This window comes from Eumetopias jubatus, unplaced genomic scaffold (genome assembly GCF_037043125.1).
Source record: "Eumetopias jubatus isolate StellerSeaLion01/CBP00866 unplaced genomic scaffold, mEumJub1_p1.0 scaffold_11, whole genome shotgun sequence".
Classification (NCBI taxonomy): domain Eukaryota; kingdom Metazoa; phylum Chordata; class Mammalia; order Carnivora; family Otariidae; genus Eumetopias; species Eumetopias jubatus.
The window spans coordinates 115,483,658-115,624,649 of NW_028274817.1; the positions used below are offsets into that span (position 1 = coordinate 115,483,658).

The following is a 140,992-nucleotide window of genomic DNA, read 5'->3' on the forward strand; positions in this document are numbered from 1 at the left end:
GCTGCTGACATTGGTGACCACACCACCTCCTCACAAAGAAGCTAGAACCTGGGGCATAGGGTGGAGGGATTTTTTTTTTTTTTAATTTGCTGGTCGTGAGGTGAATTTCAAGTGCTTTTCCATGTCAAGTGCAAGTCATGTCCACCTCCTGATTATTTTTGGAGCATGAGAGCATTTAAATTTTTTTTTCATCTCTCTCCCCGCATAAGATTGAGCAAAAACGTTCCTTGACTAATTGAAGTCATTTCATTGGATTTTGATCACAACTGATTATTTGTTTTTTTCCATGTGAAGTCTTGGGGTTTCAAACTTTCCTTCTGGAGAATGCCTTTTGAAACAGTTTGCTCTCGCTGCCTGATGTCAACTGCTTGGTAAACCAGTGGATATTAAAATACTCAAAATGTACAGACAATGGGCCATGCTGAATGTTTTCATGATGTCTTATCTGCAGTTGGTGCAGGGCTCCAGTTATGAACATGGACCAGTGAAGGTAGGTGGCTTAATTTTTAATGTGCTGCAGAGTTTTCTTATTGGCTTATACAGAGGACTTTCTTTGCCCCCCATTTTCCAGACAATATAAAACACTCCTAGTAGTGGACAAGCTATATCTTGCATTGGTTAATGAGTATTCTGGTTCTTAGGCTTACTAAGATTCTTGCCATGTGTGTTTGAAAATGCTGGGTTTTTTTTTTTTATTTTTTGTTTTTTGTTTTTTTGGAGATGTAATAGAACCTGAATGAGCCTTCTGGGCACTTTTCAGATGGCTAAGTTTCTCCTTAATTATATATGCAGATGGCACAGTGATTTTCTAATGAAACACTGATTTGTTTTTGGGACACGGATAACTGTGTGGGCCATTTATTCACATTGTTTGTAAGCAGCAAACGTTAGTTTAGTTAGTTTAATTTCTTTTGTAAATCGCAAACTGCAATACTTTCTCCAGATGGTTTCTCTCTGGTTTTCCAAAATACCCATGGCTACCATCTAGAAAAATGTCTTCTTGGAAGTGGTTTGGTTTTTGGCTTTTTGAAATGTGTAAAATTCAACAGTAATTGAATCCTTGGTTCTATGGGCAAGCCTCGGAGCCAGATGAGTTGAGAGTAATGCAAAAGAATTAACTGGGATGTTACTTGGCGAGCAATATTTCGCCCAGTTTCATGTATTTTGTAGATTATACTGTTTTCTTCAGCTCTTTATTTTGAAAATGATTTGGATTTAATTGTTTTGATGGAAGCGGTGCTGAATTGTTACTGATTAAGGAATTTCTGGCTGCGAGCAGACAGTCAGATGTGAACTTGAGGTTTTGTAGCTGTTGTTAGGACATGCATTTTCAACAGGGGTGATATCGCCCCCAACAGGAGAAGATTGGTCCTTGGGGTGAACAAGTCTTCCTCTCATTCCATGTGGAGTACAGATGTACATACACTGCCTAAACACACACACAGTTTGTCTGTAAAGGTTGAACACTGTGCTGGGGGACAGCCACCTTGTCTGGCAGTCTACTCAAGTCTTTCTAAAAAAAAAAAAGGAAAAGAAAATCTAGCTTCCCAAATTCCAAATGCACTCCGGAGAACCCACAGCTGCTGTTCGGCTCCCCCTCATTGCCACTGGCATACGGGCTGCATCTCGATGCCAGATGGTAGGCAGAGAGGAATCCACTGTTGAGCCTAGGTGACAGGGGGAAAAATTGGACTTGTTCGAAGCAAATAAGACTTCTCAGGCTGTTCAGCTTTTTTGAAGTCCATGAAACTCAGGAATCCTTTAGATGTGCTGGGTTCATGGAAGCTTTTTTTTTTTTTTCCTCTCCAGTGTTGTGCATGGATTTAAAAAAATGTTTCCATTTGACTTTGAACATTATTGCATTGGACAGCACAAGAGGAGATTTTGAATTGTTGGAAAGAAGTAATATGCTTGAGGTTCTTCCGCTCTTTTAAAGAGCTCAGACACCAAGAATTCTTTAGGTGTCCTAGGCATGGTGAGGTTTTAAGTGTTTCAGATGTACTGATCACACATGAACTTATTTCGTGGGACGGTGGAAGAAAGTGTTTGAATTTGCATGTGACAGAAGACATGTCCTTACACATGGAAGATGCAGCATTATATGCTTAGTAATACACTATTAGCAATTTTTTCACATATGTCTGAGTTTCCTTTAAAAAGTGAAGCCACATATATTGCGCTTCTGTCTACCCAACCCCTAGCTAAATTAAATGTTTCCGATATGAAGGGCGGGGGTGCCTAGAGTAAGCAGAAGTTTTAGCATAGATGTGACTGGGTAGTGTGAGGGATAAGGAGCTGCACCATATTGGTTATTAGACTTTTCCTTTACCCCCTTTTTCTTAAGAGAAAATCTAAGAAGAAATATGCTTCTTAATGTTCTTGTGTAAATGAAAATTTAGTACGGAAGTGTATTCGAGATGGTAATGAACACTGGGATATGAATTTATTTTTTTGCTTTGGGGGATAAAAATGTTCTATTTATTGTTAGACATTTTCAGCGTCTTCCTTAGTCGTAGGTCCATGAATGTGTTCTTTTCTCCACCCTCCTGTCTTCTAGCCCGCTCTGTTCCTAAATGGATGGCAATGCCGATTCTGTTCCCTAGGTTGCCCTTCCCTTACAGTCCTCACTTTCTGTCCTTGAACATTGTCCTTGTCTTCAGGTTAGACTAACGTTGCCTCTACCCTAATTATACGAGTCTGTGAATATTTTTTTCTGCAACAACCATGCATCCAGCTACTGATACCCCAGACGATTGCACTTAATGCCACTGGAGTGTGAGGCATCCTAATTTCATTAGTCTTGCCACTTGTACTTAGGAGAGCTGTTTGGGGTCAGCAGTGCATGGACTTTGTGAACTGAGATAATTCTGTTTGAAAATCTCAACTCAAATCTGTATATACTGTTTAGCTGCTAAGTTTCTCAATCTAAGCAGAACACATTTTCTTCTAGAAACAGTGTTAACCCAGTGCCTGATCTTGGCTCACTGATATAATCAGATTAACCATCTAGATATGGGATTTATTGGTGTCTGTTTTCTCCAGATTTTTTTCTACAGTTGGGATAGTCCTATATAGTTGCACAGGATGTGCACTGCCCAACTCTAGGAAGCTTTACATAGACTCACATCTGTATGTGACAGCCCTGAGTACCATAGTGTTCACATTCTGGGCATTCGGTTATAATTACCTATAATTTCACTGTCCAGTTGTTCACACTGACTGGCTGGCCAGCATTGTCTGGTTTATTTGATAAGCAGTTCTTGTCATCGGGAATCCTGGCATCTCCTTGAGCACTCCTACGAAGCCAGCCTCCATAAATCTTTTCAAAGTCACTGATGCAAACATACCACTAGAGTGATGAAGGAATAACTGCAGCAGGTTATGGTAGGCTTCCCCAACTCTTTTCTGGCAAAATTGGTTTCCTTCTCCTCCACACCACCTTCTAGCCCCCCCTTTCTTCACTGGTGGATGAATGTTGCTGGGTGTTGGAGCCATTCAAACTGTATGTGATACCAAGACCCACTGGAACGTCTTAACTTTCATGAGAAGTCCCATGGCCGACAAGACTTCATAAACTTGGTGTCACGTGCCTTCTCCTGAAATAGACTCTAGAGTGAATTGAACAACAAGAACTGAGGGCACCTTGCTTATTTCACTCTGGGAAGCAGACCCTCCTTTCCCCTCCCTCTTTTTACTTCCTAAGTCATTCACCGGGGAAGTCCATTCACTGTTGCTAGTCACATGGCCCAATGAGTTCTTGTTCACTTTTTGATCAGGCACAGTCCTTGGCACAAAAGACATTTGAAATGTTTTCTATTAACTTCTTCATTTATGACCCTGTAGCTAACTGTTGAATTACATGCTTCTATACACAGATCTGTTCTACCCTAGTCAGTCACTTTTAACTGGTGGTTGAAGCTTTTATATCACCATAGCATGTTATTGGTATTCGGGATACAGTAGAACCCACCGTATCTTACATCTGCCTTGTATGACTTATTTTTTCATTTAAAAATCCTGATTTGGACTTGTGGATAGACCTTCATTGTAGGCCCCTACGAGCACTAGGAAAAAAAATACCAGTAATGCTAAATGTTGAACGAGTTCCATTATGGAACCCCTTTTGGGAGCAGCTTATAAAACATAGTTTATGGGATGAAAATAGAGTATTTGGACACTTGAACGCTTCCATGTAGAGCCTGACGTAAGATCTGGAACTCCTGGACACATTTATCACTACCACAATTGGCTGGAGGTCCTAGAGAAATAGGGACACACATGACAGTAACCTTGTTTCTGAGCACATTTCTAAATTTAACTCTTTCCTACCACTCGAGATTAGCAGAGAGGATGGGAAACTATACATAATTGGGAATGTCATTGAGATGAGAGGCGAGGAGACTTTTCTTCTTAGGTGGCTTCCATGCAAAGTCCAGTTTTTTCTCTCTTGGCACAAATTCTTACAATCTCTAGCAAGATACTAGGACCTTATAAAGCAAAGACACACTGAGGCCTCCCTGCATCGTGAAAGATTTGACCAATCGTAAGGTCCCAGTTGGTAAAATATCTCCCTTGCCTCGTGTTAGAACTTAACTGTGTTCGACAGTTCATTCGCTCAGTTGTTGAGCGCCTACAATGGGCACTGATGTCAGTGCTGGAAATGCAACAGGAAGGAGGACAGTGTTTCGACTCTCCTGGAACTTACATTCCAATGGCGGGGAGAGGCAGGCAGTAGCACCTGTCAGGGGTCATGCCATGGAGAAAATCAGGCAGGAGGGGGAGACACAGAGTGATGGGTGGGGGAGACTTCTCAGATTTGATTTCACTTGTGCAGAGCCCTGAAGGAAGTGAGGGGGGGGCCGAGGCAACCATTGTGCACTGGCCATGGGGAGGGCAGGGAGGTGGCTTGGGGGTTTGGGTCGTAGCCAGGGGGCCAGTGAAGCTGGAATAGGGAGGGAGGGGGCGCCAGAGCCACAGTTATTGAGGTTGGCAAAGTAGCCAGGGCAGATCATATAGGGTGTGGCTGTGTTCCAATAAAACTTTATCGATACTGAAATTTGAATTGCATATCATTTTCGTGCGTTGTGAAGTAATCCTCCTCTTCATTTGTTTCAACCACTTAAAATTACAAAAAAATAATTCTTAGCTCATGGGCCATAGTAAAATAGGCTGTAGGCTGGATTTGGCCCACGGATCATAGTTTGCCAACCCTGATCTATATCATTACATGATTTTATCCTCTGCGTTGTATGTATCAGTACTTGAAATTTTTAATTTGTGTTTAAGTTTAGTGCTTTGTCATCCTCCACTAGAAGGAAAGCTTTTTAAGAACAGGAACTTGTCTCTTTTTTTCTTTCTTTCCTCCTTCATTTTAAGAAGTTGCTTATGCTCCTTGGCGTTGGGCATGCGCCCCTGCTCCGGCCCCAGCCGGAGTTCCTCTGCCCCAACGGCAGCCACTCCAGTGCACCTGCGGCGTGTCCTTCTTACCACCTGTAGGGTGCCCTGAGCATGGGAACTCTGCATTATGTGCTTTGGCGTCTCAGTCACCTACTACAAAGCCCGTGAGAGAGTAGATACTAAAAAAAGTGTGTGTGGACTGACTGATGGACATGGCCTCTGGGATTTTGAGATACGCAGCTTATAAACCACTGCATTAAGTAATCTCCAACATCTACTCTCACCATGGCTTGTCTGATTTCAATTGTTTACATTCGGAAGCATTTTTGATAAGGCAGTAGATTGACCCTGTACGGTTTGCCTCTGGGGATTAGAGAGGGTTCACATGGCGTTATCAAAGAACCCTGCGGTGTCCTTTTAGCCACAAGCCCTCCTGTAAGGTGTTCACTGCTAGGAGCCAGTTACAGAAGGAAGCCCCTTTCGCCCATATTCTAGCCTAGTGGTCACAGAGAGAGACAGAGGCAGAACAGCATTGGGCCACATGGTAACTCTGGATAAAACACAGACATCTTGATGATTTCCTTCACCTTTGAGATCCCTGAGAAGTGCTGTCCATGTTTTCATCTGGTGATTGGTGGTAGATTAAGGCAAAGTACTCTGGTTGGATACTTTATCAGTCAGCATAGGCCAGGATTTGTTGCAATGATAAGCACCCCCCAGATCATGGCAACTCAGAAACAGGTTTATTTATTGCTCATACCAAAGGACCATCCTGGTTAGTTCAGGATGAAACTGGCTGAGCCTCCACATCTTGAATGTCATTAACCGCTGCGACAGAGGGCAGGAGAGCCCTGAAGAGTCTTGCCTTGGCAATTAAATGTTCTGGCCTGGAAGTGATACATGTCACTTCTGGTCACAGCCCCTTGACCCATTGCTCCATCGAACCACAAGGCGCCAGAAAGTGCAGTCCTTCCATGTGCTCAGAAGATAGAAAGCTGGAAATATTTGGTGAACAGTATTAATGACTAACACAACTCTGATTGCTTCTAAATGTTTTTGAACATATCTTTGAGATGGGAAACAACCATGGTTGGATACTGGGGTAGAGTCGCTGAAGGAAGACAATTAAGTTTATTTCTGCTGTTCAAGAGTAGGCTCCTTTTCCCTGGAAAAAGAACAGCTGTACATTCAGTTCAGTAAGTATTCGTGGAATGTCTATCATGTGCCAGGCACATGAGTAGAAATGATATTTTTATGAAATAAAGATGTCTTAGTTATTTTCATGTCTTACCAACAACCGAGTTCAGTTTGGCCTGTGGGAAGGATAATTTTAAGGCCTGGAACTGTAGGTAATAATGTAAATTTTTAGGAGTCTTTTTTTTTTGGTTGTTGTTCATTGTTACCTAAATAATTATAACACTCACATGTTTGAGAAAAGTATTGCTTTCCTGAAATCTAGGTTTGGCTAAAATTGTTTCTGGAGAGAGATAATGACATTTGCGGGATATTGCTATGGCAAATACTTTGTTGCTGCTTACGGTTCCATTCTGCAGAGAGTCAGGAAGGGTGTAATTTTGACTGGGTGAATGCCCTGAATTCATCCTAAGTTAAGATGCCTCAAAAAGGGGCGCCTGGGTGGCTCAGTTGGTTAAGCGACTACCTTCGGCTCAGGTCATGATCCTGGAGTCTCGGGATCGAGTCCCACATCGGGCTCCCTGCTCAGCGGGGAGTCTGCTTCTCCCTCTGACCCTCCTCCCTCTCATGCTCTCTGTCTCTCATTCTCTCTCTCAAATAAATAAATAAAATCTTTAAAAAAAAAAGATTCCTCAAAAAGAAGAGTGGGATGAAAAAGTAAACACAGACTTTGCAGTGGTGTGCTTGGTTCATAACTACACCCTCACAGCAAGACTGGGTATCATTGGGCATCTTCGATGGTGCAGAGAATATTGGCAAGGAAGAGAAGGAGAGCCATGGATGTTGATGTGAGACCATTGCATCGTTAGAAGAAGGGAAAAGTGGGGCACACTGGGCTGACTGCCAGCAGTATAGTGGGGTGCCTTGCCAAAAAGACATGAAGTTTTACATAAAGATTCTCTGCCCATCCAACGGATTGTGGTACACTTAGGCTGAAACAGGGCTGTAGCAGTTAGCTGTGCCACAATAATGCTGTGTAACAAACCAGTCCAAACTTCAGTGGCTTCAAAAATCTATTCTCACTTGTGTTGCTGTGGGTCAGCTGGGAGTCAGGACCGAGGCTCAAGCCATCGGTTGAGTGTGGGTCTGCCCCGCCTGTCTCTCATCCTCCTTGGATCAGTGGGCTAGCAGGGGCAGGTACTTGTGATGGCAGAAATGTAGAAGTGTACACTCGTGAGCACATTTCAGTACTCTGTGTCATATCTTGTAATGTCCCACTGGTCAGAGCAGGTCACTTGGCCCAACATCAGGAGGGCTTAGATACTTCTCCCTTTTGGGGGGCAGCTGTGAAGTTGTTTTTAACAATAACCTAATTACCGTGAAGGCTTTGAGTTGTTTCCTTACACATTGGGCCCTTGATCTTTGAGATCAGTGATAAAGAAACTGTAACAGACCTCAGGAATATATACTCTTGGGGTTATTCAGAGCACCCTTTTGAGTCTTGCCACTCAAGTCCATCTCACATTCATCTGCCCCACATTTCCTAAGCACAGTTACATCAGATGGGAGCAGAGGCATTTGAGTAGAGCCTGGATTTAAAACATGTAAAGGGGGGTGGTGCCTGGGTGGCTCCATCAGTTAAGTGTCCAACTCTTGATCTCAGCTCAGGTCTTGATCTCAGGGTCATGAGTTCAAGCCCCATGTTGGGCTCCATGCTGGGTGTGGAGCCTACTTAAAAATAAAATATGTAAAGGGGGATGTTAACTAAACTGAATTTTATAAAAGAATTTTTTTAATATTTAGACTTAAAAAATGTAAAGGGGGGCATAGACATCTCCCCAAATCTCCCCATTTGGCGGGGAAGAAAACCATCCACAGGATTCATCAAACTGGAGGATGTGGCGGTCCCAGGCATCTTAGTCCTCCAGTATCCCCCTAAAATACCCAGACGGCTATGCACACACACAGAAATACATGCATGCGTGGGCGTGCTTGTGAGTACATGCAAACACACACACGATTTCCCTGTGTTTGCGATTCCTTTCCTTAGTCAAGTTTAATTAAACACCCTAGGTTTTTCATATGTATACATTTCAACACAGAACTACATAAGTCAAAGAGCCACCAAGAGCAGGAGGCCCCCAGATGGCCAGGTTCCTGGATTTCAGAGAAGCAGGACCAGGCCCTCGGCTCCCTCTGAGCAGCTCCAGCAGTAATTACTAGCAAGCCTGCATTCTCCTCCCCGCCCTCAGTTGATGCACCCCGTTCCATTAGGTACCATCTATTCTAGGTAAGGCCAGACCCCAATAACAGAACACAAAGGTTTAAGAAGTGGGTTGTCTGTTTCTTCACCCATGTATAAAGATGTATATGTAAAGCCTGAGCAGATTACTTTGGAAATTGGCCTTTCATCTGAAAACACTTCCAAGAAATGTTAAAAAAGAAGACGAAAAAGCTTGTCCTTGCTTTACCCTGGAAAAGTTTTTCTCTTCAGTTTTTATTTACTGTGATTGAGGTTGCACCATCTTGCTCTTGTCAGACTCACCTCTGGTTACTGAGGGAGATGAGGGGCCAGAAGACACAGACCTCTGAACTGCAGCACAGGACCAGTCCCCCCGCCTCAACCCCCAAGAAAGGAAAGAAAGGGTATTAACTTTGCTAAACACGTACTCTGTGCCTGCCCCTTTCCCCCATCGGACCTCGTGTAATCTCCCCATCAGCTCGCTGAGGTGGGCACTGGGAGCATCGCCAGCCATAAAATGAGGAAACCAAGCCTTAAGGAAGCTGAATAATTGACCCTCAATCACATAGCTAAAAAGGAGCAGTGCCTTGATTCAAAGGCTGCTTACTTTATGTTTTAAAGTCACTAACGTTTTTTTCCCTTTGGCGGGCAGGTCCATGAATTTTCACACACGGTAGAGATTTGTGTAACCAGCGCCGTAATCAGCATAGGGAAACATTCATTTATGCTCTCCTTTCCACCAAGCTCTGGCAGCCTCTGATCTGTCTTCCAGCTCTATCATTTGGGTTTTTTGAGAATGTCATAAATGGAGTCACACAGTAGGTAACCTCTTGAGATTGGCTTCTTCCACTGCTGATGCCCTGCGGACCCATCCGAGTTGCTGCACGCACTAGATCGTTCGGTGTTCTTGCTGAGTGGCATTTCACAGGATGGATGGAGCAGTTTGCTTAACCACCCACCCACTGAATGACATAATGGGTTGTTTCCAGTTTGGGGACTATTAATGAAGAAAGCTATTGTAAACATTAGTGTAAAGGGTTTGGGGTGAACATAAGTCCTCCTTTATCAAGGGTAAATTCCCAGGAATGTGGCTGCTGGGTCATATGGTGAGTGTCTGCTGAACTTTGTCAGAAATTGCCAACATGTTTTCCAGAGTGCTGTTCCATTAAAAACCAGTCGTGAACAACTCAAATCCATGTGTTCCCCTCTCGTTAGCTGTGGTTTATGGATATTAGGCAAAGCTTCCCTTCAGGGAATTTTCACTTGGGAGCTACGGGAGGCAAAGGCAGAAAACTTCATTTGGCCTCAGCAGGGTAACATGGCCCAGGGACTCGAGGGGCAGGGGGAACAGTCTTCGTGGAAGACAGCTGGGAGCATGAGTGTGCCACCTGGACCCCAAACCAGGAACAATTCGGTGGTTTTGGCTAAGCTTTAAACATTTTGTTGGAATTGAAATGCCAAATGCTCTTGCCGCAAAACAGAAGTGACTAAGAGGCGGAGGGAACGCAGAATTATTTGTGTTGCAACATGATCCATCTCCCCAAACCCACTGCAAAGGGAAATTGCTGACTGCTTCAATGCCCCCGACCTCCAGGGGCAAGTAATAGAACTGTGTCCCCAGGCAACACTTGTAAATCTCTGAGCAAATCTAGGGAGAGTCGTGTGAAATGTGTTCCCTCCATAGCTCACCCAGAAGCTTCTGGATTTTTCCCGATATATAAATTCTGTTCACTCCACCTCCTTATTACCGAGCTTCCTGAAGATAACTGCCAACATGGTTGACAAAATAACTTTTTTTTTAAAGTTTTTAAGAGGTTGGAATCCCAGGCTTAGACTCCGCATTCTCAAAAGGTCCAGAGAGGAATTTTGCAAAATTGGTCTTCCCTATCTAGGACAGGAGGATTCCTAATAGCATGGGACTGGATGGCCCAAGAAAAGCTTTTCCTGGCGCTTTGAAGAAAGTAATCAGCAACCCCACTCCGAAATTGCTTGCCAAAAGTCTGAGAGCTCGGAGCCGGGATCTGAGCCCTGCCGTGTACTCCAAGCCCTGTTCCTGCAGCCTAGGCATCCATGTTTATACTCCTCATTTATGTTTTCTTTCAAGTACTTTATGGACTGCCTTGTGAAAGGACTCTAATTTACACTTCCCTGTTGAATTCCAGTAGGTCGAAGCACTGCCTATTATTTTTATTTCTGTTTTGAGAAATGGGTTGTTTTGAGTCCTTGGAAATTTGAGAAGCAATTTATTCTGTCATTTAGCCTGGTCTCAAGAAAGGCAGCTGACCTCCTCATGCTCTTTGGCCTGGAAAACGTTATTGTTGGTCTTCAATCTTGAAAAAGTCATACAGGTTGGGAACTGGTCCACCATCAATCAATCAGCTGACTTGAGTTAAGAAAGGCTTTGGAAATCCAGTTAAGCAAGATACTTACACAAGTATTTTGAATCCAAGGTGTAACCCAAAAGGGTTTAAAGAATAAGATTATTTCTCAGCATGCGTCTACCATTTATTCCCTGCTGAATGGACTTGTACATAGCTCAGGCACTAACCAAGGTCTTTCGATGTACACCAGCATGCACCATCCCCCAAGTGAGTGATTCTCATTAAAATCACTTGGGAAGTTTTTTTTTTAAGATTTATTTGAGAGAGGGAGAGAGAGAGAGAGCACGAGGGGGGGAGGGGGGAGGGGAGAGAAGCACACTCCCTGCTGAGTGTGGAGCCCATCCTGGGGCTTGATCTCATAACCCTGAGGTCATGACCTGAGCTGAAATCAAGAGTCGGCCGCTTATCTGACTGAGCCACCCAGATGCCCCAAAATCACTTGGGAAGATTTTTTTCAAATAAACTTTTTATTTTGAAGTAGTCTTAGATTTACAGAAAAGTTTCAAAGGTAGTATGGAGAATTCCTATATATCTCCCGCCCATCTTCCCCGAAGACTAGCAAACACTTGGAAAGTTTAAAAAAAAAAAATCCTGATGACAAAGCTGCGGCCCAGACCCATAAGATATGAACCTCTGAGGATGGGATCCCAAAGCATCAGTATTTCTTTGAAGCTTCTTCCCCGGTAGGTTCAAGGTGAAGCCAAGATTGAGAACCGCTGCTACAAACCCTTACTTCTCCAAGTATGCTCAGCCAAACAGCAGGACCACCATCACCCGGGAGCTTGTTAGAAATGCAGCATCCTGGGGTACCTGGGTGGCTCAGTCATTAAGCGTCTGCCTTCGGCTCAGGTCATGATCCTAGGGTCCTGGGATTGAGCCCCACATTGGGCTCCATGTTCAGCTGGGAGCCCGCTTCTCCCTCTCCCTCTGCCTCTCGCCCTGCTTGTGATCTCTCTCTCTCTCTGTCAAATAAATAAATAATATATATATAATTTTATATTTTGTATATATTTTATATTTTATATATATAAAACGTGTGTGTGTGTGTATATATATATATATATACATATATATATATAAATAAATGCAACATCCTAGGTCTCGCCCCAAACCCGCATCAGGATCCGCATTCTAACAAGATGACTGGGTGATTTGTATACACATAAAACTTTGAGAAGCACTACTCTATTACCAAACATTAAACAGACCACACAAACCTGGGTCTGATTGCTCTTTGTCAAATGCATGTATGTATTTATTACTCATCAGTTTCTTCCTCACATATGTACTAAGTGCTTATCGTGTAAAAAGGACGAAACAGACATGTATTCTACCTTCAAGGAGATCACAGTCTAGTAAGGGAAATGCAACATGTTCATAAATCATAGAGTCTAAGTTAGGGGCATCATATAAAGCTTGATGGAGGAAGCGGCATTGGATTTGGACTTGGAAAGAGGACACCTGGAGGAAGATACTTGAAAGATAAGTGACGTAGTTTGAACAAATGAATAATCTCAGAGTTAGATTTTCTCTAGCATTTGATGAATCAATTTTTTTCATATATTTAATAAATCTTTATTTAGCTCTTACTATTGCTATATGAATAAGACATCTCATTACTGCTGCAGTAGCCCTTACAACCCAGTGGGGAAGACAAACACTAAGCAAGTAATGACAAATAATTCGTTAGTGTCCGTGGTGATAAGCGCTGGGAAGGAGAAAAATGGGGTGCTGTGAATCCATGTGACCTAGGGACCGGACCCAGGTGGGAGGGGGTTGTGGGGGAGGTTTCCCTAAGAAGGTAACACTTGGCTAAGAAAGGCTTACCTGGACAGAGAGTGGAGGGCACTCCCAAGCAGAGGGAACAGCGTGGACCAAGGCCAGAGCAAGAAGAAATGAACAAAAGAGCAAACCAGTGAAATGGATGTCCAGTAATATTCAGCTCTCCAGTGTTTTCCACTGCCTCCTGAACTGGTACAAGTAGCCTGGCCTTGAAGCTTCCAATCCTTCCTCTTTTTGGTTTGAGACAGTTATGGTGATGGACAATCTACATACCCTAAAACTTACCCATTCACCTGTTTTAAGTAAATCGATGATTTTTAGGAAACTTACTGAGTTGTGCAGCCATCATCTATGTAAGATCCCTTGTGCCCTTTTATGATTAACCCTCATTTCCACTCCCAGCCCTGGGTGGCCAATAATCTATTTTCTGTCTCCTGGTGAAATACCTAGGAGTGGAATGGGTTGGTTGTATGGTCAATTTATGTTTAACTTTTTAAAGAACTGCTGAACTCTTTTCCAAAGGGCAGCACCATTTTACAATCCCATCAGCAACGTTCCCAACCAAAGTGACCCTCCCGCTGTTCTTTTCAGTGTGGCTTCTTGATATCCCCAAATCATGCCTCTGTTTGATCTTTGAATGTGTTACTTGACTAGATATTTTTGAGGAGGAGGGGGGATGGAAATTTAGAATTTAAATTATCAGGCGTACAGGAGGCCTTTGGTTTCCCCACAACACGGACACTTCCAAATCCCTCCTACAAACCCAGCCACCATACCTTTCCAAGCGTCTTGCCTGCCATTTTAGTCACACTTGGCCCGGATTGCTGACTAAGCCTGAGCTGGGGAGCTGCTCCTGCTTCTTCGGGGGCAAGTGCCCCGGGAACTTAGCAATTAACAAAAGGAGAAATGGCTACTCTTCGCCTTACACTGCAGAGAACAGTATACATTTAAATAAGGAGACAATCTTGTACAAAGACTTTAAGCCTCATGTTTTAGAAACTGGCTGCGGTAGCCAGGACATCAGAGAATAATTTGTTATTTAGGAGTGAAATTGCTAACAGTATCGGATTAATTATCGCACACACGAATAAAAAGACAAAAGCAGAGACCGGGTAAGCCTGCTCCACTTCCTTCCTCTTGCTGAGTGCTTTCAAATTACTTTAGTTTTGACTAGGACTTCCACTAGAAAAGAGGAAGAAATTATGAGCAACTTATTTGGCAAACGTTTGGTAGTTAAAACTGTTGAAATCAATGGTTTATTTTATTTATTTATTTTTTTAAAGATTTTATTTATTTATTCATGAGAGAGAGAGAGAGAGAGAAGCAGAGGGAGAAGCAGGCTCCCAAGGAGCAGGGAGCCCGATGCGGGACTCGATCCCAGGACCCTGGGATCATGACCTGAGCCGAAGGCAGACGCTTAACCATCTGAGCCACCCAGGCGCCCTAAATCAATGGTTTAAATATAGATTTGGGACTCTATTTTACACTTGGCGACTTTAATTTTTATCTTCCCAAGCAGATAACATCAAGTTAATTATATAAAAATCAACCAGTGCAGAAAGTCTATTGGAGACCAACAGCCTTTCTTGACCCTTTGTAGACGTATCCCCCGATGAATTAGTTTTCAGATTTCAGCTGATGTTGAGTGGTTAGTACTCCCGCTTGCAATAGTGAAATGACCGTCTGCAATTTCTCAGCTATTTCAAACTAGATTTTAAATTATGAGGCTTAACGCATGCTTAGATAACTCTGAGTATTTGAGTAAACACTGCGTTTTTTATGATGAGCAAGTCATATGAGCCGTTTGGTGCCTTTCATGCAATCCGGAGATTTGACATTTTCCTCCTGAGTTCTCAGTTGGATATTTTAAAAACATTCCTGAGATTGAACTAAAGCCTGTCAGAACTATGGATACATACATCGCTCTATGTTTATGGATGGTATTGAATGAAATTTGCCTCATTAAACAAAAATCCTTTCGCTACAGCACGATTTTTAAAACATTTAAAAAGCTGTTTGATCGGTTTCATTATTTTCATGTGGAAGCAACGCTGTAACAAAATTTTATTTCAAAGATGACATTGAATGTGAAGAAGTAACACTGTCAAACCAGAAAAGGCAATGAATAATCAGGAAAAGAGAGGCTACTGACAAACGAGCCTTTAATGGAGAATCATCGCATTTCCAAGTTGCTTTGAGACACGAGCAATTATGCAGTTTCATTCCCAGATTTCCTAGATGAAGAAGCTGTGGCCTGCCGCTTAGACTGGATGCCTGTTCCACAAACCCTATGTTGGCTCTTCAAGCTTCCTCCTCCCCACGCTCCCTGAAAATTGCATTGATTTAAATTTCACAGAGAAGTGAGACATCATAGGTCACAAGCATCCTTGCTGTCTACAAACCCATGTCATTCTCTGCGAGCCTCCTATTTTGGAAGGTCATCCTCTCATCCATTGATCCATTTATCTCTGGAACTTAGGTCAAACCAACCCCTCCGCTTTATCTCTCCTGCATATGTGTTCAGTGTCTTCCGCTCTGGAAGACACTTTCTTCTAAGCGCTTTCCCTCGGCTTAGAAATATGTTCAAGACTCCCCCGCTTTTATTAAACACAGACACACATTCATATCTGAACTTCCAAGCAAGATGACCTTCTCAATTCATGTTTTGAGATCTTTTCTAGTTCATAGCCGTGATAGGTAAAATAGAAAATTGATCAAGGGGCGCCTGGGTGGCTCAGTCAGTCAAACGTCTGCCTTCAGCTCAGGTCATGATCCCAGGGTCCTGGGATTGAGCCCCACGTCGGGCTCCCTGCTCAGCGGGGAGCCTGCTTCTCCCTCTACTCCCCGTTCATGCTCTCTCTCGCTATCTCTGTCACTCTCTCTCAAGCAAATAAATAAAATCTTTAAAAAAAATTGATCCAATGCTGGTAAACATCTGCAGGTGGCAAACATTGGCAGGAATGGTACCAAAACCAAGAAGCTGAAAAGATCAACACATTGTACACCCTGAACTTATACCAAGTTGTATGTCGTTATATCTCAATACAAATAAACTTTCAAAAAACATGAAGCTGAAGCTGCAGAACTGGGTCTGGAAGGCAGAGGCCCCTGAGAATTCAACCTCAGTGGGCAGTGTGCTCTGTGAGTGCGTTCCCTCAGCTCCCTGGAAGCCGAAGGAAGAGTTACCGCTCATTGCTGCCTGGAGTGTGTCTTCTCTGAAACTGTTTAACTAGGGGCAAAGGAGGAAGCAGATACTTCCTGGCAACCAGGACTTGAACTAAGCTGATCCGAGTCATAAATACTCAACAAGATTCTGGATTCAGGGCCCTGGGAGTCAGTGGGTGCAACCACAGAACTTCTCAATGAAGAAAGAATAGAGAGAAAGAAAGACAAACCCCCCAATGAAGGTGAAACTACTGAACAAAATTCCAAAGCACATACGGGTAATTATTAGTAAGAGACAGCCAATAACACTTATCATAAGGTATAAGTCATATATATTAAAATAGAATTTGAAGAAATAAGTATATTTGGGACCCTCAAAGTGATAAAAGAATAATATAAGATAAAATGACAAATTAGGAGAAACATACAGAAATGAAACAAAAAGGAAGGAGAACGAAGGGGAAATATTTGAAATTAGAAATATGGTAATTGAAATGAAAAACTTACCAAAATAAACTCTAGGCTCACACAATTGGAAAATTGGTGATTGGGAAGATGAATCAATTAATTTAACACATTGAAGAGAGATGAAAGCACATTTAAGAGATGTGTGAGATCATTAAGAGCCTCCAATACATGTCTGATAAGTATTTCAAAAGTAGAATTGAGACAATGTAATACATGGAATAATGAAAAATATAATGCCTGAAAAGATAAAGAATTGAAATTTGAAATGGCCTCAAGGTTCAAACTGCTGTGACAGTCTCCGTTACAACTTCTCTACCCTGCCATTACAGACAATATGTAAATGAATGTGCTTGGTGTGTGCTGATAAAACTTTATTCATGAAACAGGCCGGTGGCAGGCTGAATTAGGCCAGGTGGCTGTAGTTTGACTGCCCCTGATCTAGAGTAGGAACCATTGTTTATATTTTCATGTATGTCCCTCCAGATATTTTGTATATATAATTTTACATATACAATTAACGATGGTTAATTGCTTATATATGCATACATATATCATGTACATCATACACACAAAAAAAGGCATCATAACTGAATCATACAAGACTTGGACCACACTTGCTCCTCTGGGCACCCACTTTTGGACAACACTCAGTACCCATCATTGTATCTAAAAACAAAAAAATCCTACTCCTAAAATACTGATGAATGATGCAGGTTTTAACTAAAGTTTCTGAGGGACGGTGGAGGAGGGTGGACATCACACCACTCAACATAAAGCTTCCTAAAGGCCCCATTTGCTCACCTGTCTTTCCCCGCTGTTCCTCCCCCTGCAGCAGGCAGCTGATCTCCACCTCTCTGTCCACCTTCCTCAGTACCATCCTGCAGCTGCCGTGGTCCCTCGGTGCCCCCCTCACCCGGCTCTAAAACTCCCTTCAGCCCACATATTCCAGCTGCCCAGGAAAACAAAGATCCAGAAACCACAGGCTCGGCAGGAGAAAATCCAGGTCCCTAACAATGGACCGACCACTGTATCATTTCTCCAGCACGTTCCAGGCAGGAGCTCGATTCATTCTGTCCCAGTATACATCTCCATCACTGGTTTTAATGACCACGTAGTATTTCATTGTATGTATGTATCATTGTTTATATAACCAAGCCCCTAATTTTAAACAATTCAGCTACCATACAGAAAATATTGTATTGGTGGGGAGCCTGGGTGGCTCAGTAGGTTGAGCGTCTGCCTTCAGCTTGGGTCATGATCCTGGGGTCCTGGGATCGGGCCCCGCATCGAGCTCCCTGCTCAGCGGGGAGTCTGGTTCTCTCTCTCCCTTTGCTCTCCACCCCTACCCCCCGCTCTTGCGTGCTCTCTCTCAAATAAATAAATGGAGAAAATCTTAAAAAAAAAGGACGAAAAAAATTTTTTTAAAAAAAAAAATATTGTATTGGCAGAGTCTCACAAATCCATGCATTGTTGTCAGCCAATACAGTTCATGCAAATGTGTGGAAAGCGAATTTTCAACATAAACTTTAGAAGTGTATTTTATCAGAAAAAAAAAGATGTCTTTGAAATAGTAAACAAGTTTTTCAAAAAAGGCTCAGGGTCTTAAAACCTTCCTTTTTGTGTGACTGCAGGCAGGGTCCCCAGGACTTTGTGGGTTAGTTTCTCAGATCACAGGAACAAAAGCCATTGTCATTGGCTCCTTTTTTTTTTTTTTAAGATTTTATTTATTTATTTGACAGAGCGCACGCGAGAGAGGGAACACAAGCAGGCAGGGGGAGAGGGAGAAGCAGGTTCCCCACTGAGCAGGGAGCCCGATGCGGGGCTCGATCCCAGGACCCCGGGATCATGACCTGAGCCGAAGGCAGACGCTTAACGACTGAGCCACCCAGGCGCCCCTGTCATTGGCTCCTCTCATAAAATAGTACGATTTTGAAATTTGTATTCCTTTCCTGTGGCTCCTGTACCAAATTACTATAAAGTGGGTGGCTTAAAACAATAGAAATGTATCCTCTCGGAGTTCTGGAATCCAGAATTGTGAAATCAAGGTGTTGGGAGGGCTGTGCTCCTTCCAAAGACTCTTGGAGAGAATCCTTCCTTACCTCATCCAGCTTCTGGGGGCTCCAGGCCATTTCTGGCTTGTGGCTGCATTCCTTTAACTTCTGCCTCCGTCTTCACAGCACTTCCTCTGTGCCCATGTCTTCCCCTCTCTGTCTCTTATAAGGACATTTTGCCTGTGTATTTAGGGTCCACCTAGATAATCCAAGGTGGTCTCATCTCATGATCATTAACTTCATTACATCTGCAAAGATCCTTTGCCCAAATAAAGTCACATCCCCAGGTCCTGGGGGTTAGTACGTGGGCATATCATTTTGAAGTCCACCATTTAACCCACTACAATATTGTTTTTAAATGTCCTGAGAACCCGAGGGGAATAATTCCTTTGATTCAATCATAAATGAGCAGAATGTGAATCAAAAATACTAGTATTCTTCCTAGACACTGGTGTACATTTGAATAATTTCTCTAATTTCTTTTCAGCTCTATTTACATCTTTAAGTGTCAGCAGTGAGGGTTATCAAGACAAACTAAAACTTCAGTAACTGGCTTTGAAACCAGTGTTTTTGGTTTTTTTGTTTTTAAAGCGGGCATCTCAGTCAACATTAGAATGGTCCGAACAGCAGATTAGGGCAGCTTCTGGTTTAGAGGAACTGCTGCGAATCACACACTTTGAGGACTGGAAGCTGTGGAGATGCCGAATGAAGCTCAAAAGTGTGACCAGCACAGACGCTCGCTCAGCATCCCATCGGGCCACCAGGTTTGCGGCAACTTTCTATGACATTGAAACCCTAAAAGGTAGGTGTGTGTGCGCGCATGCGCGCATGTAAGTGCCTATGTGTGCACACGCACGCATGCGTGTAAGCCAATTCTTGCTCTCTATCAGCTACCAACACATGTACCAGTTTCTTCCAAAGGTTTCAGTAGGGCAGGCACGTGTCCAGGAGAAGAAAAGGGTGTCTTTAATTTCATAGCTTTGGTGTTAGCAAAGAATCCTGGTTTCCTGTGTTTACTCTATAGAGAAATATATTCAGTATGATTTTGAGATCTAAAACTGACACAAAAGAACACTTCAGAATTCAGAAATATATTGAACTCAGAGATGTGAGTGCAAAACAAACCCAGAAAGACCATTCTTAATAGAAAAAAAAAATCACTGGGCTTACCTAAAAACATAAAACAACCTAGGTGTTCATCAGCAAGGAGCATTCTACTGCCATACCTACATGAATAAAAACCAATAGATTAGGCATGGCTTTTTTATTCCTTCAAAATTCTGTGATTTTTTTTTTTGTAGTAAAAATGAAAAGTAGAAGTTGGAAGCTGAGTTGTAATATTGCATACGGAGATTACTAGGTGATGGAGGTGGGAAATCCTCTAGACGAAAGAATCCGAACTCCAGACAGGAAATAACCTAATTTGAAATAAGGAGGATGATTGTTCCCTAGTAAGGTATGGAGGTTCTTTATAAGAAAACCATTGTCGGGCACCTGGGTGGCTCAGTGGTTAAGGGTCTGCCTTCGGCTCGGGTCATGATCCCGGGGTCCTGGGATCGAGTCCCGCATCAGGCTCCCTGCTCCGCGGGAAGCCTGCTTCTTCCTCTCCCACTCCCCCTGCTTGTGTTCCTGCTCTCACTAGTCTCTCTCTGTCAAATAAATAAATAAAATATTTTAAAAAAAAGAAAACCATTGTCATATATGTACTGTGCCATACCTGAATGAAACTTGCCAAGGAAAGTTGTGTGGCCTCTGATTAGGCATCTAACTTTTTGGATGACATAGCAACGCAACACAAGAAGCCAATGAGGCATTGTTGATCTAGCATTTGAGACTTGATTAACATATGATTATCTAGTAACAGATTGTATTTATCCCATAATGCAAATTGACCACTAAGCCAAAGTTAGTTTTTTTCTTTTTTCTAAAATTATCTTTTTTCCATTTGTAAAAAGATGATCATGTTGCACAGGCCCCTGGTGTCAGCTGTGGGGAAGGCTGAGCGTAGTTGGGATAAATCCCTCGGCAGCACGGCGGGCAGGAGTGTGAAGGAGATTCTTTGTGCTCGTGTGCAAGACCGTGTGTCTAAGTGAGTTGAGACAGCTGGCACTCTGGCCTAGAACCCACTGTAGCCGGAGGTTTGAAGCTCTAGTTGTTTCTATGTCGTGAATTGGCATGGACTTCATGGAAATAAAGGGGTCAGACCTCACCTGGAGATCCAAGGTCTTAACCACATTCCCTGTCTGAAAGTGTGAGGTGAGCCTGGAGATAACTCTGTGAGAATGGAGAGAAACAAGCATTTTACCATACAACCAAGACTAGGCGATTAAAAAAAAAAAAAAAGTCAGTGACATTGACATTCTCTAATAAATATAAAAATATATTTTTAAAGATTTTATTTGAGAGAGAGAGAGCACACGTGCACGTACATGAGTGGGGGGGAGGCGCAGAGGGAGAGGGAGAAGCAGGCTCCCCGCTGAGCAGGGAGCCCCACTGTGATGCGGGGCTCCATCCCAGGACCCCGGGATCATGACCTTGAGCCAAAGGCAGACGCTTAACTGACTGAGCCACCCAGGCACCCAAAAATATTTTTTAAAAAAACATAAAAATATGGAATTTTGCCAACTCTAAAATGTCTCTTATTACATGGGGGATCATCTGAAGTGATTTACTAAGTTAGAAGCGGTAAATAATCAAATCGATGTGCTACACCAATTGTAATTTGTTATCAACTCTCCCTCATGGATTTTGGGGTGCTTCCCTGAGGCAGAGCGGTCCTGCTGGGCAGTAGGAAAGGATAGCAGAGTTATGAAGCTTTTAAGCAGTGGCATTAGTCATAATTCCACACAATTTTGATTAAAATCTTACCACTCCGACTTGCAAAACTTAGTTTTACAAAAAAGCAAATGGAAGGGAACATTTAAGTAGAATTTTAAACAATGTTTTCATAAGTTGACTACTTGTTTTTCCCAGGATTTGTGATTAATAACAGTGAATTAAGTAATACTCATATTAATGCCTAATTGGGTAATTTATCTCTCATGGTTACAGCCTTTAGGCTCTTTATATAAATATTCATAATTGGAAATTTAAAAGGGTCTCTTGTGTTAGAAGATTTTATGATGAAAAAACAAATTTAGGGCAAATTGTGTGGTGTATGCAGTGTTTCTCAGGTGGCCAAACATCTTGTCTTTTGTGTTTTCAGTGACCGAAGGAGCAACTTCCGAGGAATATTAAGATGGGGGGAGGAATAAAGATATGGAAAGGTGTTTTAAGGGAATAATTTAGACCCTTGGGTCGGATCTCTAACAATAATACCGTATCTGTTTACTTCGAGCACAAGTTCTCTTTGTCCTTTCTAGTGGAAACATGTTCACATCTGTGGGAACTCAGAATAATGTGGGAAGAGATCAGTATAAGCTTGAAGGGGTGAAAATGGAGAAGAGTTTTTCTATTGCTGCATAACACATTACCCTCAAACTTAGCTGCTTGAAGCAACATTTTTTTTTTTTTTTTAATCTCACAGTTTCTGTGGGTTAGAAATACAGACATGGCCTAGCCGGGTGTCTCTCCTTCAGAATCTCTCCAGAGGCTGCAGTCAAGGTGTCATCTTGGGCTGCAGGCGGCTTCTCAAGGTTTAATCGGGGCAGGATGTGTTTCCCAGTTTACTCAGAGGTTGTTGGCAGAACTCAGTTCCTCACAGGCCGTTGAACAGAGGGCCCCAGTTCCTCACAGGCTGTTGGCCAGAGTGTGCTCTCAGTTCCTTGCCATGTGGACCTTTCCAACATTGTCTCTTTTTCTTGTTTCCCTCAAATTAGCCAGAATGGCCAGAATATTGCTCCTGCCATCAAATAAAACTGACCTATTTCATTATTTTACTTAAACATCGGTATTGGGCACTCGCACATGAGAAAACCCTCACTGGAGGAAAGATTAGTTCCACTGAAATTTCCGTTCATATAATTTGCTTGCTTTGAATCCTACCGTAGTTACTTAAGCAACCAGCAGAAATGTGTTTCTTGACGGTGCGAAGACCTACCCACACCTGACTTCAGGTAGAAGAAAGCTATCCAGCTGTGTCCTTAAATTGCTTAACAAATGACACTTACACGTTATTTCTTTACATGCTTCCGTTTACCTCCTTATTATCCAGCTTGTCCCGATGTACCCAATGTCGTTTTATAGGGAGATGGTGTTCTTTCCCAGAGAAGGTACTGTGTACGTGGGAAGGGGCACAGATTTGGGGTTTAATTTGTCTGAAAACAGTCTTTGGCTAAGGGATTGACAAGTTATCCATCTCGTAAGATAACGGGCACCACACATGTGAACATGACCGTGTCCAGCACAACCCCGGCGCGTGCTGGGCCAGTTCCGGGGCCGGCCCCCATGAGCTTCCTCTCTGCAGTGATAGATGAGGAATGGCAGCGGACCCAGTGCAGCCCCCGAGAGACGTGCGTGGAGGTGGCCAGCGAGCTGGGGAGGAGCACTGACACCTTCTTCAAGCCGCCCTGTGTGAACGTGTTCCGGTGCGGCGGCTGCTGCAATGAAGAGAGCCTCGTCTGTATGAACACCAGCACCTCCTACGTTTCTAAGCAGGTAGGAGGGCGTCCGCCACTGTGCCCCGCTCCGAAGGCCCGAGGACAAGCGTGTTGACACTCACCGGTTTAAATGCCCTTGTGGGCACCATCTCATTTAATCCCCGAAACAAGCTCAAAGGGTATCCTAATATCCTCCTCTGTAGAGGAGGACACTGAGCTCAGGGAGCTAATCTGTGGCAGAGCTGGGACTCAAATCCCGGTCTGTGGGACTCCAGGGCCTGAACTCTTTATCAGCCCCTGGTCTCTCTGATGCTGTAATGTCAAGAATCAGAAAATCATACGGGAGTTAACTGGAACAGACCATAAAAGGAATGAAGACATCTGCACTGTCTCGTGTATTCGTTGGGTTCTGTGTTGTTCAAGTGAGAAGAGGTGGACGGGTGGTGTGGGCAGGGCTATGGGAAGGAGGGAGGGCTGGTGAAGTGCCCAGTGCTAGCAAAAGCGGTGAGCTGTTGCCACCCTTGGGCCAAAGAGGCTAGGGGCGCGAGCAGTTTCAGGAACCCAGAGAGAACGGGGAGACGAGAGCTGCTGGACCAGTTGGAGGCGTGGCGGCAAGGAGTTGGGGGCACGGGGTGGAGGAGGCAAGAGGACCGACAGATGCAGACATGGAGGTCAGCATCTTGAGACCCAGAGCCCGGTGGGGAAGGAAGGAGGGAGGGCGGCATCTCTGGGGGGGCAAATGGAGCGTATCTAGCACAAAAGATCTTTGAAAGTTAGTCTGTAGTCCCCATGAAAGAAATAATTCTTCCCTCTCCATCTTGTAAAATCTCTTTTGCCCAGTAGGTAAGTTCTCTTTTCTATCACTACCGTATTGTTGTCAAATGTAAGAAATGTTGCATTGAAGAGCAGTAATCACAAACTTATGAAAACATATTAAAAGGCTGTAAGTCCAACTACATTCCTTTTGGTTCTGTGTTGCACATTCCTCGTGCATGTTGATGTATTCATTCAGTTGTCACATTGACCTATGCAATCTGTTCTCTGATTGTGAACAGAGGTAGTATAATAAAATTACATATGCAACGAATATATCCATGGTAGGAAATTATCTTTTTTTATAAAAAATATTTTAGGGGCGCCTGGATGGCTCAGTCGTTAAGCGTCTGCCTTCGGCTCAGGTCATGGTCCCAGGGTCCTGGGATCGAGCCCCGCATGGGGCTCCCTGCTCGGGGGGGAAGCCTGCTTCTCCCTCTCCCACTCCCCCTGCTTGTGTTCCCTCTCTCGCTGTCTCTCTCTCTCTGTCAATTAAGTAAATAAATAAAATATTTTTAAAAAAATGTTTTTTAGAGATGGCACCAGGAAGGGGAGGGGCAGAGGGACAGGGAGAGAGAGAATCTTAAGCAGGCCCCAAGCCCAGTGTGGAGCCCGACACCAGGCTCGATCTCACGACCCTGAGATCATGACCTGAGCTGAAATCAAGAGTCAGACACTAAACCAACTGAGCCGCCGGGGCACCTCCACCCGTTTACAGAGGAAAATTATCTTAATTGGATGGGAAGAATGGAATGCTGATTTGTTTGATAATAGGTTAACTTATCCTTAATTTTGTTCCCCCTACCTCCTAAAATATCCCACAAACTGTTGAGTTTCTTTTTCTAAATTCTTTTAGAGAATCTTGGAACTTGTAAAAATTCTGACCTCTTACTATTTGACAATCGGGGGGAAAATGACGTAAGTATGGTTAAGCATCAACTGTCAGTAGAAGCAAAGCTCGCATAATGTAAGAGGCTTTGGTTCATGACCATGTTGTTCCCTAAAGCATAGCTGAAAAATTTCACAAGAATACGAAGTTTATGCAAGGTAAACACTCTAAAAACATTCTCTTACTTAGACTCATAAAGGGTCCATTACATATCAAAAGGTCAGAATAAACACAACTTTAATGGATTGTTTCCACTTAACAGATAGTTGAGTACTTTGTTTTGACTGTTGCACTCAACAAATGATTAAAGAATGTACTTAAGTGTGAGTCTACAGCAGTTTTCCTTTCCAAATATGCACACTTGAACATTTTAGTGGCTTGAAAAAAACTACCTCTCACCCCAAAGTTATGGGCTAGCTGATGAAATACATCTTTGAAACTAAGTGAATAAATGAATACTCTGTGTAGTAGAATGGGGATTGAATGAACAGAACACTAAAATCAAGTTCAGATTTATCCATAGAACCAGTCTAAAAACAAAGTAATTGACATTTCTCTGAATTCTACTTGGCAAGATCCCACCTTGCTTCTTCGGGTCATGGACATTTTGTTCCAAAAAGTAATAAGGCATATTCTTAAGAGTATGAGCTCTGGCTCTAGAGCAGACTGCCTGAATTCAAATCCCCTCTCTTCCAATAAATAGTTATGTGGCCTTAGGCAAGTTATGTAACCTCTCTGTACATCTGTTTCTCCACCTGTAGAATTGGAGGTGGATAAAGAAAAAACCCACCCTGTAATGTTGTTATAAGGGGTAAATGAATTAATATAAAACAGGACCTGGCATATAGAAACATAGAAAGAATGATATTCATGTTACCTATAATTATTTGGTTGGGCACGATGATCTTGTATCAGTCAGGTATTACTGTGTAATACACACTCTTAAAACTTCGTGGTTTCAAACAGTAATGACTTATTCTTACCCATGTATTCAAGGGTCAGTTAGTTTCGAGTGGGCTCAGTTGGGCTTGACTCCAAGCTACAGGTTAAGCGCAGGTCTGTTCCTTGTGTCTCCCATCCCTTCGGCCAGCACACCTGCCAAATCATGCTCTTCTCATGGCTACAGCATACGCAGGAGATAATGAGCCCACAAAGCCACACACAGTTCAAGTTTATAGTTGTGTCATGTCTGCTAACATCCTGCTGGCCAAAGCAAGTCACATAGCCAAGTCCAAAGGACTGAAAAGGAAAGAAAGGACGCAATAATCTATTCACCATGGTCTCAAAGAAACTTCATAGCTATAATTTCATTTAGTCCGTATAATTTACACTCACATTTCAAATAGGAGCAGGGACTAACAGTGCCTTTTACAGGGGTACCAGTGACACCGAAAAGTTAAGAGATTTGGTCAAGCTTAAATATTTGGTAACGTTGCGTAAGCCCCCGGTCTCCTGACTCCCAGCCCAGCATCCTTTCCGTCATGCCAGCCCTTATCCTTATTAGTTCTATTGTTAATGGACAGCTTTGCTAAAGTCACTACCATAAAGGACAAAGGCAAAAATGCAGACTATAGAAATTATTATCTAACAATATATATGTGTTATGGTTCTTTCTCTCTTCTAGCTCTTTGAGATATCAGTGCCTTTGACTTCAGTACCTGAATTAGTGCCTGTTAAAGTTGCCAACCATACAGGTTGTAAGTGCTTGCCAACGGCTCCCCGCCACCCATACTCCATTATCAGAAGATCCATCCAGATCCCAGAAGAAGATCAGTAAGCACTTATTGTATTCAGTTATGTTTGTTCTTGCGTTTGCTAAAGTTGTATGTGGAGAATACTTCATTAATTAGGTGTTAGATGTATATTGCAGTAGGACCAAAAAGCTCAGTGGTTACGAACTTACCCATCTACTTATAGACACCTTTGTTCTATTTTTAAATTATTTTATTTATTATTTATTTATTTATTTATTTTGGAGAGAGAGTGCGTGTGCGCGTATGAAATCAGGGGGTGGGATAGGGTTCGGAGGGGCAGAGGGAGAAGGAGAGAGAGAATCTTAAGTGGGCTCCATGCCCATGCCCAGTGCAGAGCCTGATGTGGGGCTCGATCTCACCACCTGAGATCGTGACCTGAGCCGAAATCACGAGTCAGATGTTTAACCAACTGGGCTACCCAGGCGCCCCTAGACACCATTGTTCTTCTTCTTCTTTTTTTTTAAGATTTATTTATTTATTTTAAAGAGAGAGTGAGCATGGGTGGGGGGAGGAGCAGAGGGAGAGGGAACGAGAAACTCAAGCAGACTCCAAGCTGAGCATGGAGCCACACGCGGGGCTTGATCTCACGACCCTGAGATCGTGACCTGAGCCTAAAACAGGAGTCATGCTTAACTGACTGAGCCACCCAGATGCCCTGAAACCTTTGTTCTTAATATGCATAGTCCAGTGTAGTTGTACAACTCTACTACAGCCTCAACTTTGGCTCATGTCCCTATTCCAGAACAAGCATTACATGAAACTCATTTCCGGCTGTTTATCCTTTTAACTCCCAAAACTGGGGGAGGGGGGAGGTTCCCAAAGTCCCTGAGAGTGGCAAAACTCTCTGCATCTGGTGACTTTTCTGACTTTCCTCTTAAGAGTACCAAATGGAAAAGTCTTATTTTAAATTGAAATGGCTTAAAATTAGTTTGACTTTGAAATTTCCTGAGAGTAATCTGTGGTTCTTTATGAGACAAATTATGACGCCCTGGTATCCTGAAATCAAAGGTAAGAATCACTGATTTGAGGGGGGGGGGAAGAATTCCGTAAAGAGAAACAAAGGGCAAATGCCAGTGAACGAAAACCTAACGTAACTAAGTTAGATACTTAGATCTTGCAGAAGTAGAGCAGTCAAAGTATTGGGTGGGTGGCAAGTGGAGTGAGCTGGTGCTTATGTTAGTTATTACTGAGCCAAAAAGACACTTCTATTGCTCTCAAGCAAAAAAGAAAGCTCCTATAAAAAGAACATTTATCCTCAGGTTGTTCCTGCTGTCCTCGCCAGTGTTCTTTTCTCCATTTTATTTTATTTTTAAAGATTGATTTATTTATTTGAGAGAGGAAGAGAGAGCATGTGTGTGGGCCAGGGCGAAGGGCAGAAGGAGAGAGAATTTTAGGCAGGTTCCACGTCCAGCGTGGAGCCTGACACGGGGCTCGATCTCATGACCCTGAGATCACGACCTGACCCGAAATCCAGAGTCGGGTGCTCAACCGACTATGCCACCCAGTCGCCCCTTATCTCCATTTTAAAGAAGGTAGTGCTTAAGAGCTATGTCAGGACAATGTTTACTTTTGGTAAATAAGCTCTGTCGACAGCTAATTTGCACCGTTTTAACAGTAGTCTTCTTTAAAAGATTATAAATGTCCAAAATTACAGTTTAGTTTCCTAATAGAATATTTGTGCTTACAGAATTACTATCTAATCACACACGGTTCATAAATGTGGATTAAGCTCCTTAAAAATCTTAACTCTTCTCCACTCAGAAATCAACATTTTTTTTAAAAATGCCCCAAAGGTATGATTGCCCTTGAAAGGTTTTAAATCTGGCTTATTGTTTTCTTTTCCTAGCTGTTCCCATTCTAAGAAACTCTGTCCTATTGACATGCTGTGGGATGGCGACAAATGTAAATGTGTTTTACAGGAGGAGAATCCACTTGTTGGAATGGAAGGTAATGATAACAGTAAGGAAATAATAATAGTAATAATAAAAATAACAATTGTAACTAACATCTATTGAGTGCTTACTATGACCCGGCAATGTTGTAAGCCTTTTAGATGTATTAACTCATTTAATCCTCACAACAATCTGTAATGTACTATTATTACCCCTTTCTTTTTGCAATGACAAAATGGACACACCAAGATGTCTCGTCATTTTCTCCAGATTACACAGCTAAGAGTGATAGAAGCAGTCAGGTTCCAGAGCCCTCTGTGTTCTCATTATACAGTAAGTCTACCGATGCATGACTCTGCGTTTTAATCTTGAAGAAAAGCCCAGTGATTAGAGCATCCCACAGCATTGGATTTGAAAGGCACTGGTAGCCTTTCATGAAAGCCACTTCGGAGCTAAACACTAGTCAACCACATTTTACTTAATTGATTTGTATAAAAGTCTCACAGGAACATAAAGTAATTTTAGACTTGTTGGTTTCTTTCAACGGTGGCATGTGAAAACAGGCCAATTATTTGAGAAAAAAAAAGGGGGAGTAGGAGAAAACTTTTTCTGAAACTAGGGCAAAGTAAAAGCAAAACATGGCTAGCTATTGGGCTGAGAGGAGTTGGGAACCAAATGTCGTCACGGCTCAGAAGTCGTAATGCTGTCTTGTTTGGTGATGACTCTTTGGCTGAAAATGAATGCATTGTTAAAATTGATTTCCGGGAGAACTTGACAGGATTCCACTGAAAAAAATCACAAGGAGTCGTGCACTTTGAACCTTGCTTGTTTTAAACTATGATCTACAAGCAAGACTCTGTAAGGACTAAACTCTATGCAATACTGTCCTAGAAACCATAAATAACAGTCTATTTTCTAGACTTCTGTCTCTCAGCTTCCTTCTGAATGCTTTCATGAAAGCTCATGCAGGTTTTGAATGTCATCTACATCCTTCCCGCCAAGTGTTCAGATTATCCTCTGCTAGAATATACCTCAGTCATGGAGAAGCCTGCCACCCACCGAGGCAGCCCAGTTACCCTGGGCACACTCTTGTTGGTTAGTAAGCTATCCTGAACCTCAGTCTCTCTCTCCAGAACAGGACCGTTCAATGGAACAACAGTGAGAGTCATGTATGTAACTTACATTTTGTAGTACTCACATTAAGAAGGTCAAAAGGAACAAGTAAATTTAATTTTTATATATTTTTATTTAATCTAACATATCAAAATAGAATCATTTCAACATACGATCAATATACAGTTAATAAAGGAGATATCCTGGCGGGGAGGGACTCAGCTGGTGCACGTGTGTGCTGAGGAAAGGAGAGAAGAACTCTGAGCAGGGCAAACATGAGGGCTCAGGACTGGAAGTGAGAGAAGGTAGCATGTCAGTGTGCTAAAAAAAAGTTCAGCGTGGTGCGAACATAACGGGAGAGGGCTGGGTAGATGTGAGAGAAGCTGGAGAGGTTCACAGGGGACCTTGGGCACCTTGTCCCAGAGATTGGATGTGATGCTAAGGGCAAAGGGAAACCTTTCAACTGGTTCAAGCCGGAGAGTGAGAGCACCCATTAGAATTTTTTTTTAAAGATTTATTTATTTATTTTAGAGAGAGAGGAAGAGCACGCACATGAGTTGGGGGAGGGGCAGGGGGAGAGAATCTTCAAGCAGACTTCCCGCTGAACACGGAGCCCAACATGGGCTCTAGCTCATGACCCATGAGTTCCCGAGCCATGAGCTGAAACCAAGAGGCGGACACTTAATGGACTGAGCCACCCAGGCACCCCATGGCAGCACCGATTTGAATTTTAACACACTCCACCAGTGACAAAGTCGAAGAGGATGTGTTGGCCCAGGGCAGGAAAGGCAGCAGGGGACTTTGGGGGAAGTTGTAGCAGTGATGGAAGTGAGAGGCATGGGGTAGCTAGATCACGGTCACTCTTCCAGTGGCCTCGTCAAACTGATGACATATACTGAGTTTACTGTTCACTAAACACCCTTTTCACATTATGTGGCTGTTACGCCAACTGCCTTTTCTCCATCTACAATGTCTTTTCTTCCCTGAATGAGCGAGCACGTGTGGGTTAGTGAATCCAAGACCAGTTCAATTTCATCTCACTGGATTCAGGTCATAGCTTTAAAGTGTTACAACAAACAATACCAAAAGAGAAAAAAGAAAAATTGGGGAGTCCTCATTTTCTATTTTAAATTCTTCCAGATAGCCACAACTTCAAGAATTTATTTGGAAAAAGTCCATGAGCTTATTGAGAAAAATGATGAATGAAACAAGGCTGGGAACAGAACTCATGGCATTCCATCATCAACCTCCCTAGGATTGAAATCAATATATAATACTTCAGGGTATCACCCTTAGCTAGTTGCTGCTTCACTCAGTTCTCCTACACCCAGTCTCTGTTACTTGTTTTTTTTTTTTTTTTTAAGTAATCTCTACACCAAAGTGGGGCTCAAACTCGTGACCCTGAGATCAAGAGTCACATGCTCTACCACCTGAGCCAGCCAGGTGCCCCAGTCTCTGTTACTTTTAATTAATCCCTATAGGGATTCAAACCAGCCTCTGCCAACTACCTTGCTATAGCTCAACAAACACCTAGGGGACTGTTTCCCTAAAGCACCGGAAGGGCACTGGTTCTACCGGAAGTGGTCTGAATGAATCTCTACTGCCACCCAGTGAATCATGCTAGTCTTTTAAGAGCTATTTAACTGTCCTTTAACAATCTGTTTTGTTTTGTTTTGTTTTGTTTTTAGTTTTTATTTTAATTCCAATATGGTTAACATACACTGTTATAGTAGTTTCAGGTGCACAATACAGTGATTCAGCAATTCTTTTGAATTCCACATCACCTGGTGCTCATCACAGAGAGTGCCCTCCTTAATCCCCATCACCTGGTTCCCCCATCTCCCCACCCACCTCCCCTCTGGTAACCATTAGTTTGTTCTCTAGAGTTAAGAGTCTGTTTCTTGGTTTATCTCTCTCCCTCTTTTTTTCCTCTTTGCTTGTTTTGTTTCTTACATTCCACATAAGAGTGAAATCATAAGGTATTTGTCTTTCTCTGACTTATTTCACTTAGCTTTATCCTCTCTAGCTCCATCCATGTCGTTGCACATGGCGAGGTTTCATTCTTTTTTATGGCTGAATAATATCCCACTGTATACATATATACCACTTCTTCTTCATCCATTTATCAATCAGTGGACAATTCCAGACTTGAAGTTATATTATTAAGCTGTAGTCATCAAAACAGTATGGTACTGGCACACAAATAGACACAGAGATCAATGGAACAGAATGGAAAACCCAGAAAGGAACCCACAATTATATGGTCAATTAATCTTTGACAAGGCAGAAAAGAATATCCAATGGGAACAACCTATTCTCAACTTGCCCCAAAGTGGCATATGCCTCATTGGCATATGGCTTACAAAGCTCACCTTTCTCCTCTTCACGCAATTCCAAGAATCTCCCCAGATCTAGCCTTCCAACACCTTTTCCACCTGGTTCCTTGAATATCATCAACCACAGAGCGGTTAAAACTATGACGTTAGACAACATGAGATTGCCATTTTGATATACTATCAGCAGTCAGATATTGACAAGAACGTATGGTTTAACTCGATGTCTTGGAACGATGGCTGGGATTCTTCAGAGTCTTCATACATCAGCCTGTTTCAGGACCCTTTTATTACAGCAGATGAACTCAACATTCATCATGTGCCTATTTTATGTCAGAATGATGAGCTCTGATTCCTATAACCTTTAGCATTTTTAATTCATAGAGGAAATAGACAAATGTAAACAGTGCAAGAAAGGACAGGGTGGAAATACGCACAGGGTAAGGGCACTTAGCTAAACTTGTAGAAGTTGGGAAAGATACCTGGGGAGGTACCTGATGGGCAGGGAGAAGGGCAAGGCCAAAAGCATGGAGCTGAGAGACCCTGGCATATCGGGGGAACAAAAAGTAGTATAATTTGGTATGGATGGAACATAGGATACATATGAAGTGGGGGACAGGGGAGAGAGAGAGAGGAGCCTGGGAGGTTAGTAAGATCTAGTTTATGGAGGGTCTCATATGTCCTGGTGGGAAGATAGTCTTTTATTGGGAAACTTTTAAGGAACTTAAAGCAGTAGAGCGATGTGATTAGATTTGCATTTGATAATATTGTGGAAAATGGATTGAAGGGGTAAAACTTGTGATGGCAAGATCTGTGAACCTTCAAGAATGCTCAAGTGTCACAGTCAAGTTCTTCCAAGTTTCTATCTCTTCCATTTCCTGCACTGAATGTCAACTTGATGATCAGAATTGGACATGGAGTGGTAGTTACCCAATTGTTGTGTACACTTTCTAGAAGAAATAGCTGTCAACTCAGTGTGTCAAAAACCTCTCAGACCCTCCTCTCAGCTGAACGTATTCTTCCAACAGATGTCTGTGGAATCAGAGTTTATCATCACTGTTGTATCTTTTATAACAGCATTGTGATCCGTGGTGAGGAACTACATCACGGTTTCTGTCCACAGCCTGGAAGGTCTGAGGTGTATTTCTATCATGCCAATACCTCTGTTCCTCCCTCCTTTTAATCTTCGTCTAAAAAACTGGGAAGGACCAGACTCATAATTCTTAGCTAGCCTATGTTTTCTTCCTAATACTTGGTTGTGAAAGTTTGCATTTTGTACCAAGTCACCAACCAAAAAATCTCTTTTAAAATGCTATCGAAAATAGTCAGCTTATAGCCTCTTTCTCACCAACTTAAGAGAACACATGAATTCAGTGTTTGTATTATGAAATCAGAGGTGAACGTCCTTCACCACGTGAAAAGATGAGGGAGCAAGAATCTACAGGAAAGGGGGTTAGGAGAACCCCAGTTATTTTTAGAATAATGGAAAGTACACAGCCGCTTCGATGCCACTTATCTGTGCTGCAGCCATTTGAGCAACCCTTCTCTGTTTCCGTTTAGACCACTCTCATCTCCAGGAACTGGCTCTCTGCGGGCCGCACATGAAGTTTGACGAAGATCGTTGTGAGTGTGTCTGTAAGACGCTGTGTCCCAGAGATCTCATCCAGCACCCAGAAAACTGCAGTTGCATGGAGTGCAGAGAGACCCTGGAGAGCTGCTGCCAGAAGCACAAGATATTTCACGCAGAAACCTGCAGGTCAGAGGCATTTTCACTTTTATCGTCATTTGACCCACTGACACTGAATGTGAATGCCCTTCCGATTTGGTGAGATTCCTTCTTAAAGCATTGTTCGCAGTGCCCAAGCCCCTTTTCTGGATAGTAAAACAGAGGTTTGGCAACTGAGGACGAAGTGAGAGTATATAGAGTGATGATTAAGTGTGAAAGCAAGACAATCCTGGGGCGCCTGGGTGGCTTAGTTGGTTATGCGGCTGACTCTTGGTTTCAGCTCAGGTCCTGATCTCGGGGTCCTGGGATCGAGCCCCGTGTCAGGCTCTGCGCTCACTGGGGGGTCTGCTTGAGACTCTCTCTTTCTCTCTCCCTCTCCTCCTCTCAAATAAATAAATAAATAAATCTTAAAAAAAAAAAAAAGGAAATCCTGCCTGCTATTGCTGGGTATGGATCTTCAGCAAAAAGTTAATTGATGAGATTTAAACAATTATTTGGGGGGTGAGTTTCAGATCAGCAGACTCTTTGGTTTGATCTCTCTCCATATATGTCCACCTACCTATGTTTGTTTTTTCTTTGAAGAAGGGGCTGGCACTGGATTTATATAGCAAGAAATTCATTGATTAGTAGAACCCTTACAGGTTACCGTTTGGGCTTTCATACATTTTGCATCCATGTGGAATAACCATTCAGGATTTTATATTGACATTTTCAATACATATCTGGAAAATTCACTTGGATAAATGTAATCAAATCAGAACAGAGTTATTCCTTTGAATGTAGTCCTTGATTCTGAATTGTCATGTTTATTTTCTTTTGCAACAGCTGTGAGGACAGATGTCCCTCTCACACCAGAACATGTGCAAATGGAAAACCAGCATGTGCAAAGCATTGCCGCTTTCTAAAGAAGAAGGCTGCCTGTGGGCTCCACGGTCAAGAAAATCCTTGACTCAGATTTGTTCCTAAGTTCCCCATCCCTGACATTTTAAACAGCATGCTGCTTTGCCAAGCTGCTGTCACTTTTTTTCCCCCCAGGTACTACAAAAAAATCCATTTTACCCAGTCCCACAGTGACTCCAGATCACCCTTCCATTGCACACCAGCTGAGGATTCCCTGGTTCACTGACAGATGTCTTCCAACTGAGATGGCCCTGCATACCGAGAATGGAGAGGAGGGGACCTGTGTAAACACTTTTTCTTTCTTTCTTTCTTTTTTTTTTTTTTTTGGTGAATGAAATGGGTCTGATCATCCTAGAATCAGTGGGGCCATATAATTGATTACTCCAAGCCCATGAGGCAATTTTATAGTCTCCAAGTCCTTTGCTAATGCAACTCTCTTGTGAACCATTCTGACTCTTTATTATGCAGATTTTGATTTGTAGGATCAGCCCTGATTTTCTGATTACTGTCCAGCTTGTAGTTTCGAGTTTACTGAACTACTGTCTGTTGTTTCATATTTAAGTGTATTTAAAGAAAATAAACACAATTATTCAGGCCATGGAATTTTGTGTTCTTTAATATGGTATCACTCTAAATTTTATGCCAAAGGACAAAAACACGTTTTGAAGAGAGAAAGGAATTGAGAAGGGGGAGGGATGGGGAGAGACATGGGCACAACAAAACTTGATGTCAGTTTGGGGAAGCCCCGGGAGTAGCTCTCAGAAAGTTTAAGATTCTAAGTGAGGCTAAGCGTCTGCCTTCAGCTCAGGTCATGATCCTGGGCTCCTGGGATGGAGCCCCACATCGGGCTCCCTGCTCAGCGGGAAGCCTGCTTCCCCCTCTGCCCTCCACCCTCATGCTCGCACTCTCTGTCATAGATATATAACATCTTTAACAATACATACATACATACATACATACATACATACATACATACGGTTAAGCAAGTGTGACCCAAGAATCAGCTGTCTTTGCTTTGAGATTCAATTTGACTTCACTTGAGCCACATCTCATGATGGAGGAGAGCCCACTGATAACCCCTGATGTCTTTGAGAACTTGCGTCTTCTGGGCGCCTCCGGCTCCAACTTTGTGCACTGGTTCTCTGGTCGTTCACATCTCCCTTCTCATGGCCAAGGGATTCTTCTCTCTGCCCCATGGCCACCCAGGAAGGGAGCATGGGCCTCTTCCCTTGCTTTTTCTCCAAAATATTCCCACAAATACTTTTTTGATGGCATAGACTTTACCGAAAGTCTGGTAAACCGGAGGGAGTTAGATGGCATTAGCAGAATGAAGGTAGCTTTACGAGTATTAAGTGTTTTTAGCAAATTAAAAAGTTAATGCACAGAATCAAGTTGTTTAGCAAATAACTTAAAAATGGATGCCCTCCCCAGCATCTTGCAGAAATAGAAAGATCGATAGATACACAATCTATTACAACACTTCATCACTTTTGTAAATAGCTGTGTTCATGCTTCTCTCTCCATACAGTGCGACCTCCTTACAACCGGAAACTGTCCGGATCAAATTTGTGTGACCCAAGCTGTACAATAACAAGGGGGAAGATGATGATCAACAAACACGGCAAAATAGTTTTGTTTCTCCTGATGCCGCATAGTAGAATTGCTGGATCCTGGCCCAAATCCCTGCCCTTCCTCTCCCGGGCCCCTAGCAGTTCCTGAATTCTCCTCTCGTTCACCCAAGTCCTCTGCGGCCTGTGGCTCCGGGCCCCTGCTCCCTTCCTGGCCTTAGTTCTCAGTCTCTGCCCTGGGGACATGGCTGATCTGGACCTAGCTTGGGACCAGTCCCCATCATGCTGCCATTATCACTTCTGTCATTTGCTGGCTTTGGCCCAGTCATTCCTCTCCTGTCACTGTTCCTCTTGCCCCTGCTTTATAACCTTCAAGCCAAAGGGCCTTCTTCCTTCTAGTTTCCCTGTTAGATTCCTAGCCTTCTGAAAGGGCTCGTACATAACACATTAGCATTCAACTCCTAGCTGTGTTCCTTCACTCAGTTCCTACCCCTCTCTCCTCCTCTGTAGTTGCTGGTCAAATTCCCCTGAGAGCTGGGACAGACAGGCAGCCCGAGGGACACTGCACAAAGGAGTCACTTTGCTTATCTTTGGTAAAAAGAGAGTCTAAATCCAAGGACAGGCTCTGCCACCTAATCTCCTTATGAGGCTGAGAAACCCCACGGATCTTCAGTTTCCACACCTGCCAAATGTGGGTGATAATCCCCTCTCCTTGCTCTCAGAGTTGCTAACTTCACTTGAATTACTGAAAGTGAAAACAATTTGAAAAATATAATGTAATTTACAAATTAAAGGGATCATCCTGAAAGAGAGAAGCATGACTGTGAGCAAATTTCTTGGTTTATGCTGGATTCCCGGGTCTTCCCTAAAACCAACTCAAACCATGTTTTGGTTAGTGGCTCTAGCTTCCTAACTGCCATTTAGATGGGGATATAATAGAGAATTCTGGGCTAGGACAAAACTATTTACTGTCTGCCTTTGCACTTCTAACTCTCCGTAACTACCAAGGGATGTGCACTTGGATCTCCGAGGCTGCATCTGACCTGGGATGAGGCTGGTCCTCAGGGTGGAGGTGGGATAACGGGCCTACTGCCTTATTAGAATTTACTGGTCATTGTACAGGAGTCCTTGTCATACTAATAGCTTTGGAATGTGGGCTGAAAACTCTCAACTTGTTGCAAAATAAAAATATGTGGGAAGTCTCAAGAGTTTAAAGCAAACACAGTAAATGTGAGTGATGCATGATGTCTCTGATTATCTAAGCCACAAGGCTGGAGAATGCATTAATAGGGCAGCACAGATCATAAATCTGTGACTAAAGAAAGCGGTGTGGCAGGAGGCCCTTTAGAGTTGGAAACAGATTAGACAGCATAATGGTCAGAGTTGGATGAGATTAAAATACTGAGATACTTGATAAAGGAGATGACACGAATCATTTTAAGGCTTTTTTTAAGTAAACTCTATCCCCAATGTGGGGCTCGAACTCGTGACTCCGAGATTAAGATCGCACGCTCAAATGACTGAGCCAGCCAGGAGGCCCCCATTTTAAGGCTTTCAAGGAAAGTAGTAGTTTGGTGAAAATTGTGACCTTAATGGATTTGGTCACTTGGTCAACAAGAGCTGGACTTTGTCTAATTTACTCATAATCCTCAGTGTGAAAACAGTGTCTTACATTTAGTAAGTACCTAATAAATGATAATCAATAAATAGTAAAGAAGTACTGCATTAATTTTGTGGAAGCCCAAGATGAACTCTCATTCTCCACGGCCTCTCTCCAGGTGGCTTTTCATCATTCAGTATCTTGCCTGAGCTTCTTTGCTGCATAGCCATTGGCGATCAAGAGGAGAGTATCCATTAGGACATTCCTCCGTGCATAAGCACTTACTAGTTAAGCTTCTGCTGCCTCTCATTTACTGATGACCCATTGGCCAATCAAGTCACACAGCCCAGCCTGGAGTCAGTGTCGGAGGGGATAAGATAAAAGAGTGTGAATACTGGAAGGTGGTTCATTGAAAGCCGCCAATGTAAACGCCTCCCCTGCCAGTGTAAATGCCTCCTACAAGCCTGGGTTCCTGTCTCTAGCCACATGCGGAGCCCTTAGTCTTTGTCATTCTTCAAGAGCTGAACCCAGTTCATGTCCCCCTGCTTCCACAAACAGAGTCTAGGACCTGTGGTGGCTTTGGTCGGATTACCATTTTGCATTTTGGTTCTCTTTTTGGCACACGGAAATGTTTGTTCTCTTTGAAATCACAGCTGTAACATTTTGATTTTCTCCTATCTTTCTTTTTGAAGCAGAATGAGGAGTGAATCATCTCAAGATATTAATTGAAAATATCATTTCGGCTGCAAGTCTGGCTCCACATCAAGTCCATTTTCCTCAGTAAGATCCTCTACCAGTTTGCTTCAACTTTTGCTGGAAATGCCACCAGAAATACCTGCTTATGACCGGCTTATGTTCACTGGAACAGCCTGTAGTTTTCTCAGCCCTCTCCCCTGCCACAGAGACTCAGCAACAGCGTGCCTTTATTAATTATTTATAAAGGTCAGCCTATCCTGCAGTATTTAAAACACAAAAGAACATTTCAAGGAAAGTGGATTGCTTTTTACTATTGGCAAAAGGTATATAAAAACTAGGAAGGATTTAAAAAACTTTTAAAACATAGGGGCTATGTTTAATATTCCTTGTATTCCCCACAAAGTCTTCTACAGAGTCAGCACTCAGTAAATGTTTGATGATAAAGGTAGAAAATATTCTGTTTTGAAGAAAGATCACAACTCTTTTGAAGGAGTATTGGCATCAGGATCTCAGAATTTCAACTGGGTATTGTGATCAGAACTATGGCACTGGCAAACCAGGGGATCAAGAAATGGGCTTATTGAATGAAGGGGAGTAAGTTGGAGGGGGAGACGAACCACGAGAGACAATGGACTCTGAAAAACAAACTGAGGGTTCTAGAGGGGAGGGGGGTGGGGGATGGGTTAGCCTGGTGATGGGTATTAAAGAGGGCACGTTCTGTGTGGAGCACTGGGTGTTATGCACAAACAATGAATCATGGAACACTACATCCAAAACTAATGATGTAATGTATGGTGATTAACATAACAATAAAAATAAAAAATCAATAAAAAAAAAAGAAATGGGCTTATTATACTTTCCAGGGTCTCTGCCCACACCCTGTGTCTTAAAACCTATTGCAAAAATGAAAAGGAGACCAAAGCAATGCTGTAGCATCTGGTAGTGTTGGTGCGATCTGGGCAAGCAACTGCAACTTATTTAAGCTTGAATAAGTATCCTTGAGCCTTCATTATCTTTATTCTCTGATGCTTCAATATTAGTGCAGCGTATCTATTCCTACTTGACTTAAATAACTTTAACTCATTAAAGTTAACTCACTGATACACTTCAAATCCTACAATCAAAATGCTCTTTGAATTATATCACTGAACTGTAATTTTTAAAAAAGATTTATTTATTTAGTTTTAGAGGGAGGGGGGGCAGAGGGAGAGAATCTTCAAGCAGACTCCCCCCGCCCAACGCCCACTGCTGAGCCGGACGCTGGGCTCAATTGCACGACCCATGAGTTCAAGACGTGAGTCGAAACCAAAAGTCAGACGCTTAATGGACTGAGCCACCCAGGCACCCCTGAACTGTAATTTTTATATGGCACACTCCATAAAATATTTTTAATACATTTTATTGGGTATATAATATGTTTGTACTGGGACTGTACTGGTATTAGATAAAAAAATTCATTAATACAACTAAAACTTATTCAATGTCTACTACCAGGAACAAACCCTGCCTCAGCTTACTATCTGGCCAGGAGGACAGACATTTAACAAGAAAATTCAATTGCCAGTTTTCAGAAAGAAGTCCATGTGAGATCCCAAGAAGACCCGCCTTCGAGAATCAGGTTGAGGGGGATGGGGGCTGGCAGCCAGGCAAACAACTTGACTATCACCTGATAACTGCTATACTAGCATACGGCCAAAGTACTATCAAAATACAAAAGAGGATCCAATTCCCTCTGGAGGCTTGGGGAGGGTATCAGAAAGGAGCTGAAATCTTCAGGGGATAGGCTTTGTACAGGCTTACAAGGGGTGCCAGTGATAAGAGCTCAGGAAGGCATCTGCTCTTGAAAGTGTATGCCTGGCAGACCTGGGGGACCTCCAAGCACCAAATGGAAGGGGTGGAGGGCCATCAGACCACTTCCACGGATTCATTAGCCTCCTGGCCGAGCACCACCATAACCAGGGGAACCAGGCTGAGTGGGAATTGATATTTCAGGTCAGACCTTAGATTTTTTTTCTTCGGGGTGCCTGATAAAATACAAGATACCCAGTTAAGTTTGAATTTCAGATCAACAACGAGTAATTTTTTTAGTAAAGTCTCCAACGTTTGGGATATACTTGTATAAAGAGTATTTATATGAAATTCAAATTTTTATAAAATTTGATTTTATTTTACTCTTTATCTGTGTATTTTTATTTGCTACACCAGGCAACCCTAGCAGGGTGGCTAAGAACAAGCATCGTTTTGCTGCGGCACAAGATAACCACAAACACAACGCCACCACGACCCCGGTAGCCTTCCGCCCCAAAAGTCTCTCCAATTCGAAGCCAGTGAAAACGGGCTTCCAGAAAAAGAGACGCCGTAACTGGATAACCGAGACGCAAACCCACCCGACATTCCGCAGAATTCAGGTTTAGAAGTGCGGTGCATCCTGGGAGTGAGTTTTCTTAAGTTCAGCTTCGCTTCCAAAGGCCATCAGACTACAACTCCCAGCAGCCCTAAAGGCTCGCTGCGAGTCACGCTGGGATTTCTGACTTTACCCTGAGGAAGGCTCCTGGTGGGCTGCTTGTGTCAGAAGAGACGAGGGACGGTTTCTAGAGATTCGAGACACTAAGAATTCATCTAAAAGGTTAAACCGAGGATTACTACTTTCGATGCAGAGAAAACTAGTCTTCCCGAACATTGCGAAAACATGTGCCTACGCGCGCTGACGTTACATCCCGCGCTGAAGGGTGGGGACTGAGCGGCGCTCCTGCACGTGACGCCAGCGCATCTTTGCGATTGGCCGCCTCGGGGGCGCGGCGCTCGGGCGCGGACGCCCCGGATTGGTGTTTCGGGGTAGCGGGGTGGGACTCTGGCTGCAGCCGCGGGAGGTCCGGACACTGGCGGCCATGGGACTCGCCGGTAAGTGCGCGTCTGACCCTGCGCCGGCACTCTCGGCCGCTTCCGGATGGGACTGGGCTGCACCCGTGGGAGTGTGGCCGGCGATGGAAGGGGCGAACCTGGCGAGGCTTAGAAGCTCGGAAGTCGGGGTCGAGAGCCTCCGGAGTCGAGTGGGGCTGAGGGTGCGCTGGGGCGGCCGCGCTGGAGCCGGTTCCGCCGAGACCGAGGCGGACAGGGTGAAGGGCTCTGGGACCCCCAGCCTCAGACCCCTGCCCACTGTCTGGCCATCTTCCTCCTTTTGGGCCTGGCGAGACCCTGCTTGACTCCAGCGGGGTCGCTTATTGAGCGGGGTCGTCCCTTCCTTGGCCCTGGCGCTCCCCGGTGGTCTCTCAGTGAGTGAAGCCGGGGAATTGCCCAGGGTGTGGGTGTGGAAGCACCGTCCTCTTGACCCACGCCCCCGCCGGTCTCCGTAAAGCTCCTTGAGCGCCTCTGCTGCTGACTGCCCAGGGACCCGTTGGCCATGGGTGGGTGTAAATTTACGGCCATCTCGCATTTGCCACTTTAGTGGCTGGGTGGGGACCTTGGGCAAATCGCTCAACTTGTTCGGCTTCTCATTTGTAAAGCAAGGGAGGTATTCCTGGGTCTCCAAGCCTCTCGTCGGCTTTAAAATCTAAGATTCTGTGATTGTTCCGTTTGTTCAGCTTTTACGCCATAAAGATGTTAGGTGTGATAACCCGATGGAAGTAGGCTGACTCCTCACAGAACGTTTGCAGGTTAATGACAAAACTTCAGATAATTTCATGTGGTTCTTTACTCTTTTTTTTTTTAATCACTCATATTTTTAAATTGAATACAACTGAAAATTCAGGTTTAGGTGACAAACCACAGTAAGAAAATGTTACTGAAACCACTTAAAAGTACAAAACTGAAGAATCGCAATATTTGGTAATCTTGAATCTTAATTAGTAAATTCAGGTCAACAAACACTTGCTGAGTATTTCTGAGAATATATTTAAAATATAGATGACTTTGTTGGCAAGAAGAGATAATTAAGGGTTTACACAGGCTGTTACTTTGCATTTCCTGAGTTTGCCGGTGAAATCAGAAACTCAGACCTTAGGATGGCTTTTCATTTTATAGTTCAGTTTCCAGAAGTGTGGAGGTCTCGTTTGTCAATCTGAGGAAGATTTTCACTAGCTTTCCAGGACACTTTAGCTTTAAAAGTAAGAATCTGTGATAGTACTGAATACTGAGTAGGCATTTTGTGCTGATGAGGAACTAGAGGACCCCTGAGATCAATATTTCCTACTTTAGATGTAGAAAATGGCCCCAGATCCAGTCCATCTCGAATTGAGCCCTTATCTTTAGACTTCAAACCAAAGAGAGGGACACTTCTGGAAGAAAGGCCTACGTAACTGAAAGAAAGGTTAAGAAAATGAAAGCAGTTTATCACCCTCCTTGAATAAGGAAGAGGAAAACGTAGATGGATGTCAGCAGCATGTGCTGTAGGAGATACTTGAAAAAGCTACTGTCAAAAAGACACTTCTAGCTCCAGGTATATTTTAGTATAAGCCACAAAGTGAATAGCAAAATTGTATGAGATTCGTTGTATCAGTGGCTAAGCTCTAGAGCAGGGTTGGCAAACTTTTTCTGGAAAGAACCATATATTTAATTATTGGAATGAACTGGTTTGTTAGCACATTCTTCTGTACTGTGATGTAACAAACTAATCTTTAAAAATTATGTGTAGCAGTATTTTTAAAGCAAAATTAAAATGTAAGGGCATTGTGGAATCTAGTTTTGTTGTAGAGCACAGAGTAAATACTAAGCAAGTAAATGTCAGGTGAGTAATTTCATTATATGCTTGTGTTTTATTTCTCGGGGGAAAGCTAAATTTACATTAGCATAAAACAGTGTTTATATCTGGATTTGGAAAAGGTAATGTATTTTGTCTCTGAGCTGAGATCTTGTTTTACTCTGTCTTTCAGGTACTAGACGACACATAACCGAGTTGCTCTGAGGACAGATGCCTAAACCGTCTCAGCATGGCCTATAGAGGAGGGGGTGGGCATGGCCAGCCTCCCTCAGCTGTGCGCTCCTGTGTTAGCCCTGGAAGTCTCTCGACATGTAGGACCCGCACCCATAACGTATGCATGGTGTCGGACTTTTTCTACCCTAACATGGGAGGCGTGGAAAGCCACATTTATCAGCTCTCTCAGTGCCTGATTGAAAGAGGGCACAAAGTGATCATTGTCACCCATGCTTATGGAAATCGGAAAGGCATCCGTTACCTCACTAATGGCCTCAAAGTCTATTACTTGCCTCTGAAAGTCATGTACAACCAGTCTACAGCCACGACCCTCTTTCATAGTCTGCCGTTGCTCAGGTGCATATTTGTTCGGGAGAAAGTCACGATAATCCATTCACATAGTTCTTTTTCTGCCATGGCCCATGATGCCCTCTTCCACGCCAAGACAATGGGGCTCCAGACAGTCTTCACGGACCATTCCCTTTTCGGATTTGCTGATGTCAGCTCGGTGCTCACAAACAAGCTTCTAACTGTGTCTCTCTGTGACACAAACCACATAATTTGTGTCTCTTACACTAGTAAGGAAAACACTGTGCTAAGAGCAGCACTGAATCCTGAAATAGTGTCCGTCATTCCTAATGCTGTAGATCCTACTGACTTCACTCCAGAACCATTTAGAAGGCATGATAGTATAATAACTATTGTTGTTGTCAGCAGACTTGTTTACAGAAAAGGTAATGAAATGATAGCTACAATTGCACTGCACAGACTTCTTTTTTTCTTGTAGAAAGCTGTTGAATACTTGAATGTAATGATTGGCTTTTCATTTTGTTCTATGGTTTTATAACTACCTCTGCATTAAATATAGCAAAGAAAGGTCTAATATTGTCTTATACATCCAAAAAAATTTTTGGAACGGTGGTGAATGCTTCCCCCCTCCACCTTTGATGCTTTAAGAGTTACTTAAAAACCGTAATCTGATGCTGTTTAATAGGTCAGGTCTTTTTAAAGTTAAAACAGCCGTGTATGTGTGGTAAGAAGTAAAAGGCTGAGCCCACCATGTAGTCCATTCTTTCTGATGGCAAAATCATGTCTTTCATTGCAGGTATTTTAAAAACTCAGAAAAAGCACAGGGGTGAAAATTAAAATCAGCTGTAACTGTACTATTCAGGGATGACCCTTAGGAATATTTTGATTTACAGCTCTCCTGTGTTTTATGCATAGCCTCAAAATCAGTGAGCTCGTCCCACATGTGGCTGTTTTGCGGCTTGCCTATTTCATTTGGTCACAGATTTAGACAATTAAGAACATGTAGGCAGGGGAGTGGTGAAGGCAGGGAGATTAGACGGCCTGGAGTCTGATCCTGGCTGCATCCCGTTGTGTGATTGAGGACAAGCTACTTAACATCTCTGAGTCTCAGTTTTTTCCTTTGTATGATTTGGGCAACAAGGGGAATCTTACAAGGGTTCGGTGATGGTTCCTCTGAAGTACTTAGGCCAGTTGGTATTTGATAAGTGTCTGCCGTTACCAAGGAGGATTTTTTTTTTTTTTTTTTTTTTTAGTGCTTCTGCAGCACTTGACACGGCAGTCGCATTCGTAGAGCCTCGTGTACTAGAAGCTTGGCACAGTCTGGTTATTCAGAACCTAACTGGTCTTCTGGATGGTGTTTGAAAACCTGTCCAGTAATCAAAATTATCACTTCAAGTAGGGAATTATTAAAAAAATAACATGTACCCTTCCTTAAATACTTGAATTTGACTCAAAGTGTTATTAACGTGCACTGAGTTGCCAACAGTCTGACGTCAGCTTGCAGGCGTTTAAGACTACTGGTTTACCACTTGGAGCTGGCACAATCTCCTTCAAAAAGCATAATTTATAGTTGCCAATTTGGGTTGTTTTTTTTTTTTAAGCGGGGTGAGAACGTAATGGTATATGAAATAATGTACTTCTGGATTTTTAACTTGTTTTTTTATTTTATACAGTGGTTTAAGATACCCCCTAATCTGACTAGAGCTTTTTTCCATAACTTTGCTTTGTTGGATTTTTTGAACCATTCAGCTTAGTTTCATAGAAACTTATTCTGTCAGTTTATGTGCTGTTTAACTAAATTACCCAGTGCAATAACAAGTGTAACTGGCATCAAACACGTGGACAAATGCAGCTGATTGTTGGTAAGCACGAAGCTCAGCAGTGGGATCAGCAGCGTCCCGGTGTGCTAGGGAGCGGCCTGAAATCCACGCATGGGCCTTGGTCAGTAGGCTTTATATTTGGAACAGAGCCTTGGTTGATCCAGCAATCCACTTAAGCAGAGGTTGGTGGGAAAACCGCTGAACTGCGTTTTCTGGGTGAAGGCATGCTCTCGTGATGTGCTTTCATTCTTGAATCAAGAAGATGTGAATGGACCAGCATTCTCTGTTCTGAATCCCTCTTGGGATATTGGTGATGTGTTTGTTGTAACTTAGAAAATGTGCCTAGTTTGTCCTTTAATCACACAGTATACCTTCATGAGATAGCTAGCCGAGCAAGCGCATGATGCACGCATGGTCGAGGATCAGAGCAAAATGAACTATTTGTACAAAGATTAAACCTGTTACCTTTACTTCACTAGTGATGGTATTTTAACCAGCTGAGCTAACCACCAGCCACAGAGTGAAGGTATGGCCTGTCATGTTCTCAAATTCACTACTTTGACAAATATTGAACCCTCTCCATATGCCAGGCACCGTGCAAAAAGTAACATTTTCAGAAGGAACGGCCACATCCGTAGTCCAAAAGTGAGTAGCTGTATTTATGGTCCGTTACTTATTAATTAATTTCCTTAGGAGGTGTTCCTTTGGACCAGTTCTCAAAGGCCCACTGCCACATATTGAGAGAGAGAGAGGATAAGTCCCAGTTCTTATCACCCAGGTTTTCTGGCTGCCTTCTTCCTCCTCTAGAGCCTGTTTTGCTCTCAGTCAGGGTTTCCCGGTGCTCCTGTGCATGTGCAGGCACACCCCACTTCCTGCTGTGGTGGTAATGACAACTACCATTTATATTCTGCAGTTGATAAAGCCTGTGCATGGTACAGTACCTCACTTGACCCAACAGCTGTAGGGTAGATGTTATCTGCATGTAACAGACAAAGAAACTGAGTCTCAGAGAGGGTAAGTAACTCACTCAGGTTACACAGTAAGTATCAGAGATAACAAACATGAGTTCAGCTCTTGAGTTAAGGTCTCCTGTTCCCCTCACCTCTGGCCCAGCCTCTAGGTATATGTAGATTGATTAGATTCTTTGAAATATTGTTACACTGTGCTTTAAAAGCAGTTTGAATCATGATTTTTCTTTGTCCATTTTGTGTGACTATGGCAATTGAAAGCCCTTTTTTATGTTCCATTGTGTTAGACTCCTCTTAGAGGCAGGAGAGTATCTTATTGTTTGGGAAAATCTTTTATTCTTAGAATAATGTTATAGATCATTGATAATATTAATCACTTCTGTTTCTTATGAGGTAGTTGTCAGGATTAAATGACATAATGCACTTAAGGGACATAGCCCGATGTAGTAACCACTCAGTAAATGTTAGTTGTTATCAGCAGTTATGATTATTACTCTATATGTGTTGCATTTTTCATTTGAAGAATGGGTTCTTAACCTTTGTATTAGAAGGGAGAAGGAAAGGAAAGAAAGAAAATGAAAGAATTAAAGGAAGGTAAATGTTAAAAGTCGTTAAGCCACCTTCTGGTTTATGTAGAAATCCAGTTGATGGATTTCGTAATTGTCTCGAAACAAAGATAGCTAAGATTTTAATGAGAAACCTTCACAATTCAGAAAAGCTGCATGTGAATTTATGTTTGCTAATGCAGTCATATTTTGAAAATACTGGCCGAGTTTACTTAAATCCTTACTTTGAATTATTTAATAAAAATGACCCCGCATACATGATTTCTCCCACCATCTTTCTTTATAATTCATCTGCCTGTATTTGGGAAGATTGATAGAAAAAGTGCAATTCTTATGTATGTGCTTGTGTATGTATGCATTTCTTAATAAACTTTAACTGGGTTATTTTACATTTACTTTTACTTTTGAATGTGTCCAATTGATAGTTGTTACCGAATAGTGTCAACGTTGCTGTCCCTTTAGATGGCCACTTCCAGACTGGTAGGGCGTGGTTTATGTTACTGCTTTCTGCCCCCAGGTTGTGTTTACGTATTATAAGAAAAGTATTTCATTAAAGAAACAAAGGAACCAAGATGCACCCTTTTGTTCTCTGGACTGTAATGATCTGGCAGTTGAGGTCCTGCTACCTTCATGCACTCTCCTTCAAGGGAAGTGGGCTATGTACGGCAGGTTTGGATGGACACTGCTCTTAAATTTGGCTAATACTATTGAGTTCGTTCTTTACAAGATCCTCTGTATGTACTGCCTTCTCAACAAAGTGGAGGCTGCAGTTATACTTTGTTGCTTAGCCCCTTCCTGTGGTGGGAGGTGGAATACATGTAGAAATTTTGTAGCTGAGAGAGACCTTGGACTTCACGTACATCTGGTCTCTTCGTTTTCTGTATCGGAAAACTTTCCCAGAATCAAAGAACTTGCTCATGAAACGGCTGGGACGAGACCTAGATCTCCAGTCAGCTGTCAGGCTCTGTAGAAAACTTAAATGTTAGCTACGTCAAATACCTTTTTTAGAAGTAGGTGATGCGTAAACACAAGTGAATAACTTAAAGAGTATTATGTTAGAATGAAACAGAATAGTCCGGGTATTGGGTAACAATGGATGTCAATGTATGTATCTTTAAGAATTGCAACTCTTAGGATGCCGCTGGTAGTTTGGACACTCCCACCTTCCCAGGAAAGGTTTGAGAGTTAGTTTCTCTACTTAGGGCATAGCTAATACTTTTCAAAGTGAGTGGTTTCTCAGTTCTGATGAGTTTTTTTTTTTTTTTAAGTTTAAATGTTACAATTTCCAACATTCAACTTTATTTTATATTTTCAGGGACTGATTTGCTTAGTGGTATAATACCTGAACTCTGTCAGAAATATCCAGATTTAAATTTCATAATTGGAGGAGAGGGACCTAAGAGAATCATTTTGGAAGAAGTACGAGAAAGGTACCAGCTCCATGACAGGTATTGATGGATTCTATATTGTCTTGAGTGAGAAAATATATTACCTAAATGCAGTTTGGGTTACATGTGTCTGTTAAGTGGGCTGCTTCTACATGCACTTGATGTAAAAATGTAACACAAGACCTATTTTAAAAAAGTGTATAAAATGGGAAACCTTAATTTTAACAAATCACAACTTAATTTTTTCTGTTAGTCCAATATTATTTGACTTTTAGGGGCAATGGTTGGAAGTCCCCTGGAAGGCACGTCCCCCGCGCACACACTCACACACACACACAGACACAAAACAACCATTTTGGGAATGTTTGTGGATTTTCAAGCCTTGCTGAGTTGTGATTTATATAGCATGGCCCAAATCATGTAAATTGTCCTGCACACACAGATTCAAATACTTCTCTTAGTAACTTAGAAAGATGTTTGCTGTGAAGCGTCAATTTAAAAGGGGCCTTTTTCTGTTTAGAAATGACTCTAATATTTACTCACCAAAGTATATTAACATCTTCACTAAATGCCAACTAATTTTGTATATGTGCTGCCGAAGCGAGCACTAAATGCCAACTAATTTTGGAGAAAATGAAATTTGTATGCGTGACAAAAGTTAGAAATGTGTTAGCTGCATGAGTTTTAACCAAATATACTTTAAAAGACTCTTTTAGATCAGAATTTGAGGATATTAATCTTTTGCGGTGGAAAACATCAGAACCAGCAGTAATCTAAGTATAATGTGAATAGCACACTTGGCTTCTAAATGATATTTATTTTCTAGCATGATTTTCACTCCCTTCTTTTCTTCTTTCATTTCAAAAATCAGAGTGCGTCTCTTGGGAGCCTTAGAACACAAGGATGTTAGAAATGTCTTAGTTCAAGGACATATTTTTCTGAATACTTCCCTTACCGAAGCATTCTGCATGGCGATTGTGGAAGCAGCCAGTTGTGGTTTACAGGTAAAAAGCTTTGAGGGCTTACATGTTGGGGTTCCTGTACTTGTATTCTGAAAAATAAGCAGATGCATTCTGTAGTGACTTTTAATTTAAGTTGGTTTTGCTGATTTTCCTGAGATATGAATTATGGTGTATTGTATATTCTTTTTCTCTTTTTAAGGTTGTAAGTACCAGGGTTGGTGGAATTCCTGAAGTACTTCCAGAAAATCTTATCATTCTGTGTGAGCCTTCCGTCAAGTCCTTGTGCGAGGGTTTGGAAAAAGCGATTTCCCAGCTGAAGTCAGGAGCATTGCCGGCTCCCGAAAATATCCATAACGTAGTAAAGACTTTCTACACCTGGAGGAATGTTGCGGAAAGAACTGAAAAAGTATGTCATGTGCTAAGCAAACGGTATTTGAAGATTGTGTCTAAATTCTTGGCGTTTCACGTACACGTTTGCTTTTTCTTGTATAGGTTTACCCTTTTTGTTGCTTAAGTTTATAAAGTCTCTTCAGATGAAAAGAAATGCACTGTTGTACTACTTTTGGTGTATGCTAGGCTGAGTTTCTAGACAACTCATTGCATTTGACATCTGAAAATAGCAGTAATGCCATCTAGACCTTTCATTAAAGTGGGCATAGAGGAAGTTACCGAACTTTCTAGAAGTCACAACCATTAAAGGCCAAACTGATACTAAAATCTACTCTTAGACGTTTTCTTGAGGCTGTTTCTGATTCTAAAGCATGTCGGTCTATTAGAAAATACATGGTTTTGCTTAGTCCGATGGCGGCAACTTTAACACTTGCAAACGTTTAATTCAGGCTACTTCCCAAAACTCTTGCGTCGCCTTGGCTAAGTACCTTGCTTATCTATGGGAAGAGGATTTTTGCATCTCTGGGCTGATTGAGAACATAGTAAGTTAGGATTCAGAATGCACATGACAGATACTGGAAATACCACAAATAAAAAGCGGCGATAGAGAATTTGTAGTTGCTCTCTTAATTCTACCTGTTCTGCACAGGCTGTTTCGATCCTTTTCAACTCCTCCGTAGTTTAACTGTGCTTATTTAGAAAATTGATGAAGAAATTAAATTGGAGTTCACGCTGGAAACATACTTTGTCAACTGTTCTAATTCACCAGTCTCAGCATAATTCGGACTGAAATGTATCCCAGCTGTTTTGAGGGTAGAAGAGCTAGCTGGAAACAGCTGTACCTTTCCAGAGGCCGCTGGCCTGTAGAGCTCGCCCTGCACGTCCCAGCCTTCCTGAGTTCCAAAGGAGATGGCTCACAGGTCCACTGTGTGACAGTGACCACAAGTCATGCTCGAATGCAATCGAAACAGATAAATGCTGGCCTCGTTTATGTGTTCGAACTAAGTATGTTTACGGATCTTTGTTTTTAAAATATTTCTGAATTTTGTGCTTAGCAGCGCTTCCAAACAGCAAGCCACCTACTACCGGTTCTCAGTGGTAAACGTTGTTTTGTTTGCCAAAAGCGTTTGACCTATGCCATCTGCTAAAATTTACCCCATCTTTTTCCCCTTCCTTTTATTTGGAGTCCACGAAATGGTTCTGTATAGTCTCACCATCCATGCTCAGCAACACAGCCTCCCGTGGCTGTGGAAAGAAGAGCCTCTCTGTACTCAGAAGCACACTAGATTAGAGCTCTCTGATGGTGGTTGATGTCTGCCAGCTAGCCGTGAGAGCTGCTCAGCCGAATCAAGGAATCTTAGAAGGCCAGTCCTGCTTCAGGAAGTCACTGCTGAATTAACTATGGCCTCGACAGAGGTGACACGAAAAGCGGTTCCAACTTCTCAGGACTTCGGAATTCTCGTAGTTGGTTAAAATTGATGGTGATCCCCTAGGGGGCAGGAGCCCTGGCATACTCGTCTCTGTGTGATGCAGTGTCTAGCCCAGTGTTTTGTCCAGGATCAGCACTCCATACGTGTTGAATCACATGGCAATAATTACTTTAGTTTCATTAATCACGTCCTTACTAAAACAACAGCAATGAAATGTAAGCGCCTCCCGTTTGCATCTGTAAAGCATCCCTGGTCCGTGCAGGTCGTTGTTTCTTGTGGGTCAGAGTGCTCACTCTTGGCCTCTCTCCCGCCAGGTTTACGACCTCGTGGCAGGAGAAGCTGTGTTACCAATGGACAAACGACTGGACAGACTCATCTCTCACTGTGGCCCAGTAACAGGCTGCATTTTTGCTTTGTTGGCTGTACTCAACTTTCTGTTCCTCCTTTTCCTGAGATGGATGACTCCAGATTCTATCATCGATGTCGCAATAGATGCCACAGGGCCCAAGGGCGCCTGGACTCGTCAATATCCTTACAGTAAAAAAGGGGGCGAGAATAATGAGATGTCTAAACCCAGGTAGAAGAAAGCCTGGATTGTAAGGTTTTACACATTTGTAATAGTCCTAGTAAGACGATTGAAAATAACCTTGCTTTTTTTTTTTTTAAAGTTAATTTAGTAAGTTATGCTACCTCTATATCATTCAATGTTTTATTTTGAGGAAAGATAAAAACTTATGCAATTCCTGAGTGTAGAAACTCCTTGCACTTAACTTACTTAAGATTTAGGAGAGAACATTGAAGCCACTCAGGTATGAAATTTTTCAGACTACTGAAATCCCTCTAACAGAGATGTTTTAAAATTATATTTTGGGAGCTTTGGGTGCTGAAGGGCCAAATGTTTTCTGGGCATTTTTGGGCCAATTTTAAATGTTCTACCATCAATTAGACATTCACCAGATGTTTACAGGTTTTCTTTCGGGAAGTACAACAACGATATGAACTATTTTTGAGTCCTGTTCGGACACATTTTAGTCATTGAAGTCATGTTCTTAGACGTTTATTTGGTACGCTCAGTGTTACAGATCATCAGCAGGTTTCTTGAGCAAGATGGTCCGTCAGTTATTGGCATGTTTTTAGCATCTCCTACTGTGTGTAGAACAGTGAACTAGACACTTCGTGCTGTTGAGGACCAGGGGCGCATTCAGATGCTCTTTTGTTTATCGCTCAGATGGCTCACTTCATTGTAGTCACAGTTGATGGAATGGTAAACTATCTCACATGCCAAAAATGCTCAGGCTTTCAATGCCAGGAACAGTGGTCGGCAGACTCCAGTTACTTCTTCGATCTTGTCGTATGCGTTCTCCTAGGTAGAGCCTTCGTCTTAATTTGTGTGTATGAAGAAGCTTCTTGCTTCTGGAATGCTAGGGACCGATACCACTGTTGATGACCGTGCAGAGAAACCCTCCGCGCCTTCCCAGGCATCACTGAGTCCTCTGTAAATGCCTTCGTGTTTTCCGAGCAGAACGTACGAGCTGTGGCATCGCCAACTCGGCTGCTCCCCTCCGCTACCTTTGATAGAAGTCACTTCCCTTCACTTGTGGCCTAGCTGCTGTCTGAGAAGTCTTGTCAGTGTGCAGAAGTCTTCACCCCAGAATGTGCTGTTTATAGCTAATTGAGTCTGAAAATTGTGGGAACACAGTCTCTTTGTGGATGTCTATTGTTAACTGTAATCGTTGTTGCCCAGAGCCATGGGTTTTTAAACCCCAAATTATCCACATGGTGTGTCTTATTAACTCCTTGAACTCCTTAGAGTAAGTTTTTGTGATAAAGGACTGTGAAATCCAAAGAAAGAGGTGCTTGTGGCACACTGGGAAGCTGCTGGCAGTATTGGGGTTCTGTACAGGATTAGTTTCCTTTTGTTTTTTAACGACAACGCTCACAAAACTTCTTTTTTAAAAAGTATCTTAACATGCCTGTTGACCGGTTGCCACTGATCTGTAAGAAATAACGATTTGTGTTTTGTGCCAAAACACAAATGCGCGAGTGCGATTCTTAAAACCTGGAAGTTAAGGGATCTTTTGTTAAAGAAAAATGGACTGACCCCAACCATTAAATCTTATTGGGATTTTTAACGCACAGAAACTGATTTATGTAAATATGAAATAGACAGTGCCAATATGCACGCTAAAGCAAGAAACTGTAACCTGTGTTTTTATTTATTTGCTTCAGCAGTTTTAAGGGCATACTACTGTTTGTTCTTACATTTTTGTTTCTCAGCGTATTTTCGAGATGGCCATTCATTTCAGATGGAAATGGGATTTCAACTTGCATGTAAAATATGTAATTTGCAAATCAAAATTATGTCCTTTGTTTTTAACAAAGGGAAGTAAATTTGCTTGTTCTAGTAAATCTTAATTTTCAGGCTTCCTGGATACCTTAATTGTAACTGTCAGTGTTGCACTGGTCAACATGTGGAAACATATTGTTCAACCCCGCTACTTAACATTTATTTGAAAGTGAACTTGCAGTGATGAGGAATTTACGAAAAATATATTGTATTTCTTTTGATATTACAAAAACTAGCACATATGAAACTGGTTTATGAAAACATGCTACATGTCCAAAAATAAAGACCAAAATGACATTTTGACAATTTTCTGAGTTTGTCTTCTTTGATGAAGAGAATATGATTTTACTCGTTTAACAGTGCCCCCTCCACCCGCTCCCTCGTCTGCTTGCTCTTTCACTGCCATTAGATGTGTTGCTTGGTCTGTTAGTAAAATAGGAACTGTCCTTCAGATGATGAATTACTCTCATCTTTTCTCTCTAGAGTACGTTGTCTCTCTTTACTCACGGGGTAGCAAGTTGGATTGTGCCTGTGTCCCGATCCACACCAGCCCTGTGTTTCCCTGCGCTGGAGTTGTCGCATGAGACAAGTGAATACATCTAGAAGCTGTTGTGTGTGTGAACTACATAATTACACTTTCTATCTTGTAAGCTATTTTAAAAGGAATTTGAATTTTGATTTCATTTACAGAAGCCCAGCTTCTCCCACCCCTTTTGTTGGAAGCAGTGGAAAGCAGTCTTCTACATTGGTATGTTCTGATTTATCTTACGCCAAAAGTCAGGGTATCACAGGTCTGTGTTTACTTTCGCACAGGATTTTTAAAGGCCTCTTTCTCCTCCGCGTTCCCGAGATGTTAGATTGTTCCCGAGATGTTAGATTGTATCATCCTGTGGCTGGGCTTTTTTTAAATATGGAATTCTAAAAATTCAAGTTCTATACAAAATTTAATTTGTATTCACTAGTACTTTGGGGAGTTGATTTTCCTTTGTTCTTTATATTTGGCTATGGCTCAGTGGTTCTTAAGTGGATGTGGTAGGGGATAGGGGAGGAGGGGAGGGGTGGCGATTTTGCCCCGTAGGGGACACCTGGCAGTGTCTGGAGACATTTCTGGTTGTTAACCCTGGATGTGAGTGCGGGTGTTGGCATCGAGTGGACAGAGGGCAGAGATGCTGCTGGATAGCCTACAGTGCTTTTGGATAACCGCCTGCCCCCAACAAAGAATTATCTGGTCCCAAATGTCCGTAGTACTGAGGCTGAGAAACTGTGGTGCCACAGAGGATTTCATCTGTGAAGGATGGTGGGAATTAACCGCTTACCTCAGTGGCCTTTTGTGCCCATCTCGAATGTAATGCTCAAGTGTAGTTAAAGATGGTCTCTCAGAAATAGCATAGACATCCGTTTGAACCTTACAAAGAAGCCGAGCTCCTGATGGCCAACTTGTCTGGTGTATAACACAGAAAGCACAGCCATGTTTTAAATGAAGATTAAGGCCCAAACAAGATTGAATAACGTCCTGTAATATGTCACTGGGCTGACTTGAGTAAAGGACGGGCTTCTTAGAGGGCAGTGTTCTTGTGTTCATGGATGCCTGTGTTCGCGGATTCTCCTATGTTGGCACTCTTTGGGTAGGAAGCTGTAGGTCGGGACTAAGCTGGGTCAAGAAACCCTGTATGTTGATCTCAGTTCTTGGGCTTGGGAACTGCACCGGATCTTCCTGGTTCTGTAATTCACTGAAATGGATGCAGCCTATACTGTGACGCAAGGCTGTCTGCTCACACATCAGCCTTTCCCCAGACTATAGGGAACCCAATTCTCACAGATGTCGTCATTCTAATTTGCCTGAGTGCTATGAGAAACTCCCATATTTTTTTGCATAAAGCATTTAGTAAGATTTCTTTAGTCTGCTCTTGCAATTTTCTTTTTCTTGGCTTGCCTTTTTCAATAGTTTGTAGAGATTTTTGAAAATCTAATATAGCCAAGAATGAAAGAGGAGACCTGGGTTTTCCTCATCTAATTTTTGTAGGTGAGGGAAATGACCAAGAAGTTGATTTCCCTTGTATTGGCCCACCGACACACGTTGAAGAGTTAGGGTTGCAAGAGAACTGTCCAATGAGGGAAGGTATTGATACATAGAATCTTTGGGTAATTCACCCGGAATGGAGGGCATCTTCTTCATCCATTTTGCTGTAACTCTTCGACGGTCAAGGAGAGCGCCCATATTCCAGTCCGAGGCACCACCTTTACTGACACTTGAAATGGGAAACACATGATGAGCTTTGCCGGCGGACCTTGTCACAGATGAGACCATGAGAGCAAGTGGTCTAATGCTTTCAGTCGGACACATCCACTTGGAGAGGCATCCAAAAGGAGCCCTTTGCTAAATACTGCCTTAGAGTAAATGGTCTTGTTCAGCTGGTCATATTTTAGTTTGGAGCATTATCTCCCCAAAAACCTCAGGAGGAAGAGAAAATGAAATGGTCTGGCGTCAGTTCTTCCCACTTCAGATAACTTGCTCCGTCCCCGTGGGATCTGAGAAGTTTGTTTTCTCTCTCCAATAACTGCCTTCCCACATAATGTAGCACAATTTGGGACTTTGGAATAAAAAAGATCCGGCCAGGAATCCTGTGTGTTAAATAGCACTGAGGAATGCAGGTCTAAAAGGAAGTTTCTGGAGTTCATTCCACATTGCTATAAGAGACCGCACACACAGCCGCCAAATCACAGTTAGCTTAGAATGTACGAGCGAGTTCTCAGTAACAGGAGCACCAAGGGCTAGAAAGTTGAAAATAGATGTCATAGGATACCAATTATAACTCAGTGAGCTTTTGCAGTACCAGGAACCTATACAGAGTGTAAGCCAAAATGGAAGACAGTCCTGTTTCCTATGGCTTTAAAAACATTTTTATTACAATGTTTGCTACTTTTTTTTTCTTCAAACTTTTAATTAAAGTTTGTTTGGCTCTCCTAACTCACTTCTATATCGTCAAAGGAAATAGAAAACAAGCGGCTAGGATAGCAGAAGAGATCTATGGTGGAATTTCAGGTAAAAATACATGGATTTGCTCCTAAAACTAAAAAAAAAAAAAAAAAAAAACAAAAAACCCTCCTAGATAGCTCATATGAATAATATTTCTAGAGGGCAGATTTTATTTATACTTTGGCTTTGTGTGGGTGGTTTTAAAAATTATTTAAAGTAGCAAATGATTTTGACTGCACCAATTTGAAGGATTTTCAGCTTTATTTTTTGCAGGTTTGTAGTTCTGTTAGTGGTTCTTATTTAAGAAGTAAATAGGGTAGTGGCTTTCTAAGAGTATTTGCAGAAACCTCATTTCTACTAACCTAAAGAATGACTTATATGGGATTATTTTCTTTAATATTTTTAAGCAAACTTTAGCAATCCATTCTAACAAGACTTAAGTTTCCTCAGGAAATAGAATGACCAGTAAATCTGATTTAAAGCAGCAAATGTGGCATGCTATATATATTTTTGTGTTGTCATTTGCAATTCGAATCCATTAGCTACTCAGTCACTGTCAGGAAAAACCCTGCACTAAACCCATTTATACACGGCGCTGTGCAAAGCCCTGCAAACAAAGGTTTTTCTAATATGAAATGCCAGCATTTGGGAAAAACATTTTAAAGTCTCATGCTCTGTGGGGTTTAGTCTCCAGTTCTCTGAAGAAATGATTCACCTTAATTGGAGTGAATTGCTACAAAAGTAAATGAATCGGATACACTTGTCACTGCTGGGATGGTCACTTGATGGAGGAGTATTTATTTGTAAACAGAGTTTACCATTTCCCTCTGTATTCTTAGTGTTCGTAGGGGTTCCAGGATGATGTCATTCCTGATCTAGTATCCATGTCAATTTGCACCCGGGATTCTCTTTCAAAATAGACCTGTGCAATGTGATTCCAATACACTAGATTAAGTTTGAAGACACCAGATGACAGTAGTCTCATCCTCCCCAAAAATAAGACCTCCAAAGACAAAGCCTCAGAATGCTTCCGTTCACTGGAGGAAATGAGGAGAATCTTGAAGTTTCAGGAAGTGTCAGAAGGCCCGGAATGTGGAAAGAGATTTCTTTCGGGGATTATATTTGTCACACATTTCAGGGAGGTATGTTGCTTAGACTGCTTTAAAAAAAGTTTCTCTTTCATTTTGAATTAAGTGTGATCTGAAAATCTGTTTTCTGATTTAGTATGTAAATGTGGGCAGGGGCTTTCTAAGAGTTTCAGTAACACAATGTGGATGTTCTTGTAGATTGATCCTCCTCACGGCTTAAATGAGGTAAAGTCCAACAAAGTCCATATTGGCAGGAGCATGTTAAGAATGTTTTGTCCTGTTGCTCATGTGCATTGTTTCTGTCTTTGTCATCCTGAATTAAGTACACTCTTAAAAAGATTCGATAATAGTCAAAACCCATGTAAACAGGGTTTGGATTTAGGTCTGGACCATAATACAGATTTCTTAAATAGAGCTCATTCATTCTTTACCTCAAATGTCCTCATTTGGTCAAGCTCCTAGGATAATATTCATTTAATTTGCAAGTAGCATGGTGTTATAGAGTCAGAAGCGTATTTTTTGATTATCATTAATGAGGCGGGGAGAATAGTACATGCCAATTTCTCAGTTTAATTTCCTTTCTATGTATACATATATGTGTGTGTGGATGACTGTGTATGTTTCTGAATACACACACGCACCCACAGGTATATGTAATAGACAGTATATCCAGATGTGGTACATAAGGCTTTCTATAATAATGTAGGCAGCAGCATGCCAGAAACTGGTTCTTTTTTTTTTTTTTTCTTTTGACACTGTTAGGAGTCAGATGCTATATACTTAAAGCTAGATGTATTAAAAATAAAGAACAAAATTTTGTGCCATTCTTCAGGTCAGACTGGAAATTCTCTTTGCTGCTCACGGGTCAGACAAATGTCGGTTGGGAAAATATGTGACAATCAGTAAGTTAGCTAATTGACTTAGAATAAGGCTCAGTCCAAGGTTAAATTTCTTGATTCCAATAGCATATTATGTTCCTGTAAACTATCATCAGAGCTGTCAAAAACAAGGGGAGGGTAGTTAAAAACTCAGCCAGGACATAGTTTAGCCTGTCATAGGTCCTGGCATGCTTTCTTTTGGAAGCTATACCTAGCAACATGTCCCTCATTAAATATCATGTAAAATCTTCTGGAATTGTTTCTTATTCTGGACTCTCATATTCTGGAATGCATCATTCAATATGTCTTTGTGGCTTAAACTATTACATTTGTCAATAAGTTACCAGACTTGAGGTAAACTATGGCCGGCTGGTTTTTTGATTTTTCGGGCTTCTTTGTGTAATTGGTCAATTATAGATACCTATGTATTTACGTTTAAAACATTGTCATTGGCCCTTGGTGCTGCATCTTGAGCACTGGATCCCACCTTCAGCCCATAGAGATTTCTGCAGGCATTTTCTCCTGACAGACGTGGTATATGATTTTTCCGCCTTTGCCTAATTTGGCCAGAATTGAAGCTATATTTAGTCCAGGGCTTGGTCATCAAACTTGATAAAAATAAAGTGTATAGCTACAGGTTGATCATCTGTTTTCGTGACCCTTGGGCCAGACGCGGTTCAGGATTCGGGAGTTTTGGGGCTACTGGAAAGATGGCACGGTGTGTACAGTGTATATCTCACAGTGCTCCCATAATCAAACATTTTGATATTTCTATTTCTGTATTATATTTGATATTTTACACTAAGCGGAAATACAAATGAAAAAGAATAAATTGCTTAACCTGAGTCCTCACCATGTTTAGCTGCCAAAGGAGTTTGCATCAAACTTGGGGGAAAGCTTGGTTTTCCAAAATGTGGGCGATTTTACACTGCAGATAAGAGAATGTGAAACTATTGTACTTTTTTTTTTTAATTTTATGTTAAGCCAAATCTAAAAGATTAGTTCGAGTCTGAGAATTAGTTCAAGTCTTAGAATCAGTTGACCTTGTTCTAAATTCAAAAGGGGCTCACCTTGATTTGATGGCCACGCCTCTGTGTGACTCAACATCCTGATTCCTTTTTCCTGTCCTTCCCCTTGCAACAGGTTTTTCCTGCTTTTGGTCCATTCTTGCCTAATCCTCTACCTAACTTTCTACCCTTGTTGAGTTTTGCTCGTTGTCTTCTCAGGCCTTGGCCCAGCCACCCTCTGCAGAGTGACCTCTCACAAGTGCCTGCTGGCTTTCCCAAATTTGGACAACCAGTCCTCGGCAGGGGCTCTGCTCACACCCTGTTACCTTTAGCCCAGCTCTCCTGCTCGTGATGGGCTCAAGGGCACTTCCTTTCTAACACCCTACGGAAAGATGTTTGTTGACCATGGTGCATCTCCTGACAAGAACTGCGTGTTCCAGAGAGTATGCATTTTAACTCAGTTTTATTATAATATTTTAGGTATCCCAGGAAATTATTATAATATGGGTTTTTGCCAATTACCTTTGTTTGACTTAAAATACCATTAATTCTGCTAGGCTTTTGTGTAATATTTGGTTTCAAAATTGAGATTCCTTTTGAATTTTTTTATTTGATGCTACAGGAGAAGATATTGGTTCATATGATTTTGGAACTTGAATTAAGAGAACAAAAATTGTTCATGTGCACCAGAGATTATAACCAGTTAGGTGGTTCTTTAAAAATAATAAACCAGGGCGCTTGGGTGGCTCAGTTGGTTAAGCGACTGCCTTCAGCTCAGGTCATGATCCTGGAGTCCCGGGATCGAGTCCCACATCAGGCTCCCTGCTCAGCAGGGAGTCTGCTTCTCCCTCTGACCCTCTTCCCTCTCGTGCTCTCTCGCTCTCATTCTCTCTCTCTCAAATAAATAAATAAAACCTTAAAAAAAATAAAAATAATAAACCAGTAATCTTAAATACTTGTTGGACTTAGGAAGGGGAAAATTGCAAAAAAAAAAAATTTTTTTTTAAATAGTCATAAGTTTTATCTTGAATACTTGGAACTCAGACAACTGTATTCCTTCGGAACCAATTTTGTTATTGAAATCTGTGGTTTTAGAAGTTGTCATGAAATTGTTATTCAAAGAATCTGAGAACTAGAGATATAAATCATATTCTGAGAAAAAGTCAAAGGGGGGATGAAAAAGTACTTGAACATTTTCCATACACCTCATCAGGAACAAGTAAACATATTTGTCCAGTAAACTATCTTCCTAATGTGCTTGCAGCCCTGTGACACAGGCAGTCCGCCAAGGGACTAAAAATAGACTGCCTTAGAAGAGAATGGTTGATTCCTACTTAGGCGTTCATTTATTTGGAGAGCTTAGTTGATATTTCCTGAAAGGAATGGAAAAACTCCCTAGTTGCCAGATGACTTTTATCCCTAATTTCTCACAATTAGCTCCAATTTGCAAAACAAGAATGATAAGAGCGAGAGGCTGCGTGTTGGGAATAAGAAGAGGAAAACAGGAGAACCCACCATGGCGGAGTTGCCGGAAAGGGTTTTGTGTGAAAACTCAAGGTCCTTGGAAGCAAGTGCTGGCAAACAATGTGACTGGAAAGGTGACTTCCCTTGAGAGTGGTTTTGTTTCCAGCTGGGAAGCAAAAATGAGTTCTACATTGAAGGTGATAATGAATGGATGCATTTCATGCTGTGTGTGAGGAGATGGTGGATAGAGCTAAGCATCCCGGGCCAATAATTGGCCTTGAAGTTAGGCGGGATTTAAAACTAGTAGTTCTTAATGCCAGAGCAGGGGGTGTTCTAAGTCGCAAAACCTTGGAATTCGGTACTATTTCTGCCACTTGCTGCAAGTGAGATCCCTTCATGTGGGACAAATGGGTTGGCATGCATCTTAGGGGTGCTCCCTCTCTGGAAGGCCAAGGGTGGAGGCTCCAGGAGAAATACCAGTTGAGATAAGGGGCCCCTGACAGGAAGGGAGCTTGGTATTTCCCTGTCAAGGTGGAAGTCCGCTCAGGCAACTTGCTGAACTGCCCCCCGGGGCCGAGCTGCCCCCCTGGGCCTCTCCTATGGGAAAAGAGAAGCGGAGAGCAGTCCTGTGGTGAGGGACAAGCCAGGGATGGCTCACCATTCCTGCTTTCATGGTGGAATGGAAGATGGCCCCACAGGCTTCCCATGACGTCAGAGGCAGGGGTGTAAGAGGGTGCTGCACTGACAGGGGACACCAGGAGAGGTGGCTCAAGTGGACTGACCCATAGACTAGTCACTTGAAAATCTCTTTATTGATGTACTTTGTAAATACAGACAAGGGCACAAATTCTAAGTGAACATCTGCATGGATTTTCACAAGGTGAATGTGATCAGGTGTCGGCTCCCAGGAGCCAGAAACTGCATATTATCAGCACGGCCCCCACTCTTTCCTCTTCCAGTCAGCCCCCGCCCCTCCTTGGGGTCCTTCTGACTCCTAACACCCCAGGTGAGTTGGGCCCCCTTTTGTACATTAGAAAAAGGGATCAGACAGCACATGCTCTTTGGTGTCTGGCTTCCTTCACTCAACATTACGTTTGGAGATCTCTCCACTCTATGTGTGCAGTGGGTCTTATGGGACTGGTGAGTAACAGAAGTTACTAGAAATAGGACGAAGATGTGGTTAAGGTTCCTGCTTCTCAGAAGGAAAGGAGACGCCACAGCCCACCTGGAGGTAAGTTTTAAAAATAATAAAGCCAGGGCACCTGGGTGGCTCAGTTGGTTGAGCTACTGCCTTCGGCTCAGGTCATGATCCTGGAGTCCCGGGATCGAGTCCCACATCGGGCTCCCTGCTCGGTGGGGAGTCTGCTTCTCCCTCTGACCCTCTTCCCTCTCGTGCTCTCTGGCTCTCATTCTCTCTCTCTCAAATAAATAAATAAAATCTTTAAAAAAAATAAAGCCATTTCATGTTAGTTTTCTAATTTCATAATAGCAAGTTACCATGTAAACCTTGTTTTTATTTTTGAATCAAACACTTAGATAATATACCTTCAGGTGACTCGGGTTGACTGGCTCTTCTTGGAACAAAAGCATAACCGAGCTGTGGCTCTGGGTTTGCTGCTGCTGCTGCTGCTTTTTTTTTTTTTTTTTAAGATTTTATTTATTTATTCATGAGAGACAGAGAGAGAGGCAGAGGGAGAAGCAGGCTCCCAAGGAGCAGGGAGCCTGATGTGGGACTCGATCCCAGGACCCGGGGATCATGACCTGAACCGAAGGCAGATGCTTAACCATCTGAGCCACCCAGGCGCCCTGTGGATTTGCTTCTTACCTTGGTCAGGGAGCTGAGTTGCCATCCGTGGCTGAAGCCTGGCCTTCCAACCCCAGTGCCTGTGTCCATCGCCCAGGGCGATTAGGCAACGCGTCTGACACACAGTTCGTGTTGAATGGGGGCGAGATGTATTAGAAGAAAACCAGGGCTGACTAACTGAGGATTATATGCATTCATTATCTCATTATTCTCAGCTTATGCAAATTATAAATGTCGGAAGAGATTTAAAAATACTCCATTCATCAGCTTTTCACTGACTCAGGAACAAGGGGGAGATATGAGCACAAGATTTTTTCCCTGTTAACGTTTTTATCTGTTTTTCTTATAAAAGCACCACACATTTGTATCAGGAATATGAAAACCCAGTGATTATATGTGTATATAGATAAACATATATAAATTAGTTCCAGTTTATATATGTGTGTGTATCACACTTTTTAATTTGGGAACTAATTTCAAAGTGACAGAAAAGTTACAAGAGTGGTACAAAGAATTCCTACTTCTCTTTGCCCAGAGAACTGCATTCCTATTTAGCCAACTGCCCTAATAATGTCCTTGAGAGCGAAAGGATCCCATGTGGGGGATCCCTTAGGTGTTGTGTCTGATCAGCCTTCTGCCGTCTGCAATGCTTCCTCAGTCCCTCCTTGAACTGGTTACAGGCCACTTACTTTGCAGAATGTCCCTCGGTGAGTTGGTTCACAGTGTACTTGGGGTTTGATTTGGGTTATGCATCTCGAGCAGGAATATGACACAAGCTATGGTGTGTTTTATGGTGTGTGTTATTACGTGTTTTATGGTGTGTTTTTGCATTCCCTCCGACAGCACGTGCTGTCACCCATCGCCCATGACACACTGTGCCAATCCGTCCCCTCACTTCTGATGCTAACTTTGATCCCCTGGGTAAGGTGGTGTCTACAATTTCGTTCCACCATAAAATGGCCCGTGTTTCCTTTATAACTAGTAATTATTTTGTGAGGAGGTAACTCGAGCCAGATTCGACAATTTCTTCTTGTTGGTGTTCTATGAGGAATAGCTTCCTTCTTGCTATGTATATGTTAATTTATATCAGTGAGGACTTAGAGATTCCTATTTCATTTGATAGGGTATAATCTACCACCATTTTTTATTTCAGTGCTCAGGTCATCCCATGTTTGGCCAGTGGAAGCCCCTGCAAGCCAGCTTCCATGTCTTTTTCACATGTCCCATCATTCATTGTCTTTCCGGCAAGGTGTTTGAGGCCCATCTTGGGCTCAATTCCAGACTGGGCTGGAATCAGCTATTTCTCCAAACCTTGTTAAAGTAATATAAATATGAATAGAAACATAAATACACGTGTGTTGAAAATCACCTTTTCGTACCAACTACTCCAATTTCAATCCAACTCTGTAGAGTTCATTCCAGCCTTCTGTCTTTTCATAACCCCAAGGGTAAGAGAAGGTAAAAATTGAATTGCAGTATAAGAAGAGGGCCTACTGAAATGTTTATGGCCCTGGTTCTCATCTGTTGGAGAAGTTCACTCTGTCCTTGTGGCCTCAAGCTATTTCACACTCACATAATCCCGTCTTTGGCGGGGTTGCATTTGCCAAGGTTGCAGGTATAGGAAAACCCAAATTCTTGGCACCATCAGGATCCCCTAGAAAAGGTTGGTAAGATGGACCCTTTGTGTGATTCCAAATTGTGTTACATGCTGTTCGATGAACGAAGAGCACAATTATGTTTGAAATTTTACAAACTGGAACAGGTATTCATCCCAAACAAATGATCGCCCTTTGGCATGTTTAAAGAGGCTTACTTCTCAAATGCCCCTTGAAGCTGGTTAGTCTTGTTTACTAACGAGTGATTACAGGGAAAAAAAAGAAATACTCATTAATCATAAGTTCCTTGAATACCTAACATCATGGATGTGTTTTACTGGCCTACTTTGAGACCAAAGCACTTGCTAAATACCAAATTACTAGACCCCCCATTTTACAGATCATGAAATTGAGGTCAAAATTAAGTTTGGTGGCTTGCCCCTCTCGGCAGGAAGGGGTTGAGGGGACCTGACCCCGGGCACTGTGGCCCCACGGGCTCTGCACTTAGCTGTCACGTTCAACTGCCCACAGGAAATTGTGGGAGATTGTGTCATCTGAAAAACCATACCTATTCTGCATCGTGGTAATAGATATGCCTCGTGACCAAAATGAAGCCGAGACAATTACCTAGGGCATCGAGAACGAACCACCCCATTTCCCCTGATCCTCCAGCCTCCTTCGTGGGGTCCAGGCTGTGGAGTTTTCAGGGTAGAGGTGAGGGTGGGAGGCGGGGGCAGAATGAAAGCAGGGAGGCTCAGTGACCAGCTTTGCCCTTCACTTTGCCTTGTTTAGAGCTGTCAGATTCAGGCCCCGGGCGATATGTATTCGAACTAAATCTATTGCTTGTTAAAACTGCCCCCCAAAGAGTGAGAGAGATGGTCTGTGCTCCCTCTGCACACACCACCAGACCCGTGAGTTGTACACTCAAGTGGCTTGTCACCCTGAAAGCGGCTGATGATGAGAAAGCCCGATGTGTGCTACGAGCTGCCCTTGTCTCCCCCAAACCCCCTCCCACGGTGGGTGCGCAGCGGGACGGAACAGCCGGAAGAAGACTCCAGACCTTGACTCTGAGCTTGATTTGTGTTTCAGATTGCTGGGCTGACCGATCCCCACTTCATGAAGCTGCGGCCCAGGGGCGCTTACTGGCCCTGAAAACTTTAATTGCACAGGTAGGTAAACCAGAGACGTGCTCCTTTGTGCTTCTGCTATAATCGGCATCGTGCTTTTGGAGCTTTGGCTGGGGCAGAAGTCTTGCTCACCCCATTTGGGGGCCCGCACGGCCAGTCTAGGTGTACATATACTCATTTTTTTTTTTTTTTGCCCAGCACCGTCTCCCCGTTCTGGGCCTGCCTTCACCCCAGAGGCAGTTTCCCTGTGACGGGGGCAGCAGATGCCTTCACATTTTTCTTGCATTAACTCACCCTATCCTCTCCCCTTGTGCCTAACAACAGCCCTGAAATTGCATTCGTCAGCTATTACCACATAACAAATGACCTCAAAAACACAGTGGCTTAAAACAACAAGCACAGATTTGCGTGCTTTCTGTGCGCCAAGGGGCAGCCTGGCTGGGTGGTTGTGGCTCGGAGTCTCTTGCAGGCAGCCAAGTACCAGCCAGGGCCACAGTTACCTCACAGCTTGAGGGGGGAGGATCTGCTTCCAACCTCACTCATGTACTTGTGGTCTGGCTTTAACTCCTTGCACAAGGGCCTCTCCACAGGACTGTGCCATGAGATGGCAGCCAGCTTCCCCCAGAGAGAGCACGAGAGAGTGCCTAAGAAGCAAGTCTTAGTATAACCTAATCGCCAAAGTGATGTCCCATCACTTCTGTCATATTCTATTCATTAGATGGGAGTCAGGGAATCCAGCCCACACTCAAGGGGACGAGAGTACACGGTGAGCCAAAACCAGGAATCAGGGATCACCGGGAGCCATTTTAGAGACTCCCTACCCGGATGATACAGTATCTCAAGAGCAAACATTACAATAGGTTGACATGGGTAAATCTTACTCCTTTGGGAAGATTTATTAAAGTCTTAGTTATTAAGACTACTTTATTTTTATTGATGACTATATCCCTAGCACCTTGAACAATGAATAACGGCTTACTAAATATTTGTCAAATGAGTGAACGAAAGTGTACATGCTCCATTTACTTTGTTTTAGTATCTACATGTGTATAGAGGAGGTGATTTATTACATCTTTTTTCCACATTCTAGCTACCACCGAACCTTGCTTCCTTATCATTTTAAATTTAAACAGCTGGGCACACTGTTCTGTGTGTGTGCGCGTGACGCACACACACACATATGCACGCACGCACACCTTTTTTTTTGGCTTCCTCTTTCATGAGTTGGGTTACTTCTTAAGAAAGTAGAGGCAATGGGGCGCCTGGGTGGCTCGGTCGTTAAGTGTCTGCCTGCGGCTCAGGTCATGGTCCCAGGGTCCTGGGATCGAGCCCCGCATCGGGCTCCCTGCTCGGCGGGGAGCCTGCTTCTCCCTCTCCCACTCCCCCCTGCTTGTGTTCCCTCTCTCGCTGTGTCTCTCTCTGTCAAATAAATAAATAAAATCTTAAAAAAAAAGTAGAGGCAAAAGGAAAACAGTACTGCCCAGTAATGATCAAGTGGATTTTGTACTTGATTTTTATCATTTGCTTATTTATTTTTAAGCACTTAAAATTTGATCTGATTATTTTTAATATGAAATATATTCACATAGTTCGAAAATAAAGTGATATTAAAAGGTGAAAAGTCTTGCATCCACCTCCTCCCTCTCAGCCCCACACCTCAACACTTCTATTGGTATTTTTTTTAAGTAGGCTCCACACCCAGCATGGAGCCCAATGTGGGGCTTGAACTCACAACCCTAAGATCAAGACCTGAGCTGAAATCAAGAGTCAGACGCTTAGCCAACTGAGCCACCCAGGCGCCCGTTATTAGTATTTTTTTTAAATAAACTTTTAACTTTGGAATAATTTTAAAGAAGAGTTGTGAGGGGCGCCTGAGTGGCTCAGTTGGTTAAGCGACTGCCTTCGGCTCAGGTCATGATCCTGGAGTCCTGGGATCGAGTCCCACATCAGGCTCCCTGCTCGGCAGGGAGTCTGCTTCTCCCTCTGACCCTCTTCCCTCTTGTGCTTTCTATCTCTCATTCTCTCTCTCTCTGAAATAAATAAATAAATAAATAAATAAATAAATAAATAAATAAATAAAAAAAATCTTAAAAAAAAAAAAAGAGTTGTGAAGAGTGCAGGCAGTTCCCGCATACATGTCACCCAGCTTCCCCTGGTGCTAATATCATACATAAGCATGTACTTCAGTCAACATTAATATTGGTACAATAGTGTTAACTAAACTACAGGCTATTGGAGTTACACCCGTTTTTCCACAGAGTCCTTTTTCTCTCCCAGGCTCTGATCCAGGATCCCACATTGCCTTTAGTACTTCATTATTTTTATTTTATTATTTTTTAAGATTTTATTTATTTATTTGAGAGAGAGAGAGTGAGAGCATGAGAGGGGAGAGGGTCAGAGGGAGAAGCAGGCTTCCTGCTGAGCAGGGAGCCTGATGTGGGGCTCGATCCCAGGACCCTGGGACCATGACCTGAGCCGAAGGCAGACGCTTAACCAACTGAGTCCCCCAGGTGCCCCTTTTTATTTTTAACTATACTCCATAAGCATGTTGGTTTCTGTAAACCAGTGTGCTTAAATGTGTGAGGAGTGTTCTTCAGAGAGAAGTTCAGCTTTTTCACAGCGCATGCCCACTTCTTCACCCTCACACCTTCGTGAAAAATGTTTTATTCCATTTTATTTTTTACTTTATTTCACATACAGTGGGGTGGAGTAAAGCATTAAACCAGGCATCAGGAGCTCCTGATTCTCAGAGTCATCTGGCTGTCATCGACTGCTGGGGAGCCTTAAGTCTTATTAATAATTTGAACTTTCTGCCTCTCCATTTCCTCGTGCACAATGGAGGCCATTCACTCTAGATGGTCTTTCAGGCCGGTCCAGCATTACACATGCAGAAATGCAGGGATTCTGACAGTTTGCAAGCCAGATGCAAGTTTTTTTTCTAGTGCACTGCTGCCACCTTGTGGACTAGCCTGTTTTTCTTATTTTCTTAAAAGGAAATCCTTTTAAGAAAATAAAAACAGTGGCTCAGTTGGTTAAGCGACTGCCTTCGGATCAGGTCATGATCCTGGAGTCCCAGGATCGAGTCCCACATCGGGCTCCCTGCTCAGCGGGGAGTCTGCTTCTCCCTCTGACCCTACCCCCTCTCATGCTCTCTATCTCATTCTCCCTCTCAAATAAATAAATAAAACTTAAAAAAAAAAAGGAAATCCTATATAGGCAAAGGACAAGATTTTTCTAATTGTATTAAATACCCGATTTGAAATCTATAGCACAGCTCTCGAGTAATGACATCATATTCAGGACACGAGAGTGGACAGGACCAAGGAGGCATAGAGAGGCCCTAAGATGAAGGGACCGGCAGTCTTGGGCATCAAGGGAGGTCTGGCAGGAGACGGTGGGGGTTTGGGGTTTGGGGTTCAGGGTCACGCACTAGGTTTTGGAAGCTTTCAACTAGCCAGTGAGGAGGCAGGAAATCAGAAGCAGAACTGGGCTGGGAAGGACTGGCAGGGACCTCACTCATTTCCCAGACAGAAAGTGGTCACCGTGGGGCGGGATGGGGTGGGGGGAATGGTAAGGGCCAAGTTGTGAAAATCAAGGCATGAGGTCAGAGTTGGCCAACAGCTACGCTGATCTTGTCATCTGTCACATGGACTCCGAGACGAGGAAGGTGGAGGGTGGCAGGAAGAGGAGGGGGACGTGCTAGGACTGGGCTGGGATGAGGGTTGGGCCGCAGCGGAGTTGCGGCCCCCAGCAGTGCTGCTGCTGTGGCACACGCATCCTAGGAGATCCGTGTGCCTTGACTATATATTCTGAAGTCCCGGAGTGGCTGCCATTGCTATCGCTAATGCAGCATTTAACCCCTTCTCTCCAAATTCTAGGGTGTCAACGTGAACCTCGTGACCATTAACCGGGTCTCTTCGCTCCACGAGGCGTGCCTTGGAGGCCACGTAGCCTGCGCTAAAGCCTTATTGGAAAAGGGCGCACACGTGAGTCCCGCTCCCTCCCCCCCCCCCCCCCCCCCCCGCGACTCTGCCCAGGTGCACCTGCTAGCGTCTACAGAGATGCTACCTTCCAGATGGCGCACCCCCTGGGGGTGTAGGCAGGTCTGGCCCTGTCTGCGTGCACATTCCTGAGCCACTGACACACTGCGGGTCCCTCCCCTCTTCAGCCTCTGTGCCCGTGGGCGAACATTCCAATGAGGTAATTCACAGGAATCTTTGAAAATTGTGATGCTGAGTTTCAAAAGAGCAACTGGAACTGAAGTTATCTGAAAACCGATCTGGGGAAATTGATTGGGAAACATTGGAAAGAACACAAATTAAACGAACAACAACAGAAACACTCTTAATGCAACGCCCTAAACTGTTATCCTTGAGCAAAATCATCCCATGAGCTTTTAGTAAATAATACGTTGAAAAAATCCAACAGAATTAACTTTATCTTATTTTAAAATTCTACCCTTATTTCTCTTTTTCTTTTGTATATTTATTTTTATGTTATTTTTTAACTCCAGTGCAGTTAACATACAGCGTTATATTAGTTTCAGGTGTACAATATGGTGATTCAGCACTGCCACACATCACCCAATATTCTTAGTTGAAGGCTAAGGAGTGGCTGAGGTGCTGTGTGTAATAAAGATATCACAATAGAATTGTAAAATTAAAACTTGAAAATCTCAGTGACGTTTACTTAGTTGCCAGCTATCATTTTGTTGCTAATTTAAAAAAAATATTTTATTTATTTATTAGAGAGAGAGAGAGAGAGAGCACAAGCAGGGGGAGCAGCAGGCAGAGGGAGAAGTAGGCTCCCCGCTGAGCAGGGAGCCCGACGTGGGGCTTGATCCTAAGACCCTGAGATCATGACCTGAGCCAAAGGGCAGACGCTTAACCAACTGAGCCACCCAGGCGCCCCGCTAATTTTGGTTTTTAAATTCAGTCCCTGTGTTCTTTGTTTCATGAGCTGCAATGTTTTTAAGTGCTTACGAGAGATTTTCTTAGCATTTTATGTGGAAGTTGGGTTTCTACATGTAGAACTGAATATGAAAGTCTTTCTTGGGCAAAGCAATCAATGTTCCTGATACCATAGTGGTTGTGTATTTTTATTAGGTTACCACTTAGTCAATTCACATGTAACGATGAGGGTGAGGTTAGGTGTGGGCCATTTCCTTTTTTTTAAAGATTTATTTATTGATTTATCTATTTATTTTAGGTGGGGGGAGGGGCAGAGGGAGAGGGAGAGAAAGAAACCCAAGCAGACTCTGTGATGAGTGCAATGCGGGGCTCGATCTCATGACCCTGAGACCATGACGTGAGCCCAAACCAAGAGTCAGATGCTTAACCGACTGCACCAGCCAGGTGCCCCAGAGGGCCCTTTCCTTCTGTTGGTGGAAAAGAGCAAACAACATCGGGCTGTAGAGGAGTGTGTGCTGGTACAATGCTGGGAGGTTTTGTGGAGGGCAAAGAAAAGAGTAAGACATGGTCCCTTGGTTGTGGCAATCTTCTGAGGGAAGAGTTGGTAAATATTGTATTATTTAACATTTAAATCAGAAGGAGAGAAAGAATCAAAGAACGTTGGTCCATCAGTAGAAAATTCCTCACAATTGGCAGCCCTCTGGGTGCCTCAAATTCAGTGCATCCGAAACTGTGCTTAGGATGTTCTTCCCTCGGGGACCGGCCCGCCTCTGGCCCGCCCAGTCTCCAAGACCCGGCGAGACACAGCCCCGCTTTCCCACCTTCCAAACCTGGGCTCAGCCTGGATCTTCCCTCTCCCCTGCTAACTAATCCCCACAGCCTGCTCATTTTACTTCCGAAATACTTCTCAAGTCGCTACTCTCTTTTGTCTTGCTCCTAGAGTGATCTAAAGCTCCCATTACTGTATCAAAATCATCTCTGTCCGTGTGGGTCTTCCCTGATAGAATTCAACCGACCCTGGAGAGGCAATTTTCTTCCGTGCCTTTGCTGCTGAAACACTGGCACCTAATAGGTGCTGAATAAATGTTTGCTGAGAAACTTAGGAAATCAAAGTTGAAGGCTTTGGGACTGAGGATGAGGATGATTCTCAGTAAAAACAAATCAAATGAAACCAGCCCCACCAAATCTTTTTCAGGAAAAATGTAAATAGGTTAGAAATCGCTAGACTATATGAATTCACACACATTTTGCCCTGTCCTTGTCTGTCTCTGCTGCCTTAGCATCTCCTCTTTAACTTTCCAATTTAACAGGGGCTATCCTGGCACTGTGGAGAAATACCTTTTGTTGTTTCTTTTTTTTTTTTCAGATTTTATTTATTTGAGAGAGAGAGAGAGAGAGAGAATGAACGGGGGGAGGGGCAGAGGGAGAGGGACAAGCAGACTCCTGGCTGAGCAGGGAGCCATACACTGGGCTTGATCTCAAGACCCTGAGATCACGACCTGAGCCGAAATCAGACGCTTAACCGACTGAGCCACCCAGGCGCTCCCTTTTTTTGGTTTCTGAAACAAGAAAATTTAGGATCCTGATTATCACAAGCATATATCCTCAGTTGTTAAGGCAAATGGTTTGACATCAAGCCTTCATTGTCCTCCATTTCAATCCTGTCAGAGGCTCTCCACCCGAATGCCTTGGTTCCCTGATGTTCATTCCAATCTATTGCTAATACTCAAAGATGCCTCCCACATCCTTGGAAGGCAGCGAGGGTGGTTGGAGACACCTTGTTGATGGCTATTTTCTTTGTGTGTTTGGCTTGATCACAATCTCTTTGGGAGTCACTGCCAGCACATGCGGTGTGTATGGATTATAGTAGAGCAGCAAGGAAATTTGTGGCAAGAAAGACAGAACTGGGGGGGGGGATTGCTGAGGAGACTTTTTTTTTTTTTTTTGCAAGCACAGATTTGGGGACCTGGTTTCTCCAGCATTTTTGGTTCCTGCCATGTTTGTTCATGATTGGGAGCGGGAGTCAGATCCTTATTAATGGAAAGTGAAAATAATTGTTGTTGCAAATGCTTAAATGCTTACTGGGCACCAGGCAATGTTCTAAGTGTTTAACATGTAGCAACTCAGTTGATCCACCCAATAACCTCATGAGGTAGATTCTTTTATGATCCTCACTTAAGGAAACTGAGGCACAGAAAGTTAGTATTCCGACCAAGATCTCTGAACAGATAGAAGAGAGGGCGCTGGGATTTGAACCCAACCAAGCTAATGATTCCAGAAGCCATGTTCTTAACCACCAAGTAGGACAACCCCTCAATGATTAGGAGGCTCCTAAGAGGCTCTGGAATACCCATGAATACATTTGAAAAGCTTTCTCCCATTTTGCCCCACTTGCGATGTTACTTATAGGTAAGACTTGACAGGCTACTGGTATCTAAAAAACGTAATTAAGTGTAATGATGTAGCGTTCCCTTGCTCATTCACCGGCCTGGGAAATTCCTCCAGGCAGATGCACAGGAGTACACGCGTGGAAACGGTGAGAGAAAAATGGCAAATCCTCTGGGTCTCTTTGCTCACCGTTAGGTCAACGGAGTGACGGTTCACGGGGCCACGCCCCTGTTCAATGCGTGCCGGAGCGGCAGTGCTGCGTGTGTCAACGTGCTGCTGGAGTTTGGAGCCAAGGCCCAGCCGGAGGTGCACTTGGCTTCACCCATCCACGAGGCAGTCAAGAGAGGTAACGGGGCCATCCCATTGCGCATGCTGCATTGGTGGGCTCACTCCGATCTGCACGAGTCAGCGGTGCAGGGGTCACCGTGTAAGGAACACCCAGACCTTCGACCGGTAGGCTGTGTGTTGCTTAGAATCCCAGAGCTGCAACTTCAGAGCGCCCGAATCTTCAGGAAGTACCGGTGGGGCATGCAACCGCCCTTCTTGGGCCCTGGGAACAGCTTTCTGTCTCAGGTGTCAAATTTCCTAGGGAGTCAGTCTCTCGGCAGCCCTTTCTCGAAGCTCTTTGCTGGTGTTTTGGGGGCAGCTGGCCCGGTCAAGCCTGCGGGGGTGACTTCCATGAGTCGTACTTTTTGCTTATGTCTCTGTCTTTACTAGAGAAGAACAGCTCTTCTCCCGAAGCCCATAAAACATCAGCCACTAAAATAAATTATGAAAGCGTCTGAAAGCCAAGGCTGATGATGGGAACCCTAATGGAAGATTAAATGTAACTGTCCACGGCAAGCAATATACTCTTTCGAGATGAGCTGCTGACTTCATGGTCATTAGTTATTGCAAAAAGTTGCAACTTTAAAAAGCATGGCATTAGAAACCTTGAAGTTGATTCTAGCCTCCTGTATTCTCAGTTACTTTTGAAATGAGGGAAGAGAGTAAAGTGAAGGTCTTTAAAAACTCTATGCACCGGCTAGACATGAACAAGAAGATAGCACTGAAAGGCCAAGGCCATTTGTCAAAGGTCACACCGATAGAGCAACATTTCTGTTTACTCAGTGGTGGAATTATTCTCTTATATTGAGATAAGAAATAAAATGGGGAAGTTAGAACACTTTAGAACAGTGATCTTTGCTGGTCTAATTGGGGATGCAAGTCTTTATTTCCAAAGGCAATAATGAAAGATTTGCACCGGGTTAATAAACATTGTCACTTGGTAATTTTTTTTTTTTTTGCAGCAGATTATTTTGTTTCCTGTGCTTTTATTTTTTTCCCCGTGTTTTAACAGTTGAAGTAAAATTAACGCACAGTACTATGTTAGTTTCAGATGTACAAAACAGTGATTCCACACTTCCATACATCACCCGGTGCTCATCCCAAGTGTATTGCCTGTTTCCCCCAGCCCCCCACTCCCCTCCCCTCTGGCAACTGGCAGTTTGTTCTCTGTGTTTGAGTCTGGTTTTTTTTTTTTTTTTGTCTTTTTTTTTCCGTTTGTGGATTACTTTAAATGAAACAAAAGACCCAAATCTCAATATATCTATGGTTTTGATGTCTTATACATATTTAATAAACATTTATTAATAACTGATGCTGGTCATTTTCCAAACTCCAAGTACATCCTTTAAGTTGAAGGGAAATGGTCTACTTTGGAAATGATCTAAAAGTCTTTAAAAACTTTTTTTAAGGTTGATTTGAAGTAAAAGTTCATCTGTTTGTTGCATTTCCATCCAAACATTTAAAAATGGATAAATATTGGGAATGGTTTGAATTACTGAAGTAATTCTGCAATACTTGGATGGTTTTATATTGGAGTGTTTGGTATCTATGTGCCTACAAAATATATACATGCTTATCATAAACACATCAATTCATGTGTCTATGTATTTTTTTCTGTATCTATAAGCATGTTAGGGACCAACATCCACAGAATGGAAGAATAAATAGCAAATTCATTATTTTAGATGCTGTTATATTAGTGCTAATCATTTATATATTAACTTTGTAAAACTTCTGTGAGTACTTAAATTTAACTCAGACCAGGCTCAGTTTCTTCTGCAAAGAAAAAGAAAAAAAATTAAAAGGACAGGAATTATTTAAAAATGTTTATTAGATACCCTGTATTTACCGGGCAGTTTTAGGTACTGACTAGATATTTTTTCTGGATTTTTTTAAACCTCTCCCAACAGAGTAGGTCAGTCTGAGTCCATGCTTTGACATATGGATGCTATAATCCCAGTATAATATTTAATTATGTGAACAAATAGTTTGGATCCATAGGATCCTCATTTGTACATTTTAATGCATATTTTTACTTAATTGAGCATTTGTGATAAATCAACCAGGTTTGAGAAGAAGCTTGCTTTTATGTTATCTTATTAAAAAAGATTAGTGAAGTGATGGTAAGATTTTTTTTTAAGAAAACTCTTAAATCTTCAAAGAGAACAGACTCTTTATAAACTCCCATCAATTCCTCAGAAGTATTTGGTCCTGATCAAATCATTCGTATGCTGCAAATTAATCAAGTCTATTCATTGGGCAGCCTCTCCAAGACCAATGCTTGTCTACATACTTCTTGTTAGCCACTGAATTTGAAGGTGCAGTTCAATATATCCTATATTTGAGGATTTGAAAGTGCAGTTCAATATATTCTATATTCGAGGCTTTTTATTCTCAGAGGTGTCTTCCAGGTTAACCAAAATAAGGAGGTGAGACCATACATGGATGAAGAAGAGAATGAGAGATTTGTAGTGGAGAGGGATCAGGGCTGGGCCTTGCATTTGAGCGCTGGCTTTTCAGGGTAATAATAGGATGAGTCGTTCACCCCTCTGCATCTTGCAACCTCTATTTATAAACTGGTGGCTTCACTGTAAAGAGTGATTTCAGCTGTGCTCCTTGGCGCCCTTAGTCTAGTTGGAAGTACCTCAAGGGCTGCAAAGAGGAATTTAAGTGGGGAAGTATGGGCGTGCTTTTCTTTTTAATGGTTTTGATTTTGGAGTTTTCTAAGATTTCTCTCCCCCCAAACCCCCCAATTTTTTTCGGCTTAAAAAAAATCTAGGTTATTTCTAAAGCCCATTCCAGATAAGCAATTCTGTAGTTCTATAAATAGTCAATATTTCCCTTACTTGAGTAAGGTTATCTTTTTTTCCCACCAGGTCATAGAGAGTGCATGGAGATCCTGCTGGCAAATAACGTTAACATTGACCAAGAACTGCCTCAACTTGGAACTCCCCTGTATGTGGCCTGCACCTACCAGAGGGTAGACTGTGTGAAGAAACTTCTAGAATTAGGTAACTTCCAGAAATCTTTTTATGAGAGGAACCTATTAACTTTGTTGGTTTTCCATGGCTTTAAAGACAAAGTTCTTGGGCGCCTGGGTGGCTCAGATGGTTAAGCGTCTGCCTTCGGCTCAGGTCATGATCCCAAAGTCCTGGAATCAGTCCCGTGTGAGGCTCCCTGCTCAGTGAGTAGCCTGCTTCTCCCTCTGCCTCTCTCTCTGTCTCTTATGAATAAATAAATAAAATCTTTAAAAAAAAAAACTAAAGACAAAGTTCTTGTCAGACTGGACAAAATTCTGACAGTATTTGATGTTTGAATGCTTGAAACAGAACTTTTCCAGAGAAATGAATGTCTACTTCCTTTGATATCAGCTCCATTTACCTGGTATGGTTCTCCTTGGTGGTTTCAAGAGAGAGCAAGAGTCTCTTTCCCATAAGTGCTAGTGGGAAAAAAAAATTTTATTTCATTGGCTCTTTTTGAGTCACATGCCTATCTCTGAGCCAATATAGTGGCCAGAGGAGTACAATGCACTGATTGGCTTAGGCCTAGATTTCAGTCTGCACTGAAGTTGTTGGGCTTCACTGGAAACACATGAACTGGGAACCACAGGGGATGGTTCCCCAGAGGGAAATCTAGGTGTGGTTATCAGGTAGATGCCCAATAGCAAAAATAACAGACATTTGCCATAGACTCCTTTAGATCAGTCCTGCTAAGATCCTTAGTAACCTTTTTATTTTTATTTTTTATTATTTTTTAAAAAAGATTTTAAAATTTATTTGAGAGAGAGAGAGGTGAGGGGAGGGGCAGAGGAAGAGGGAGAGAGAGAGAATCTCAAGCAGACTCTCCTCTGAGCATGGAGCCCGACGCCGGGCTCGATTCCATGACCCTGAGATCATGACCTGAGCCAAAATCAAGAGTCGGATCCTTAACCGACTGAGTCACCCGGGTGCCCCCTTAGTAAACTTCTTAGTTCTAAAAGGCATAACAGAAACTGGGAGTCCAGGGAAAAGTAGAATGTCTTGAACTATTATTTGGTTAAAGGTTCCCCAAACATAGCTACTGACATAAAGGTAGAGTCTATACTATGAATCTTTAAATCAGAATTTTTATCTCTAAGATTTTTTTCTTTTTCATCCCCCATCATTTACTACTCCCTGTAGTAGTTCAGAAACCTTTTTTTTTTTTTTTGAGCCCAGAATAAGAGAAATGCTAAAGAAACTTCACTTTCCCCTTTGCCAAAAACCAAAATAATAATTCTGAGTAAAAGGAGCTGCAAATATTTAATTTTGTTCATCACACAGTTCATACGGGAAAGCAAGTAACATATTTTATTTTATTTTATTTATTTTTTTAAAGATTTTATTTATTTATTTGACAGAGAGAGACACAGCGAGAGAGGGAACACAAGCAGGGGGTGGGAGAGGGAGAAGCAGGCTTCCCGCTGAGCAGGGAGCCCGATGTGGGGCTTGATCCCAGGATCCTGGGATCGTGACCTGAGCTGAAGGCAGACGCTTAACGACTGAGCCACCCAGGCGCCCCGCAAGTAACATATTTTAAATGACTAAAAATATCTTTCTTCGCTTTTCTCATCATAATAGTTTGTGGCGGTCTGAGTAGCCATTGCTGAGGTTCTGGGCTTAAGTCGTGTATTTCCAAAGATCTGTCAAGCACGTCATGACATTGCAGATACCTTTGCAGATATCTCCAGCTACTGTATTTGCAGCTCCTGGTATTTCCACGGTAACGTTTCGCCTTGGCTTGTGGTCATCTGCTTTTCTTCAGGAGCCAGTGTGGACCGCGGGCAACGTCTGGACACTCCCCTGCATGCGGCGGCGAGGCAGTCCAGCGTGGAAGTCATCCACCTGCTAGCCGACTACGGGGCTCCCCTAAAGCGCAGGAACGCCAGGGGCAAAAGCGCGCTGGATCTGGCCGCCCCCAACAGCAGCGTGGAGCAGGCACTCCTGCTCCGGGAAGGTAAGGAAGGGCTGGGTGGGCCTTTCTCCTCCATAAGCACATCGGCTCTCTCTCCTTCCTGTCTTATCTCTGGACTGTCTCACCTTTGGCCTTTTCTCCGTTTAATTGGGTGTGTGGCAGGCAACAGGTGTCACTTGCGTCGCCGCCGAGATTTTATAGGCTGTATCTATTCACTTATCACAGAAGGGCATTTATATGGCTGGTATGTCCCTGTGGATTTTCTGTAACGAGAAAATAATCGAAGAACTTGGTTTTCACCATGAGGAGCTTGAACTGCTGCATCTGTCCTGGCGTAAGCATGCAACTGAGTAGACCAAAACTCTGCTTTGTCATATTCGGGGGAATTAGCGATACTTGGGCTAGAGGCTGTAGGGTGGACACAGAGTGCGTATTTCGGACATGGGACTAAACGGCGAAGTTGCTTGCCAGATCGGTTTCTCCAGATCAGGGAGTAGGTGGATCTGTGCCCCCCATTGCCTCGCTCCCATTTCCACCACGGGCTAATGGAGCTACAGATGCCAGAGGAGAGAAGGCAAGTCTCTAAAATGCTCTGTATTCCAGATTCAGAGGCGAGCCATGCTAAGTCCATACAGAAAGAGAACATCTGAGCCTATACTGATCATTTGTATGCTTGGGAGACTCTTAAAAAATAATAGTAATTATTCAGCATTATGCATGTGTCAGGTACTGAGCTAAATTTGAAAAGTAGATGAATCTCCCTGAATTGTGAAAACTTAAAAGCAGGGAGAACTTCAGAGTAACTGATGCTAGCCCAGTTGCAAATGGGAAAAGAGCAGCATAAAGATACTGGCTTGAAGAAGGTCATATGTATGACTCCTCAGAAGAACTAGGATTCCAGCCAAGCAGTCTGACCCCGGAACACGCACTCTTAATGTTATGCTGGCCCAATCCTGAACCTTCTGAAACAGTTTCTGGGGGAGAAGGGTTTTACTTTACTCACCAGTTCCATTTTATGAGACCACCCTCAAGTCTTCTATACCTTCCAAGTGGAAAGCTTGGTTCAATAATTGTAGGCATACTTTCTAGGTCAGTGCTTCCTGAGTTCTGCCGTGAGTACAAATCACCTGGGGGGTCTCATTAAAATGCAGATTTGGATCCAGGAGTTCTGTGGTGGGGTCTAGACTCAGCACACCCACCGGGTTCCCAGGTGCTGCTGCTGCAGCAAAAATGTTTCCAGGTCCAGGATTTAGATTTATTTATTTTTTATATTGTTTCATACAAGCTCATTTTCTTTTTTTCTATTTATTTATTTTTATTATTATGTTATATTAATCACCATACATTACATTATTAGTTTTTGATGTAGTGTTCCATGATTCATTGTTTGCATATAACACCCAGTGCTCCATTCAGTACGTGCCCTCCTTAATACCCATCACCAGGCTAACCCACCCTCCCACCCCGCCTCCCCTCTAGAACCCTCAGTTTGTTTTTCAGAGTCCATCATCTCTCATGGTTCATCTCCCCCTCCGATTTCCCCCCTTCATTCTTCCCCTCCTGCTATCTTCTTCTTTTTTTTTAACATATAATATATTATTTGTTTCAGAGGTACAGATCTGTGATTCAACAGTCTTGCACAATTCACCGTGCTCACCATAGCACATACCCTCCCCAATGTCTATCACCCAGCCACCCCATCCCTCCCACCCCCCACCACTCCAGCAACCCTCAGTTTGTTTCCTGAGATTAAGAATTCCTCATATCAGTGAGGTCATATGATACATGTCTTCCTCTGATTGACTTACTTCACTCAGCATAACACCCTCCAGTTCCATCCATGTTGTTGCAAACGGCAAGATTTCATTCCTTTTGATGGCTGCATAATATTCCATTATACACACACACACACACACACACACACACACACACACACACACACACACCACATCTTCTTTATCCATTCGTCTGTTGATGGACATCTTGGCTCTTTCCACAGTTTGGCTATGGTGGACATTGCTGCTATAAACATCGGGGTGCACGTACCCCTTTGGATCCCTACATTTGTATCTTTGGGGTAAATACCCAGTAGTGCAATTGCTGGATCGTAGGGTAGCTCTATTTTCAACTGTTTCAGGAAACTCCATACTGTTTTCCAGAGTGGTTGCACCAGCTTGCATTCCCACCAACAGTGTAGGAGGGTTCCCCTTTCTCCGCATCCCCGCCAACATCTGTCGTTTCCTGACTTGTTAATTTTAGCCATTCTGACTGGTGTGAGGTGATATCTCACTGAGGTTTGGATTTGGATTTCCCCGATGCTGAGTGATGTTGAGCACTTTTTCATGTGTCTGTTGGCCATTTGGATGTCTTCTTTGGAAAAATGTCTGTTCATGTCTTCTGCCCATTTCTTGATTGGATCATTTGTTCTTTGGGTGTTGAGTTTAAGAAGTTCTTTATGGATTTTGGATACTAGCCCTTTATCTGATAGGTCATTTGCAAATATCTTCTCCCACTCTGTCAGTTGTCTTTTGGTTTTGTTGACTGTTTCCTTTGCTGTGCAAAAGCTTTTTATCTTGATGAGGTCCCAATAGTTCATTTTTGCCCTTGCTTCCCTTGCCTTTGTTGAGGTTTCTAGGAAGAAGTTGCTGTGGCTGAGGTCGAAGAGGTTGCTACCTGTGTTCTCCTTTAGGATTTTGATGACTCCTGTCTCACGTTTAGGTCTTTCAACCATTTGGAGTCTATTTTTGTGTGTGGTGTAAGGAAATGGTCCAGTTTCATTCTTCTGCATGTGGCTGTCCAATTTTCCCAACACCATTTGTTGAAGAGACTGTCTTTTTTCCATTGGACATTCTTTCCTGCTTTGTCGAAGATGAGTTGACCATAGAGTTGAGGGTCCATTTCTGGGCTCTCTCTTCTCTTCCATTGATCTATGTGTCTGTTTTTGTGCCAGTACCATACTGTCTTGATGATGACAGCTTTGTAATAGAGCTTGAAGCCTGGAATTGTGATGCCGCCAGCTTTGCTTTTCTTTTTCAACATTCCTCTGGCTATTCGGGGTCTTTTCTGGTTCCATACAAATTTTAGGATTATTTGTTCCATTTCTTTGAAAAAAGTTGATGGTATTTTGATAGGGATTGCATTGAATGTGTAGATTGCTCTAGGTAGCATTGACATCTTCACGATATTTGTTCTTCCAATCCATGAGCATGGAATGTTTTTCCATTTCTTTGTGTCTTCCTCAATTTCTTTCATTAGTATTTTATAGTATTCTGAGTACAGAATCTTTGCCTCTTTGGTTAGATTTATTCCTAGGTATCTTACGGTTTTGGGTGCCACTGTAAATGGGATCGACTCCTTAATTTCTCTTTCTTCTGTCTTATTGGCGTATAGGAATGCCACTGATTTCTGTGCATTGATTTTATATCCTGCCATGTTACTGAATTCCTGTATGAGTTCTAGCAGTTTTGGGGTGGAGTCTTTTGGGTTTTCCACATAAAGTATCATCATCTGCAAAGAGTGAGAGTTTGACTTCTTTGTCGATTTGGATGCCTTTTATTTCTTTTTGTTGTCTGATTGCTGTGGCTAGGACTTCTAATACTGTGTTGAACAGCAGTGGTGATAGTGGACATCCCTGCCGTGTTCCTGACCTTAGGGGGAAAGCTCTCAGTTTTTCCCCATTGAGGATGATATTTGCTGTGGGTTTTTCATAGATGGCTTTTATGATATTGAGGTATGTACCCTCTATCCCTATCCTCTGAAGAGTTCTGATCAAGAAAGGATGCTGTACTTTGTCAAATGCTTTTTCTGCATCTATTGAGAGGATCATATGATTCTTGTTCTTTCTTTTATTAATGTATTGTGTCACATTGATTGATTTGCGGATGTTGAACCAACCTTGCAGCCCAGGGATAAATCCCACTTGGTCGTGGTGAATACTCCTTTTAATGTACTGTTGGATCCTATTGGCTAGTATTTTGGTGAGAATTTTTGCATCCATGTTCATCAGGGATATTGGTCTGTCATTCTCCTTTTTGATGGGGTCTTTGGTTTGGGGATCAAGGTAATGGTGGCCTCATAAAATGAGTTTGGAAGTTTTCCTTCCATTTCTATTTTTTGGAACAGTTTCAGAAGAATAGGTATTAATTCTTCTTGAAATGTTTGGTAGAATTCCCCTGGGAAGCCATCTGGCCCTGGGCTTTTGTTTGTTGGGAGATTTTTGATGACTGCTTCAATTTCCTTAGTGGTTATAGGTCTGTTCAGGTTTTCTATTTCCTCCTGGTTCAGTTTTGGTAGTTGTTACATCTCTAGGAATGCATCCATTTCTTCCAGATGATCTAATTTGCTGGCATATAGTTGCTCATAATATGTTCTTATAATTGTTTGTATTTCTTCGGTGTTGGTTGTGAACGCTCCTCTTTCATTCATGATTTTATTTATTTGGGTCATTTCTCTTTTCTTTTTGATAAGTCTGGCCAGGGGTTTATCAATCTTGTTAATTCTTTCAAAGAACCCAGCTCCTAGTTTCGTTGATCTGTTCTACTGTTCTTTGGGTTTCTATTTCATTGATTTCTGCTCTGATCTTTATTATTTCTCTTCTCCTGCCGGGTTTAGGCTTTATTTGCTGTTCTTTCTCCAGCTCCTTTAGGTGTAGGGTTAGGTTGTGTATTTGAGACCTTTCTTGTTTCTTGAGAAAGGAATGTACTGCTGTATACTTCCCTCTTAGGACTGCGTTTGCTGCATCCCAAAGATTTTGAACTGTTGTGTTTTCATTTTCATTGGTTTCCATGAATTTTTTTAATTCTTCTTTAATTTCCTGGTTGACCTGTTCATTCTTTAGTAGGACGCTCTTTAGCCTCCATGCATTTGAGTTCTTTCCAACTTTCCTCTTGTGATCGAGTTCTAGTTTCAAAGCATTGTGGTCTGAAAATATGCAGGGAATGATCCCAATCTTTTGGTACCGGTTGAGACCTGAATTGTGACCTAGGATGTGATCTATTCTGGAGAATGTTCCATGGGCACTAGAGAAGAATGTGTATTCTGTTGCTTTGGGTGTTCTGAATATATCTGTGAAGTCCATTTGGTCCAGTGTGTCATTTAAAGTCTTTATTTCCTTGTTGATCTTTTGCTTAGATGATCTGTCCATTTCAGTGGGGGGGGGTGTTAAGTCCCCCCTATTATTGTATTGTTGTCAATGTGTTTCTTTGCTTTTGTTATTAAGTGCCTTATGTAATTGGCTGCTCCCATGTTAGGGCCATAGATATTTACAGTTGTTAGATCTTCTTGTTGGACAGACCCTTTAAGTAGGATATAGTGTCTTTCCTCATCTCTTATTACCATCTTTGGTTTAAAATCTAATTTGTCTGATATAAGGATTGCCACCCCAGCTTTCTTTTGGTGTCCATTAGCATGGTAAATTGTTTTCCACTCCCTCATTTTCAATCTGGGGGTGTCTTTGGGTCTAAAATGAGTCTCTTGCAGACAGCATATCTATGGGTCTTGTTTTTTTATCCAATCTCATAGCCCGTGACTTTTGATTGGGGCATTTAGCCCATTTACATTCAGGGTAACTATTGAAAGATATGAATTTAGTGCCACTGTATTGCCTGTAAGGTGACTGTTACTGTATATTGTCTGTGTTCCTTTCTGGTCTATGCTACTTTTAGGCTCTCTCTTTCCTTAGAGGACCCCTTTCAATATTTCTTGGAGGGCTGGTTTTGTGTTTGCAAATTCCTTTAGTTTTTGTTTGTCCTGGAAGCTTTTTATCTCTCCTTCTATTTTCAATGACAGCCTAGCTGGATAGAGTATTCTTGGCTGCATATTTTTCTCATTTAGTGCTCTGAAGATATCATGCCAGTCCTTCCTGGCCTGCTAGGTCTCTGTGGATAGGTCTGTTGTGAATCTAATGTTTCTACCATTGTAGGTTACAGATCTCTTCTCCCGAGCTGCTTTCAGGATTTTCTCTTTGTCTCTGAGACTCGTAAGTTTTACTATTAGATGTTGGGGTGTTGACCTATTTTTATTGATTTTGAGAGGGGTTCTCTGTGCCTCCTGGATTTTGATGCCTGTTTCCTTCCCCACATTAGGGAAGTTCTCTGCTATAATTTGCTCCAATATACCTTCTACCCCTCTCTCTCTTTCTTCTTCTTCTGGGATCCCAGTTATTCTAATGTTGTCTCGTCTTATGATATTGCTTATCTTCTCAAATTCCGCCCTTGTGATCCAGTAGTTGTTTATCTCTCTTTTTCTCAGCTTCTTTATTTTCTATCATTTGGTCTTCTATATCACTAATTCTCTCTTCTGCCTCATTTATCCTAGCAGTTAGAGCCTCCATTTTTGATTGCACCTCATTAATAGCCTTTTTGATTTCGACTTGTTTAGATTTTAGTTCTTTTACTTCTCCAGAAAGGGTTTTCTAATAACTTCCATGGTTTTTTCAAGCCCAGCTAGTATCTTTAAAATCATCATTCTGAACTCTAGTTCCGACATCTTACTAATGTCCATATTGATTAGGTCCCTGGCAGTTGGTACTGCCTCTTGTTCTTTTTTTTGAGGTGATTTTTTTCCATCTTGTCATTTTGTCCAGAGGAGAATAGATGAATGACAGAAGAAAATGCTAACAGGGTAACATTGTCCCCAGAAAATATACACTAAAGAAATCAGAAAAGACATGAAACCGGGGGAAAAGAAAGGGAAAGAAAGAAAAAAAAAAAAAAGGAAAAGATAAAAACAAACAAAAACAAAACAAAACAAAAACAGAATATGATCAAATATGATCAGGCTGGTGCATAGATCAGTGCCACACACTAGATTTTGGGTGTATTTTTGTCTGTTAGAAGAAAGTGCCTCCCAAAATTTTAAAGAAAGAAAAACTTATATATGTACAAAAATAAGGGTTAATATGAGGAAGGGATGGAATATGACTGTAAAGATGAAAATTATAAGATTTTATAAAAGAAATTGATAAGATGAGAAGTTGGTTGAAAAAAGAAAGAAGAGGATTTAAAAAAAAAAGGGGGAGAGAATGTGATCAGGGAGGAGACTAGAAGAAAGCCATACCCTAGAGATTTAGGGTATATTTTGATCTGTTAGAAGAAACTGTATCTCAAAATGTTAAAGAGAGAACAACTTATGTATATATATATACCAAAAATAAGGGTAACTACTATGAAAGGATAGAATATGACTCTAAAAATGAAAAATAAAAAGTATTTTTTAAAAAAGGATTGATAAGATGTTGGTTGAAAAAGGGAAAAAGAAAAATTCCAAAAAAAAGTTAAAAAAATTAACTTTGAAAGACTAAAGAATCATGGGAAAAAAGCCATGGATTCTACGTGCAGTATTCCCTTAGCGCTGGAGTTCTCCCATTCTCATTGATCGGTAAACTTGGTCTTGGCTGGCTGTTCATGCTGATCTTCTGGGGGAGGGGCCTGTTGCCGTGGTTCCCAAATGTCTTTGCCGGAGGCGGAATTGCCCCGCCCTTGTCGGTCGGGGCTAAGCAAGCTGCTCGGGTTTGCTCTCGGGAGCTTTTGTTCCCTGCAAGCTTTCCGTTCAGCTTTGGAGGACGACAGTGAAAATGGTGGCCTCCCAATCTCCGGCCGGAGGAGCCGAGAACTCGGGGCCCCGCTCCTCAGTGCGCCCCCAGAGAAAAGCAGTCAATCCCGTCTCCCCGGTCTCCGGCCGCACTCCGTGCTCACCCGGCCTGTGACCGAGCGTTTCTATCTCTGGCACCCGACCCCGTGTGGAGTCTCCAAACCCAGCAGATCCCCGCGGTGCGCTCCCGCGCCGCTCCTCCCGGGGGAGGAAGGGGACTCTCCCCGGCTCTGCCGCTTGTTGGGTCCCTGCTGGAGGAGCAGTGGTCCGACTGGGCCGCGGATCACAGTTTATGGCCACCCCGAGCTGAGAGCCCGTGCCTCGGCTCCGTCTCTGCAGCCGGCTTCCCCGCTCCGATCCCTGGGAGCTCTGCCGCACTCAGGCACCCCCGGTCTTTCTGTGACCCCGAGGGTCCTGAGACCACACTGTCCCACGAGGGTCCCACCCCCCGCTTAGCCACTGGAGTGATGTCCCTCAGCGGAGCCGACTTCTCAAAGTTCCGATTTTGTGCTCCGCGGCTCTAGCACTTGCCAGAAGCAGTGGACGGAGGCCCCCTCCCCCGCCGTCTATCCTCCCGAATATCGCCTCGGATTCACTTCTCCGCACTCCTACCTTCCAGAAAGTGGTCGCTTTTCTGTTCAGAGAGTTGTTGCTATTCTTTTCTTCGATCTCCTGTTGAGTTCGTAGGTGTTCAGAATGGTTTGATCCCTATCCAGCTGAATTCCTGGGACCAGATGAAATCCAGGTCTCCTACACCTTTGCCATCTTGCTCCGCCCCCTGATTTAGATTTCTTCTAAGCGACTTCTTCTGTCTTCTGTTGTCATAAATACAGCTGCTTCCTCCAGAAGGGTGAACACCAGCTCTGTCAGAGTTCACTCTGGTATCTGAGCTTCTGTAGGCCAACTAGACAGTCCGTCTGCGTTACTGTTTGCCAGAAGAGCTTTAGTTGGGTGACAGGTAGAGATGCTTTCCATTCTTGCTTCCCAAGATTTTAACCGAGGGCAATTATTTGCTCTTTCTATCACATGGACGCTCCTCGGAAACATCAAATCAAATGTGACCTGGCTATTTGCATAGGTAGTGTGCCATTTCTCATGGGGTGTAGGATCCTGTTACATTAGGATTTTCTTGACAAGAGCAACCTTGTGTCGTCCAGTAACCACACAGGTCTACTTGAAGAGATCTTTACCGAGACAGTCAGGTTAGGGAATAATGGGACATTACAAATGCCTCGGTATAACTAGTGTTCCAGCCCAAACCTCATTTGTCCTACTCAACCCTATTTTGGCTCCCCGTACTTTCCTTCAGCCACTCATAGCCATGGGTGTGATGACTCTATGAGCCTCCTTGAGACTGAGGTTCCGGGCATAATGGGGGTTAAGCGACTTGGGTCCTTTCTCTAGATCCTCTATTGACCTGGGAGCCTGGCGCAAATGGAGGGCCCCTCCTAATAGGACTTGGGACCCAGCCAGCACCACCTTGTGAGCAGCTAGAGCCAGGAGGTCTAGGAGGCCTCTGTGACCATACAGACCCCCAACACCCACTCGGCAGTTGGCCCTTGCTTGGCAGCTCTGTCTCAGGCTCCTGCCTGCTCAGTGGTTCCATTCAGGTTTTCTTCTCAGCCAGTATTATCACATTCATTGGCACGTACAGTGCATGAATGGAGTGCATTCCCTTTATTTATTTTTCAAATTTTTAATTTAAATGCAATTTAATTAACACATAGTGTATTACTAGTTTCAGAGGTAGACTTCAGTGATTCATCAGTTGCATACAACACCTAGTGCTCATTCCATCCCGTGCCCTCCTTAATGCCCATCTCCCATTTGCCCTCTCCCCCCACCCACCTCCCCTCCAGCAACCCTCAGTTTGTTCCCTAGAGTTAAGAGTCTCATGGCTTGCCTCCCTCTCTGTTTTCGTCTTATTTTATTTTTCCTTCCCTTCCCCTATTTTCATCTGTTTTGTTTCTTAAGTTCCACATATGAGTGAAATCATATGGTGTTTGTCTTTCTCTGATGGACTTATTTCGCTTAGCATAATATTACCCTCTAGTTCCATCCATGTCGTTGCAAATGGCAAGATTTCCTTCTTTCGGATGACTGAGTAGTATTCTGTTGTATACATACACCACATCTTCTTTATCCATTCCTCTGTCGGTGGACATCTGGGCTCTTTCCATAGTTTGGCTACTGTGGACATGAAGTGAATTCCCTTTAGGCCTCACGCTTCATTCCTGGCTTGCCTCTGGTTAGCTTCACTCTTCAATATCACTAGTACAATTACATTTAGAGGGTCAACTTAAATGTGTCCCCACCCGGGGGGGCAAACTGGGGTCCCTGTGTGTATTTAATGTCTGCTCCATCACTCTGTAATCCATGTAGAGATTCAGCCTCTCGTAAGCTTGTAGAACATTTCAGCCTCTTCTAGTCCTCTGGTCTCCCCTTCTTCCCCACCCCCACTGCCACGAGCTTCACACATTTTAATTTTTTCCCCAGGCCCACCTGCTCTTTCCCAGCTCTGCCGCCTGTGTGTTCGGAAGTGCTTGGGTCGAGCATGTCATCAAACCGTCCATGAACTCCATCTGCCGGAGCTGCTGGAAAGATTCCTGCTATACCGGTAGCCCCAGCTGGCCGTGGGAAGATACTTGGAAATAAGCAGGTTGTTGCCTGCTGTATCCAGGGTACCTAGTGTAGATGCCCAACCAGTAGACTCTGACTATCTTCGAATGAGCTAAGGCAGTTAGTGTAGGTCCCCGATGAACTGGAACACTTGAGGAGTGGAAACTCCTGGTTAATGCTCTTATTAACCAAGGGGCAACCAGGAGCCTTTTTGTCTTTAGCTTTTGTTGTTAAGGAACTTAAAATTTCTGTGAAGGGGAGTGAAAATAATCTATGTTTGAAGATTCACGATCTTTAATTATCTAAGGGTCAATGTTCGGAATATCATGCAGACACATAAATCTGGGTGAATAAAATTATGATGAGTGTACATAATTCAAGATGTGTTCCTGATTTAGTTCCTCCCTCCTTACCCCTTTCTTTTTTTGCTTCTGTGAATAAACCTCTGCTATAATTTTGATTTCCTTGCTATTTATATATACACACATACATATATATATGTATATATATATATATATATACACATATATATATGCTGAATACATTAAAAACATCACAGTTAGCAGAGACTTCCAGTTACCGAGTTCCTGGCTGATAAGAGAGATGTTGGAAGAGATTAGCTCACCCAGAAGTTAGAGTCAATCGCTCATCACTTCTGATATTAAATGCTGTTCCTTGACGTAAACACTTCTAGACTCGAGCAACACTTGGGCGTTCCCAACTAGCTGAACCCACAGGCACTGTTTGATGCTTGTTGCAACCCAAGCATCTATCAGCTTATTTTCAAAGTCAAGAGCCTCAGGGTTTTTGTCTGACATGTTAATGCCAGTTACTGAGATGGGCTCAACGCTGGGGCAATATTATTTCTGTGAGTCTGGGCCCCAAGTAAGCCTGATGATTATAATAGAAAACACAGCCTTCCCCTCCCCCTCTCTTTTTCTTGTTTTCCACTCCCCCCCCTCTGCTTTTCCCACTGCTAGCCTTTCTTTATCTCCTCCTTTTTTGTGAATTCAGAACATGGAAATTGGATAAACTTTTAATTGTTGTAAGTACTACTGTCGTGGTTCAGTGACTAGAGTAATATTAGCTTCTAAAAAGAAAATTTTCTCTCAAATGATCCTAAGTTTGGTCCAAATATATATTCCGCCCCCCCCCCCCCCAGTTTTTCTAGCCGTTTGATTCTCAACTAGGGACAATTTTGCCCCCCCTGCTCCAGGGACATTTGGCCAAGTTTGGAGACATTTTTAGTTGCCAGAACTGAGGGAGGGGTGCTACTGACATCTAGTAGGTGGAGGTCAGAGATGCAGCTAATCATCCTACTGTGCACAGAGCAGATCCCCACAGCAAAGAATAATCAGGTCCGAAATGTCAGTAGTGCCGAGATTGAGAAACATTGCTCTAAAGCTGGGCTATTCGGTGCAGGAGCCACAAGACCCATTAGGCTGTTGAGCAGTTGAAATGTGGCCGAATTGAGATGTGCTGTGGTATTAAAAAAAATACCGTGTTTTGAAGATTCAGTACAAAATGTGAAATATTAATAATTTCGATGTTGATTACACATTGAAATGATAACATTTTGGATGTATTAGGTTAAATAAAATTCATCACTAAAATTAATTCCACTTCTTTTTACTTTTTAAATGTGACTACCATACAATTTTAAATTATACATGTGGCTAGCATATTTCTGTTAGTACTGTTCGAGACCTTTTTCTGATTTTCACAACTTTGGAATATCAAATAAGTTAATTAGTTAACTACCTGGGGGAAAAAAGATTAAATTAATTTAAATTCCTATTTAATATCACATTCCAAAAACAAATCTTGGTTTTTTTGAAAATGTTAAAAAAATTTCAAATGCTCTAAAATACTAGAAGAAAATGTTCATGAATATACATGAAAGGGAATGTCTTTTCTAAGCCTAATATCAAAGGCAGAAACTTGAAAAGAAAATACTGATAAATTAAAATATGTATCATAGATATTTGGTAATTAAAATATGTATCATAGAACATTCGGGAATTAGAGGCTTTCTATCTTCAAAGTGTTCTCCTGAGTGCATTTTTTGGTCAATGTCTGAGCTCTGTGTTAAGCCCCAGGATGTCCTAGGATATTCCATCCGTCTGTGGCCCCGAGGAACTTGAGGATCCTGCTGTTCCATCTACTTTCTGAAACTGCAGAGCATGGATTTCACGAATCATTTGTATGGACCTCCCAGCTCTGGTAGGTGTGTTTTGTGCATGTGTGTGGAAGGGGGGGGCACTCTAATTCTGAACTGAGTCCCAAGAGACCACTTACCAGACCGATCCTTCTGATTCCAGAAGGATGTGGATGCAGAACAGGTCCAGATCCCTGTGTCTTGGAGCTGTTGCGATGTTTTATGATTTATGAATATAGAGATTGGACATGAGGTAGTCTTTAAATTCCCTGTGAGGGGCGCCTGGGTGGCTCAGTCATTAAGCGTCTGCCTTCGGCTCAGGTCATGGTCCCGGGGTCCTGGGATGGAGCCCCGCATCGGGCTCCCTGCTCGGCGGGAAGCCTGCTTCTCCCTCTCCCACTCCCCCTGCTTGTGTTCCCTCTCTCGCTGTGTCTCTCTCTGTCAGGTAAATAAATAAAATCTTTTAAAAAATAAATAAATTCCCCGTGAGTCCTATGGCCCATCAAGCTAGAATGAGACCACCAGATGGAATCTTCTGGTTTATACGATATTAGATTGCTTGCTTTGTGGGGTTCTTAATACTAATCTAGATTATTTCATTTTTCACAGGATGTGGGATGTTTTATTCCCCAAATGGTGTAATTTTGTACAATTTCAATCATATTTGAAGTGCTCTAGGATAACTTTTCCAATTAATTCATTAAATACATTTTTACCTGGCATCTGTTATGTGCCAGACACTAAGCCTATGAAAAAGATAGACAAGGTCCTTGCCCTCGACAAGCTGATAAGTTACTGGAGGCAACAGGGAGTAAGCAACACATACATACATATCGTCCTGTCAGGAAAGTGATAAGAAAAATAAAGCAGGCTGAGGTAAAGTGTGATGACGAGAGCTACTGTTTTAGATAAGGTGATTAGGCAAGACCCTGGCAGGGTGACTGAATTGTGACAAACTCCTCAGGCATGTGTCTAAAATGTATTAGTTTATTTTTACTGTGAAGGTTTTAGTGACTTTTTTCAGTATATCACATTTGTTGTTTTGTTTCGCTTTCTTTGCCTGGTTTAACGTCATGATCCTGTTATAAGAGTAGTTATGATTCCTGTTTTTCCCCCCGAACCATACTGTAATGATCTTCTAAGTTTCAAACCCTTCGAATCTATCCTCTTAAATGGTTGCATCCTATCCCTTAGCTATTTCCATATTGCTGGAATACTTCGATTACTTCTAATTTCTTGCTGTTACAAATACCACTAGTGGGAACTTCATTTTTTTAATAAATCTTTTTAAATGTTTGAAGTAGTTCTTAGAAGATGTTCAGAAGAGGTATCTACCGATTAAGAAAACTGTTTAAAATAATAGTTGGGGCACCTGGGTAGCTCAGTTGGTTAAGCGTCTGCCTTCGGCTTGGGTCATGATCCCAGGGCCCTGGGTTCGAGCCCCGCATCGGGCTCCGTGCTCCGCGGGGAGCCTGCTTTTCCCTCTGCCTGCCACTCCCCCTGCCTGTGCTCTCTCTCTCTCTCTCTCTCTCCCTCTTTCTCTCTGTCAAATAAATAAATAAAATCTTTTAAAAAATAAAAAAAAATAAAATAATAGTTAAAAATACTTGGAAATATTACACAATAAATCACTTTAAGGGAAAAATATTTTCATAACCACACAAATGTCCAATATTACCTATCCGTGTACCACGTGTCTCTCTAAGGAGACACGTAATACATCAATCTCTATTCCCTGTGTCTGTCTCTCATCTATCTACCCATCCATCATTTATCTGACTGTATCCCTCACCTGCCTTGAGCCGTTATTTTAAAAAAAGTAAGCTTGCCTGTTTTATTTGGAGACTTAAGCCTCAACTCTTTCAACATCCCTTAAAGTATTTAAAAGGTTAGGCATGTCATTCAACATCTCTGGTTTTCCTGTCTCCTTTGTTAAGGGACAGTTTCTCCCAAAGTGATTCTCCTCCCTGATGTTTCTAATATCGCCTCATCAGAGAAACCTGAGGTTTACAGATACTTTTCTCAGTCACAGCGCTCGTGGTAGAGACAACTTGGCGTGCCTGAGGCTGGCACAGGGAGGGAGAAAAGGTGTACGAACAGCTTGCTAGGGAAGGGCACTCTCAGCGTTGGAGGACCTCCCGAGCTCACCCATCCCAGATGGCCACCAGCAGCTGCTTCCGCTCGGGGTCAGTAATCTCCCTTCTTCAGCCGAGTCGGCACTAGGATGAGCACATGGGTCACACTTTAGCCTGTAAAACATGCACACCAGATTTTTAATTTTTATCCAGTACGTTTTCCCCTACCGCTGTTGTTTCGAAACTTTCCCAGCTTACAGAAAAATGACAAGAATAATACCATGAACATTTGGATACTTGTTACCTCAGTTCACCCATTTTTAGCATTTTGCCACATTTGCTCATCTGTGTGTAAGCACACGTGTGTATATGTGCACGCACACACCTGTAGAATGTATATGTATATAAGCCACGTATAATGAATACATATACCAGTCATTTTTTTAAAGATTGATTTATTTTTGAGAGAAGGAATCTCAAGCAGACTCCCCACTGGGCACAGAGCCCAGTGCGAGCTTGATCCACGACCCTGAGATCATGACCAGAGCCGAAATCAAGAGTCGGACGCTTAACCTACTGAGCCACACAGGCGCCCCTGTACAAATAATTTTAAATGAGCCATTCATGAATAAACTGTGGAAGTCATGATTCTTCCCCAAGGCCAGGATTAGCTGAGGCCGAGTGTTGCAAAAAATATAAGGGGGGCACCCAGAAACTCTATCATCGAAGTAAATATTTTAGCGCAATGTTTAAAAAAATTCGATGTTACAGAAAAAAGCCCACGATGACCAAAAATATAAAAAATTTTAATAAAGACGGGCTGTTGTTTGTCTTATGGGCTTAACACAATTGTGCAAGGAGAGGAATGTTTCCAATCAGCTGGAGGTCCTGGGACATATGAGGAAAGACAGTGGCTTGCGAACAGATTGGGCAATGAGGGCTTTATATATACTCCTGTGTTTTGACTGTGGAGCTTGCATTAGCTTTTCTTCTTTGATGCACAGTGTGTCCAGAGGGGCAGGCATTTCTCCCTCTGCAAGCTGCAGGTGGCTCTGCCCTAAGCACTTCAGCATGCACCTCCTAGGAGCACAGAGATTCTTTTGTATCACCTCTGTGCAGTAATCACATGCAGGAAGCTGGACAGTGATGCACTTGTGACTATGTGATACGAGTCCATATTTAACTTCGACGATTGTGCCATTGATGTCTTGTCCCCCCTCCCCCAACACACCCCCAGTCAGGATCTGATCAAGGATCATGTACTGTTGTCTCCTTCGAGCTAGAAAGCCTCCCCACCCCCCTTTTGTCTTCCGTGCCATTGGCCTTTTTGAAGAATCCAGCCCCATTGTTATGCAGACTATTTCTCAATTTTGATTTGCCTGATGGTTTTCCTCAAGAATGCTGCACTCCGCCGGTTTCAAGAACTCATCCTTGTTTGAATCTGACTGTCCTGCTAAATGGAGTGGGAGTGAGTGTGCTCCCAAGTAGCAGCATCAGCTCGCTCAGCACCAGAGCCCGCTATGCCAGAACAGCGCAAACAGCTCGGCTTTTTGCGGGAAGGGCAGACCATTCCACATTATCAGAGGAGATGTGCACCTTTTGGGTTTTAAAGGTTTTGTGCTAGAAAAATGGCTGGCAGGAATGACAAGAGGTTTCTGCTCCTGGGCCGACTTTGACTGCTTGGAGGTGACTTTCAAGGCTCCCCAAGGCCTGGCGGCGGGGAGAGTCTGGGAGTCCATGAGTGATGTCAGCTGTGGACATCTGGGTGAGGGGGGCACAGAGGCACTGGCTGGTAAGACCACACTTGATAAAGAATGACTGTAGCTCATACACATGTAAATCAACTCTATCCTCATATAGACCCTTAAAAATGCATGACCTTCTCTTTTTTTTTTTCTAAGATTTTATTTATTTGACAGAGAGATAGAGAGCACAAGTAGGCAGAGAGGCAGGCAGAGGGAGAGGGAGAAGCAGGCTTCCAGCCGAGCAGGGAGCCCAATGCGGGGCTCGATCCCCGGACCCTGGGATCATGACCTGAGCCGAAGGCAGCTGCTTAATGACTGAGTCACCCAGGTGCCCCTGCATGACCTTCTCTTGTAATGGTTTTTTGAATTCCTGACCAGAAGTGTGGTTAAACAGTTAAATAAAAAAAAAAAAAAAAATCAGTCCCCATCCTCCACTATTCACGAGAGGTGACCAACATTATAAATGTAGGGAGAAGGTTAAAAGCTGAGTAATTCCCTCCCAGGTACTAAGGCAACAACCTAGAAATCCCCTTTATTGTCACTTTGGACAATAAACTTAAATTTGGATATGGAAAAGTGGTATCTTCTTGGAGTTTCATTAAAGGTAAATAAAGAAGCTGTACTAGGAAGATTTTACTCAAAGAACGGGGATAATATTCAGGGTCCCCATGGTGCCTCTCTGTTTAACTCCTTGTCATCCAGTCTACATTGGGACTACATTTCTCAGTCTGTGCCAAATGCAAGTTTTATAGTTCTTCGACTCTTTCCTGATGTTGTAGTGAGCAATGCCTATTATGCCTGTGGCCCGTTCAGTTAATTCTGCAAAGAACCGGAGGGCAGTTTGGCAGAGTTTCTCTCAATCTTAAAGGAACTATTCCAAAATGAAATTTGTATTGAGATAATTGTGCATTTGCAGGCAGATGTAAGTGGTAATACGGAGAGAGCTCCTGTGCCTTTGCCCACTTTCCCCCAGCGGCAGCTTTCTGTAAACCTCTAGTACAGTGGACCTCGGCCGTGCCACAAGCCACCGACCTCGTTCAGTGTTCTCCAGTTTGGCTTGTAGTCACTTCTGTGTGTGTCTTTAGTTCTGGACAGATCATCGCATGTGTAGGAGCAAACCTCTGACCCGGCCTTCCCCCTCTTAGGAATGTCTCCTCCAGAAATATTTGCAGTTGTACACACAGCCACTGAGAAAAATATGGACTGTGGCATTTTTGTGGTAGTGAAAGAAATGGTCACAGTCTGCCTCCATCATAGGGGGATGGTGAGCTACTTGGGGCACAATATGGAAAGCTACACAGTAGTGAAGAAAGAAAGGGCCAGCTATATATGCACTGGGAGAGATCTCCAAGATGAAACAAGTGTGAGAGGCATGCGACGAGAGAGTAATATAATTACATTTTATGGGAAAAATGCAAAGGGATAAGTGTGTGTCCATATGTCTGCACAGACATGCATTTTAAAATGTGAAGGACACTCTTCACATGGCTGCCATGTGTTTCAGTCAGGGATCCCTAAGTCTGAAACAGTGAAGTTACCTCTTTGGCATTAAAAAAAAAATAAAAAAACCAAAAAAACCTCCACATTCATTTCACAGACAGACTATGCCTGAGACTAACTCAGAGCCTTCCCTCCCTGGGAAGAAAGATGCCCTCCGGACGGCTGTCAGCCTGAAGCAGCACCCAGGGATGCAGAGAAACGGTCCACCTGAACAAGGACCCGCTGTTTTCGGAAAGGCAAGCCTGCGAAACCTCCCCAGAGTAAAACTTTTTATAATTAACAAAGTAGCAGGTTTCTCCCATACCCCACGGTCACTGCAGCAACCCATTGTCCAATAGCAACCATTAATTATTTATTTAGAAGTTAAAGCACAGCGTGGGGAGAAAGGGCAAAGCAGGACACTAGGATTTAGGGAAATCCTCGGGGTCAGGGGGAAGAAAATAGAAGTTCTGTCCAAGGGGGCATTTTTGTAACATATAGACACATTTTCCCATAAGAAACTCCCAGAAAAATTGAAACCACATGTGCAGATGGCCTGGGCGTGCTGTGCATGTTGCTGTGCAAGCAATTCAGCAGGGCTGCAGCAAAACCAGCTCTCTCAGCTCTTGGGTTCTGGGGCTTTCTCAACCACGAGAAGCCCCCAAAGAACAAGCAGATCCCAGCAGAGCAAACAACGTTGCAGCAGGGAGTGGTTTCCTTACCCCCACCCTGTTTGTTCCCTTTGCTCTCCAAAAAGTTACAAACTGGCTTTCCTTCCTGATAAACCAAGGCTTCCTCACTGATTGGTCTCAGTTTGGGAAAGGACGTGACATCAGCAACTTTGCAGACTTGGGGCTGGGGGGCCGTTGTGAGCTTTGGCCAACCTCCAGGCAGCTAGGTGGAGCATGTGTGTGCGTGCGTGTGTGTGCGTGTGTGTGTGTGTGTGTGTGTGTGTGTCTGGGCGCGTGCGTCTGGCTGACCACAGGTAGTGCTCAGATTACCCTGCCTGTTCTGTTCTCTGCTGTTCTCTACCGTCTGACCAGGACGGTGAGGCTCAGCCAACCCCAGCACTGGAATTCCCAGGAGCAGGGGGAGCATGGAATTTGGACTCTCCTGAGCAACTGAAGTGGAGCACGGAGCTTGCCCTGCCCAGGAGAGCACCATGGACGGCGAACCACGGGGCAGGAACAGCAAGTCCCTGAGGCCAGGGGACCCTCCTGACACCAGGCTCCTTTCAAACCCGTGGATGGGGGGTGAGTCGACGGGCTGCGGACCCCGAGTGCTGGGGAGGCTGTCTAACGTGCTTAGGGGAGGAGAGGGCGGGTGATTGCAGGGGTTCTATCTGGGGTGTGTCTGCAGCACTGGAAGGTATCTGTCCTTTACACGGTTGTTCAGAAAGGTGTACACCTCTATCTGCAGAGTCCCAGAGACCATACAAAGTCGATTGTCACAGTTTATTCACCAGTAGAAACGTCAGCTCCAAAGAATTATCCTTTGTGGGCCAGATGTATCATGTATATTACATTGGAGGTATAAAACTTATAAATAGGATATTTTTACTGCCAAGAGATTTATGAAAAGGTCTTAGGTATTTGGCGTGTAGGCGGGGCTGGGTTTATAAATGATGTCCAAACGTTGAGTACTGATTGATTCACTTTAAAAGGAGACTTTATTTTTTTTAACTTTGGAGAAGCATCTTACAGGGATGATTCTCACCTGTCAGGTGGTGGCTTTGCTAACTATAGAGTCTCATGCCTCTGGGCAAGTGTCATTTTTTGTGAGCATTCAGCAGGTGCCTGGTGACTGAAAGGATTCTGAAAAATGGGTCTAAGCATTAGAGGAGCAATGATGACTTTCAGATTCATGTTATTAGCAAGGCTTCCCACAACACTTGTCTATCAGAGGGGCAATATGCAGGGACCGAGCAGTTGGGTAGGATTTATTACTCTGTCATACAGCTGCTGAAAGGGGGGAAAAAAAACCCAGAAGAAATAAAATAACAAAATGCCTTCCCTCCCACTGACTGAGCGGACAAGACTGCTGTGTATCCAATTTTACTCGAAAAAGGAACAGAGCACTCCACAGTAAGTAGGATTTGGATCCGCAAAGGCAAAACTGGACTAATTAGGTTTTTTGAGCACAAACTTGGAGCAGTAGAAAGCAGAGTGGCACCAAAAATTGCTTTTAAGAAATGAATTTGATGATTTTTTTTTAAAGCAGCAAATTATATTTCCAAGTTCATTTGGGAAAGAATCAGTAATTGGATGACTTCCACATGATTATTTTATACCTAAGTATGATGTTTATTTTTATTTCCACTCCAAAGAGGGGTGGCAGCCACTTTTCACTGATTAGGGTTTCTAAAGGTCCTAAACCAACTCCATTTGGGGCAGGATCGGTGGGTGGAGGGGAGCAGGTGCCCATATACTCAAAGGTCTGGTGCTTAGAAAGTGGATACACTGTCTCAAGTACGATGCAGAGAGTCTTAGGGAGTCTGCTGAGGACAAGTTTGGAGAGATGGAACTCAATCATGGAGCTGCAAAAGGCTCGGTGGAGTTAAGCCTTCATGAGGCAGGGAATTGAGAGCCATCGATGGTTCTGGAGTGGAGCTCTGGCAGTAAGGAAGACTGTAAGTAAATGAATTTGGTGGCCACAGTCAGGATGGATGGTAGGATCACGGGAGATTCCTGCACTAATCCGCTGGTTCTCCAGGTGTCTCATGCACGGGCGTCACCCAGAGGGTTTGCTCGCGTGCAGATGGCTGGGCCCCACCCCCAGGGCTCCTGATGCCCTAGTAGGCCTGGGTGAAGCCTGGGAGTCTGCATTCCTAATAAGCTCCCAGGTGATGCTGATGGTGCTGTTTGGGGACCAGGCTTGGAGAACCATGCACTCACTATCTAAGCATGGAGCTTACGTTTGGCTCGAACTTGGGAAATGACAGAGAAGGGGGAAACGGGTGACAATTTCAAAGGAGAGAGCGTTCAGGCTACATTGCTTGATTAAATATTGGGACTAAAGGAGGGAAGGCAGCCGAAACTGTAAAGTTTTGAAGGCTAAATTAATGTCAGACAAGGGGATGAGGTAAGAGAGAAGCTGGGCACAGGAGCTGGCATGGGAGCAAAGTGAGGAAGGGAGGACGGGGCTTCTGCTTTGAACATCAAGCGCACAGCGTGACCATGTGGCCCGGACGCTGGGAAAGCGATAGGTCAGGGTGCCGAGACCTCAGAGTGCTCTGCATGGGCTGTGCTGAAATCCTGGGAAAGGAGAGCTTGTCCGCTGGCCCAGAGCTGAGAGCCAGGGATGGAGCCTGGGGCTAGGCCTGCAGGTGAGCGCGCAGGACCAATGAGTTACAGAAGCAGGAAGAGATTCGGATGTCGTCATTCCCCAGGAACTAAAGGAAGAGAAGTTTCCAAAGAAGCAGAAGTCACAAGGGCAGATGGCAGGACACCTCTGCTCTCCTCCTTCCTCGTCCCCTGCCTCTGACTGGCCAGGTCCCCCTCACCTTCTGCCCCCAGCATGGCCACTGCCACCACGAAGCCCTCCTAGGCTTCTCTGCTGCTCCCTTCCTGAGTGGAACCCGGCTCCTCCTGCTTGGTGCCAGCCCTGCCTCTTGGGCACAACCTCAGTTCTAGCCGAATTGCTCTTGGTTACGCTTCTGCAGTCCTGGCCTTGGTGAGGTGTGGAACGTCAAGTACCCAGAACGCTGTTTCCCAGCGGCCCTGCTGAGGTGAGACTCAGCTCAGGTGAAGCATGCCCCCCAGGACAGGACCAGCTCGGGGGTTACCTAGGGCCCAGGTGCTGTTCGTCTGGGGGAGCTTGGCTGCCGCCTTCCTGGCTCGCAGGTCTTTCTCGGCCTCCTCCTCTGAAGCCAGGGAGGAAAGGATATGCAGATGGTGCCCAGCTCTTCGTAGAGACTGGTTTAATGCTTTGGTCCTCTGCCGGGAGCAAAAACCAAACAAACGGACAAAGGAATGTCTTTTTTTTTTTTTCCCCCCCCGAAGATACCTTGTTGTGGGTTGAATTGTGTCTCCCCACAAGACAGGTTGGAGCCCCAACCCTCAGAACGTGACCTTATTTGGAAATGGGGTCATCGCAGATGTAATTAGTTAAGATGAGGTCACTCTGGAGTACGGTGGGTCCTAATTCAATGACCGGCTTCCTCATAAGAAGGAGAGGGGAGAAAGACAGAAGGCCTGTGACAGCAGAAGCCGAGATTGGGGTGACGCGTCTAACAAGCCAAAGACCCAGAGAAGATGGACGGTCACCACCTGAAGCTAGAGGAGGCAAAGAAGGAAGGATTCTTCCTTAGAGCCTCTGGAGAGAGCATGGCCCTGACAACATCTTCCTGTGTGACTTCTAGCCTTCAGAACTAGGTGACAATGAATTTCTGTCGTTTTAAGCCAACTTTGTTACGGCGGCTCGAGGAAACCAAAGCATACCTCCTCATAGCAACTTAGGAGAATATGCTGAAGGAGAGACGATATGCCACCCATAACCCACCGAGTAGGTCACCACTCCTGCAGCTTTTTGTAGAGAAATTTCTTTCCTCACAAAATCGAGCCTATCCTGTAGGGAGTGGGCTCACACTGAAGGAGGAGACAGGCACGAACAGGCACGGAGCGGAAGCAAGCCCATGCGCTCGTGGTGGATTTTGAGCTATCGGGGTGCCTTGGCTTTTCTGGGGAAACCTGCCTGACCAGGCAGAATGGGTGCTGCCGTGAGGTCCCTGTGGAGAAGGCAGCCTGAGAGAGAGACAGACAGAGACCAAGAAAGAAGAGGCTGGGTGATGGGGCTGGAGAAAGAATGACAGTGGACAGGTCTGACGAGCCCAAGAGCTGCCTCAGTGGGCCTTTCTGTTCCCTGTTTCTGTTTCTCTTCCTCCTCTTTTCGTTTGTCCTGAAATCCAGCCAGGGTCCATCATAATTGTGACGCCAGCCCCCAGCTCCTCTGCCGTGCCGGTGCACACCCCTGAGCCTCCCCTTGCTGCGCCCCGTAGGCCGAAGGCAGACGCTCCCGCCCTCTTGCGGCCACCCAACCTCCCTTCCTGCCCCTTGACCTCGCAGAACGTTTCCCAGGAGGGAGACAGATTTATGCCACTGCCTCAGAGCTCAGAGCTTCGTTAGTAGCTCTCCCCAGAATGTACCAATTAACGCCTTTAAAATCTCTTCTGAAATAATGGAAAATTTAAAAAAAATCATTCCAGAATTGCAATAAAAATGAAATGACAGCCTTCCTAATGCGCTGCAGGGTTTGACGGAGACTCGATTTAAGAGGAAGGTAGGTTTTGGGGTGCCTGGGTGGCTCAGTCGTTGGGCGTCTGCCTTCGGCTCAGGTCGTGATCCCAGGGTCCTGGGATCGAGCGCTGCATCGGGCTCCCTGCTCGGCGGGAAGCCTGCTTCTCCCTCTCCCACTCCCCCTGCTTGTGTTCCTGCTCTCGCTGTCTCTCTCTCTCTGTCAAATAAATAAAATCCTCAAAAAAAAGAGAGAGCGAAAGGTAGGTTTAATGGCACTAATTGGAGGACTGGTGGAGTGGGCTCATTAGGAGCGCGGCATGCCCCATTTTCACCTCGAGCCCCACTGCTGTGTCTGTGGTGTTGCCAGCGACCCCACTTGGGTGTCGATTTTCTGGCAGTAAAACCAGTAGACCGTGGCCGAGCGAGGGTTCGGGAAGAATCCTTAACATACACTCCGGGCTGTGTCGTGTACAGATAATGGCCCTTGAGTTTCAAAGATGGTGGTGGGGTCAGTGGAAGAGGGGATGGTGACCTTGAGTCCCCACTTCATCCAGTCTCCTCCTGGGAGCATTTGTGCCTTCTGGCGGGAATAGGTCCCCTTTCCTGGCCTGCATGCTCTCTGGCGTTAGCAGGAAGGCAGGCAAAGCTGCCATCCATAGCTCAGTGCCTGCCTGGGTGTGGGTTCCGGAAAACCCTGGGGAAACCTGTCCCTGATCTTCCCAGGCAGGACCCACACAAGATGTCCGTCTCCATCGTCTCCTCAGTGTTTTCCAGAGTGAAAGAGAGTGTGTGGGGACCAGTCCCTGTTGCAAATTACGGTGTTTACTAAACCATGTGTGTGCATGTAGGCGTATAGATACATATCTCTATGCTCTCGATGCTAGAAAAATGTCCCCCTACCCACTGTCACGATTTTAAGTCTTTACATAATCACTCAGTTGTTCAGAGACCTGCTGAGGCTGACGTCCTCGTATAAATGTGAGATGAAGTTTGGCTTTGCCAGGACCCAAGTTTTTCTCCCAGGCAGGGGCGGTAGACGCGTTATGAGAGGCTTACTGAACCCTAGTCTGAAATGACTTTAAATTAGAAAGGGAAGTCTCCTACACTGCCGACGGGAAGATGAAGTGGTACGACCCTTTTGGAAAAGAGTTTGGAAGATCCACAAAAGGCTAAACACTGGGTGCCCGTGTCCTACAGCGCTTCCACTCCTAGGTATGAATGAAGCCAAGAGAAATGAAAACGGCCACGCACAGATTTGCGCGTGAGTGTTCCTAGCAGCGGCATTGGTAACAGCCAAGAAGTAAAAACAACCCAGGTGTCCATCAGCTGATGAGCTAATAAATAAAATGCGGTCTATCTATACAGCGGGTGTTACTTGGCCATGGAAAGGGGTGAAGTACTGATACGTACTATAACTTGGATGGACCTTGAGACCTGACGCTTGGTGGAAGAAACCAGTCGCAAAGGACCACGTACCGTGTGATTCCACTTACATGAAACGTTCACTTTGGCAGATCTGTAAAGACAGACAGTATATCAGTGGCTGCCAGGTGTCAGGGACAGTGAAACTGGGGAGGGACTGCTAATGGGCAAGGCGTTTCTTTTGGGGATGATGAAAGTGTCCGAAAATTGACACCATAGTCGTAACGGTTGCACAGCTCTGTGAGAACCAGCGAATTGTACACTTGAGGTGGGTGAATTGGATGGGATGTGGGTTATAAGTCAATCAAGTTGTTAGACAGACAGACAGACAGATGTAGATGGTCATCCTCCCACCACGTGCACCAGGGCAACACCCTGTGCTTCTCGATGACACAGACTGTTGTCTGCTTTGTCAATACCACATTCTAAAGTCGGGGCACCAAACCGTTGCAGGTCGCCTTTTTTATTCTTCTTAAAGGAGTACGCAATTCTTTATTTACTGTAAATGGAAGAAGTAATGGTTTCAAGACGAATGAATAGAAAGTATAGCCCGTTTTTGTCTCTAGTGGATAATATAATTGCATCATTTTTATGAAATCTAAACAGAGTTACAATTTAGGACCCAAATTACCTGCCCAGACTGTTAAGGCTGTCAAGTCTAATTATCTGAGCTCCCTTTAAGAAAGGGGAATGTGCCAGCTATGTTTCTTAGCAGCTGAACACTTGGAAGGAAAAATGGATTAATCATCACGCACATGGTGATCCATTCAGGTACATTTGCAAATTTCTTTTAAAATGGATTTTCAAAACCTTAATTTTTGGCTCTTCCTTCTCACTCAAGATTTTGTGCGGATTGTATTTTGCATTAGCTCTGAGAGTGCAGAATTAGTCGTCCTTTTAATTCTAACTTGGAGACAGATCTTTCCATATCTGCAGTCTGGAGGGTAGGCTCCAAGCCCTAGAAACAGCAATATTTTTTTCCTGAGAGAATCAGGAACCTCAGAGAATGCTGCGAGGCCATGAAGTTTCTATTGAGCATAAGGTTTTGGAGGTAGGAAAAGCCATTTCACGTAAGGTACTCATAGTGACCCCAGAAGGAAAGCATTGGATGGACTGCGTGTCGGTAGGCTTGTTCAGCTTCCTCTTACCTATAAATGCTTCATGAATCTGTCTGGAAGGATAGTAGTTTGCTCCCTGGGATAGATTTTCCAGGGCCTTGATAGCTCCAGATAGCAAGGCAGACCTCAGCCAACACGTGTTAAGTACAAAATGTCCTAACCTCCTCCTTTCTGGCTTTTTCGGTTGGTAAGGTGGTAGTAACTGCCCTGGTTCCCCAGGTCTCCGTAGGTTTTAGGAGACACACCGGTTCCTTTAGGAGGCGTGACTGCTATCAGACCATTCTGCCTTGTCACATTCTGACTTCCTGTGTTTGTTCTGGAAATCAGACACAGCTTGAGATGAGGAAAATCAGGTCTCTGCCTCATTCGGGTTACCCCCACATTCAATTAGAGAGAGGAAAACATTTAATGTGTTGGGATAGGGTTTACAGGCTTCCTTCCGAAGAATGTGTATTTTTCCTATATGGTCATAGAATATGTTTGCTATTTGAAATAGCAGTGATGATGGGGTATAATCAAGACTCTGCTTAATGGTAGGGCAGGATAATGATAGTAGCTAATAGGTATTGAGCTGTGGGTAAGTTTATTGCTGTCTTCACATGACAGGGAAGGAAACTGAGGCTCAGAGCCTGTCCAGGGACCCACAGCTCAGAAGCAGCCAAGCGGGTCTGAATTCAGAGCTCTCTCAACCACACTGGCATGCTGCCTTTTGGGGTAAATCATGTCCCCATTACAAGGTCAGACTGAACTCTACTTTGTGCTTGGTATTGGGACAGAAGATAGTCCATAAATAGATATGGTTCTGTTTAGATCTGATTTCAAACCTAATGGTGTATGTAATGATGTGATTACTACTATTAGTATATGGCACTGTTTGCCGAGATACCAAAATTCGGATTTCATGCAGGAAGCACGACAGGCCACCACAGCTTAATACGCTAATGCTGGTAATTAGTGAAGCTCTCACTTAACGAAATGGACCCTTTGCCTTTGAAACCAGTGTGTAAATGGAAGTCCAGTGGTCCGTCATCCCAATCTACCTCTTTTGTCCTCAGTTTGGAGACTGGCTGGAGATCGTTCTTTAGCTATCTTGACATTTCACATAAAATGTGTACTGGGAGCATCAATAGCAGGGGGAAATGCTGAAGGGCTCATGGGAGTCTTGGCTGATTGACTCCAATGTCTCCATCCGGGAAGACCCCTTGGGCTCTTATTGACAGGCGAGGATGCGCCTCAGGTCTGTAGCGCGTTAGCAGGATGTAACCTGTTCCTCTCTTTCCATGCAGATGTTGTGTCTGATTGGACTCCTGTGCACGAAGCTGCCATCCATGGACGTCTGCTCTCTCTGAGGAACCTCATCAGCCAGGTACGTGGCTTTTGAAAAAAAAAAAAAAAAAAAGACATTAAGAATATCCTATCGCTCACCATGCTGAGAAAAAAATCAGTCTGATTTATTAAGATAGAAATTTCCTCTTTGGCAAAATGAGGTGAATCCCGACCCCTTTAATCATTTTATCTGGAGGCTGGCGTAAATACTAGAGTTTAGTACAATTCTATGCACATAATAGGTACTATTGGGCGAATAACAGGCAGATTAGTGCATTCAAGTTGCCTTCACTATAGCCGATAGACTGTGTTCTTGAAAATTATCATGCGAAACAGTTTTTCTCAACTGGGGCAATTTTGCCCCTTAGGGGACATTTGGCAATGTCTGGAGACATTTTTGGTTGTCACAGCTGGGAGTGGGGGTCAGTGGGGAGTGCTACCGACATCGAGTGGATAGAGACTGAGGATGTCACTAGACACCCTGCGTTGCGCAGGACAGCCCTCTACCTCAGAAAACTATCCAGCCCCAAATGTCAGTAGCGTGGAGGTTGAAGACCCCTGATGAAAAAGAAATGCTTGAAAATGTCTTTTTAAGTATGTAATCTTAATCATTTCGAAGACCTTTTCAGTCTTACGGAACCTCTAGCTGATAGTGGCTCTGCCCAGTTTGATACCAGTTTCTCCACTCTGCAGGTGTAATTTCAAGTATACATTAATTTGAGTTTTGCTGGTTTGAAATTATTGGGAACTTAAGCAAAGATACTTGTTAAAAAAGCAGTTGAAATCACCATTCAAAATTCTAATAAAAGTTTTTGTTCAGAATGTTCTGTTTTCTGAAAAGACTATAGATCTTTTCAGGTGGGAGCTCTTGGCCCTTTCTGGACCCTGGACCCTTTGGCAGTCTGGCAAAGTCCATGGACCCCTTCTTGGCCTAATGTTTTAAATGCATGAAACACAATACTGAGAAGACCTATCAAATTAGCCAAAGAACAAATATGACATGGTGATACAAACTGCATTAAATGAGATTTAGTGGTGATTCCAGTAACTACCATATTTTCTAAGTAGGTTGAGTGGGTATTTTGAGATACTCTAGATGTCTACAACAATTGTGAGGCAATAAAAGTGTCTGTGATTGCTGTCAGTGACAGTCCTATGTACTGCTATTACCACTGTGGTTTGTCGTCTGGATTCCTAATGGAAGGACATCAGACGTTTTAGGTAGTTGTCAGTGAAAATAAATGTTTTAAATTAAAAAAAAATTCCAATTTCATGGATCTATCTAGACTAAGAAATCCTCCTGTAAGATAACAATTTCTAAAGAAGAACTTCAGACTACCCTAAGCCACTATCTTAAGCTGCTTATGGTAGCAGCAGCCTATTAGAAACAGAAATCTAGATAGTAACACATAACTCTAGCTAAAAGCTGTTAAGCTGCTTCTCAGATAAAATGAAACATTTACCTTATTTTGATAGGATGAAAAATGATCACTGTAGCTTTTATCTATCACTTATTAAATTGGACCGATATTCATTTATAATCAGTGTTTATACGTTTACTGCACATCAGATGGAACCATATCTTTATCTAAGCTCTATCACATTTTTTGAGCAACTTATCTTCTTGGAACCTCAGTTTCTGCCTTCATAAAATGAGCATGCCAATAACGACCTGTATCAGTCAGATCTTGCTGGGCAACAAACCACCCCGAACGGAGGGGCATAATACAATAAACATTTATTTCTGGCCAACAAGTCCTTGGGTCAGCCAGCCTAGGCTGGGCTTGGCTGCAAGCTGTGGGTTGGGGGCAGCTCTCCTGCGTGTCTCCCATCCGTCTTTGAGCCGCCTACCTGAGGAATTTTGTCCTCAGGGCAAAAGGCTGGAGCACAGCAGGGCAAGCCCAGCAGGGCAGAGTACTTCTGGTCTGTTCGTGTCACATCTACCAACATCCCGTTGGCCAAAGCAAGTCAGAGGACCAAGTTTGAAGTCAAGGATGAAGGAGGTACATTTTATCAGCTGTGAGGTGATGGCAAGGGTGTGAATGTATTACACTGCTATAGGAGAGTAAAGAATTAAGACCAAAAATCCAGTCTATTAGGTTACCTTATGTGGGTCTGCGAGGATTAACTGAGGTGGCGTCATGTAAATTACCTATTCCAGTTACCGTCATCACACACGGTATTTATTTTCTGATTACGATCTAGTAAGACTTCGGCTAATCAAAGAATAATGACAAACATGGTTGCTAAACCAAACATATTTTAGGAAGGGAAATAAGACCAACATTCAAATGTCTATAAAACAAAGAGAAAAGAAAGAGGAAAGGAATTCTCGTTTGGCCCAAGAAGGGAGAAACTGAATCCATAACTATTCTTCACCATGGCTTCACATTAAAATATCTGGGATGTTTTAAAAAAAACAACAATGCCTGGGCCTCACTCCATATATTCTGATTTAAACTGGGGCAGTCTTCATGCATTGGTAGTTTTTTTTTTTCAGATTTTATTTATTTATTTGAGAGGGAGAGAGAGGAAGGGGGAGGGGCAGAGGGAGAAGGAAAGGAAGAGAGAATCTCAAGCAGATTCCCTGCTGAGTCGGACTCGGGGCTCGATTCCGTGACCCTGAGACCATGACCTGAGCCAAAATCAAGAGCCAGATGCTTAACCGACTGAGCCACCTAGGTGCTCCCCTGCTTTGGTAGTTTTTTTTAAAAGCTCCTGTAGAACCACTATGTTCAAGGATTTTTTTTCTTTCTTTTTTTTTTTAAAGATTTTATTTTATTTATTTGAGAGAGATAATGAGAGACAGAGAGCATGAGAGGGAAGAAGGTCAGAGGGAGAAGCAGACCCCCTGCTGAGCAGGGAGCCTGATGCGGGACTCGATCCCGGGACCCAGGATCGTGACCCGAGCCGAATGTATTATTTGTTTCAGGGGTATAGGTCTGTGATTCATCAGTCTTACACAATTCACAGCGCTCACCATAGCACATACCCTCCCCAGTGTCCATCACCCAGCCACCCCATCCCTCCCACCCCCCACCACTCCAGCAACCCTCAGTTTGTTTCCTGAGATTAGGAGTCTCTTATGGTTTGTCTCCCCTTCTGGTTTCGCTGTTCAAGGATTTTTTTTTTTAATAAAAGAGACCGTTATGATAGTGTAGGAGAGAGAGAAAGGCAATTGGATGTGAAAGAGATAGTAGGAAGAAAGAAACAAAAAGACCAATAAGTTGGATTTCATTAAAATTAAGAACTTCTTCATCAAAAGGCAATATTTAAAAAGCAAGGAGGCAAGCCACAGATGAGAAAATATTTGCTATGTGTTTATGTACATCCATCCATCCATCCAATGAAGGGCCTGTATCCTTATCTAAAATCAATACAAAAAAAGATAGGCAACCTGACAGAAAAATGAGCAAGAGACTTGGACTGGCACTTTGTAAAAGGGGTTATCCGAATATTCAGTAAATGTATCCCACTATGCTGATTAGTAATTGGGGTAATTCAGATTTCACGTAGGAGATGGTACTACCAGCTCTTCCCAGCAGAAGGGGTAAATGTGAAAAGACTGATGATACCAAGCTTTTTACTTGTGTAGTGATAACATGTATATTTTCTTTAAGATAATTCACTGAGATTTACACTTAGGCTGTATGGACTTTCTTTATTGCACTTCAATAAGAATTTATTTTAAAAAACAGTAGCGGTTTGTTAGGTCAGCAGAAAGCAGTCATGGTACCATGGGACCTTAATTTGGTGGTTCTCCATCTGGACTGCACATTAGAATCGCCTTGAGATGTCTGGGATAAGGTGGGGCTCTTAGAAATCCTGATACCTGACTTCAGCCTCCTTTGATTATATGGCAAATGCTCTCAGATGCAGCCTGGGTATCAGGAATTTGAAAGCTCCCCAGGTGAGTCCAACGCACAGCCGAGACCGAGAACCTTAGCAATAAGGTCTGGCTGCAAGCAAGTGGTGGAGACTGGCTGTTGAGTTCCTTGAATAAAACTCCTTATGCTGCCCCCTGCCATCCTCAAAGGGCTAAATCACTACCGAGTGGAAACGAGGAACGATCCCGGTGTTCTGAAACATCAGATCTTTCAGATGTGGCAGCTAATGGAAGGCTAAGTGGTAAAGAATAAGAAGAAATCTCAGATCATGACTGCCTGCGAGTTACAGCGTGCTAAGCATACATCATTTCTTAGTCCTTGTAACAACCTTATAGGGGAGGTACAATTGTCCCCATTTTACAAATGAGGAAACTGAGGCTTAGGGAGATAAGTAACTGGCCAAAGGTCACACTGCTTGTTAGGTGATGGTGTCAGCATTTGAATTTGGGAATCGCGCTGCTTACCACCCCCCCCCCCCCGCCCCCGCCCCGAGGTCTCCATCCTAGGTATGAGACAAGATAGTGGGGCCATTCAGAGAATTCGGGCTGGTGAGACAAGGAACCCTTTTCAGGGAGAGCTTGGTTGTTGGCAGAGGCTGAGTTTATGTTGTTAGTTGGGTCTCTAGTTGGTTATGTCTTAGCAGGGAATTAGAAACATGTACCAGGGGCAGAGATTTAGTTTTGAAAGCCATATACAATGTGTAGAGAGTATTGAGAGAAAAAGAAAGATCTGAGGGCAAGTCCTTGAGATGCTTGCATTTAGGAGACGTGAGGAGGAAAGGGACAGAGTTAGTGAGAGAGACACAAAAGGACAGTAGGAGGTCAAAGATCGAGCTTTTTTCAGGGAGAACTTGGTTTTCGAAGCCAGAGGAGAGGTTTCACGAGGGTGGGATGAATACATAGCAAATTCAGAGGCAGAAGGAGGCAGAGGACAGGGCAATAGATATTGGATTCAATAAGGAGGAAGTGTCTGGTGATCTTTAAAAGCAGTTTCAGCAGGATTGTGCTGGTAGATGAGAGAAGGGCTAGAAGTAGAGACAATGGGGACAGACTATTTTTGAATAAAGGGGAGGGAAGCAAAGGGGAGAAGAGCCTTGGCTGGAAGTTTGGTAGAGGGTCAGGAATGAAGATGGGAAGACTTCAAAACGCAAAAGGAAAGTGTGCCTGAGGAGGAGAGAGCTGGGGAACGCATGTGAGAAGGTGGCCGAAGGCGTCATGAGGTGGCAGAGGCAGAGGGTGAGGTCGCGGGCTGTTGGGGCGAGCTCGTATGTTTCCTTCTTTCTCAAAGAAAGGAGCAATGGAAGAACAGAAGACTGGAGACATGCAGAGAGATTTTAGGGGTGGGGAGAGGGGAATGTAAGAAGTCCTCACATCAGGTGGCTTTGATCTTGCTACAGCAGAAGGGAATGATGGGTTTGATGAACGTGAGGGAGACAGCTGCTCGTGACCTTATTCTGCCCCGAGTGTAGAGAATGATGTGTCAGGTGTGTACAGAACAAAGGAAAAAGCCGAACCTTCCTGTAGTCTTCAGGTTGGTTCAGGCGGGCGGGCGGGGGGGCGGCGGGGGGGCATGTGGTTTGAGGCTGGAACAGAAAGCTGCCAGGTACCGAGCGCTGTGTCACTGTGGGTGCCCAGCCCCCAGGCCCCGTCAAAAAGAGCATCTGACGATAGGCTGAGATTAGGGACAATTGATTACAGAAAGGGTTAAAGATAAGCCATTTAATCCCTGTTTTAAAAACCTGAGAACCCACTGGGAACCAGACTCTGTGTGAAGTAATGGGTTAAAAATCACCTGATGATATTCTAGGATTCAGATTTGTTGATACTTCCGACCAGTTGCCACCGTTCATTTAAAGTAGTGCTGTAGCTCAGTGAGGGACTGTATGGGCAGTCCTACACTTGCAAAGTGAACCTGAAGGTAAAGGACCCTCTTTGTCATGTGCTTACGTAATGTGTGGTGAAAACTTTTTGTATTGTGACTCATTTCTTGTTTGCATTTTCATTTACCTGGGTTTATGTAGAAGTCCCCAAATGATTGCTTAGAAATGGCAATGGTCTCAAAAAAAAAAAAAAAAAAGAAAAAAAAAGAAGAAAAGAAAAGAAAGAAAGAAAGAAAAGAAATGGCACTGGTAACCAGAGGAGTACATTGGTAATAACAGAACACCTAATACGTAATTCCTTTAAAGGGCAGTCTTCTTTCATCTCATGATCTGTTGCCCCGGGGAGTTATGAATTTCTTGTGTATTCTAGCAGTGTGAGTGGAAGAGACTGGACAAATATAGAGCATTGAGCGGGGGCAAAGAAGGATCTGAGAACAAATCTGTGAGGGGATGCCTCCAATTAAATAATAAAATAAAATAGCAGATGCCACGCTAAAGTCCATGGGCAGCACTTGTGAAGGGATCGACGCAATCTTGAGTTGGTGGTCAGTAAGCATTTATTCAGTGCTCACTGGGGTCAGAGGGGATGCAAGTTTACAAAGGAGGGGAAGATGTCCCTTCCCTCCCTGTGAACAGCAGGGCCGGGGGGCAAACTACTGTAAGGGATGTTGGAATTTCTCATTTACGAGAATAATTTACAGGTTATTTCGAGTCTCCCAGAACCCCTCCCCAGGCCCACTCAAAGAAAGCTCTGTATTCAGGATCCTGTTGACTTAGGCGTATGTCCAGAATGATTGGACCTCCCGAAATCTATGAGGTCACCCATCAGAGAATAAAAGCCGACAGGACAGGATGATCAGGAGGCTGACTGACTCATAAATGTCACACAAGTGGAAGAATGTGTGTTAGGAATGATGACGTGGGAGGCAATTCATTGGAATGATTTTAGGCAAATTTTAACTATTAGGGGAAGAAAAGGTACAGTGTATCACCAGGTCATTAATTAAACGAACCATGTTCTTAACTAGTGTGTCCCAAGAAAAACAACTTTTATTTTACCCAGTTTCCTCCTGTTAAGGATAATGTATTCCATTATCAGGGCATCCGTGGAGCCTCTCCTGGAGTTCTTTTCATATTTTGCTTGGTTTGGGCTCATAATCTATCTCCTGGAGAGCATATTTTCCCAGAGGTTGATGAACCGCAGGGCCTTCTGACAACTCTCTTGGCTCTTCGGACCTCAAGTACCTAGAGTGAGAACGTAATTGCCCCTCAGCCTTAGGACTTTCTGCCTCTGTCTGTCTGTGGAGGTTCACCTCATGCTTTGGCCCTGTGTTAGTCATCTCGTGCTGTGTAACAAGTTACCCCCAAACTCAGCAGCTTCATGTAATAGACCTGTTTTAGCAGGTCTATTACCCACAGTGTCTGTGGGTCAGGAACCTAGACACAATTTACCTGGGTCAGGGACTCATGTATGAGTCTGCAGTCAAGGTGAGGGTCAGAGACGGAGACATCTGAAGGCTCGACTGGAGGTGGACCTGAGTGCTAACTCACTTACGTGGCCATTGGCAAGGTTCGGTTCCTCCCGGGTCGTTGGACTGAGGGCCTCAGCTCCTGGGTGGCCGTTGGCTGGAGACCGCTCTCTGATCCTTGTCGTGGACCTCATCGAGACAAAAAGCCAGCAAGTGAGAGGACAAGAGAGAGGGAGAACAAGATGAAAGTCAGTCTGGAATGTGTATCCCCAAGAGTCAAATTGCTGGGCCACAGGCATGCATCCTCGTCAACTCTAGTAAGGGACTGTCCAACAGTTCTCCTGAGTGGCTGTGGCGTATTATCCTTTCACCAGCTGCACGAAAGTTCCTTTTTTGTTTGTTTGTTTGACATCATTAGCAACACCTTAGCGTACTGTCAGACTGGGAGCATTGTCATAGGGCTGGATGTGTGGCTGGAACGCCACCCTATGGAGCTGTGGCTTTGCACCCCTTACTCTGCTCACTTCCTCTCCTGCAGGGGTGGCCCGTGAACCTCATCACAGCAGATCGTGTGTCCCCACTCCACGAGGCCTGTCTCGGAGGTCATCCCTCTTGTGCAAACATTTTATTAAAGCATGGAGCTCAGGTAAGTGTGACTCAAATAATGTCTTAGAAATCATGACAAATGCCCATTTCCATCCCTTTTGAATAATTTCTGGCATTTTTGACCAGCCTGATTTGAAGGTGGAAGAGGGGTGTTTTTCAAAAGTATTACATCTATCAAGCTTCTTTGCCTTAGCGATAGACGAAGTACCGAATTTTTAGCTAGGGAGTAATGGTTTGAGTCTGCATCATTTTCTTTAACAGTCACTACTAATAAATAGCTGTTGGATTTCTGCCTCTGTTCCCATGGCTGGAAGGTAATGAAATATTATAGAAAACATAGAACGTTTGGCCCCATAAGACCTGAATAATGGTCCCAAACCGTGTTTACCATTTGCTAATATGGGAACCTTGGGTAAGTTATTTAGGTTCTGAGCTTTAGAGTCCGTAGCTGAGAAGAGGGGGAAAATAACAATGAAGCTGTGTGCCCCGGAGAGAGGAAAGAGCTTTGTGGCAGGCACAGCATCTCCGCCCCAGCGGGCAGTTACCAAACACTGTTTCTACCCATTATATTTGGCCATGTAACTAGCCACCGCAACTTAATGACCTAAGACAAGAGCCATTTATTTATCTCACAGTTCCTTGTGCTGGCCAGATAGTTCTTCAGGTCTGGCCTGGTTTGGCTGACCTCAGCTGGGCTAACTTAGGCGTTCCAGGTTAGCTGACAGGTTGGCTGGGGCAGACTGCTTCGTGGTGACCCTGCTGGGGTGGCTGGGGAGACAGGAAACCTCTGTGTGGTCTCTCTCTCGTCCTTTCCCAGGCAGCCTGGCCTGGTTCCCCTCGTAGCAGGGATGCCAAGAGCATCAAAAGAAGGCAAGCTCTCGGCTTGCCTCCCATTTGCTCTTGTCACATTGGGCAAAGCAAGTCCCGTGGGCGAGCCCAGATTCAAGGATTGGAAAAGAAGTCTCCATCTTGTGATGGCAGGAATTGCAACGCTGTGTTGCAAAGCGATACGCATACTCTGCAGAGAATCTGTGGTCGTTTTTGCAAACTACCACCATATGACAAGCGTGAATACTAAGGTGGTTGCTAGGAGTGCACAGAAGCGTTGCTGGCCTTTTCTGATGGGGCGAGAGAGGAAATCTGAAGAGGCCTCCTGGGGGAATGATGTCTAAGCCAAAACGCGAAGGACCTGTTGGAATCCGTCTGCTGAGTCGTGGGTTGGGGTGAGTTATGGGCTTCCCGCCCACTGGGAAGAGCAAATGCAAAGACTTGGAAGCGGAAGTGAACCATTTTTTTTTTTTTTTTAACTTCAAATCACTCCTTATGACCGCAGAGCAGAGTGGGTGAGAGGGGCCAGAACACAAACAGCCTCGTTGTCCCTGCCAAGAAAATGGGCTTTGTCCTGAGAGCAGTAGTAGAGAGCCGTAGGTGAGCGCACCATCGGGTTTATGCTGGGGTGAAGAAAACTTACTCCGCTCATGGACACAGGGCTAGGAGGATGCAGAGGCTGAGAGACACCTAGGGTGCCAGTTGTAGGGAGCCTCTCCCTCCGAGGGTTGTCGAGCACTCGCGTGCCCCTGGGAGGGAGTGTCCCCTTAAACTCGGCGCCCTGGGCATCTTCTGTGCCTCACTAGTCCTCGCCTTCCTTGGAAATGGCTTGTGAGAATGATTTCATCGTATTCATAATATCTTTGCTTAATAATGTAGAAAAGTTGCATTTGGCTTTGCTCTTCCCTATTTGATTATAGCCCAAACACTGCGAAGTCAGATGTGAACTTGTAAGTTTTGGTCAGATTTCCAACGTTAGAAAAGATGGCCCCAAAGACTCTAGTTTGATGTCCCTGAAGGACATTAACCAGTCTTGTATCTATTAGCAGATTTATTTCAGCACTTAATTGACTGAAGATATAAATTCTCCTTCGAGCCAGCTGTACCGTCTCACTGGTTCTCTCATTAATGAACGAGTTGAAGAAAATCTTCGGCACATATTCACCCTCTATTTCTGTGAAAGTCCTGTTCTAAATTTTTCAAAAAATAATACATTAACATCTCTAAAAGGTTACTCTCACTGCTGGAAAGGACACCGGATTGGGGTGGGACGGGTCTAGAACGGAATGTTTAAAGCAGGGAGATTAGTTTGAAAGCTATATAGGATTATCCTGACTAGTTTCAAAGTTCATGTTCCTGGGGGCGCGGAAGTGATAGAATATTCGGTAACATGTTCTCAGTGCTTTACCTCATTGAGTTTTTCACAGCCTTGTGGAATTTGGCATTTTTGTCCTCATTTTGTAGATGTGGAATCGAAGGCTCAGAGAAGTTAGATAGCTTTTAAAAGTAGTAGAGCCTAGATTTGAACCCGGGACAGCCTACTGCCTGCCTTCAGCCTGGAGCTTTTCTTTCCAGGTGAATGGTGTCACTACTGACTGGCACACCCCGTTGTTTAATGCGTGTGTCAGCGGCAGCCAGGACTGTGTGAATTTGCTTCTGCAACATGGGGCCAGCCCCCACCCGGCGAGTGATCTGGCGTCCCCCATCCATGAAGCAGCTAAGAGAGGTAAATCTGTTGAGAATTTACGTTTTCCACCCCTCCTTCAACAGACATCTTACTGTTGTGAGAGGAAGGGTGTCTTTAGGGGATCTTTTCTCAGTGTGGGGCCCTGGGACCAGAAACATCAGCCTGGCCTGGCAGGCGATTGCAGATTCTTGGCCCCCAGGCCAGACCCATTGACTCAGCAACTCTGGGGTGGGGCCCAGCCATCTGTGTTTTGTTTAGCAAGCATCCAGGTGATTCTGATGCACAAAAAGTTAGGGAACGACCTTTTCAGAGCATCTGGAATGTTGTTCACGGCTGTGGTTCTGGAACAGGGTCTGGCACATGGTAGACTATCCATCAAGATGTGTGGAATACATTGTTGAACCTATGACCCCAGAAAAGTCAAATTATTTTATTTATTTTTTAAAATAATTTTTAAAAAAGATTTTACTTATTTGTTTGACAGAGACAGTGAGAGAGGGAACACAAGCAGGGGGAGGGGCACAGGGAGAGGGAGAAGCAGGCCTGACATGGGGCTCCATCCCAGAACCCCGGGATCATGATCTCAGCTGAGGGCAGATGCTTAATGGACTGAGCCACCCAGGTGCCTTTCAAATTATTTCATAAAACAAATTCTATTCTATTCCTTTTTTTTTTTTTTTAGGGCCTTAAAGAATATTGTCTCAGGGCCACCTAGGTTTTCTTTTTTTAAAAAGTATTTTACTTATTTATTTGAGAGAGAGAGAGAGAGAGAGCATAAGCAGGGGGAGGGGCAGAGGGAGAAGCAGACTCCCGGCTGAGCAGGGAGCCCCTTCCCCCAGATCGAGAATCGCATGCTCCACCGACTGAGCTAGCCAACTACCCTTAAAATCATATTTTTTTAAAGACTTAAAATTTTTATTTATTTTTCAGAGAGGGAGCGAGCACAGGCAGGGGGAGGAGCAGAAGGAGAGGGAGAAGCAGACTCCCTGCTGAGCAGGGAGCCTGACACAGGGCTGGGGGCGGGGCGGGGGGGGGGCTCGATCCCACGACCCTGAGGTCATGACCTGAGCCAAAGGCAGACACTTAATTGACTGAACCACCCAGGCGCCATCCCCCCTACCTAGGTTTTCTTAGTGAAACAAACTTGCAATTTTTGGAAATATAAGATGCTATATATAGCTCAGGGTAGCTCTCTACCATGCCCCGCTTTACTGAGGTATAATTGACAATGAAATTGTATATGTTTAAGGTGTACTAACGTGATGACTTCATAGACACCTACATTATGAAACGGTTACCACAATCAAATTAATGAACACATCTGTCACCTCATAGAGTTACCATTTTTTGTGTGTGGGGGGAACACTTACGATCTACTCTCTTAGGCAAATTGCAAGCATACACTATGGTATTATTGCGTACAGTTACCGTGCTGTATATTAGATCTCCAGAACTTCTTCAGCTGGGGTAATTCTTTTCATAAAACCACAGTTTTCCCGATATTCTTAACTCTGGTGCAAAAAATACAATGGCAAGTTCTGCTTCTCCCCAGTGTCCATTACCATCATTGTCCCCATCATGACCACACGTGGCCAGAAGAATGTTTATTTCCCCAGTGGCTGTCACTGAATGGCTCTCCATGGGACTTACAGCAGCCCTATTTCACTGAATCTATCCCTATGATAATTATCTCCCAAAGCACTGACTTTTCTTCGTTAAGAGATCTGTCAACTCATCATATTCCCTGGTTGTGTGGAACTCAAATGATTTTATAAAAAGAGAAACACAGGGGCGCCTGGGTGGCTTGGTTAAGCACCTGCCTTCGGCTCAGGTCGTGGTCCCAGGGTCCTGGGATCGAGCCCCGCATCGGGCTCCTTGCTCGGCGGGAAGCCTGCTTCTCCCTCTCCCACTCCCCCTGCTTGTGTTCCCTCTCTCGCTGTGCGTCTCTCTGTCAAATAAATAAATAAATAAAATCTTAAAAAGAGAGAGAGAGAAACGCAAAGGAGTACTGTTTAAAGCATGACATTCTAGACCAAGCAAGAGCGATTCGGCTTTCACCAACCTAGTTTGCCAGGCTGGGCCCCACTCGGGTTGGATTGGGCAGCTGCTTCTCAGCCTCGCCTGTGTCCACGGTGGCCTGTTTCTCCCTGGGCCGGCCGTGGGTGAGCCTCTGGGCTGCCTCCCTGGGCCCATGGCCCATACCATGCCCTTTCTTCTTCAGGCCTACCTACAGTCACTGTTCCTCCAGCTCTCTGCCCACTCTCCCTTCCATTTCTGTATTCAGTCTGATTGCAAAGCCACAGCCACTTGGAACAGGTTGCTGGTTGCTTCCCGTGGCTCGTAAACCCCAGTCGAGTTCCGCCCGGAGCTGCAGAGAGATAACCTCCTCCGGTCAACCCAGTAACTGATGGCAGTGTGTAAAGTCCTTCCCTGAGCTAAGTAAAAGAAATAGCTTTTGGTCCGTGGCGAGTGGAAGCACGCAGGAGAGAGGGAAGGTGGTGTTTCCCTGGCTAAGAGAATGTCTTTCTTCTGCCCTGGGCTGCAGGCCACGTGGCGTGCGTGGAGACCCTTGTGGCTCACGGGGGCGACGTGGACCATAACATTGGCCACCTGGGCACGCCGCTCTATTTGGCTTGTGAAAACCAGCAGGTGGCCTGTGCCAAGAAGCTTCTCGAGTCAGGTAAAGCAAAAAGCACACAAAACAAGGAAAGAAAATGACAAGTAACCCGAACGTCTTTTAAAGCCGTTTGTATTGTAGCAGGGGGAAGAGTGGGGGCCACGGCGTCGGATGACGTCAGGGTTTGTGGTGGCTGTGTTCCCGGGGAGGGTAGATTTGACACTGTTCACACTTTGGCTCTCTCACTTATAATGAGGACGACGATGCTGATGAGCGTACCTCCTCCCAGGGTGGTCCTCGGTGATTGTCTGTTCTCCCCCCCTTCCGTCTCACCTCCTCCCTTCTGCCAGCCATCCTTAGCCCGGCAGGACTTGCACAGCTGCTGGAGCCGGGCTTGGCCTCCTCCCGGGGCCTTCTTCTGCAGTTTGCCTTGATTTGGAGATTCAGCTTGCCCCGTTTTTAGCTCACTGTCGATCTCCTGTGTTCCTCGGAAAGCCCTGTGTCGCATCATTCTTTTTCACCTCCCTGCTGTTGTCCAGACCCTTCTTCAGCCTTGGAACTCCACTTCAGCACCCCTGTAATGACCTGAGTTCTGCTTATTCTTTTAAAACTCCAGTAACCCTTCCCTTCCCCTGCAAGTTCCTGCGGTTCTTGTTGGTTCTACTCATTTGGCAGCCATTGCCATGAATTAGGAGATTCATTCTCCTCTCTCTCTCTCCCTCCCTCACTCCTACCCACTGTCCTTTCCTCCCTCCCTCATTCCCCCCTCCCCCCAATGCTCTAGGAAGATTTTAAGCTCTTCATCGGGAAACAGTAGGGTTTCTCATCCCTCACAAAACCAAGAACAGTACCGGAACAATCCAGTTACTACTTGTCCAGTGGGCATTGGTTTCCATTTTACGGGGGGGGAACAGCCGCTCAGGCAAAGCCACATGTCCCCACGTGTCCCGGTGGGAGCCCGCAGCCGGCCAGAGTGGGGATTTGTAGAGAGCAGAGGGATGGAATTGGCTTGGGATGGTCCTAGAAATCCACCTTACTCCTGAAGAGGATTTTTCTTGGAGGTAGCACGCCTGTGGTCAGCGCTCAGAGGCAAGGTTTTAAACCTCCTATGCTATATAGCTCGTCTTGTACCTTCAGTCACATCGTCCGATGGCACTTTCCCCGTCTTATTCAATGGAATCGTGTCATCTCCCATTTTCCCGGGATTGCCAGGCCCACTGTCGAAGCGCTTTTGTTAAGGGATTTTGAGGCACAGTGCTGTGAGAAGGGGGACACTTGGACTCCGCTCCCTGGCTCCCTCTGTTATTCTTGTGACTCTTTAGGAGCCAGCGTGAACCAAGGCCGAGGTCTGGACTCCCCTCTTCATGCAGTGGCCAGGGCATCCTGTGGAGACCTGGCACTGCTGCTCATGGACTTCGGAGCGGACACCCAGGCCAAGAACGCCGAAGGCAAACGTCCCTCGGAGTTGGTGCCTCCAGAGAGCCCTCTGACGCAGCTCTTCTTGCAGAGAGAAGGTGCTTCTCCTTTGCCCGAACCTAAGCCCTAACCCATAGTGACTCCTGTGGGCTCTCGCAGGAGGCAGGTACTTACTGAGTTCTGACTTCTGATACTGTATGAAAGACTATTCTCTGCCGCCACCGAATGTGGGGAGCTGACATAATCTAGTGTTCAACAAGGTATGGTCCTGGTTACGTGGTAAAGAACCATCTGTCGCTTGGGATGTTGAGACAGGCTGTTTTGGATGATCTCGTGTTCATGTACGGGGTAGGCCAGCTTTGAAAGAATTAACATTATTCCAGACTTTTGATATTATATCTAAAACATGCTTTAGAATGACGCAACAGAGCCCGCTTCGGGGTACCTTGCCCCCAGGATGCCTTACTGCACTACACATGGGCCAAGCTGCTGCACTTGCTTTCTGGGGGCAAGAATGCTACTCATTAAGTGCTATAAGGTCTTCCTTTAATGATCGACACCAATCTGAAGACATTTTACTGTTGCAAGTCAATCAACACCTAAGTCCGCACTTCCCCCACAAATAAGAACCAACGCTTCCGACCCAAACAACTAAACATTGTCATTGAGGGCTGTGCAAGGGGGTAGGGTGGTGAGGTTGGGGGTGGGCTGGGAGCAGAGACCCCTCCGACGGCATTCATAATTGTCCCTTGTAACGGAGAGCAGCCGGCTCAGGACCTGCTTTTTTGCTCAAGTGTGGGTTTTGTTAAGTTTTCAGGGTTGTGGGACTTTGAAGCAGGCTTCCCTACCTGAGGGGTTCTGATGGCACGTTATCAGGTTATACTCTGCCTGCATGCTGAGAATTAGGCTTAGCCCTGTGCAGAGTTGTAAAGTGGCCACAGACTCTTCTTCCTCCTACTCCGACTGCCCAGCATACTTGCAGCCAAAGCCCTGCCTTAGGGCCTCCAAACGAGGCCTGTCCTCCCTGAGCAGTGTCAGCATAAGGCGCAGTTCCATAGAAACCCCTTTACGTTAAGCAGTGTGACTGATCAGCACCAGGCCACTCTACTTGCATTTTGATGATTTGTTTTTAAAAAATTCTATCTATCTATATCTAGGGCCCATTTCTCCAACAGGTACAGATGACACAATGCTTGGGGCCCATGATGTTTTTAGGGGCCCATAGAAATGTGTTCATTTCTTTTAAAATCCAAAGGAAGAAAGGGATAAAACTCAACCTGGATTATGTGTGTCTTTATACCGACAGAGTGGTAAAATACCATTTTTTTTTTTCAAATTGCCCCCACTGACTCTTCCCTTCCACTTGATTTCCCCAGGCACCTGCATTCGTAGGCACCTGCATTGCCTTTCATTCCTTTAATTCCCCTTTTGGTGACAGTGTGGTCAATGATCGCACTGGTTTATAAAACGTCATTTGTTCCTCGAGAGAATTACTGCTGCTTTTGCCTCCATGAGTCATTTTTGGGGTTTTGGTGAGGTCACCTCTCAGCAGTCTAGGAGCCCACAGGACGTGGGGCCAGGCCAAGTGCAGAGAGCCAGACCTGCAGATTCAACACAGCAAATTCGGTCTCTGGTTGTCCCAGGAATGGAGTTCAGGAGTATTACCACCCCACTGGCCTCGAAAAGCATCTAAAGCCGTGTTTACTCACGGCACACAATGAAAACTAAAAATGACTCTCAGCCCAGCATGGCAGGAGCCACCCTTGAGCGCACTTTGGCTTTAAAGCATCATGAGTGTTGCTGGGGAAAAACAAAAAAGAAATCGAGACCAAAGCAATATGCCAATTCATAGAAAAAGAATGAGCTGGTTTTATTATTGAGTGGAGTGAACTCCTTGAATGCTTGCAGGCGCCAGGAAGTGGCTGTAGAGCTATAGTGGGTTTTCAGCTCTATATCTGGGACTTAAGGCTCCACTTGTTGTGCATCACCTTACTTAGGGTAAACAGCAGGTATTCAATTAGTAGCGGTAGTTGCGCTGACCTTCCTTGGATGTCCTGCTGTTCTGCATCTTCCGATACTTCTTTATCCGTACGTCCCACAGTTGTCCCTGCCCACGTGTCTAGCACATATGATTAGCCACGTCCTTCGACCTTCCTTAGTGAGATGGAATTAAGTTCAGTTTCCCCACCGAGTACTTTTTGCAGTTTGTTAACATACGCCTTTAGTCCACCGGGAAGCAGTTCATTAGCAGATGCCTTGAGTCCCCTGAACAGAGTCCGGAAGGTACCCTAAGTCCCGACAGGGGCCTTGTGAATGTGCTCGGACCGTCCGCATTGACAGGACTGCATTTCTTTCTTTGGTTGTGGAGGTGTCTCTTTCCACCGGTCCTTTTCTCCATCAGCTTTACCCTGCAGCTTGTAGGGATGCTGTCGCAAAGCCGAGGCCACTGTACCCTTTTGCTTGTGTTCTCAACCCTGGCTCCATGATAAGATGACCTGGGGCACGTGCCTTTAAAAAATCCGGATGCACAGGCTCCACCCAACATGTACAGAAGCAGCCGCCCTGGGGTGGGGCCCAACGTCCTGTGGTTTAAAGCTCCCCCTGATAGGTGCTTCTGAAATGCAGCCTGGATTGAGGGCCACTGCTCTATGGGATTCTAGAGGGTATATAGCTTTGTTTTTGTGTGTGTGTTTAATAACAAAAAGAGAATTCCCATTACAGTTTGGTGGTGGGGGTGGGGGGAAATCGTTTCCTATCCTTCTACTTCATAGTGGGGTTTCTCAGCCTTAGCATTGGTGACGTTTTGGGCCACTTGGGGACTGCTGTGCACCCTAGGATGTTTCGCGGCATCCCCAGCCTCTACCCGCTAGATGCTAGTAACACCTCTCCCCCAAGTGGTGACTAACAAAAGTGTCTCTAGGCTTTGCCAAGTCTCCCTTCCTTTTCCCTTCCACCCAACCCCCTGTTGAGAACCACTGTCCTAAAATGTAAGCTCTTGGCTGGTTCCTGATGCAAAGTTTGTGCTAGTTTACTTTTCACCTCTGACTTGAAGCATTGGGTTAGCTCTGAATGCAGAATAGAAAACAAATAGGCCTGAAGAAGATAACATACCCGTAGGCTTCACTGATAGCTCAGTATATTCGAATATCTTAAAATTGCTAAATTATAAAAATGTCTGTATCTAGAAATGCCTTATTTTTTTGGAAATACCTTATTTTTAAAGGTAAAATACAAGAAAACTGTTAAACGAGAATTTTGTTTTCATTATTGGGAATTTTGTGTGGCTTCCTAATTCCAAAATTAGCCGCCTTAAGCCTCCATTAGTGAGACTAAGCTTTGATTTTTTTTTTTCAGGCTGTTCTAAATCAAAACCGAATAAGCTCATTTCAGCTAGCTACCAGAAAAAGAGAGAACGTGGCCTAAAAATGCCTCCTACTACAAAAGCCCGAAAATGGTCTTAGGCAGAACCACGTTATTTCCCGATACAACGTTGCAGCTTGTCTGCTGTCAGGAAGGAAAGGAGAAGTAGCCTTAGATCAACGACACCAACGTGTGGCTTGTCTTGCAATCTTTCTCCAGGGCCCCCTTCTTTGCTGCAGCTCTGCCGCCTTAGGATCCGGAAGTGCTTCAGGACCCGGCAGCATCACAAGATCAATGGGCTTGTCCTCCCTGAGGAGCTGAAACAGTTTCTCCTTCACATGTAAATGTGTCAAGGGACTGGCGTCACAAACAACGCACCCCGAGTTGTGGCCACTGGCATTTTGAAATAAAGTCAGGTTCATAGAGCTTAGCCGGTCTTGTCACTTAGATTTTTATTTTCGATGGAAACGCACTGGGAACTTCTGTATTATCGGTTGGGAGGCATGAGGCCTTTCCGCCCTTCCCTAGAAGAGGGCGGCGAAAGTCCCAACGCTTGTTTGAACCGCTAAGTCAGGACGAGGGTAAGCACGAATTCTGCTTTCCCAGCGGCCCTGCCAGGTAGGTACCATCCCCTCCCGTTCTCCAGGGGAGCCGCTGAGACTCCGGGAGGTCTGTTCGTCCAGTTCCTCACAGTGACTTGAGGGAAGCCAGGTTCCAGGATGGGTTTTCTGAGGCTAACCTGGGGACTCTGGCGTGAGGCTGAATTTTCACACCTGACTCTCGGGGCTCCATCTGTTACATGGGAAGGAGGATAAAGAAGGAAGAGATTTCTTTGTCTACATCTGACTTTTTTTTTTTTTTTAAGCTTCCCCGTTCTTATGACAAAAACACTACTGCTATTGTACGATGTAGGGGCCATTTCTTTTTCTCAATCAAAATGTCATATACATGTTAGGCATGTTCTAGAACTGTGCCGTCCATTACAGTAGCGACTAGCGCGGTAATTCTCAACCAGGGGTGATTTTGTGCCCTAGGGGGCATTTCTGGGGCAATGTCTGGAGACTTTTTTGGTCATCACAAGTTTGCGGGGGTCGGGGGGTACCCCCGGCACCTAGTGGGGAGAGTCCAGGGCTGTTGCTAAAGCACCCTGCAGTGCACGGGGCAAGCCCCCACCACAAAGAATGATGCAGTCCGAAATGCAAATAGTGCCCAGGTTGAGAACCACTTACACTAGCCATCTGTGGCTGGCTATTTTTAAAAAACGTAAATTAATTAAAATGGGATAAAATTAAAAATCCAATTGACCACATTTCAGACGTTTACTAACCACACGCGGCTAGGGGTTCCTGTATTAGACAGCACACACAGATATGGATCATTGCAGAAAGTTCTGTTGCTGCATTGTTGCAGACATTTCTACTGGACAGCACTCTTCGGATGCTTAACAAGTGGATTTTAATGGCCTTTCAGTTTCTGATTTACATGAGACCTGTAATATAATTTAGTAATAATGGCTATAGTCCGTCTTCTCTCAGAGAGATGAATTTGGGGCTCCATTGTATCAACAGAAAGACAGACAGTGTTGTACCGACTTAGGGCCGGTCCTTACCTGTAAGATGACGCATGGCCTAGATTATCTCTAAAGATATTTCTGAGATAATTTCTGTGACTCTAAATTTAATTTGCTTTTTGGAAAAAAAAAAAACCACTTCTAGAATATGGTTCTAAAATGCGCAACTAGTTACCCAGCAGATGGCGCTGCTGCCACATCGTCACTTAAGCAAAAAGGCTTGCTCCTTATAAATGACCCGTTGTAAGGTGGTTTACAACATGGGCTCTGGAAATTTCCATTCAGGAACAAAAACTTTGTAGTGATAAATTCCATTGACGCTGGGTTTCCTTCTTCCCTTCCAGTGTACCCCCAAATGCAAATATGACTCTACAGAACCCCACTTCCCTGCTCCTTTGTTTTCCTTCTCCATCTGATCGCGTTGACATTTGTAACTGCTCAGAATTTAGACAGAAAAAGAACACCAGCATCCTGCCACATGCTAATTCATTTAATTTCGCTAATTCACTTATTCAGGAAATAATCCGTGCCTGTGTCTCAGCTAGGCCCTCTTCTAGACACGAGGGTAGCCACCGTGAAGGAGACAGGCAAAGATACCATATTGACTTTCTGGATCTTAACACTGTAGTCGGGGGAATCATTTGCTAAGGAGTAAGGAATGATAGGTATTTTGCTATAGTTCTCTTTTTGAGAAGAGTAGTTCAAAAAATAGCCTGGTTTCTCATTTAAAATATATCGGGCAGACTCTTGCTTATGTTAATCTTCCCTCAACCAAATCCTCTGAGGGCAGGACGGTACAGAATTACTAGAACAGCATTTTTCTTCTTAAATCTTCCAGACAATTAACCAATTTGCAAATCCCTATAATAGATGGTCATCTCCACAAATGGGAAAAATATCACCACTACCTCCCTCATTGCAGTTTGGGAAAATTTCAAATTACCTCACTTAGCAATGCTCAGAAAGAAGATTCGATTTAAATAGGGAGTCTATTTTTATGAGTCTAGATGTGGTTATATTTATAAGTGGCATATACCTTTGAACACTTTTATCACAATCTGGCACAACCTCATAAATTTTATCATCAAACTGGTTCGGTGACATTTAATAGCCCCCCCCCCCTTCATGCATGAGGGATGTAGATTTTTAGCCTCACAAAACCATCTTTTAAAAATGGTAATTACTATGTCTGTTCTTAGAGTGCTAACTTAACTCCTGCTTATTGTAGCCCAGTCTCCTATTGTCGGTGACTGCATTCCCTTGGTTTTATTCCAGTAGAAAATGCTGACCGGTTGGTACCCATCTCTAGCACAATTCCTGTTCTAACGAAACAAGGGAGCAAGAAGAGGAAGGCAAGGAAGGACAATTGATTGACTCTGGGTTTGTACTGGGGCTGATTGACGTGGCCCGGTACTCCGCAGACCAGGTTGGAGCAGTTAGTCATTAGGCAGACACTTGGGGCTCAGAAACAAGGGACCAAGATGTGCTCAGCTGTCTGTTGTGGAGAACGGGGTTGGGTATTTATAATATGATGAACGCTTAGTATTAGGGCTTGGGTGTAAGACCCAGGCAGCATCAAAAGCAATTAAACACCACCTCCCATTTTAGTGGGCTCGCTAACGGCGAGGCCCTACGTATCAGTGATTTGTAAGCCTTACCTCAAACGCTCGCAACTCTGTTACCCCATTTTCCAGATGGGGGTGCGGAGGGGTTAAGGAATTTACAAAAAGGCGCACAGTAGGTGGCCATACCAGAGTTTAAGGAAGAGGTCAGAGCTCTTAAGCCTTAAGCTCTCTGCTTTCGGTCCTCTTCCACAGACCCCAGGGCTCTGGTCCCTGGGTCCTAAAATCCCCGGCCAATTCCAGGCCGGTCTTGGAAGTGGAGGCGGAGCCAAATCCGTAGGGCAAAGGTCCGCACACACCTGTAGGAGGTTGGACGTCACCCAGCCCTCTCCCCAAGCGAACGAAGCCAGCCTGGGAGGCCCCAGACTTGCTGCTCTGGGGGCGGGCAGCTCAGCCTTGCCCCGCCAGGGACGCAGGTGAGTACAGTGCATGTTTTCCCGTGAGACCAAGCCCTGAGTGGCAAATGCCATTTCTTTTTTCTGAACGGAGAGTACTTTGTAATAACTTGGTCAGTGTCAAAAATCTTCGCCTGTAATGTGGCAGGGTGGAGAGGAGGCTGCCTGGCGTTTGAACAAAATCATCTAACTGGTCATTTGTTACCTGCACCTACTTGGTTTTTTTTCTTTTCTCACTGTATTAGTGCTCTGTTGCCGCAAAATAAATTCTCACAAACGTAGTGGCCTAAAGCCATACAAATTTATGATGTCATAGTTCCTGAAGGTCAGAAGTCCAGGCACAGTGTGACCGGATTCTCTGCTCACGGTCTCACAGGGCTGACATCAAGGTATTGACCCAGGCTACGGTTCTCCTCTGGGGCTTGGGGCGTTCTTCCTCTAAGATCGCTGGTTGTTGACAGAATTCGGTTCCTTGCAGCTGTAGGACTCAGGCCCTTGTTTTCCTGCTGGTGCTCAGCTGAGAACTGCCCTCAGCATCTACAGACCACCCACAGTTCCTTGCTCTAGGGCCCCCTCCCTAGGAATTTCACGGCAAGGATGGCTCTCTTCCAGGCCAAGTGGCTTGCATCTCCCCAGCTCCTCTGCTGCGGCCAGCTGGAAGAAACTCTGCTTCTAGAGGGTTCGCCTGATTAAGTTAGGACTACCCAGATCATCGCCTGATTTGGGACCTTAGTCACATCTGCAAAATCCCTTCAAATGGCCACTTGGATTAGTGTCGAACTGAATAACTGGCAGAAGGAGTGTGGATACCAGGAACCCAGAATCTAGGGAGACATCTTAGAATTCTGCCTACCACACCTGCTAATAGCTAATTGCCGTCAATTTTGTGTTGATTTGTCTGAAGTCCGATAATAACATGATCATGATTATTTTTGTTAACCAAACACGTATGTAGCACTTTCTGTGTGTCAGGCATGGCTCTAAGAGTTTCACAAACATCAACTCCTATAATACTTATAATAATTCTTTGATACAGGTGTGTTATGTCCATTTTACAGCTAAGGAAAGGGCCACAGAGAGGTCAAGTAACTTCCCCAAAGTCACAGCTCTGTCGGGGACCACCTATTCCTTTAATCACATCAAGCCTAGATCAACAAGTTTGGCAATGACAAATGAAGGTCCAGATGGGACCAAGAAGTGGGATTTCTCAGCCTCAACTCCGTTCCCTTTGGAACCTGCTTACTAAGTACAAAGTCACTGGTGTACCTGCCTGAGGGGTGAGGTGGGGGCATGCTGTTCTCTCTTACACTGGTCTTCATGACTGGTCTTCATGACTCTTCGGTAAGCCCAGGTATGTTATGGACTGAATGTTTGTGTCCCTCCAAACATATGTTGAAATCCTAACCCCTGAGGTGATGGTATTAGAAGGTGGGGCCGTTAGGAAGTGATTAGGTCATGAGGGTGGCATCCTCATGATGGGGTTAAGTGCTCTTATAAAAGAGACCCCAGAGAGTTCTCTGGCCCCTTCTGCCATGTGAACATATGGGGAGTAGATGGCCCATCTCCAAACCAGGAAGCCGGTCCCCACCGGACACCAATCTACCAGCACCTTAATCTTAGACTTCCCAGCTTCCAGAACTGTGAGAAATAAATTTCTGTGGCGTAAACCCCCCAGTCTACAGTATTTTTGTTACAGCAGCCCAAATGGACTTAAGATGAGGAAGGACAGTTTTAACCAGGCAGATGTTTTACAGGAGTCTTCCCTAAAGTTTATAAAAATCAAAAGGGAAACCACGTAACATGCTTATGAAACGTGGCTGAGTTTGCTACCGGTGCACCCCCTGGCCTCGCCCCTGGCCAACTCCCCTTGAGCAGAAGACATGGGTCCCTTACCTCTCCTGACTTCCCCTAAGCATTTCTCTGTGATGTCTCCTCCACACCCAGGAGAGTGGAAGCCAAGACAGACACTGGCCCCCTGGTCTGCTTTCTGCCCAAGGCCCACCATCCATGCTCTGGTTTCCTGTCTGATTCCCTGGTGATGTCACTGATAGTGACCAGTCCCGACTCACTAAAGCGTGGCCTTACTCGTATGTCTTATCAGATGACTCAGTGACCCCCAAAATGCTAGGGGCATTCAAATCAGAGGCAGGATAAGGGGGGGCCTTCTGTTAATGTAATCTGGAAGCTTCTTCTGGTGAGTCAAGAATAGGCGCTCTTAGGACTTCCTGTGTCTTACTCCAGTCCCCTCCCTTCGGAATGTTTGGGCCAGGACTTAACGGAGTCCTGTTCACATTTGGCTTCCACCGTGGGCTCAGTTTGATGAGGGACGTGGCAAAAATCCTTGGCACTGTCCTTTCAGTACAGAAAAGGGTCCCACCTTCATGCTATATTCTCCACCATGTGATGGAGAATGTCCTCTGCCTAATACACCCTCCAAGACCTTTAGACTCCTTCAAGTATATAAATTCTCACTGATTTGACAAGATTGATTTTCTACCCTTTACTTTGCAAAATCCATTGTGAGGCAGGAGCAAGTAAAATTGATTTCCGCTCACTTTCCTCCCCACCCAAGGCCTCCTCTTTGCTCACTTTGGGCGATATGAGATTTTTCAACTTTCTATACTCTTTTGAAAGCTTGGGCTTTTTTTTTTTTTATTTTACTTATTTTTTTTTTTTGAGTACAGTGAAGTCAGGTGGCTCCACAGGCCCATGTGGGAATTTTAATGTGATGTTTTTGGTGATTTAAGCCTCACAGGCTTAGAAGATACTGCTGTTGGAAGCCTAAGTATTTATGTTGTAAACGTCGGGCTATGACCACGGAAACTGGGGATGGTATCACCCTGCTTTTCATCCAATTCACATTTTGTGCATTTTACTTAAATAAGAATGTGCTGCGGAAAGCCACCGGTGGAAATGTATTCCTCTGAGTTGCAGTGTACGGAATCCGATGTACTAGGTGTGTGTTTTACTCCTCAACATACAACATAAGGAACATCCCGTTTCTTTTAGTTCTCTAAAGTGGATTTAATTGGTCCCAAACCACCATCAGCCTGGCTGGAAGTTCAACCTTAGTCAAAGATGAACCCCACGGAAGAGTTAAGCAGAGATCTCCAGGGTCTTACATTGCCCAGAACATGCGAGGAGGGCCTCCCAGTCTTGGGTCCGGGTGGGCCCTGATGATGTCTGTTGTCCATGCTCGTGTGGTTCCTTGGAGACAGGGGGCTCTGTCTCAGGCTGAGGCTGAGGCTGAGGCTGGGGGAGCCCTAGTGCCCGGGACCCAGCCTCCCTAGATAGCCCCCGTAGCAATTCTCTCTCAATGCTGTTGCCTGGGAAGAGGACAGGAGCACCTTTTGCTGAGAGGATGGGCAAGATGTAAAGCTGTTGTCTTCCATGGCGGAAGAGTTGACTGTGCTGGGGAAGGGTGGTAGGATTGTTAGGCTGTGGGGTGCCCACTTGGCATCTGTGGTCAGGATTGTGTTTTTCCTCCAGCCACACTCAGAGCTCAGGTGCAGCTGTGGCATGGGCACAAAAGTGGGAAAGAGGGACGAGACAAGGGACCGAAGGGGAGTAAACAAGGGGATGAGTGCTGCCTACACTGGGCAGGGAGGGACGGGGACACTGAGGGTGGACAGTGAAAACATGGTAGGGCCGGTGGCCTGGATGTCCCAGGGACCTCAGTGAGTCACAGGACTATCGGTATCTAGAGTCAGCGGGTTAGAGCAAGAGGGCTTGATTGTTAGTGAGAGGCTCGAAATCAAGATTTTGCAGGTCGTTTGGTTGTTGGCGATGAGAAAGTGGGTGGATTAAGGGAAAGATCATTGGAAGTGGAGGCTGCAAGGGACAGAGGAGTGAGGCTGTAGAGTGCATGATCTTCTCCAGGAGTGGAGAACTGCCAAGAACAATGACAAACATAAAAGCGCATGAGGAGCACAGAGAGCCAGGTCTAGAGAGCAGACATTTGTTGATGACCATAACAAGGAGGGCTGGTGGCTCGTGTCCTCTGCTGGCATATGCTGAAGAGGAGACAGAGGTTTGAGGGAGGAGGAAGAGAAATGATCTAGAGCAGGGGTTGGCAAACAACAATTAGCAGGCCCAATCCATCTTGCTTCCTGTTTTAATAAGTAAAATCTTACTGAAACATAGCTACACCCATTCATTTACATATTACCTATGTTGGCTGTGGCATGAAGTCAGAGTTGAATGGTTGTTCCAGAGACCACAAGGCCTGCAAAAAGCCTAAATTATTTACCATCTGGTTCTTTTTTTTTTTTTTTTTATCTATTTTAGACAGAGAGAATGCGAGCAAGGGGAGGGATACAAGGAAAGGGAGGGAATCTTCCAGCAGACTCTACACTGAGTGCAGAGCCCGACGCCGGGCTCAGTTTCACGACCCTGAGATCATGACCTGAGCCGAAACCAAGACAGACCCTTAACCCACTGAGCCACCCCGGCGCCCTTTTATCTGTCTATCTTCTTTTCTTTTCTTTCTTTCTTTCTTCTTTCGATTTTATTTCTTACTGTCTGGCTCTTTACAGAAAAGGTGTGCTGACCCCTCAACTAGAAATAGCAATGAAGAACGTTAACCTTACATTGCGAAGTGAGCACCATTAATATCGCGATAACTTCTCGTGGCGCAGAAATGTCAAATCCTTCTATTCCTTTCAGTCTGAGTCTGCTCAAGGTCACCATCTCAACCATTTTGACCCAATTGATTTTTTTTTTCCCCACGGTGAATCAACCCATTGGATGGCTGACATGACAGAACAGTGGGCTGCTTTAGCTCTGTGCAGAGAGAGAGATTTTTTCCGTGTAAGCCGGAGCCAGTGTGCATAATTGTGATGTTTGAAATTTATAGAGGTGAATTTTGTCATATGCCAATGCAGAGTGCCATTCATTCAAAAATGAACCGTGGTGTCTGGCACTCCTGGCTGGCCTGTTAGGGTCCTAATTAAAGATGCTAGTGGATGGGGCACCTGGGTGGCTCAGTCACTGGGCGTCTGCCTTCGGCTCGGGTCGTGATCCCAGGGTCCTGGGATCGAGCCCCGCATCGGGCTCCCCGCTCAATGGGAAGCCTGCTTCTCCCTCTCCCACTCCCCCTGCTTGTGTTCCCTCTCTCGCTGTGTCTCTCTCTGTCAAATAAATAAAAAAGATTTTATTTATTTATTTGAGAGGGTGAGTGAGCGCGAGCACAAGCAGAGGGGAGGGGCAGAGGGAGAGGGAGAAGCAGACTCCCCTACCGAGCAGGGAGCCCGATGCGGGGCTCGATCCCAGGACCCCGGGATCATGACCCGAGCTGAAGGCACATGCTTAACGACTGAGCCACCCAGGCGCCCCTTGAAACTATTTTTTATCATCTGTTCTTTTCGGACCCTGGAATCTATACAACTTCCTCTTCCATGAGATTTTTATTCTTTTATGTAAACTAGCTTGAGTAGCTTCTATTCCTTAGGACCAAGTGGTTACTGAAAGAGTCTAAGTGCCACGCTCTTGGTCCTAAGTGGGTCCATTGTCTTGTCTCTTGTAGGATTTCAGATAAGATGTTTTCCACAGGCCAGTAGTGCTTTATGTCCTTTGTCATGAAGAGAAAGGATACAGAGGGAGCAGCACAAATGCAAATCAGTCTTGACTCTTGGGAAGACCACTGACAGCAGGAATCCAGACGAAGCCGAGTCAACAGCGGCACTTCCTGTAACAGATGTACTTTTCTAGTCTTAAGAGGAAGGACCGACACTGAAGTAACAAGAGCCACTGTTTGGGTTATTTGCTGCCCAGAGACAGCCTAGGGATTCTCTCAGACACAGCTATGAGTGGAGCGTTGGAGGTGCAAATGGTTTCCTTGGAAGATTTTTATTAACAAGAGCATCACCTTGCCTGTTTTCCTCCCTGCATTTTCCAGAACTGACAGTAACTCTGGTGTTCGTAGAAACGTATTTCCAATGTGGTTGTATCAGTTATGCTCTGGACCCGTCAAACTGTAGGAGATGGGGGGAAAAAAAAAAAACCTTAAACAAAAATTCCTGCATAGCCCCAGCTCCTGACGGTGACTGATGGAAACTAGCCCTATTGTGCCCTTTGGCTCATTAATGTTTTTCTGATCCAATCACTTCATAGGTCCGTTGGGTTTACTGAAAATGCACTCTGCTCTTTGGAAATTTAGCGGTAGAAGAGAGGAAGAAACATACGTGTTTTCGGTGTTTCGGCTACAGAAAAAACACGGTAGCAGAGATCTGGAAGGATTTTGACCAAGTGGGAGTACTGGTGTCTTGGTTCCAAGGCTCCAAGTGTACCCTCTTTGCCGTGTCTCGTCCATGATGACTCCTTCCGCTCTGATTACTGAATAAGCCATTCTGTGTCTTTAGTTCAATAAACTGTGGACTGAAGGCAGCTGTTATGTGGATCCCCACCCGTGGTGGCGATGCCAAATTGGTTGTCAAATGAGGCTGGCAGAGAGTTTTCCTTGGGCTGTGAATTTTTGTGGCTTGTGGGATTTCCACTCTAGGTCAGAACTCGAGACGGCCCGCTACTTTGGAAGGGAGAAAAACTTGAGTTTGATGTGAGACTTCCAGCCGTCCTCAGCTGGAAGAAGTGATCAAAACAAATGACTTCTTTCTGGACACCTTCATCTTCTTAGGCTTGTCACAGGGGACAAAGGTCCCTCTTTAAGTGGAGAGTCATGGAATAATGAGTTTCTCTGAATTAGTGTTAGTCATGTAAAGATTGACTCAGAGATTAGGGAGGATGCTTGTTTCCCTCCCTCCCCCCACGTGGAATGACAGGACAAGATTTGATATTTGGCTGCTCTCAGTGTAGAGGACCCGCTGTAGCAAACACCTTGCCTGACTAGTGGAGGCAACATAATGACATTTTAGTTCTGTCTACCTTGGCAGGGGCAATAGCTTTTGAGTAGTGGTACCCTGGTAAATCTTTAACATTCAGGTCTTCAGAAAAAGAAATATGGGCAGCTGATTTGTAGTGTTTACCAATTTCTGTGGTAGTAATACGCCCACCGTGGCCAATTTCAGGCCACCCACCTGGTTCCATTGAATGCAGAGTTGGGAACAGATGTGCGCAATCAGCCTTAGGAGCCGGTACCACCTGGCTCCAGCCACCAGTGCTTTGTAGGCGTGGTTAGACCACGCACGGCGAAGCTGGCTCCTGTTGACTGACTTCTTCAGAAGATCTGCTGGAGACGAGAGTTAAGGGCATATGGTTTGATATTGTCCCTTTTAACTATGCCTCACCTTCATGGCTTAAACACAAACTGAGGAGAAGCTGTCCAATGATGCAGATCCATTTGGCTACAACAGATAAATTGTATGTGGCCTCCAACTACATGTTTTCATCGTGACAGTGCAGAGTTGTGGAAAGAACTTTGTATTGGAGCATGCGTGGGGCCCACTGGAGGAAAGATCTTTCTTTTCTCCCCAGCTTTTCCCATAATTGACCATTTCACTCCTGGACAAATCATCCGTCGCCTACCCCCTTTCCCTCCTCCCCAGCAACTTAGGAATAACAACCAGGCACCAGCTTCTTCCAGACCAACTCGAAAGCAAGTCTGTGGGGGCGGTGCACTTGACATTCCTCTTCTCTACTCTCCCTCTGGAAGTTCAAACAATAAGATAATAAATGAAAGACAGAAATAAGATGTCAGCAAACTCACCGAGCCCAGAGCAAACTGAACAGTCTTCTCTGAAAAGATGTCACCACTTTGACACTTAAAAATGTAACGTATGGCATGGTGACTGTAGTTAGTAGTACAGTGTTGCATAGTTGAAGGTTGCTAAGGGTAGAATGTAAAAATCCTCATCCCAAGAAAAAAAAATTTAACTCTGTGAGATGACACATGTGAACTACACTTGTGGTGTACATCTTGCAATATACACACAACTCAAATCATTGGGTTGTACACCTGAAACCAATACAGTGTTATAGGTCAATTATATCTCCATAAAACCGGGACAAAATAAAAATTAAAAATGGAATCCTTGAGAGAAAAATGAACATTAAAAAGGAGTTTTCTCCTATAATTCAAAAGAAGTGAATATAATTTGCTCATTAAAATCACTAATCACTTTTGAATTCACTAATTCTTTATAATGCAAATTAGAGAAGATATTCCCCAACTGTAAAATCACACACAGAAGTTCTAAAAATACTGATTTCCCACCTCAGACCTGATGATTTAGAATCGCACTTGGGGTGGGGAGTGGACAGGAAGGGCAGACCCTGTGTTTAAAAGAAACTCTCCTGATGCTCTAGAGCAAAGAAGGACTTGGTTAGCACTCAGCCAAGCAGCTCTCAAAGTGAAGCTGTGTTTTCTAGATCAGCAGTCCATACGGGAGCCCAGAAAGACCGAGGGATTTACAGATTAACGTTGCCAGTGATAAGAAGCCAAACCTCCGTATAAGTGGCCCATCGAAATGGCTCCCCAGCAAACCACTGGCTCCCCAAACTCGGCGGCTGGTCTTGCTGTGGTGTTTGCCAGCTGCCGGCCATTTCATCTTCCTGCCCCTAGAGCAAAGTCTCCGAAAAACAGAGGCTTCTGAAAGTACTAGGGAAACTGAAAGCGATGCCCCTTCTGGGTGACTCTGATTGCCTTCAGGGGCTGGAAGAGTTGTCAGAAAGACAAGTTTTAGCCACTTGTGGCCCTTCATGGACATCAGGTTTCGCTCTTTGAGTCCAGGTAGATTAGGTGCATCAATTCCTATTGCAACCAACTTGTCAGCATCTCTGTGCCTCATGATAACTGACTTGAGTATAATCAGCAGGTGAACATACTCTTTATCATTGTCCATCTTTCTAAGCTTCTGTGTATTGATTTCCAGCCTCAGAGCTGGGCCAAAACAGCCTTGAACTCTAAGTGATACTTCTATTCTGCCTCTCTCTGCACTTATTTATTCATCAAATAATAAATGCAGAAAGTCTGCTATGGTCCAGAGATACAGCAATAAAGAGAAAATTAGACCAGAAACCCTGCCCTCATGGAGTCCCCTAGTGGGAGGACAGTTAAAAAATTATAAGCAAAGTAATAACAAATAAATATGGTAATGGGATAAACAAAATCAATAAGTAAAATATACAGTATATCAGATGGCGCTTCGTACCGCAGAGTCAAGGAAGAAGAGGGAGAGTTGGGTTGGGATTGCGCACTAATGGTGGCACGTAAACGGGGTTTGGTTGCTAACGAAGACGCCCAGGACCTTAAATGACAATGCTGACAAATCTGGAGTTTATTCCAGGAAGAGGGTGCGATAGAGAAAGAACATTAAAGTGAGGTTATGCATCACAGCCGAAGACCGTCTGGTAGCAAGCGGTCTGGAGAAGTCAGGGCTGGGGCTCTATTGCCCTCCGCCCGAAAGGGCTGTGGCAGGAATACATTCTTGCTTTGCGATCAGGAGCCATAGATGTGTACACAGGACCCCTGGAAACCAGGAAACTCCAAATGGAGTCTTGGCTTGGAGGTTTTTCTCTTTTGCTGGTTATGTATGCATATTTCTGCTATGTAACCAGACTTACCAGCAGAGAACTCTGAGGGTCTCACTCTGACCAGATGCAGATCATCAGTCTCACTGTTATCAGTAAATAATGCTGACAAGCTGGTACGAACTGCTCCAAACTCCTCCAACCCAGGTTTCATGCCTTTGGCCAGGAGTCAGTGCTGTACAGAGGCACTTCTCCCTTAAACAGACTAGCTTAGGCCAATTCTATGCATGCTACAATGAACTCTCCCAGCACAGATTGCAATTCTAAGTATGAAGTCAGGGAGTTTACCTGAGAAGGTGACATTTAAGCCAAAATCTCAAGGTAGTGACAGAACTAGCTATGTACAAACCCAAAGGCAGCTCCTCTCCCCACTTAGGCAGGGAGATCAGCAAGTGCAAAGGCCCTGAGGCAGGATTGTATTCAGGGAAAAGCAAGGGGGTCTCAGAGGTCAAGGCTGAATGAATGATGGGGAAACTTAGTAGATGATCTCAAGGAGGTAAGGTACGGATGCTGAGTGGAACTCTGAATCACGTGGTCTTTGCAATGTTTTTGGACTCTGCCTTGCTTTCCCCTTCCTGTTGCAACAGACTATGTCAGTCCATTAGAACAGGAATTCTTAATGTGGGAGTCATTGGATAGTATTCAAGAGGCCCGTACATTTATTTTTTTTTAAATCCGTATTTTATACCATGTAATGGAAATGGAACATTTCTTTCAATTAAGAATTCAGGCAACCAGAGTAGTATTAGCAGTACCTGTTAACTCGGCTCTACACAGATCTCACTGATATTTTTATATCCCATTATAGTTGTAGCAAATATTCTGAAATATCTTTTATGCTCCTCACATCTTTGAAATTGCTGTAGTTATTAACCTGCTGTTAGATTACATATGACCATGATCTTCCTGTCTCCAGATCAAATGATGAAGTTGAATATTTTCACAACTGGAGTTATACTCAGAACATTCTAAGAGAATAGATTTGCAAGTTGCTAAGAGAGTAAATCTTTTTTTAAGGTTTATTTATTTGAGAGAGTGGGGGGTGGGGGGTGGAGGGGTAGAGGGAGAGGGAGAGAATCTCAAGCGGACTCCCCGCTAAAGGGGGAGCCCAATGCTGGGCTCAATCCCATGGCCCTGAGATCATGACCTGAGCCGAAATCGAGAGTCAGAGGCTTAACTGACTGAGCCACCCAGGCGCCTCCTAGGAGGGTAAATCTTATTCGTTTTTAAAGATTTTATATATATATATATTTATTTTTTTAGAGAGAGAGTGCAAGCAGGGGGAGGAAGAGAGAGACAAGCAGACTCTGTGCTCAGCGCAGAGCCTGATGCAGGGATTGGTCCTATGACCCTGAGATCATGACCTGAGTGGAAATCAAGAGTCTGTTGCCTAACTGACTGAGCCACCCAGGCGCCTTTCCCCCTCCCCTTTTTAAAGGAGAGTAAATCATAAAAGTGCTCATCATAAGAAAAAAAATTGAAGCTATGTATGGTGAGGATGGTGGCTAGACTTATTGTGGTGATTATTTTGCAATATATACAAATATTGAATCATGCTGTCCACCTGAAACTAATATAATGTTATATGGCAATTATACCTCAATAAAAAAAAGCCCCACAGCGCCACCACAAAAGCAAATAAATAGTAATAATAATAATAATGACAGCTTAGCATTCCTATAAAAAAAAGCTCTGGAGAATTCTGCTGTCTTTGAAAGAAGATTATCTTCCCCTTGTAAAATGAGCTATGGAGGTTTAATATTGTTTGCAAGAATGTATCTCTATGGATTGGCTTTTCAACACTGGTAACCATTAAAACAAAAAAAAATGATATTGATTGGATATCGAATAGGATGTGCCTTCCCCATTACCAAACACCACCCCACAGTACAGGTTTATTTTTTTTTTTGAAACAAAGCAACAACAGCCTTCCCACAAAAATGTCTTTTGAAGAATCCTATAACTTGCGTATATGCATTGTGTTGTTATTTTATTTGTTGTTAATTTAGGGGGATAACAAAAAAGCACTTAAGTTACTAGGCCATACATTTATTCATTTTGTTCATTTGTTTTAGATTCATGGAGGTATACTTCACATCCAATTCATAGAACTTTACCAGCTGCAAAGAAATGAAAAGAAAAGAAAGTGCTCAGCAAGAATGTTTCCTATTAGCTGTTCCAAATAGATATGCAAGGTCTCCAGGATAACAGCTGGTATCTTGAGAAATTGAATTTTCCAGTGCCAGGTAAGGTTGATGAGGTATTAGCTCCTGAATGGAATATATCATATAAGATTTGACAAGCTTGAATTAATACCTAATGTTCTCGAAAGGGGCGGGAAATGATTGGAGAGCAATCAGGGAACGTTCCCAAAGAGGCCACAGACAACACACAAGGAGATAAATATGAAAATGCACCCCATTAGCAGGTCACGGATGGCCTGGCATCCGCTCATTATTGCTGAGGGCAAAATGAAAGCTTAAGGAGATGTGTGAACACAGCAGGGGGCCAACACCTCTGCTGATTTTTCCCTCTCAGGTAACCAGAAATTTGTTGATAGGGGGCTTGGCGAGTCAGAAATGCTTTTGGCCGAGGGCTCTATTTATTTTTATTTATTTTTATTTTTTTTATTTTTTTTTTAGATTTTATTTATTTATTTGAGAGAGAGAGAATGAGAGATAGCACGAGAGGGAAGAGGGTCAGAGGGAGAAGCAGACTCTCCGCTGAGCAGGGAGCCTGATGTGGGACTCGATCCCGGGACTCCAGGATCATGACCTGAGCCGAAGGCAGTCGCTTAACCAACTGAGCCACCCAGGCGCCCGAGGGCTCTATTTAAATAAAGAAAAAAAGGTCTGCTCCGCCAGGCCCCGTCTGCTGGGAAATATGCGCCCCTTGGTTCTGTTTCGGTTGTGGGTCTGGGCTCTCACCACGTCTGACATCCCCCATTTCCCCCAGCAGCCCTTTCTCCACCCAGCACCATGCTGTGGATTCTTCTGGGGTCCTCTGGGGGCTTATTGACTCCTGAGCAAGGGGGTATTTAGCCCCTTCCCAGGGGACATTTGACAATGTGTGGAGGTCTTTTTGGTCAGAACTGGACGCTACTGGCATCTAGTGGGTAGAGGCCAGGGATGCTGCTCGACATCCTACGATGTTGAGGACAGACCTCCCCGCCCCGCCCCCAACAAAGAACCCTGGTCCAGAATGTGAGTGGCAGCAAGGGTATAAAACCCCGGTGTAGAGGATGGTAGTGTCAGGGTGACAGAGAGGAGGGGCTTGAAGCAGGAGCAGAGTGGCCAGGTAGAGAAGACGAGAGAGGGTGTACCATGTAGTCTGCCTTGACACATCTTCCAAAAACAGCTCTGCTCTGGACTTCAGATTGTGGCACAGACATCACTCATTTCTGTCCTGCTTTCATGTTTCCTGTGGACAAAACGGGGCAGCCAAGACAAGGGAGGGCTACGGCAAGGCTCCAGCACCACCCAGAAAAGCATCCACACTTGGGTCTCCCTTGTTCAGTGACTCTTATACTTAAATATCGATACGTTATCAAGGAATATTGGTCTATCCTATATTGATCCTAATGTATCGTGCATACTGATACATGTCATCCTGCTCTTAATGAATATTCTTTTTAACTCCTGTCCAAAGAAAGAACTTGAGTGCAGTCATAACTCATATGGTGGAGCAGCTGGGTGACAAATGGGTTTTCAAACAATATTCCAACCCTGACGCAAAGTCAGAGTCAGAGGTGCTCTGACCAACCCCACAGAGAGGAAGGGCCATGGTGGGACACTGGAAATGGTGGGAGAGAAGTAAGGAGGCACATTTTCCCTTGGCTGTGGGACATGGTGAGGGGACTCAGGCCAGGCCAACTGAGAAGTAGGGCAAACTGGTAATGAGTGGCTGTCCTTCAGCACCTCCTGTGATCCCTTTCCCGCTACAGAAGCCATGACCCACGTATTCAACCATCTTGGGGTCTGCTCGCTGCTCACCGTTCCCACTCCGATGTTTGCTGATGAAAGCCCAAGATGTTTCCTAGCAATGTATTTGGAGATTCTGGGAAACAGAAAAGTCCTCGAGGCACCAAGAAATAGCTTCTGAAGTCATGCTTTTGTAGGTCGGAAGAACAGATGTTGGAGCTCAGAGGGGCGTTCAGAGAATCCCTTCAATCACCACGTAGGGCGTCTGCTGTCTCTGTTCTCTTAAGCAGCACTTCCTTTGATGTGTGAAGTCCCAGGTACCCTTGTCCAGCCCCATAGTTGTAAATGCCACCTTTATGCCAACACCCCCAAACAAGTACTAAGAAGTGACTCTGATTGGGCCATCACCAATACAGTAATCAAGCAGTAACTCAGTTTCTTTGAGTTTGAAATTTGATCGTGGTGGGCTGAAAGCAAATGGTAGGCGAGGAAGCAGATAGAGATGGCCACTCTTTCAAGAAGAAAGCAGCGATGAAGTTCAGGGGAAGGGAAGGTCGTGACGGATCTCTTTAGGAAGATGCGTCTGATACCTGCGTCACGTCCACCGGGCCTGCCCTCCGATTTCAGAGGCAGCCGAGGTGGACAATTCCTTGCAAATCTAGACTCGGCTTGCACTTACAAGGCCCCGCCTCAAGCACACACCTTTCTGCATTCTGCTTCAGGGTCTCTTCTGACACCTTGGAAGCTCAGTAGACCCTTGCACAAGCCCAGCCCAGAAATGAGGCACGTACCCTCACCAAAAGGGAAGGAAGCTAATGTATAAATGCTCCAATGTCCCACCCTCAGGGTGGTCATTTTTTTTTTCAGCTTCTTGCGCAGAATGGAGCCCCCTTTTCCCACAGTGGAGACTTCAATAGGGCACCTTGATGTTGGCTTTTCCTCCTTTCCCGTCCCATTCTTTGCACTCATTCGTTCGCAATTACTATTGTCTGATGTTTTTGCTCAGAGTTTGTCATCACCAGCACTGAGCAATCTCTTGGCTCTGCTAGGGTTTAAATAAAGACCATTTCCCTCAGTTTCCTGCCAAAATGGAGCTGTAGCATCTTTTTGAGTCCAGTGACAATATCAACAGATTCCTTCCAGAACATTCCAGTTTGCAGTGTCATCAAGCAGCAGCACCCTGGTGCCTTTCTCACTGTTACCAACTGTCCATCTCATGATGAAGAGTCACCTGGGGTAGGTCTCTCTCTTTTGTTTTAAATCACTGAGTCCCAAGATCTCACTTCTCTGATGTTCCTCAAGTGAAGGGGCTCAGATAATGAGTTCTGACTTTTCTGTGTTACTATGTCTGCTCATTTTATCATTGCTTTCTAGGGTATGGGCTTTGCATTTGCTTCAGGATCCCTATCACTGTAACAGACTCTTGATTGTATACTTTTGGTGATCAGGCCTCCCTGGA

At 44.1% G+C, this 140,992-nt stretch overlaps 4 protein-coding genes across 7 annotated transcripts; all 4 read left to right on the top strand.

Moving 5' to 3' along the window:
- The first annotated feature begins 400 nt into the window (after nucleotides 1–400).
- On the top strand, nucleotides 401–35,099 carry VEGFD (vascular endothelial growth factor D). The gene is made up of 7 exons (XM_088028864.1): nucleotides 401–490; nucleotides 19,212–19,422; nucleotides 23,026–23,216; nucleotides 26,485–26,633; nucleotides 28,461–28,561; nucleotides 33,513–33,708; nucleotides 34,504–35,099. The coding sequence occupies exons 1-7, from the start codon at nucleotides 401–403 to the stop codon at nucleotides 34,625–34,627; spliced, it is 1,062 nt and encodes a 353-aa protein (XP_087884990.1). The 3' UTR covers nucleotides 34,628–35,099.
- A 6,205-nt stretch (nucleotides 35,100–41,304) lies between these two features.
- Nucleotides 41,305–53,837, top strand: PIGA (phosphatidylinositol glycan anchor biosynthesis class A). 2 transcript variants are annotated; one of them, XM_028115031.1, is made up of 6 exons: nucleotides 41,305–41,343; nucleotides 43,311–44,085; nucleotides 48,330–48,462; nucleotides 49,274–49,406; nucleotides 49,564–49,770; nucleotides 51,499–53,837. In XM_028115031.1, exons 2-6 carry the CDS (start codon nucleotides 43,368–43,370, stop codon nucleotides 51,763–51,765), a joined length of 1,458 nt encoding a protein of 485 aa, XP_027970832.1. In that variant the 5' UTR covers nucleotides 41,305–41,343; nucleotides 43,311–43,367; the 3' UTR covers nucleotides 51,766–53,837. The 2 variants fall into 2 exon arrangements, with proteins under 2 accessions (XP_027970832.1, XP_027970833.1); XM_028115032.2 differs by lacking the exon at nucleotides 41,305–41,343 and adding an exon at nucleotides 41,391–41,846.
- Nucleotides 53,838–60,997: 7,160 nt separating this feature from the next.
- Nucleotides 60,998–88,637, top strand: ASB11 (ankyrin repeat and SOCS box containing 11). The gene is made up of 7 exons (XM_088028581.1): nucleotides 60,998–61,079; nucleotides 65,434–65,513; nucleotides 69,350–69,457; nucleotides 72,965–73,115; nucleotides 75,973–76,107; nucleotides 77,879–78,070; nucleotides 88,115–88,637. Exons 1-7 carry the CDS (start codon nucleotides 60,998–61,000, stop codon nucleotides 88,237–88,239), a joined length of 873 nt encoding a protein of 290 aa, XP_087884707.1. The 3' UTR covers nucleotides 88,240–88,637.
- Nucleotides 88,638–96,739: 8,102 nt separating this feature from the next.
- ASB9 (ankyrin repeat and SOCS box containing 9) lies at nucleotides 96,740–122,953 on the top strand. 3 transcript variants are annotated; one of them, XM_028115030.2, is made up of 7 exons: nucleotides 96,740–96,947; nucleotides 104,755–104,834; nucleotides 112,568–112,675; nucleotides 115,039–115,189; nucleotides 117,696–117,830; nucleotides 119,090–119,281; nucleotides 122,763–122,953. In XM_028115030.2, the coding sequence occupies exons 1-7, from the start codon at nucleotides 96,857–96,859 to the stop codon at nucleotides 122,885–122,887; spliced, it is 882 nt and encodes a 293-aa protein (XP_027970831.1). In that variant the 5' UTR covers nucleotides 96,740–96,856; the 3' UTR covers nucleotides 122,888–122,953. The 3 variants fall into 3 exon arrangements, with proteins under 3 accessions (XP_027970831.1, XP_087884641.1, XP_087884642.1); XM_088028515.1 differs by lacking the exon at nucleotides 122,763–122,953 and having other exon boundaries at nucleotides 115,039–115,197; nucleotides 117,716–117,830; nucleotides 119,090–119,313; XM_088028516.1 differs by lacking the exons at nucleotides 112,568–112,675; nucleotides 122,763–122,953 and having other exon boundaries at nucleotides 119,090–119,313.
- Nucleotides 122,954–140,992: the final 18,039 nt, after the last annotated feature.

What these genes read in the sequence shown, in the direction of transcription:
- ASB11 (XM_088028581.1), top strand. Translation starts at nt 60,998, where the DNA reads ATGGCGGAGTTGCCGGAAAGGGTTTTGTGTGAAAACTCAAGGTCCTTG. An exon ending in CAAACAATGTGACTGGAAAG is followed by an intron (nt 61,080 to 65,433) that starts GTGACTTCCCTT and finishes TTTGTGTTTCAG; the next exon opens with ATTGCTGGGCTGACCGATCC. An exon ending in TATTGGAAAAGGGCGCACAC is followed by an intron (nt 69,458 to 72,964) that starts GTGAGTCCCGCT and finishes GCTCACCGTTAG; the next exon opens with GTCAACGGAGTGACGGTTCA.
- PIGA (XM_028115031.1), top strand. Translation starts at nt 43,368, where the DNA reads ATGGCCTATAGAGGAGGGGGTGGGCATGGCCAGCCTCCCTCAGCTGTG. An exon ending in AGGTACCAGCTCCATGACAG is followed by an intron (nt 48,463 to 49,273) that starts GTATTGATGGAT and finishes TTCAAAAATCAG; the next exon opens with AGTGCGTCTCTTGGGAGCCT. An exon ending in CAGCCAGTTGTGGTTTACAG is followed by an intron (nt 49,407 to 49,563) that starts GTAAAAAGCTTT and finishes TCTCTTTTTAAG; the next exon opens with GTTGTAAGTACCAGGGTTGG.
- ASB9 (XM_028115030.2), top strand. Translation starts at nt 96,857, where the DNA reads ATGGACGGCGAACCACGGGGCAGGAACAGCAAGTCCCTGAGGCCAGGG. An exon ending in TGAGGAACCTCATCAGCCAG is followed by an intron (nt 104,835 to 112,567) that starts GTACGTGGCTTT and finishes CCTCTCCTGCAG; the next exon opens with GGGTGGCCCGTGAACCTCAT. An exon ending in CAAGAAGCTTCTCGAGTCAG is followed by an intron (nt 117,831 to 119,089) that starts GTAAAGCAAAAA and finishes GTGACTCTTTAG; the next exon opens with GAGCCAGCGTGAACCAAGGC.
- VEGFD (XM_088028864.1), top strand. Translation starts at nt 401, where the DNA reads ATGTACAGACAATGGGCCATGCTGAATGTTTTCATGATGTCTTATCTG. An exon ending in ATGAACATGGACCAGTGAAG is followed by an intron (nt 491 to 19,211) that starts GTAGGTGGCTTA and finishes TTGTTTTTAAAG; the next exon opens with CGGGCATCTCAGTCAACATT. An exon ending in TGACATTGAAACCCTAAAAG is followed by an intron (nt 19,423 to 23,025) that starts GTAGGTGTGTGT and finishes TCCTCTCTGCAG; the next exon opens with TGATAGATGAGGAATGGCAG.